Source organism: Aegilops tauschii, chromosome 5 (genome assembly GCF_002575655.3).
Source record: "Aegilops tauschii subsp. strangulata cultivar AL8/78 chromosome 5, Aet v6.0, whole genome shotgun sequence".
Lineage (NCBI taxonomy): Eukaryota > Viridiplantae > Streptophyta > Magnoliopsida > Poales > Poaceae > Aegilops > Aegilops tauschii.
The window spans coordinates 255,179,607-255,323,785 of record NC_053039.3 but is presented as its reverse complement, the minus strand read 5'-3'; the positions used below and the strand labels follow the sequence as shown (position 1 = coordinate 255,323,785).

At 48.1% G+C, this 144,179-nt stretch overlaps 1 protein-coding gene across 1 annotated transcript; it reads left to right on the top strand.

Annotated features, from left to right (window-relative positions):
- Positions 1-94,380: 94,380 nt before the first annotated feature.
- On the top strand, positions 94,381-97,384 carry LOC109778434 (uncharacterized). Its single transcript, XM_020336990.4, has 6 exons — positions 94,381-94,656; positions 94,984-95,101; positions 96,169-96,389; positions 96,500-96,697; positions 96,781-96,840; positions 97,005-97,384. The coding sequence occupies exons 2-6, from the start codon at positions 94,999-95,001 to the stop codon at positions 97,161-97,163; spliced, it is 741 nt and encodes a 246-aa protein (XP_020192579.1). The 5' UTR covers positions 94,381-94,656; positions 94,984-94,998; the 3' UTR covers positions 97,164-97,384.
- The last annotated feature ends 46,795 nt before the right edge of the window (positions 97,385-144,179 follow it).

Here is a 144,179-nt window from a genome sequence, read left to right as displayed (position 1 = left end):
CTCATCATCATCCCAAAATCATGTCAGTTCCATCCTTGACCTAACCCAATATTCTTTTTATTGGGAATATTCCTTTTCTGATAAAGGAATAACCCTTTAAACCTGAGGTTGTGAAGCAACCTATATTTCTGTCACTCCCAAAATTCCCAAATAATTCTCATAAATTGTTTGGGTCATATCTTCCTCAAATATGGGAAAAAATTTCATTTCCATGTTCAAAAATAATCCTCCAATAATTCTTTTCCTATTCTGCCCTAAATGGCACTTTGCAAAGGAAGTGCTATTTATATTTGCTTGATTGACCCCAAACTTCTTGGACACCTTTTCCTGTCCATATCATTGCCCCATGCCAAAATTCAACTCAATTTGCCTAGAAAATATTTTTCAGCAATTTTCGAAAGTTTCTGTCCAGGAAAGAACTTTGTGAAGGAAGTATATTCTAGGAATATTGAAATGAGTTGAAACTTTCCACATCCTTCATATGATCAAAACATCACTCTCCACCAAATTTGAGCTCATGTAACTCATCTATTTGAGCCCAGCTCCAAATCTTAGTTCCTGGTCAGATTTTCAGTTTGTGAAGCAACTATATTTTATATTGCTTAATTTCAGCTGAAAATTTTCCAGGGCATTCTCCTATCTATATCAACTCCCTCCACCTAGTTTTAGCTTAATCCATTACACCATTTGCCATGTGCAATTTTTCCAAGTTTCTACAGGAGCTTCATGTCATCAAATAACCCACCTACACCAAATTTTAGCACATGAAAATCAAGTATGTGAGTGCCACTTCATAATGTTCAATTCTAGCCATTATAGTGGTTTCTACAGCAACCCTCATCTAAACTCCTCCTCTTAGTCTGTTTTTGGTGATCAACATCACCTTAGTGGGTGATAATCACCCGACAAATTATTTACCACGTTACCAAGCTGTTGTCACCATAGCAAGCTACAAACACATTCCTGTTGATTTACTTTGGAGCTAAGTGCAAATCTCTTCTTTGCCTCTGGACCGATTTATTTCCTCATTTTGACTAAGGGCACGACGGTCTATCTACTAGACATGGTCGGCCGGGCCAAAACCCGGAGTTTGCTCAAGTGCGTGTGGTGATCACGCTGATGTCATGCCTAATTGCATGCTCTGCCTTGTTCTTGCCCCTGTGCTCGTCTCCTCCCTCCTTGTCTCGACCTCAAACGTTGTCCAGGAGCTCCCCTGTGATCGTCTGTGTCGCCCTGAGTCGATGCCTCGTCGTGGTTCGCCTTAAATGCGACGCAAACGCCATGCCCATGCCATGCCCAACCTCTGTCCACCATTACAGCACTGCACAAGCTCGCTAGCGTTGCTCTAGAGCCCTCCCCTCGGCAATATAAGCGTGCCCCGAGACCTCCCGCAACCCAGTCACTCCTCCCCCGCCTCTTTTACCCATCGGAGCAGCTCTCCCTCGCCGTTTCTTCCTCGGATCGCCGTGACCTCGCCGGAGTTGGTCTCGGTTTCGACCACCACAGCACTCCTCTCCTCCTCCCGAGCTGTCCACTAGAGCCTCCTCATCCCCGCGGTTCGCCCCACCACCTCGCCCCTCGCCGGAGTCCACCCTGGACGCGTGCCCCATGCACGGCCGTCACCTCCGTCTCTCGGTCGTCTCTTCGTCCGGTCGACCCGAGCGTCCTCAGTCCGCTCCACCACCTCCACCGTACTCCCCTCATCTCCGCGAGCCTCTAGGACTCCTCAGCCCTCGCCGGAGTGCCCTGCTCTGACGAGCACCTCCACCATCGGCCGCCCCTGCCTCCTCTCGGGTCCTCCTCCGCCCCGCGCCCTCCACTCCTCCCCGGCGGTCACCGTTCCTCTGAACGGGTGCGGCGCAGCCCTGCGGTCCCGCCGGTGCCCTTGGCCGGGCCGGGGATCGCCGGAGCCGGCTGGCCCCTTCGCTGGAGCCCGCCTCTGCCTCGCCTCTGTCTCGGTCGGGGCCCGAGCGAGGTAGAAGACGAGCAGCGCCTAGCCCTCCTCCCTATCGCCTGGGCCCCGCCGTCAGTGCCCCAGCAGGGCCAGCTAATGTGGCAAGTGGAAGCGCTCCCGGGTGAGTAAGTTTTCATTTGCCAGAAGGCGTATTTCCGTTTGTACGCTTTCATTTGCCCAAAAGCGTACTTCTTTCCTTCATCAGCCCGGAATGCGCTTTCTAGCTCAGAAAGCATATTTTCTGAAATCCGTTTCTGTCTTATCCACTCAGGGACCCGACTGTGAAAACTCTTTCTACAGAAAAGTCCCTGATCTTCTACACCTCATAACTCCGCAACCGTAACTCCGATTGAGGTGAAACCAACGCTCACGTCTTCGTCTCGTCGAGCTCTTTCTGTTGGTAGCATTTTAATAAAGTGTTCACACTATGAGAATGACCATTATGCCCTTGCCTCTAATCAGCCCCCTCGGAGAGAGAACCGCCTGGCGTTTCGTTCCGCGGCTTCACCGCACTTCTTCCCGGAGTCTCCGTCACCCCCAGGCAAGCCACAACAACCACTTGCATGATAGTCATGAAGTAGCCATGGTTTTCAACTTGAATATTTAATAAATGTTTGCTTGTTTTGATACGGTTATCGTTGTTTCCGTGATACTTATAGATCTGTGTTCACTCTCGTGCTATGCTCTTCTGCATCTTGTTATCTTGAAATTATTACTTGTATTATTGTTATATGTCATGATTGATAGTAGTAGCAGTGTGTCCTTTCGGATGCATGTTTACGGACTGTTATCTAGGGCCGTAGTTATGTATGTTACTTTGTCTCCCAATGGTTATATGCTTACTTGGTAGTAATATGGATGAGTTCTTGCACGAGATTTATTTATGATACTAGTGGTCATGATATGCTCATGTGTAATGTTATGCTCGTTAGTTGCCATGCTCATTTGGTTAATGTTGTATTGTGGTTATGCTCGATGATTATGTTGCACATCCATGCTTATGTTGATTCATGCTCATGCATTATAGTTGCATCATGGTTTTTTAATATGGCTCAGCTTATTGCATTCAAGTTTAACCGGACTTAATTGAACTTGAACAACTGTTGGCTGAGTCATGGTGCTACCATATCGAGCTGACCAGTGCAACCACACTTACCATTATGGGAGGGTCCTAACTGGGTCTATTGTCGTGCCTCTCGCCGGTGCCTCCAACGAGGGAAGGTTATGGGCGCACGCTACCCTAATCAGGTAGGCGGACATAAGCCTTGTGTGCTCGTAGTTGTTGTAAGGCGCCTTTTTGTCCCCGTTTGGGACCGTTTATGTTTTTGCCACGACGGCCACCGTAGGACTGAACCCTGAGGGGGTGTTGGTCGGAGTGGCCGGGAGAGTGCCATGGCAGTAGGACGGTTTTGTAGGAACGTCGTTGGTCCACCCAATGGGAGTGTGAGGCCATGGGTTCCGTGGTGTGGGTATAGTGTGCTAACCTCTGTAGAGTGTGTATTAAATCTATCGATAGCCGTGCCCGCGGATAAGGGCCCAGTTCGTGTCGGTCACACTATGGGTCAACAGTAATAATAATAACTTGCTTAATAACAACCCCAGTTCGATGATGAGCTAAGTTGGTTCTGTGATCCGTGAATGATCACCATTTGGTTACGAGGTAACCCGTTGAGCCCAGAGTGGTTCCGTTTGTGATCCGTGTATGATCACCGTGGTATCGAGGATACCGAGTTGTTGGATATTCGTGATGTTGTGCGAGAATCGTGGGTAAAGATCAAGCTCCTTGTGGTCATTTAATGATTACTACGGTATTGTTTATACCAAGCTTGATTTGATCCTGAGATGATCATGTAATGTCCGAGGTTGGTAAGTGATGTATATGATGGTTACGAGGTAATCCGAGCAGAATAAGTTGGTGCATGATAATGTCATCATGTTGCATGATAGTGTCATCATGTTTATATGTTCATGCCATGCTCATATTGTTCTAGCCGTATCAGGTTCATGTTGTTCATGCCATGTTATCCTGATGATCTCATGATAATTCCTGCTTAACCTGTAATTGCCATGCTGTTGTTTGTCTTGAATGCTTCTGGTTATTGTGAGCTTGCAAGTACATTCAATGTACTGACCTAGCGTGTCCTGCCAGTTTGCAGGTCATGCCTGGATTGCTTGCTTGTTTGGTGTGGTTCCTGTGTTCGTGAGCTAGGATAAACGTTCCAGCCAAAGTCCCTGCGGATTGGAGTCCATCATCACCGTTCGTTGTTCCGCTGCCTCGAGTTGTTATGCTGCTGGTATAGAGCAAGCGTGGTTGACGTAGTGTCGCCGTGCCGATGTTATTCACTGTAATATCGGAGACCTTGTATTCATAATTCGTGTAGTAATAGAGAGCTGGTTTGTTCTATGCTAAGCAGTGCCGTATTCCGGTTTTCTCTGAGCCGGGGTGCCACAAAAGGAGAAAATAGATTCGGTAAAAGCGAAGCGCTGTCTGGATGCCCTTACACGACCACCACTGCCTCACCCGCTATCACACTATGGCCACTGTATTGAAAAGACATTTGATCAAGTGAAGTGGTCGGGAAGTAGAAGTGGTGCAAAAAGTGGAAAAACAATTCCCCAGCTCGGCGAACAGGAAAAGCAATCGTGTCCCCCGCTTAAGGTGTTTACCGATATCGCTAATGATCCGGGGGTAGCGACCGATGGTCTTGGTATCACTCTTGGTGGTTACTTAGGCGATGATGTACAGTTCGAACTGGTTGAGGTAGTAGCCTTCAGATACGAGCACGGGAACCTCTCGTCAAACCTGAGGAGCTCCCACATCTATCAACAATGATGCGAAGATTCCATGACTGGTACTTGAAAACCTGCAAGGTTGGGACCGAGAGTATCTTGGTGGGAATTAGAGATGATCATTACTTCAATGGAGTCGAGGTGATCTACGTTGAATTTGAAGAATTATTTCAGTTATACAATCAAGACACCATCGACAAAACTATCGTCAGTTGCTATTGTCTATAAGTATTATTTCTGTAATTAAGTCTCTAGCTCAGCTCGTTCATTACATGTATAATTATCCTCACTATATTATGCAGATTGAAGATCCTCGAATGCAAAAGAGGACAAATCTATGGCATTGGGTTCATTAACCCAAATACCGTAAATGAATATACGATAAAAAAGAACCCCGACGAAACTGAGAAAAACTTGCTAAACGCGTTCCTTCGACAACAAAACAGAAGGGAAATACACTTTCCTTACAACTTCAAGTGAGTGTTACTTTCTTGTGCATATTCTGTTTCACTTACTTGAGATTAAGTGTAATTGATGAGTTATGCGTGCGCAGGTTCCACTTTTTTCTGCTAGCCATTCAGCTTGACGCGGGACTAGTAATTGTCTTAGACTCAAGACGTAAAGAGCCTAAGGAGTGGGCGGACATGAGTGAAATGCTCCAGAAGTAAGTTCAATCATTATCGCACAGTATCGGCAACTTTCGTTCATTTCCTGATATCAAGTAGTCATTTTCTTTGCCGGGCAGGGTTTGGAAAAAGTTCACTGATACGTCTCCGTTGTATCTACTTTTCCAAACACTTTTGCCCTTGTTTTGGACTCTAACTTGCATGATTTGAATGGAACTAACCCGGACTGACGCTATTTTAAGCAGAATTGCCATGGTGTTATTTTTGTGCAGAAACAAAAGTTCTCGGAATGACCTGAAACTTCACGGAGAATATTTTTTGGAATTAATAAAAAATACTGGCAAAAGAATCAAGACCAGGGGGCCCACACCCTGTCCATGAGGGTGGGGGCGCACCTACCCCCCCGGGCGCGCCCCCCTGCCTCGTGGGGCCCCTGGTGCTCCACCGACCTCAACTCCAACTCTATATATTCGTGTTCGGGGAGAAAAAAATCAAAGAGAAGGATTCATTGTGTTTTACGATACGGAGCCGCCGCCAAGCCCTAATCTATCTCGTTAGGGCTGATCTGGAGTCCGTTCGGGGCTCCGAAGAGGGGAATCCGTCGCCGTCATCATCATCAACCTTCCTCCATCACCAATTTCATGATGCTCACCGTCGTGCGTGAGTAATTCCATTGTAGGCTTGCTGGACGGTGATGGGTTGGATGAGATTTACCATATAATCGAGTTAGTTTTGTTAGGGTTTGATCCCTAGTAACCATTATGTTCTGAGATTGATGTTCCTATGACTTTGCTATGCTTAATGCTTGTCACTAGGGCCCGAGTGCCATGATTTCAGATCTGAACCTATTATGTTTCCATGAATATATGTGAGTTCTTGATCCTATCTTGCAAGTCTATAGTCACCTATTATGTGTTATGATCCGTTAACCCCGAAGTGACAATAATCGGGACCACTACCGGTGATGACCGTAGTTTGAGGAGTTCATGTATTCACTAAGTGTTAATGCTTTGGTCCGGTACTCTATTAAAAGGAGGCCTTAATATCCCTTAGTTTCCAATAGGACCCCGCTGCCACGGGAGGGTAGGACAAAAGATGTCATGCAAGTTCTTTTCCATAAGCACGTATGCCTATATTCAGAATGCATGCCTACATTACATTGATGAATTGGAGCTAGTTCTGTGTCACCCTATGTTATAACTATTGCATGAGGAATCGCATCCGGCATAATTCTCCATCACCGATCCAATGCCTACGAGCTTTTCACATATTGCTCTTTTCTTAGTTACTTCTTCGTTGCCACTGTTACAATTACTACAAAGCTACTACTGTTACTTTTATCACCGTTACCGTTACTTCCATACTACTTTGCTACTAAATACTTTGCTGCAGATATTAAGTTATCCAGGTGTGGTTGAATTGACAACTCAACTGCTAATACTTGAGAATATTCTTTGGCTCCCCTTGTGTCGAATCAATAAATTTTGGTTGAATACTCTACCCTCGAAAACTGTTGTGATCCCCTATACTTGTGGGTTATCAAGACTATTTTCTAGCGCTGTTGCCGGGGAGCATAGCTCTATTCTTTGAGTCACTTGGGATTTATATCTGCTGGTCACTATGAGGAACTTGAAAGACGAAAGAACTAAGATTTTTCCCTCAACTACGAGGGGAGGTAAGGAACTGCCATCTAGCTCTGCACTTGATTCACCTTCTGTTTTGAGTAAGCTTGCGACACCAAAACCTGCTTCTGCTATTAATTCTGATATGTCTCATGTTATTGATGATGCCACTTCTGCTATGCATGATACTTATGATGAAACTACTTCTATGCTTGATACTACTGTGCCACTAGGTGAATTTCTTGATGAACAACTTGCTAGGGCTAGAGAGAATGAAATTATTGAAACTGATAATATTGATGAAACTGATGATGAAGATTCTCCCCCTAGATTTTAATTGCCTGTTGTGCCTGAGGGTTATGTTATGGATGAAGAAACTGCTAGAGGCTTTCTTGCTTGCAATGATAGGAGTGATCTTAAGAAATTATTAGCTAAGTTGAAAGAAAAATCTCTGAATGCTAGAATGAAATATGACCCTGCTTTTGCTACTTCACCTATCTTTATTACAGATAAGGATTATGATTTCTCTGTTGACACTGAGATAATTACTTTGGTTGAATCTGATCCTTTTTATGGCTATGAATCTGAAACTGTTGTGGCACATCTTACTAAATTAAATGATATAGCCACCCTGTTCACTAATGATGAGAAAACTCGCTACTACTATATCCTTAAATTATATCCGTTCTCATTAAAGGGTGATGCTAAGATATCATTTAATTCTCTTGATCCTGGTTGTGTGCGTAGTCCCCAGGATATGATTTACTACTTCTCAGCTAAATATTTCCCCGCTCATAAGAAACAAGCTGCTTTAAGGGAAATACATAATTTTGTGCAAATTGAAGAAGAGAGTCACCCACAAGCTTGGGGGAGGCTTCTCCAATTACTTAATGCTTTGCCTGATCATCCTCTCAAGAAAAATGAAATACTTGATATCTTTTATAATGGACTAACCGATGCTTCCAGAGACCACCTGGATAGTTGTGCTGGTTGTGTTTTCAGGGAAAGAACAGTTGATCAAGCTGAATTGCTATTGAATAATATGTTGACTAATGAAAATAATTGGACACTTCCTGAACCAACTCCTAAGCCAACTCCGAAGAAAAGGGGTATTCTATTTCTCAGTCCTGAAGATATGCAAGAGGCAAAGAAATCTATGAAAGAAAAAGGTATTAAAACTGAAGATGTTAAGAATTTACCTCCTATCGAAGAAATACATGGTCTTAATTTACCGCCTGTTGAAGAAATACATGCTCTTGATAACCCGACACAGGTAGTAAAGGTAAATTCTCTCTATAGATTTGATGAAGCTGATATTCCTCGTTATAACTCTGCTAGCCAATGCTTAGATGAGTTTGATAATTTTATTCTCAAACAAGAAAACTTCAATGCTTATGTTGGTAGACAATTGAAACACAATGCTGATATGCTCGAACACTTGAGTGATTATATGTCTAGAGTTAAAGGTGAACTTAAACTCATTAGTAAACATGCTTCTATGGTTACCACTCAAGTAGAACAAGTGCTTAAAGCTCAAAATGATTTGCTCAATGAATTAAATAACAGGAAAAATGATAATGCTGTTAGAGTTATGACTAGAGGGGGTAAAATGACTCAGGAATCTTTGTATCCTGAGGGCCACCCTAAGAGAATTGAGCAGGATTCTCAGAGAACTAATGTTGATACACCTCGTCCTTCTAAGAAGAAGAAAAAGAAAAATGATAGGACTTTGCATGCTTCTAGTGAACCTGTTGTTGACACACCTGAGAATCCCAATGATATTTCTATTTCTGATGCTGAAACACAATCTGGTGATGAACATGAACCTAGTGATAATGTTCATGTTGATGCTCAACCTAGCAATGATAATGATGTAGAGATTGAACCTACTGTTGATCTTGATAAACCACAATCAAAGAATCAACGTTATGATAAAAGAGACTTTGTTGCTAGGAAGCACGGTAAAGAAAGAGAACCATGGGTTCAGAAACCCATGTCCTTTCCTCCCAAACCATCCAAGAAAAAGGATGATGAGGATTTTGAACGCTTTGCTAAAATGATTAGACCTATCTTCATGCGTATGCGTTTACTGATATGCTTAAAATGAATCCTTATGCTAAGTATATGAAAGATATTGTCACAAATAAGAGAAAGATACCGGAAGCTGAAATTTCCACTATGCTTGCTAATTATACTTTTAAGGGTGGAATACCTAAGAAACTAGGAGATCCAGGAGTACCAACTATACCATGCTCCATTAAAAGAAACTATGTTAGAACTGCTTTGTGTGATCTTGGAGCCGGTGTTAGTGTTATGCCTCTCTCTTTATATCATAGACTTGATCTGAATAAGTTGACACCTACTGAAATATCTTTGCAAATGGCCGATAAATCAACTGCTATACATGTCGGTATTTGTAAGGATGTGCCTGTTGTGGTTGCAAATGTTACTATTTTAACGGACTTTGGTATCCTTGATATTCCCGAGGACGATAGTATGTCTATTATTCTTGGAAGAGCCTTTTTTAATACTGCAGGGGCTGTTATTGATTGCAACAAAGGCAATGTCACTTTTCATGTTAATGGGAATGAGCATATGGTACACTTTCCGAGGAAACAACCTCAAGTCCACTGTATCAATTCTATTGGAAAAGTTCCATCGATTACTATTGGAGGTTTTGAATTTCCTCTTCCTACTGTCAAAAAGAGATATGATATTCTTATTGTTGGGGATGTGCATATCCCCGCTGAGGTAACATAGTGTTATTCGAAATTTCTCCGGTTCCATGTTATTCGGAATGAGTTTGTTAACAAGACTTGATCAACCTTGTTAGTGGATTCCTTTTGATGAGCATGAGATGGATGAAGTTAGAAAGCACAACCTTCTGTACCCTCCTTTTACTTTCTGTTATTTAGATTAAATAAAGCAAAAATAGTATATTCTGTCAGTTTTCTGAATTATCCTTGCAATAAAAAATACCCCAAAAATAAAAGTTCTCCAAATGCCCCGAAAATGAAATATGATTTTTTCTAGAATATTTGAGAATATCTGGCACTGAGAAGACATCAGGGGGAGCAAGCACCTGGCCACGAGGGTCTAGGGCGCGCCCACCCCCCTGGGCGCGCCCCCTGCCTCGTGGGCCCCTGGTGTCTCCCCTCCACTCATTCCAGCCACCACACACTCCTTCTTCCTCTCAAAAAATCACCAACCAGCTCAAGCACGAGTTCTAGCTCATTTTGCTGCCATTTTCGATCTCCTTGCTGAGCTCCACTCACAAAACTTCTTTGGGGGATTGTTCTTCGGTATGTGACTCCTCCAATGGTCCAATTAGTTTTTGTTCTAGTGCTTTATTCATTGCAAATTTTTGCTGCTGAGGCGACCCTATTCTTGAGCTTGCATGTCAAATTTATATGGTCCCAAGTAGTTCTACTGCATGATATAGTCTCTAGGCACTTGTAGGAGTAGTTACTATCAATTTTGTTGAGTTTGGTTCATTTTTGTTTTGAGTTATTAATATTTTCAGAAATTTTTCAGAGGAAGAAATATGTCTAGGAAATTGTTCCAAGGTGGTTCTTCAAGGAAGCAAGGACCCAGGCCCGCAATGCGTGAGCCGGACCATGAACCACCAAGAGAAGCTCAAGTGCGGCCTTGTGAATGGCCGTCAGAAGATTTCTTGGTCCAAGCAGGAATTAAGGAGGAATTTGACGCATATGTGCGTAATGCTGAACTAGAGGGCTTCATGCTAGATAAGTGCCGTCAGTATTACTACCTAACTGATTCCTTTGTGAGAAGGTTCAAATTTTCATCTTCACATGATTCTCACACTGTCCTATTTGATATCTATGGCAAATATTACACTATGGACTTAGAGGACTTTAATACTGCTTGCAAACTTCCACAATGGGGTAGTGCTAGTGAACCTCGCAAATATGAGTTTAGAGATTTTCTTGCTAGTATTACAGTGAGGGAGTCTAGAGATATAACACAAGCTACCATAGGGAGCATTCATTTTCCTGCTATACATTATTTTGCTCTCTTTAGGTAAGGATGAAGCATGTCACATGTGTGTCCCTGATCTCAGTGTTCTCAAGAGTGCTGTTTTAGGAGATAAACAATATAACTTGGGGGGCCATTGTTGCACGGAGGTTGCATCATAATGGTTTAAGTGGAGACTTGTTTGGTGGAATTTATACAACCCGTGTGGCTAATTTTCTTGAGATACCTATACATGAAAATGATATGGAATTGCCTCCCACTTATCTAGATTATAATGCTATGGTTCGCCATCAGTTTATTGAGAGGAATGAACAACCTCTCCAGTACCGACTAATGTTTGACAGGCGCCGCACTTTCCATGTTGCTCTCCCTGCTCCTACTTTCTTTGACTTTCAGGCAAAAGGGAGATATATTATAACCAGGGAGGAGGCGAACGAGTATAAGAGGAGAGGCAGCTCGCCTCCAAGCTGCAGCTCATGAGGCAATAGCTGCTGCTTCTCAGTACGACCCCAGTTACAACTTTGATCCATGGGCATAAACCAACTTAGGCCAAAAGCCTAAGCCTGGGGGAGTACGTATCTCTCACCGACATTACATTCATGTTCACACACTCATTCTAGTTGTTGGTGCTCATACTTTTTCATTGTAATATCCATGCTAGTTTATTTTCTTTTTCTCGCTTTCTTCTTGTGTGTTTGAAAACCTTAAGAAAAACAAAAAAAAATTAGTTGTAGCTTTTAGCTAGTTTACTTTCCATGCCTGTAGTAGTAATTAAAAGAAAACCCAAAAAGATTTCTCGTTCTTCTTTTGCTTGTTGGGAGCTTTCCCGTGTAAATAGTTTTATTTCTTTTCTTTTCTCTGGGGGTCGAGAGGAGAAGACCAAAATGAAAATGTTGAAGTGGCTCTTATATGCATTATTGTTGATTTAACCAAGAGCCCATATTACCTTGTCTTCTCCTTTGTATTGAATGCCTGCAGATTCTAGCTTAGTAGAATGCACGTGCACTATTATTATTATCCACATCATTCGGTCGTGCAAGTGAAAGGCAATAATGACGATATATGATGGACTAATTGAGATGAGAGAAGCTGGTATGAACTGACCTCTCTTGTTTTTGTAAATATGATTAGTTCATCGTTCCTGATTCAGCCTATTATGAATGAACATGTTTGCAATGACAATTAGAGATTATAGTTGCTTATGCCATGCTTAATTAGCTAGGAGTTTATAATGGTTTACCTTGCGTGCCGACATGATATTAAAATGGTTGTGATGTGGTATGATAGGGTGGTATCCTCCTTTGAATGATTCGAGTGACTTGACTTGGCACATGTTCACGCATGTACTTGAAACAAAATCAACATAGCCTCCACGATATTTATGTTCTTGGTGGATTATATCCTACTCATGCTTGCACTCAACGTTTATTAATTTTAATGCATGTTCATGACCATTGTCGCTCTCTAGTTGGTCGCTTCCCAGTCTTTTTCTAGCCTTCACTTGTACTAAGCGGGAATACTGCTTGTGCATCCACTTCCATAAACCCCAAAGTTATTCCATATGAGTCCACCATACCTTCCTATATGCGGTATCTACCTGCCGTTCCAAGTAAATTTGTATGTGCCAAACTCTAAACCTTCAAATGAAATTCTGTTTTGTATGCTCGAATAGCTCATGTATCAACTAGGGTTGTCTGTGTCTTCCATGCTAGGCGGGTTATTCTCAAGAGGAGTGGACTCCGCTCCTCACTCACGAGAAAATGGCTGGTCACCGGGATGCCCAGTCCCATGCTCTAAGCAATTCAAATCGAAATAATTGCAAACAAAACTCCCCCGGGACTCTTGTTAGTTGGAGGCACTCGTTGTTTTGAGCCAGCCATGGATTGATGCTTGTTGGTGGAGGGGGAGTATAAACTTTACCATTCTGTTTGGGAACCGCCTATAATGCATGTAGCATGGAAGATATCGAGATCTCTCGGTTGTTATGTTGACAATGAGAGTATGCCGCTCAAAATATTATTTATCTCTATTTCAAAATCGAGCCCTGGCACCTCTACAAATCCCTGCTTCCCTCTGCGAAGGGCCTGTCTATTTACTTTTATGTTGAGTCATCACCCTCTTATTGAAGAGCACCAGCTGGAGAGCACCGCTGTCATTTGCATCCATTACTATTAATTTATATTGGGTGTGACTATGACTGGATATCTTTTACCATGAATTACAATGTTTAGTCAGTCCTTGATCTTCAAAGGTGCTCTTATGTTTTGCGGTCTCAGAAACGGCTAGCGAGATACCATCTTGTTATATCATATTATGATTGTTTTGAGAAAGTGTTGTCATCCGAGATTCATTATTATTGCTCGCTAGTTGATTATGCCATTGATATGAGTAAACATGAGACCTAAATGTTATTGTGAATATGGTTAGTTCATAATCTTTGCTGAAAACTTGAATGCTGGCTTTACATATTTACAGCAACAAGAGCAAACAGAGTTTGTAAAAGTTTTTCTTTATCACTTTTAGTTTATCAACTGAATTGCTTGAGGACAAGCAAAGGTTTAAGCTTGGGGGAGTTGATACGTCTCCATCGTATCTACTTTTCCAAACACTTTTGCCCTTGTTTTGGACTCTAACTTGCATGATTTGAATGGAACTAACTCGGACTGACGCTGTTTTCAGCAGAATTGCCATGGTGTTATTTTTGTGCAGAAACAAAAGTTCTCAGAATGACCTGAAACTTAACGGAGAATATTTTTAGAATTAATAAAAAATACTGGCGAAAGAATCAAGGCCAGGGGCCCACACCCTATCCACGAGGGTGGGGGGCGCGCCTACCCCCCTGGGCGCGTCCCCTGCCTCATGGGCCCCGTGGTGCTCCACCAACCTCAACTCCAACTCTATATATTCGTGTTCGGGGAGAAAAAAATCAGAGAGAAGGATTCATCGCGTTTTACAATACGGAGCCACCGCCAAGCCCTAATCTCTCTCGGGAGGGCTGATCTGGAGTCCGTTCAGGGCTCCGGAGAGGGGAATCCGCCGCCGTCGTCATCATCAACCTTTCTCCATCACCAATTTCATGATGCTCACCGCCGTGTGTGAGTAATTCCATCGTAGGCTTGCTGGACGGTGATGGGTTGGATGAGATTTACCATGTAATCGAGTTAGTTTTGTTAGGGTTTGGTCCCTAGTATCCATTATGTTCTGAGATTGATGTTGCTATGACTTTGCTATGCTAAATGCTTGTCACTAGGGCCCGAGTGCCATGATTTCAGATCTGAACCTATTATGTTTCCATGAATATATGTGAGTTCTTGATCCTATCTTGCAAGTCTATAGTCACCTATTATGTGTTATGATCCGTTAACGCCGAAGTGACAATAATTAGGACCACTACCGGTGATGACCGTAGTTTGAGGAGTTCATGTATTCACTAAGTGTTAATGCTTTGGTCCGGTACTCTATTAAAAGGAGGCCTTAATATCCCTTAGTTTCCAATAGGACCCCGCTGCCATGGGAGGGTAGGACAAAAGATGTCATGCAAGTTCTTTTCCATAAGCACGTATGACTATATTCGGAATACATGCCTACATTACATTGATGAATTGGAGCTAGTTCTATGTCACCCTATGTTATAACTATTGCATTTGGAATCGCATCCGGCATAATTCTCCATCACCGATCCAATGCCTACGAGCTTTTCACATATTGCTCTTTGCTTAGTTACTTTTCCGTTGCCACAATTACAATTACTACAAAGCTACTACTATTACTTTTATCACCATTACCATTACTTCCATACTACTTTGCTACTAAATACTTTGCTGCAGATATTAAGTTATCCAGGTGTGGTTGAATTGACAACTCAACTGCTAATACTTGAGAATATTGTTTGTCTCCCCTTGTGTCGAATCAATAAATTTGGGGTGAATACTCTACCCTCGAAAACTGTTGCGATCCCCTATAATTGTGGGTTATCATTCACCAGCAAGGTTAGGGGTGAATGGAAAAAGGAGCTGCGATTTCAACACCCCAAAGTAAATAGTACTAGCTAGTTCCGCGCATCTCTCATTGATTCTAGTTTCAATACCATTATCATGCTTGATTATCACTTTGATTGAACTATAGTCTTGTAAAGTGCTTGTGGCAGGCACCCGGGAATAATTTATGTGGATACTATGTTTACGAGTTCATTCGCCACTCGACCTCTGAGCGGGGCTTATCTTCACAACAATTTGAGGTACGTAAACAATATTCACAATTTTATTTTATTACCATCAATTATGTTGATTTTCATTCATTCATTCATATATATATATATATATATATATATATTGACCCCCTTCTTTAAATTATATCTGGCTGAAGCGGGACCAACTTTTCTACCAAATGATCGCATATGAGGATTTCAAGAGGAATTGGCGGGATTCTTTGTTGAGCACGTCATACCTGAAGACGGAGAATACCATCGGGAATTGCAATGCGATTTTGGTAGGTGATGTTAGGGATCATAAGAGATGTTATATTGTATATATGCATGATCATGTACTATATGCAGTAGCGTCGAATAGATATACGAAAACTTGTTGTTCGACCAAGCACGAAGAAAGAGAGGTCACTTCTCTCTATATATGTTCATGACGATGTTGTGTAATTAATGGTTCCTCATTGCTATATGTAGTAGCTAGCGCCGAGTTGAATGGAAAACATAATATGAAAAGGGGGGAACACAATATGAAACCCCTAAACCCTCCAAAACCCCTAAACCCCTCCTTACAAAAAAAACAGCGCCTGGCAGCTGCTGACGCGTGGCTGCCTTCTAGTCCAGGTTGGTGTTACCAACTGGGACTAAAGATCCTCCTACCTGGGCGCCCCACAGCGGCCATGTGGAGCACCTTTGGTCCCGGTTTAACCCAACCGGGACTAGAAGTGGGGGCCTTTAGTCCCGGTTGCAGAACCGGGACTAAAGGCCCTCTAGAACTGGGATTGATGCCCTGTTTTCTACTAGTGAAGTCCCAGAAGGCCAAGGCGAGTGCTCGGACCCGGGAGACCTCGGTCACCTGGTCCAAGGAGACCCACGCCTTCTCCGCCCATGAAGACGACATGGAGGAGGGTGAGGAGGAAGAGAAACCTCCCCCTAAAGGGAAAAGGGCGGCATCGGAGGACGCTGAAGCCGGCATACAGCCCAAGGGCTCGAAGAGGCCGAGGAGGACCTCGACCAGGGCCGCCGGCAAGTCGTCGAAGAGAGTCGAGCTCTCCGGCGAATCAGAGGAAGACCCCCTTGCTATGGGGAGGAAGAAACCGGCACCCAGAGGATACGTCATTGCTTTTATACCCCGTACTTTCGATAAGTCCTTTTAGCAATAGCGATCTCATACGACATCTTTTTACACAACCCGTCGAAGGTGCACCCAGCGACTCCTCGAGTGGGCTGCCATCTGCCAGTGGGACCTCGAAGCCCGCTACTCCCCCACCAGCTCATGACAGGCTAGGGGAGGCGACATCCACTCTGGCCCCCCAAGTCAACATGGCGGGGGTCGAAGAGTCGGGCGTCATGGCCGAGGTCGTCATGCCACCCCTGCCTCCTACCCAAGGGTGGGCTAGCGTGGGGTGGACCAAAGAAATGGAGGAGGCCTTGAAGGGCTCCTCCCTCAAGAGGAGCACCATGCCTTGATAGGCATGGCACTATAGGGCTTCCTGCCCGCGGGGGCCGGACTACACGAGGTCTTCAAGAACCTCATTACGAGCTTAGAGGTACTCTCTTTTATCCTTGTATAGAGTGTTTAAATTTAGTTTGTAAATCCATGCAATAGTCCGAGGAAATACCCTTGTGGCCTTCTAAACGACCCGGTCAGTGAGTAGCCCCCGAGCCCAAAGTTGGTTTCCAAAGCCGGCGTTGGGGTTGTGTATTAGTAGGAGCTTGACATGCAGCCCCTCAGGACGCTGCCTAATGAAATAAGGCGATTGTCCTGGAGTTCCAATAAATTGATTTCGAGCTTGTGTAAAAAGTTCTTGTTGGTAGGTTTCGACCTCGGCTCCGAGCTCCATCCCTGAGGAGATTGCGGAGGTAAACCGGAAGCTCGAGAGGTCCCAAGAGGACCTTAACCTGATGAACCAGAGGTTCGAGCAGTCTCAAGGCAAGCGACCCGGACTTGCATTCTATAAGTGTTATATTGAACACAAAGTTTGTGATGTTTTTGGCATTGAGTGGAGAACTAATGCCGAATTGTTTGAATGACATCATCATTGTCTGAGCTAGAGGCGCTCAAGGCCGAGCTCAAGAAAGCTCGGCAGGAGGTGGGGCAACATAAGGCTGCGACCGCAAAGGCGGAGAAGGCCCGAGCTGCCGAGAAGGTGGCTGGGGAGAAGGACCGGGCGCTGGTCCAGGAGGTCCAGGAGACCCTGAAGGGCGTATTTGAAACACACGACAAACTTCATGCGCAGGGGAAGCAAGTGAAGGAGGAGCTCAGAAAGCTCCAGCTTGCACACTCTGAGCTCCAGACCGCGGCCCGGGCTGACCGCGAGGTGCTCCAACAAGTGGAGCAAATCGCCTCGGGTAAGCTATATTTATTGCAGTGTGTGTTTGACAGCAAAGGGTGCGTCGAGCTCACCCAATTGTGGGGTTCCACAGAGATCTTCGTGGATCTTCCAAACAACGTTACGGATGCCATCCAGCACTTTGACCAATTGGAGGGTCATGAGGTGGAGAAGGCATTCTGGGGGCAGTTACCAGGGTCTCCGTCGTTGCAGCTGGTGGAGTTATTCCGCATGGCGTGACCGGTGCTCCAAGACCTCTACGTAGTACTGTGTCCCGCCGAAGCCCTGCCGACCAGCTTCTTCGGCCTCTTGGCTCGCCTGCGAGACATTATCCCACGCGTTAATAGCTGGAGGAGGAGCGCGGAGGGCGTACGCCTGTGTGAAGACGCACTTTCAGAAGGTTGATGCCATGACCGTTGCTACGGGGCTCCCCGAAGGGAAGCCACGCATCGCGGAGCAGTTCTTTGTCGAGGTGGAGGAGGGAGCTCGGGTTACCGAGGCCATGTGTCCAAAGGACACTTTGTATGTTTAGCTAGCACTTCGGGATGCTGAAGTTTTGAGATGTACAAAACTTATCATTTGCTTGAATGAGTATGGCTTTAAATTCCCTCATATAATTGTGCTTTTTAATTAATTTTCTTCCTATGTGACCGTGTTAAACAGAAAGTGGCCAGTCGTCGGCTTCTGCCCTAGTGTAGAATATACAAAGGGTGTTCCTTGAGGCATCTTTGACCCTTAGCCGACGTCTCGGTACCCGGAGGCGGTCTGTGCTCTTAGGAACTAGGCAATCAGACTATAACAGCTTTGTAACTTTCACTTAGTCATAGGAGTTTGACTGTGGGGGCTGATGACGAGCCCCTGATATGGGAAGTGGTCGGCTTAGCAAGCTGAGGTCTACGCCATGACATACTTCGGCTAAAAAGAAAGACCTTCGTTCGACATGGGTGATCTCTATCGTCACATCGCTTAATGCGGTCTTCGGATGGCCGACGAGTTTGCGCTTACCTAGATAGCCAGTTTTTGGCTTTCTCCACTGAGACGCGCTGCCAATTAACCTGGCGTGGTTGACCTAGCAGGCCTGTACGGCCCATCTTCAACGACAAGGCATTCAAGACCCTCGCGAGGCAGATAGCACAAGACCTCCTCAGGAGTGGCCTCGCCAGGCAGGCTCACGAGGGGCGGAGAGATCAAGGCAAGGCAAACCTCGCGAGGTCCTCGTGATGTGAGCCATGACGATCGAGACCAGGCGGGCGCCAGGCGGGTGCCAGCGCGTGCAGCGTCCTTGTTTCTTCTTTGGCGCTAAGGGGGAAAGCGCAGGCGCGGAGTACCGAGGCATCAAGCAAAGGTTTCCATATCGGTGCAACGAGACCAAGACCAGCAGGACGGCAAGACGGAGGTCACCATGGAGCCCAAGACGGCGTCACCACCAGAGCCTTTTGCAGGCGAAGACCGCTTTTGTCAGGATAAGTTGTACTAGCTGTCCACTTTCAAATTGGCCGTTGTTGGCTCCCTTCCCGCTCAATATTTGGGAAGAGGACCAGGGCCTTCATAAGTAGAACTACCCACCACAGTAGGGGGCAACTCATTCAGAGGCATCTCACCCACACAAGTTCGTCAAGCACAAGAACACCTCAACCTCAGGAGGCTGTTCTTCCCCTTGTACTGTTCATCATCAGCCCAAGAGGCAATTCACCACCACCACACTGGAGTAGGGTATTACACCACAACGGTGGCCCGAACCAGTATAAATCTTGTGTCTTTGTCTGGTGAGTTCGTCGAGTTCATCCGTGAGATCTTAGAGAGCTAGGGCGTGGATCGGTAGGGAGGAGATCTTCGCGCGCACCCCAGTGTTTGAACCTCGAGGGTTTTGCCGGAACCCGTGATCTGACATTTGGCACGCCAGGTAGGGGTGCGCTGAAGCTTCCTTCCATCGCTCCGCGCCCCATTGCTCCGTCGTCTCCATGGCGGACGCTCGCCGTGCTCGTGCCGAGCGCTGGGCTGCCCTCGCCGCCCGCGTCGCTCAGACGGCTCCCGTCGGCGGGCCACCTCGTCATTCCCCATCACCCGTCGCCAACGCCGCCACCGGCCCGGCGGGGAATGAGCAGCAAGCATCCTCGCTGCACCCCTCGGTGCGGCGGGATGGCCGCACCGCCACTCCATCACTGACCCCGGCCGGTTCTTCGTCCCATGCACGTCGTGCTCCCATGGACGCGCGGGCCGCGCTCCTCATGGCGCACGAGCTCCTGCGCTACCGCCCGGTCAACGACCTCTATGAGGACTGGCTGGACCGTATCGCCGAGCTCGTCTGCGCCGCAGGGGGCTCCCCGGCGCCGTCCCCCTCTCTGCCTCGCCCTCCGCCAGCCACGGGCGATGTGGCTCGCGGAGCGCCTCCACCACCTCTGCATCAAGACGGCGCCCTGGGGCCAATACGCGCGGCTCCATGAAGCGACCCACCGTGTCCAGCGCCTGCGCGTGAAGAGAGAAGTTGTCAAGAAGTCCCTCCACCGCAAGAAAATGCTCCGCCGCTCCTCGCACCACCGCGCCAGGACCGGCTGCTGCGGCAAAACCACGCGCCACCTGTAGCGGCAGGGCGCGGACCCCATCAAGACCAAGCTCCATCCCCAAGGCGGGCCCCGGTGACCACAGCCGATTGCCGCGCTTTCACCCCCGAGCTGCGTAGCATTGCCTGGCCGGGCAAGTTCAAGCCGGATCTGCCTCCTCGCTACGACGGCACCCCCGACCCTGCGGAGTTCTTGCAGCTCTACGAGCTGAGCATCAAAGCGGCCAATGGCGACGAGAAAGTCATGGAAAACTGGTTTCCCATGGCTCTCAAGGATGGCGCCCGCTCCTAGCTCCTGAACCTGCCACCGGGCTCGATCTCCTCTTGGACGAGATGCGCAACCGCTTCGTCGCCAACTTCTAGGGCACTCGCGACCGCTCGCCGGCTGCGGGTGACCTGCGCCGTGTCAAGCAGCAACCAGGAGAGACCCTCCAGAAGTACATCCAGCGCTTCAACAACGTCCACCTCAAGATCCCCAAGGTGATAGACGAGGTCATCATCTCTGCGTTCTCTGATGGCATCTGTGACGTCAAGATGAAGGAAGAGCTCGCTATCCACGAGGAGTTGTGCACGTCCCTGGAGTTGTTCAACCTGACGACAAAGTGCGCAAGAGCTGAGGAGGGGCGCCTCTCCCTCCTCGAGCTCCCAGCTGCAGACCCGGAGGAGAAGAAAGCCAAGGCCAAGGACGTGAAGCGCAAGGGAGCAGTCGTGCTCGCAGCGGAACCAGACACCAAGCAGGGCAGAGACCAACCGGAGTCATCCAAGAGCAGCCGTCCGTTCTGTGCCTTCCACAACCTGAACACCCACAACACCAGCGACTGTCAAGAGCTCAGAGCCATTCGCGAAGGACGCTTCGGTCGATGCTCCGAGCGTGGCGACCGGGGCTACGGCCGAGGAGGAGGACGTGGTGGCGAACGCTGGGACGACCGTGGCCCACGCCAGGAGTGGCGCGATCGGCCTCGTGAGGACCGCTGGCAGGACCAGCCTCGCGAGGGCGCCTGGAGGGATCAGCCTCGTGAGGATCGTCCTCAAAGCTATGCTGGACTCCCTCCGCTGCCACCACCGCCAAGAAGGAATGACGAACACCACCAGGACGAGGGGGCTGGGGGCTTCCAGGAACCGCGTGCTATCGCCTGCATCTTGGGCGGAGCCCAGGCCCCAGCCTCGCAGCGTATCTTCAAGCAGTTTGCTCGTGAAGTGAATGCAGTCCTCCCCAAGCTCGAGGCCACACGCCCGCTCAGATGGTCCCAGTGCCCCATCACGTTCAACTCGGCAGATCATCTTAAGTGCACAGCTACCGCTGGTGCCCTTCCGATGCTTTGCTCCCCAGTCATCAGCATCGTGCAAGTTACCAAGACCCTCATTGACGGCGGCGCAGGGCTCAACGTCCTGTCCGTTGACACGTTCGACAACCTCCAAGTGCCATATGACCAGCTTCAGCCTACCAAGCCTTTCTCAGGAGTGACCGACGGTTCCACCACGCCGATAGGGCAGGTCCGCCTCCCCGTCACCTTCGGAGAATGCAAGAACTACCGCATCAAGCTCATCGACTTCGACATCGCGCACATCATCTGCCGTACAATGCCATCCTCGGGTATCCAGCCCTGGCCAAGTTCATGGCGGTGACCCATCACGGCTACAATGTCCTCAAGATGCCGGGAAGGGGCGGGATCATCATGATCCCATGTGAAGAAAGATATGCGGTGTGCTCCCTCGAGCGTGCCTTCCAAGCTACAGCAATCGACGACCCCGACAGCAAGGGCGAGGGCCCTTCTGAGGTCATCCCCAAGAAGAAGAAGCAGCTGCGTCGTGCAGGACCTCAGGTGGGTGGCATCGCAGCTGGAGCCTCGTCAGGATCAGCGCCCGCTCCAGGCGCGCCTCCTTCCATCGCATAGGAAGGCGCACCCGGCGCCCTTCTCGGGCAGGGCTAGGGGGCTTTCTTATGGAGGGCCTCAGACCTTGCTCGCATCACAACAGAGGCGCTCGGGCACCACTTGGAAGCGTGCTTCACAGCATGTTTCCCTCAGGAGGGCACAGGGCAAGGGTTGCCCACCATTCAGGAGTTCATCACCAAGACCACCCAGGAATTGCAAGACGCAAGGGCCATGCGCGGGGACGCCGCTCACGAGGCGCACCTTCCCATCTAGGCGAGGATGCCGGGCTGCACGTCTGCATCGACGTTCCAGGGCTCAATAGGGCCGCTTCTCAGGAGCTTTTCTGGCCTTCATGCGTGGGACGCTGCGAGGGCCCACCGCACAGCTACGTTCGCATGCCCTTTGGCCTGCCGAGCGTGTCGTCCACCTACCAGTGCAACTTCCGGCGCATCCTAGCGGCTTAGGAGGCCAAGCACCACGCCGTCCTGACAGAGATGGAGACGGTCCTCAAGGAACCACCTGAGCCCCCAGAGCCTCTTGAGGCTCAGGGCCCCGGTGGCTCGTGAGGAGCAACCCTTTCGCCGCGCACCTTCAGCTGCCCCAACTCTCCTTCGTCAACAGAACCAGGTGACATTTTCCAAGTTCATTTAGCTGGGAGCGCCCCTCAGGCTGCATCATTCCCAGGCCGCGTGGGTCCATCCCTGTGGCATCTATCCCTTTTTATGTCTTTAGCTTACCTTGTTGGGAGCGCCCCTCGGGCTGCATCATCCCCAAGCCGCTCGGGCCTGACCTAGTGGCATGTATCTCCCATGCATTTACTTAAGCCCGCTGCTTTCATGTTTAATCTACTTATGATTATTACCTGCTCGATCGCCACCCATCATGGGGACCGCGCGCCGGCCGTCTTTCTTCAGGAGCATTCGCGTGAGTAAGTTGAGCACGGCGTCTGTGCTCGGGCCCGTCCCTGCAGCGTTGGTAAACCCAACGGCTGAGCTCTGTCTGGCGGGCCGGCCCCGTTTACATCACCTCCTGGGGCCGTTGGTGCTTGGCTTTCTCACACGATAACCTCAGGAGATTCGTTCGGCGCAGGTTGTCTGACCACCTCGCAGGACCAGCACAGCGAACAAGAACCAAGACCAGGCGCAATCCGCCTTGAGGTAGGGCCTCGTGAGTCCCGCGCTGGCTCACGAGTGCCCAGATACACCTCGTCTAGCCCTGTCGTGCAAGCCACGTGTCAGGGCGGGGCTGTACATGCCCCGGGGGCTCTCCACAGAAGGAGCCCCCTCCCACACACAAGTGGAAGGACCATGCTCTGTGCTGGCCGTCGACACTGCCGAGGAGCGGCTATGCCCGTTCACAAGCGGAAGCACTATGCTCCGCGCTGGTGATAAACAACTGAGGGCGGCTTCACGGTCGTACCAACCTCAGGGAGCCCCAGAGCTCAACGCCCGGCCTCACCGCAACGCCTCCCCTCGGGAGAGCTGCGTGAGGGGGCTGGGCACGGGGGCTGCGCTCGGGTCACGCCCAAGCGTACGCCACCCAACCAGGTCTCCCGAACCTGGTCGTCGCACGCCCCTCCCGAGCCGGGCCTCGACAAGGGCAAAGGTATAGAGATTGGTTGCACGTCAAGGGGGACTCCTGAGCATCACGACTCAGCAGCCTAACTGGTCACGTAGCCCCTCACTCCTTGGTCCGTCCTGGTCTCCGGCTGGCCCAATGGTGGTTGAGGTATGCGCAGGGCCGGGCTCTGCCGACGTAGAACGTCAACCTATCCTCGCGTATCCTCCCTATAAGTTGTTTGCGCGTCAAGGGGGACTCCTGAGCATCGCGACTCAGGAGCCTAACTGGTCACGTAGCCCCTCACTCCTTGGTCCATCCTGGTCTCCGGCTGGCCCAACGGCGGTTGAGGTATGCGTGGGGCCGGGCTCTGTCGACGCAGAACACAAAGCAAATAGGAAGAAAATCGCAAAATCTCGAAGCAAATATTACAAGACATATTGTTCTCACAATATCAAATGAAAGTTTAATGCCTCCACGAGGCCTGACGCATATTGCAGGAATGAAACAGGAAAGCAGCCGCAGGTCACCCCTGGACACCACCATCGCTTGCAGAAGGTGCTCCTCCCTTGGTAGCGCCGCCTTCACCCGCACCACCAGCCGCAGGATCGGTGGCATCGCTGGTCGAGGGCGCGAGGACGAAGCCGTGAAACTTCTTCAGCAGGGCCTCCACCTAACCTTTCACGGCTGCGGCGGTGGCCGCACAATAGTCATCAGCTATAGGCTCCAGCAGCTCGTCGAGACGAGCATTGGGGTCGCGAAGGTACAGATGGCTGAAGACACACGTCAGCGCAGCTGAAGAAAGGTCACGAGCCTCTGCCTCAGCCATGGGACCGATGCCCTCCACGACCTCCTCAAGCGCCTTCACCAGGTGGGGAAGCAGCTGAGCAGGGCCATCCTCGTCGGTGGTCAGCGGCTTCTCCAGGCCCTTCTCGTACAGTGACTTCAATGCCATGCTGGACCTCTTCTCAAGAAGCAAGAAGGCCACACGGTCTTCGGCCAAGACCTTCGCCTTGGCGTCGAGCTCGGCCTCCCTCGCCTTTGCCTTCAGCTCCAGCTCCTCCAGTCGACTGCGCTCCACGGCCTGCGCCTTCGTCAGCTCCCCCAGCTCCCGAGCCTTCATCTCCTCCTCCTTCGCTTCGCGGTCACGTGCTTCTTTTGCGCGCTCATCGCGCAGCCTCTTCAGCTCGCCCTCTAGCTCTCGGCAGCGGTCGCGGGCGGCCTCTGAAGGAAATATGCCCTAGAGGCAATAATAAAGTTATTATTTATTTCCTTATATCATGATAAATGTTTATTATTCATGCTAGAATTGTATTAACCGGAAACATAATACTTGTGTGAATACATAGACAAACAGAGTGTCACTAGTATGCCTCTACTTGACTAGCTCGTTGATCAAAGATGGTTATGTTTCCTAGCCATTGACATGAGTTGTCATTTGATTAACGGGATCACATCATTAGGAGAATGATGTGATTGACTTGACCCATTCCGTTAGCTTAGCACTCGATCGTTTAGTATGTTGCTATTGCTTTCTTCATGACTTATACATGTTCCTATGACTATGAGATTATGCAACTCCCGTTTACCGGAGGAACACTTTGTGTGCTACCAAACGTCACAACGTAACTGGGTGATAATAAAGGTGCTCTACAGGTGTCTCCGAAGGTACTTGTTGGGTTGGCGTATTTCGATATTAGGATTTGTCAATCCGATTGTCGGAGAGGTATCTCTGGGCCCACTCAGTAATGCACATCACTTAAGCCTTGCAAGCATTGCAACTAATGAGTTAGTTGTGGGATGATGTATTACGAAACGAGTAAAGAGACTTGCTGGTAACGAGATTGAACTCGGTATTGAGATACCGACGATCGAATCTCGGGCAAGTAACATACCGATGACAAAGGGAACAACGTATGTTGTTATCCGGTCTGGCCGATAAAGATCTTCGTAGAATATGTGGGAGCCAATATGAGCATCCAGGTTCCGCTATTGGTTATTGACCGGAGACGTGTCTCGGTCATGTCTACATAGTTCTCGAACTCGTAGGGTCCGCACGCTTAAAGTTTCGATGATAGTTATATTATGAGTTTATATATTTTGATGTACTGAAGGTAGTTCGGAGTCCCGGATGTGATCACGGACATGACGAGGAGTCTCGAAATGGTCGAGACATGAAGATTGATATATTGGATGACTATATTCGGACACCGGAATAGTTCCGGGGGTTATCGGATATATACCGGAGTACCGGGGGTTACCGAAACCCCCCCCCCCCCGGGTTTAATGGGCCTACATGGCCTTAGTGGAGAAGAGGAGGGGCGTCCAAGGCAGGCTGTGCGCCCCCTCCCCCTCTAGTCCGAATTGGACAAGGAGGGGGGGCGGCGCCCCCCTTTCCTTCTTCTCCTCCTCCTCCCCCCTTCTCCTAATCCAACAAGGAAGGGAGGGAGTCCTACTCCCGGTGGGAGTAGGACTCCTCCTGGCGCGCCCCTCTCCTGGCCGGCCGCCTCTCCCCCCTTGCTCCTTTATATACGGGGGCAGGGGCACCCCATGGACACAACAATTGATCATTGATCTTTTAGCCGTGTGCGGTGCCCCCCTCCACCATAGTCCAGCTCGATAATATCGTAGCGGTGCTTAGGCGAAGCCCTGCATCAGTAGAACATCATCATCGTCACCACGCCATCGTGCTGACGAAACTCTCCCTCAACACTCGGCTGGATCGGAGTTCAAGGGACGTCATCGGGCTGAACATGTGCTGAACTCGGAGGTGCCGTGCGTTCGGTACTTGATCGTTCGGATCATGAAGACCTACGACTACATCAACAGCGTTGTGCTAACGCTTCCGCTTTCGGTCTACGCGGGTACGTGGACACACTCTCCCCTCTCGTTGCTATGCATCACCATGATCTTGCGTGTGCGTAGGAAATGTTTTGAAATTACTACGTTCCCCAACAGTGGCATCCGAGCCAGGTTTTATGCGTAGATGTCATATGCACGAGTAGAACACAAGTGAGTTGTGGGCGATATAAGTCATACTGCTTACCAGCATGTCATACTTTGGTTCGGCGGTATTGTTGGATGAAGCGGCCCGGACCGACATTACGCGTACGCTTACGCGAGACTGGTTCTACCGACGTGCTTTGCACACAGGTGGCTGGCGGGTGTCAGTTTCTCCAACTTTAGTTGAACCGAGTGTGGCTACGCCTGGTCCTTGCGAAGGTTAAAACAGCACCAACTTGACAAACTATCGTTGTGGTTTTTATGCGTAGGTAAGAACGGTTCTTGCTCAGCCTGTAGTAGCCACGTAAAATTTTCAACAACAAAGTAGAGGACGTCTAACTTGTTTTTGCAGGGCATGTTCTGATGTGATATGGTCAAGGCATGATGCTAAATTTTATTGTATGAGATGATCATGTTTTGTAACCGAGTTATCGGCAACTGGCAGGAGCCATATGGTTGTCGCTTTATTGTATGCAATGCAATCGCCCTGTAATGCTTTACTTTATCACTAAGCGGTAGCGATAGTCATAGAAGCATAAGATTGGCGAGACGACAATGATGCTACGATGGAGATCAAGGTGTCGCGCCGGTAATGATGGTGATCATGACGGTGCTTCGGAGATGGAGATCACAAGCACAAGATGATGATGGCCATATCATATCACTTATATTGATTGCATGTGATGTTTATCTTTTATGCATCTCATCTTGCTTTGATTGACGATAGCATTATAAGATGATCTCTCACTAAATTATCAAAGTATAAGTGTTCTCCCTGAGTATGCACCGTTGCGAAAGTTCTTCGTGCTGAGACACCACGTGATGATCGGGTGTGATAGGCTCTACGTTCAAATACAACGGGTGCAAAACAATTGCACACGCGGAATACTCAGGTTAAACTTGACAAGCCTAGCATATAACAGATATGGTCTTGGAACACGGAGACCAAAAGGTCGAGCGTGAATCATATAGTAGATATGATCAACATAGTGATGTTCACCATTGAAACTACTCCATCTCACGTGATGATCGGACATGGTTTAGTTGATTTGGATCACATGATCACTTAGAGGATTAGAGGGATATCTATCTAAGTGGGAGTTCTTAAGTAATATGATTAATTGAACTTAAATTTATCATGAACTTAGTACCTGATAGTATTGTGCTTGTCTATGTTGATTGTAGATAGATGGCCCGTGCTGTTGTTCCGTTGAATTTTAATGCGTTCCTTGAGAAAGCAAAGTTGAAAGATGATGGTAGCAATTACACAGACTGGGTCCATAACTTGAGGATTATCCTCATTGCTGCGTAGAAGAATTACGTCCTGGAAGCACCGCTAGGTGCCAGACCTGCTGCAGGAGCAACACCAGATGTTATGAACGTCTGGCAAAGCAAAGCTGATGACTACTCGATAGTTCAGTGTGCCATGCTTTACGGCTTAGAACCGGGACTTCAACGACGTTTTGAACGTCATGGAGCATATGAGATGTTCCAGGAGTTGAAGTTATTTCAAGCAAATGCCCGGATTGAGAGATATGAAGTCTCCAATAAGTTCTACAGCTGCAAGTTGGAGGAGAATAGTTCTGTCAGTGAGCATATACTCAAAATGTCTGGGTATAACAATCACTTGATTCAACTGGGAGTTAATCTTCCGGATGATAGCGTCATTGACAGAATTCTTCAATCACTGCCACCAAGCTACAAGAGCTTCGTGATGAACTATAACATGCAAGGGATGGATAAGATGATTCCCGAGCTCTTTTGCAATGCTAAAGGCTGCGGAGGTAGAAATCAAGAAGGAGCATCAAGTGTTGATGGTCAATAAGACCACAGTATCAAGAAAAAGGGCAAAGGGAAGAAGAAGGGGAACTTCAAGAAGAACAACAAACATGTTGCTGCTAGAATTGTATTAACCGGAAACATAATACTTGTGTGAATACATAGACAAACAGAGTGTCACTAGTATGCCTCTACTTGACTAGCTCGTTGATCAAAGATGGTTATGTTTCCTAGCCATTGACACGAGTTGTCATTTGATTAACGGGATCACATCATTAGGAGAATGATGTGATTGACTTGACCCATTCCGTTAGCTTAGCACTCGATCGTTTAGTATGTTGCTATTGCTTTCTTAAGGACTTATACATGTTCCTATGACTATGAGATTATGCAACTCCCATTTACCGGAGGAACACTTTGTGTGCTACCAAACGTCACAATGTAACTGGGTGATTATGAAGGTGCTCTACAGGTGTCTCTGAAGGTACTTGTTGGGGTTGCGTATTTCGCGATTAGGATTTGCCACTCCGATTGTCGGAGAGGTATCTCTAGGCCCATTCAGTAATGCACATCACTTAAGCCTTGCAAGCATTGCAACTAATGAGTTAGTTGCGGGATGATGTATTACGGAATGAGTAAAGAGACTTGCCGGTAACGAGATTGAACTAGGTATTGAGATACCGACGATCGAATCTCGGGCAAGTAACATACCGATGACAAAGGGAACAACGTATGTTGTTATGCGGTCTGGCCGATAAAGATCTTCGTAGAATATGTGGGAGCCAATATGAGCATCCAGGTTCCGCTATGTGTTATTGACCGGAGACGTGTCTTGGTCATGTCTACATAGTTCTCGAACCCATAGGGTCCGCACACTTAAAGTTTCGATGATAGTTATATTATGAGTTTATATATTTTGATGTACCGAAGGTAGTTCGGAGTCCCGGATGTGATCGCGGACATGATGAGGAGTCTCGAAATGGTCGAGACATGAAGATTGATATATTGGACGACTATATTCGGACACCGGAATGGTTCCGGGGGTTATCGGATATATATCAGAGTACCGGGGGTTACCGGAACCCCCCCCCCCGGTGGTTTAATGGGCCTACATGGGCCTTAGTGGAGAAGAGGAGGGGCGGCCAGGGCAGGCTGCGTGCCCCCTCCCCCTCTAGTACGAATTGGACAAGGAGGGGGCGCGGCGCCCCCCTTTCCTTCTTCTCCTCCTCCTCCTTCCCCCTTCTCCAAATCCAACAAGGAAGGGAGGGAGTCCTACTCCCGGTGGGAGTAGGACTCCTCCTGGCGCGCCCCTCTCCTGGCCGGCCGCCTCTCCCCCTTGCTCCTTTATATACGGGGGCGGGGGGCACCCCATGGACACAACAATTGATCATTGATCTTTTAGCCGTGTGCGGTGCCCCCCTCCACCATAGTCCACCTCGATAATATCGTAGCGGTGCTTAGGCGAAGCCCTGCATCGGTAGAACATCATCATCGTCACCACACCGTCGTGCTGACGAAAATCTCCCTCAACACTCGGCTGGATCGGAGTTCGAGGGACGTCATCAGGCTGAACGTGTGCTGAACTCGGAGGTGCCGTGCGTTCGGTACTTGATCGGTCGGATCGTGAAGACGTATGACTACATCAACCGCGTTGTGCTAACGCTTCCGCTTTCGGTCTACGAGGGTACGTGGACACACTCTCCCCTCTTGTTGCTATGCATCACCACGATCTTGCGTGTGCGTAGGAAATTTTTGAAATTACTACGTTCCCCAATAGCCTCGGCGTCCTTCAGCGCCGCCTCGCGATTGGCCGCAGCTCTGGCGGCGGCCTGCTTCTCCTTCTCGGAGGCCGCCGCGGCCTGGCTCATCAATGCTCGAACTGCCGAGTCGGAGTGAAGCCAGCCCGAGGCCAGCTCCAGGCGCCCGGCCACTAGGTGCGGGTCCGCGCCTAGGAGGTCTTCCCGCCGCTTGGCCATCCCCGAGAAGACACGCTCCAAGACTGTGGAGGAGGCAGAAGAATTTAGGGCCAGAGGCGCAGCAGGAGGAGGAAGCGATGTCATTACCAGAGCCTGGAAGATCGAGGGCTCTGGAGCTCTTGGGACCTCATCAGCCGAGCCGGGTGTCGGCACTACCGGAGCTAGCGGGGGCACAGGGGCTGATTCCTCTTGATGGTGCTCCTCTTGGCCTCGCGAGGACGACCGGGCTGGGGAGGTGCGAGTGCTGTCGCCTCTCTTCTACACAGAGGGGCGCACAGCTGCGGCATCCTCCTTCCTCTTCTTCGCTGAAGACACCGGCCTAATCAACCTAGGGCGAATGTCAGAAAATAGCAAGTACAAGCAGGAACAAGACGAAGCTCGAAGCACTTACTGATCCACCGCGACATAGTCCACCTTCCACTTGGGGAGCCTGAAGCCCGAAAGCGTCGGGGCGTGAGGAGTGGGCACATGGGCTCTGGGGCAGAAGACGGCGCAGCAGAAGGGCCGGAGCCGGCCCCAGGCGGTTTCAAGACGGAGGCAGCATCTCGAGAGACCAGCGACGATCTACCCCTTGTCGGGATGAGGGGCAGCTCCCTCTCCTCCTGGCGGGCGTCGACCTCGGTGTCGTCTGGCAGAGCGCAGAGGATGTCGACCTTGCTCAAGGGGGAGTTCTCCCCCATCTCCTCGGGGGTCTCCTCCGAGTCCTCCTCCCCCTCTTCCTCCCCGCGGGACTCGCCAAAAGACACCTCCACCGGCTTCGATGTTGCAGAGGCCCCAGTGAGCACCGGCGGCACCAGCCCGCGCGCATCAAAGGTCGGCCTAGAGGCAACGAATTGCTCCCAGTCCTTGCAGTGGAACAGAGGAACAAAGACGCTCGACGGGTACTCTTGGTTATCCCCAACCAAGAGGCGCAGAACTGCAGTCAGCTCGTCATCAGGCAGGGCCACTGGGCTTGTCTTCTTCATCTCCAAGCTTCCACAAAGGGCGCGCGCGCGCCTGAAGTGGAGCAACGCGCAGCGGCAAGAATTCCCTAAGGAGCATGGCCCCCGTCACCTTGGACGCCTTCGCATTGCCCGGCTTCAAATCAGTCTTCATCTGCTCCAACACCGACGACGCCCACTCGTCGGTGAGCTCTACACGAGACCACCCCTTGTCAAACTGGGGTGCCTCCGTCGACAGCTCCAAGCGTGGATGGACGCACTTGGCACTCATCATGACCCATTTGGCCCTGATGTTGTCAACCCTCTTCCCGGTGTTCGAGATCGAGTTGGCCTGGCCGGCCGCGATGAAGTTGGCGCACCCGGAGATATGGCCGCCAGTGAGGCGGAGGAAGAAGAAGTGGCGCAGCAGTGCCACGGACGGCATCACGCCCAGGTACGCCTCGCAATAGTAGGCGAAGATAGACAAGAGAAGAATGGAGTTGGGATGGAGATGCAGCGCCTGCAGCCCGAAGTGGTCGAGGACCTCGAAAAAGAAATCAGAAAAGGGGGGAACCAACCCGGCGGCGATGCTGCTCGTGAAGAAAGGGAAGAAGGTGCTTCCCTCAGGCTCCGGCGCGTCGGAGGCAAGCCGGAGCTCTTCCCCGCGCGTGGCGGCTAGGTTCTTCTCCGTGATGTTGGGCGCATCAAGAGCTGGCTCGAAGCAAGCCGGCACCGAGGAGGGCTTGACCTTGCACGGCGCCATTGGTCGCAGATGCGGAGCAAGGTTGGAGCGGATCTGGAGATTCCGACAGCAAGGAGCAAGAAAGGGGATCTGGAGCAAGGCGAGGAAGAAGCAATGAAGGCAAGCACTGTCTGTGCCAGCCTTTTTGTCAAGACGGGCAATTGCCAATGCAGCATGGGGAAGCGGAGACGCCCACGTCCAATCAACCGCCACGCGTCAACCGAAGCCGCAGGCTTCTGGGGCCCGCGGTGCTCAGTGCTTGACCTTTGGCTTCGCCTCGAAGCCAAGCCCGAGCGCGCCTTGGGCCCGGGGGCTACTGTCGGTGTTCTAGGAACGGGGGTCCCCAGACTTGCCTGCCTGCGGCCCACGGCGTGGCTGAGCTAGCAGGCCTGTACGACCCATCTTTATCGACAAGGTATTCAAGACCCTCGCGAGGGGCCAAGCCTCGCGAGGCAGACAACGCAAGACATCCTCAGGAGCGGCCTCGCCAGGCAGGTTCGCGAGGGGCGGAGAGATCAAGGCAAGGCAAACCTCGTGAGGTCCTCATGACGTGAGCCATGACGATCGAGACCAGGCGGGCGCCAGCGCGCGCAGTGTCCTTGTTTCCTCTTTGGCGCTAAGGGGGCAAGCGCAGGCGTGGAGTATCGAGGCATCAAGCAAAGGTTTCCATAACGGTGCAACGAGACCAAGACCAGCAGGACGGCAAGACGGAGGTCACCATGGAGCCCAAGATGGCGTCACCACCAGAGGCTTTTGCAGGCGAAGACCGCTTTTGTCAGGATAAGCTGTACTAGCTATCCCCTTTCAAATTGGCCGTTGTTGGCTCCCTTCCCTCTCAATATTTGGGAAGAGGACCAGGGCCTATATAAGTAGAACGAGCCACCACAGTAGGGGGCAACTGATTCAGAGGCATCTCACCCACACAAGTTCGTCAAGCACAAGAACACCTCAACTTCAGGAGGTTGCTCTTCCCCTTGTACTGTTCATCATCAGCCCAAGAGGCAATTCACCACCACCACACTGGAGTAGGGTATTACACCACAACGGTGGACCGAACTAGTATAAATCTTGTGTCTTTGTCTAGTGAGTTCGTCGAGTTTGTCCGCGAGATCTTAGAGAGCTAGGGCGTGGATCGGTAGGGAGGAGATCTTCGTGCGCACCCCAGTGTTTGAACCTCAAGGGTTTTCCTAGAGCCCGTGATCCGACAAGGGCAACCCAACTATTGACCAAAATCTAGGTTCAAAACAGATTCATATAAAGCCAAATCCTAGACCCCGAGTACTTCGGACTTGTATTTCAAGACAAGGGAACGGGGCCCCTTAACAGTTGTATCTTAAAGACATTCCTGTGGTGCAATGGTAGTGCTTGTACAGAAATATGATAAGAACCTTTAAAGGGCATGATTTCTTTATTTTATAACTTCAAGCTTTTAGATGTCGGGCTACAACGAGAGGAACTAAAAGGATACAACGTAAAAGAGTAAATAAAGAAGGAAGAAAAACAGGGCGGATACTATCGTCGGGTTTTAGGAGCCCGGGTCACTTCCTACCGCACGTCTGCGCTTCCGAGCTATTGACGAGCTTGTTGTCGCTAATGGTGAGGACTGAAGGGGACTAATGCAGTCTCAGTCCTTTATACGCTTCAAGCATTTATTGGCCAAGCCCTTTGAAAGAGGTCTTGCAGGAGTCCGTTGTGTGGTTTAGGCCACGTTGATGCAGTCATGCTGGCCGGTTCTTTGACAGAAACTTGCCGATGTGGGGCCTTGAAGCCATGTTGCTCCTCGGTCCAGCCGTTCCGACGTTTCCGTAAATTTTTGCTCCTTGACGGCCCAGGGAATTTTGAGTGCAAAATTATGCACCCTGGGGACGTAGTGCCCCATCCAAGGAGGGCACGCAAGGAGCCCGTATCCCTATTTAGGGTGTGGGGTACGTGGCCGAGGTCGACTTGCGTAGGCCGCGTGCGCTTTGAAGAGCTGGTGGTGCATTTACGGCTGCGGGCTGCCTCCTCGGACGCCTGTACCTCGGCTGCGAAAGCCGCGGTTTGCTCCTTCGTCCGTAGTGAGCGTTTAGTGTTACCACTGACTGTGATAACGCCATTAGGTCCTGGCATTTTAAGCTTTAGATAAGCATAATGCGAGACTGCATTGAAGCGTGCAAAAGCTGTGCGCCTTAAGAGCGCGTGGTATCCACTTCGGAAGGGGACGATGTCCAAGATTAACTCCTCGCTTCTGAAGTTCTCGGGTGAGTTGTAGACTACCTCCAGCGTGACCATTCCGATATAGTGGGCTTCAACGCCTGGAATGACACCTTTGAAGGTGGTGGTGCTATGCTTGATTGGAGATGAGTCAATGCCCATCTTCCTAACCGTGTCCTTGTATATTAGGTTGAGGCTGCTTCCCCTGTCCATCAGGACTCATGTCAAATGATAGCCATCGACAATTGGGTCCAGGACGAACACCGCCGATCCACCATGCCTAATGCTGGTCGGATGGTCATGCTTGTCGAATGTGATCATGTAATGCCGACCACGGGTTAAACTTTGGGGCGACTGGCTCTAGTGCGTAGATGTCCCGAAGTACATGGTTCCTCTCCCTTTTGGGGATGTGAGTAACATACATCATCTTGATCTCTATTACCTCATTAGGAAACTTCTGTTGGCCTGCATTATTGGGCCGCCGAGGTTCATCCTCGTCTTCGCTGCAATTTTGGGTTTTACTTTGACCCTCCATCGCTACCTTGCCAGCCTGCTTAAAGACCCAACAATTCCTATTGGTGGGGGTTGTTGGTTTGTCCTAAGTGTCATGAATTTGGCATGACCGATCCAGGATCTTGTCGAGCTGGCTAGCACTACTAGGGAAAACCTTACCAGTAGCGCTGGTTTTTGAGCTACCAGTAGCGCGGACGCCAGCACTACTGCTATGGTGCTACAGCTATTTTGTAGCAGTAGCGCTTGTTTAGGCCCGCTACTGGTAAGTTCAGATACTAGTAGCGCGGCACTGGAAAGCGCTGCTGGTAATAATTTGGCCCGTGCCACTGCTAAAATTTATGTTTTTTCGCATTTTGGCGTTGTACATGTTTAAACAGATATATCTTTTATACAATAACAAGTCATCATGAACTAGTCTGTTTAAATAGCATATTCATTACCACTTGTCATCACCACCAAACAATGTTCGTCAATTAGACATCATATAACAAGTTGGTCACTACTCATAATCACAACTCCTCATCATCATCATCAACTCTAACACATTGTAGCACATAATAACACATTCTAGCTACGACCTACTCCTCTCATAGGACCTACTCTACCCTCTCTTAGGTAAAATATCATAAAACAAGATAGGCATTGACTCTCCATTAAGGAAAATTGACTCTCCATAATAAAGAATGGAGATCATCCTGTCTCCAAGTCTTGGCCTACGTGCAATGTTGCTTCCAAGTAGCTCTCTACGATGGTTGAAACATTTTTTGAAATCATTTATTATCATGGCTTCCTCGCTTTTAGAAATCCGGTATGGACAGGAGTGATGTGGATACTTCAGCTGACCTGGCCGTGGTGGCCGTAAGCTCATAACATCAACGTGACCTCTCGGCAACATCAGATGAGGCACACATTCCATCGGGATTTTCTGTTCAAAAACATAGTAATAACTTTGTAGTTAGCAATGTAGTTTAGTTTTAGAAGAATTTATGCAAAAGATGCACGGATGCCGTAATAGTAGAAAATCTTACCATGCTATCTCCATTGATGTTACCGTAGTTCAACACGTGCACTAGTGGCACGTATTGACCATAATGTGGAGGAGTTTGATAATAGCTATTGTAATTCTCAAGATCAGTAAAAAATGCGATAAGACCATCTTTCTCCTTATAAGTTAATTGTGCTTCATCATTGTAGTAGTAGGTTCTGTCTACCATTTTCCGTACATTTTTTGAAGAATGAAAATAAGCTGTCAATGGAAATAAGCTGTCAAATATTTTGAAATAAACAATATAAATTACTTAATAAATATGTTTGAGAAACTCACACAGCGGTAGAACTGGAAGTGTGTCAACAAGGACCCAAATGGTCATATTCTTTTCGTCGATGTCAGGATCACCAAGATCGAAGGTGAGAAGCATACCCTCATGAAAATCATACGCCTTGCAAAGGGCTTCCCAATTCAGGCAACCAAAATTGGATGAGTTCACATAATTGTATAGATTTACAGCAAAATCATAACCATGATGGGTCCTTAGTTGAATTATCTTTGTCTCCATGCTTTCATGATCTTCAAAACCCATCTTCTCCAAGACATAGCGTCTTGCATGGCATGGGATAAGCTAGTCGAATTATAAAAGACGGAAATTACACGTTGAAGAAGCAGAGAATTCGTGCAAAAAATAAAAAAACACTTGTCGTCGTTGCGGACCATTTCAACATCGAAGGTCTCTTGGAGCTTGATGCTGAAGCGCCGACCTTCTACCAGGTGAGCCCTGTCGCACAGACCGCTCTCATCTTCGCAGTACTCGCACATAGCGAGTTCCCTTTCATCGTCAGACATTTCCTAATAGGTAATTAATAATCCATCATCGAATACATATATAGTAGTTTGTAGCAAAGATCAATATATAACAACTAAAACACCTAAAATTTGTAGTTTGTAGTAGTTTGTAGCAAAGATCATCATCGAACCTAGTTTGTAGCAAAGATCATCATATAATCCATCCTCGAATACATATATAGTAGTTTGTAGCACAAACCGCGCTCATCTTTTGCATTCAATAAGCAAATAACTAATAGGTAATTAATAATCCATCATCGAATACATATATAGTAGTTTGTAGCAAAGATCATCATATAATATCACTAATACATCTCGAATAGTAGCTCCTCTAGGTTCAGTGGGCCGCGGTGGACACCCAAAGAGAAGGAACCATCACCGGATCATAGCTCCGGTGAGATCCCCAAAGAAGCTGCCAGGTATTGGAGAACCTGTCGTCCGCTAACGCAACCATGTAGCGCTGGATGTGCGCGTCCTCCTCCGTGACACGGTGTTGTACCACCTGCGCGGGGGACTCAAGCCTCTGCACCGATGCAGGCCCACGTGACCGCCACCAAAGAAGCTCCGGGTCGACGACGGGCTGGGTCCTCACTAAGCTGCGCTCACCAGAAGGTAGCACAACCCAGTACCAGCCCGGCGGAGCCCAGTCCCGGACATGGCCCCTCGGCTCAAGCAGGAGTCCTCCGCCGAGTCGACGACGAGGATGCGGGATAGGCATCGTCGATGTCGAGAACAAAATGCTTAATTACGAAAACAAAATTAATAAACACTTAGCAAAATTCGGCATGACCTTTGCTAAAAGCAGGACATATCGAGCGCCTGAAATTTGCCAGAACGTAAACGAATCGACATTTCTGGCAAAACATAGGCCACTCGGAAAAATATGACATGTCAAAAATGTGACATGTTCAACATATGACATGTCCACTGAAAATTTTCATATAACAGGAAAAATTGCTTTAACTAAAAAATAACAACAATTGCTTTAACTAAAAAATACCTAGAATTCTGTTAACTACACCTAAAACAACTAAAACACCTAAAATTCTGTTAACTACACCTAAAACAACTAAAACACCTAAAATCCTATTATCTACACCTAAAACACCTAAATTCTATTAACTACACCTAATTAAAAACTTAGCTAAATTTCTGTCCTAACTTTAAAACCTAGCTAAATTTAAAAACCTAGGGTTCATACGAATTAACTAGGGTTCGATCATAACCTACATTATTCTAAGAACCTACAATTTTTTCAACTATATAGGATTCAAAATAACTACTCTCTAATAACTATAACTAGGGAGGGAGGAAGGAGGAGGAAGGAGGGAGGAGTACCTCTCGGTGGAGGAGGGCCGGCGCGGGGGGGCGACCACCGGGGGAGGATGGCCGGTGCGGGGGGGGGGGGGGGTGGCCAGCAGGGAGGAGGGCCGGCGCAGGGAAGGGCGGCCAATGGGGGAAGAGGGCCCGCATGGGGGAGGGCGGCCGGGGTAGGACGCGGGGGGCGGCGGCCGGATTGGGGATTGAGGGATTCGATCTGTGAGTGTGAGCGTGTGAGTGTGAGTAAGTGAGAGGGGAGCGGCGCGCGCGGGCCGGCGTGGGAGGAAGCAGAGGTGGGCTTAGCAGCAGCGCGGGGGAGGAGGCCCAGCGCTATAGCTAAAGCTGCAACAGGGGGTCGAGAGCGTGGCCCATCAATAGCAGCGCTGGCCGGGAAATCCCGCGCTACTGCTAACGTGCGCTTGCAGCGCTGGTGTTGTCCGGCGCTACTGCTAAATAGCAGTAGCGTGGGGTCTCTAACCAACGCTACTGCTAAATGTCTACCTATAAGCATTTTCCTAGTAGTGTAGGTCCGTCCTTGTTCCCTTTAAAGGGCTTCCTTTTCTGTCTGGATCTAGGTCGGGTGAACCTTGCATTGACTGCGGCGTCCTCGGTCTCGCTCCCGCCATTTTTATGCCTGCGCTTGTTCTTATTACGCTTAAGCTTTCCATTGGCTTCGCGTGTTTCCGAGGTGCCTGCCTCGCCATTACAGGTACTTTGGGCGAGCCAGCTGTCTTCTCCCACGCAAAAGCGGGTCATGAGTGAAGTGAGTGCTTCCATGGTCCTCGGCTTGTCTTGGCCGAGCTGGCGGGCCAGCCACTCATCTCGGATGTTATTGGCTTCAGCGTTGGAGCATTCAATAATCTAGTTCTTTTTAGTGAGGAACATGTTCCAGAACTTCCGAGTTGATTCGCCTGGCTACTGGGTGACAGGGCTAAGGTCATTAGCGTCCGGAGGTCGGACGTAAGTGCCTTGAAAGTTTGCCTGAAAAGTGTCTTCAAGGGCTTCCCAGCTACCAATAGAATGAGGAGGCAAGATGTTAAGCCAATGCCTGGTCGTCTCCTTTAGCTTGAGCGGCAAGTGTTTGATGGCGTGGAGGTCGTCTCCGTTGGCCATATTTATGTGGAGAAGGAAATCTCCAATCCATACTACGGGGTCTGTAGTGCCATCATATGACTCTATGTTGATGGGCTTAAACCCTTCTAGAAACTGGTGTTCCATGACCCTATGTGTAAAACAGATGGGGTGGGCTGGACCTCCAAATCGGGTGGTGTCCCGTCGGAGGTCAGGGAGAGCCTTGTGTAGGCTTGATATCGGGCGCGGCCGTTTCTGTCCATCCAGGCATCGTAGCCATCCATCCTGGTGGGCGCGCGTCCCCTTGATCCATAAATGGACCGAGGAGGTGCCTTGTTTGCCTAAATGTGATGTCGAACGTCGTGAGGATCTAGGTAATCCACGGGATCCTCGCCATAACAGTGTTGAGTCGGTCGAGTGTTGAGATTTTCCCGCATTGGCCTGTCCCGACCTCTAGTGGGGCGGTCAGGCTCATCGGCGGCTAGCTCTTCCTCAAATTCCGGCAGCAGACGCCTAGGTCGGTATGATTTCGGTGCACTACGGCACCGGTATTCTAGATCTTGCTCTCCCGAGAGCACTTGGACCCACTTTTCATTCCATGCATCGGTGGTAGCCTGCAGCTGCTGCTGCTTGCGTTTCATGCTCCGAGCTGTGGCAACAAGGTGCCGTCAGAAGTGCTCTTGTTTGAAAAGGTCTTCGGGGATGATGTAATCCTCAGTGCCGAGGCTCTCATCTTCCTCAGACTTCGGCATGTAATTGTCGTCTACCCCTTCAAAGAGGTAGTCGGGATCTAAGTCCTCGGGGTTTCCTCCGGGAGTGCCGTTCTGCACCGGGGAGGCTTGAAAGTCCTCCTCAGGGTTATTGGCGTCCTTGGCCACTGCATCGCCGTCGTCGACGGTGGTGTTATTGCCGCAAGGTTCCCCGTTTTTGCCCCTTCTGCGTCTACGCTGATGTCTTGGAGGGGAATTGGGGGTGTCGACCATGTAGACATCATAGGTGGATGTCGCGGTCCACTTGCCGGTGTTTACCAGAGCCGAAGTGTTTTCTGTGGGGCCATCGGCATCTTAATCCATGTCTGTGGCCTCACTGTAGTCCAATACATCGGTTAAGTCGTCGACAGTGGTGACTAGATGAGTGGTGGGCGGGATGTAAATCTCCCGGTCGTCTGCTTTAAGTCTGATCTGATCATAAAGCGAGTCTTGCCGTCTGAGATGGACATGCTCTGGATACAGTCAAGCATCTCATTGAGGCGGGGCTGACTCAAAGTGTGTATGCGGGGCTGACTCAAAGTGTGTCTGGCGTATAACTTGGCATGTTTTTGGCGTGAAGGGGCTTGATCCAGCGCCAGAGTCGGTTCTAAATCCGATGTAGTTTTGAGGCGGGAGCCGGATCTCCATCCGAGCCAGAGATCGAGAGGGTCTTGTATGGAGCTGTTGTGCCGGAGGTCTCTTGTGACGTCACAAGTCTTGGCCCGACGTCCCCGGAAGAGATCGGTTCCGGAGTCAATCCTTCGGAGACGGGCAGGTTCTCAATCCGGCTAGGCGTCCAGCCCGACAGGACAAGTTCCCTGCGGGAACCCGTGGTGTACGCAAGGACGCCAAAGGTGACGATCCGACCTGGGCATAGTTCTCAACGAAGGCCATATGGCCCGTCGAATCGGCGTAGAAGATCATGCTGCCGAACACAAAAAGCTGACTGGGGGCGTAAACGCTCCTGCGGCTGTTGCCGCAGTTGATCTACAAATGAGCCATCGATCCTTCTGTTGATCCCACAACGGAACTCTGAAAAACCGGCAGACCTTGGGGTAGGGGGTCCCAAGCTGTGGATCTCGGACAGATGGTAACAGGAACAGAGAGATGATGTGTTACCCAGGTTCGGGCCCTCTTGATGGAGGTAAAACCCTACGTCCTGCTCTTGTTTATATTAATGGAGATGTATCAAGTACAAAGTTGATCTACCTCGAGACAATTTTCCTTGTTTATATTGTGTTGATGTCCCCCCCCCCTACGGGATAAACCCCACGGCTTATATACACGCCAGGTAGATAGGGCATCTAGGGTTACAATGTTGGTATCTAGGCCCAGAGCGGCAGGAGAAGTCTTGGAGTTGATAACCCACAAGTATAGGGGATCAATTGTAGCCTCTTTCGATAAGTAAGAGTGTCGAACCCAACGAGGAGCTAAATGTAGAACAAATAGTCACTCAAGTTCTATCGACCAACAATACAACTCTATGCACGCTTAACGTTCGCTTTACCTAGAACAAATATGAAACTAGAAGTACTTTGTAAGTGTGATAGGATAGGTTTGCAATATAATAAAGAACATTTAAATAGAAACTAGGGGCTGTTTAGATAAAGAAACAACTAAATTAGTTTTAGTAGAGAGCTTTTTGTCACAAGAAAGTTATTTGTCCCTAGGCAATCAATAACTAGACCGGTAATCATTATTGCAATTCTATATGAGGGAAAGGCATAAGCTAACGTACTTTATCTACTTGGATCATATGCACTTATGATTGGAACTCTAGCAAGCATCCGCAACTACTCAAGATCATTAAGGTAAAACCCAACCATAGCATTAAAGTATCAAGTCCTCTTTACTCCCATACGCAAACAACCTACTTACTCGGGTCTGTGCTTCTGTCACTCACGCCACCCACCACAAGAAAATCATGAACATATTGCAAACACTACAGCGGGGATCCCTCACGCTTGTGCGACACGGAGAGCACCATAGGACAGCACCAATAATAAAACATACAACTCAAACCAATCATGATCATCAATCAACCCATAGGACAAAACGGATCTACTCAAACATCATAGGATAGCCATACATCATTGGGAAATAATATATAGCATTGAGCACCATGTTTAAGTAGAGATTACAGCGGGGAGGAGGGGTGTTACATTGCTGCATAGAGGGGAAGAGAGTTGGTGATGACGGCGGTGAAGTTGTTGGTGTAGATCGTCGTCACGATGATGGCCCCGACGGCGTTCCGGCATCACCGGGAGAGAGCGGAGAGAGCCCCCCTCCTTCTTCTTCTTCCTTGACCTTCCCCTAGATGGGAGAAGGGTTTCCCCTCTGGTACATGGCCTCCATGGTAGTGGAGGGGCGGGAGCCCCTCTGAGATTGGATCTCTCTCTGTGTTTCCTTCTGTTTCTACGTTCCCAGATTCTGGCCTTTCACCGTTTCTTAAATTCCCGGAGATCCGTAACTCCGATTGGGCTGAAATTTTAACACAACTTTTATCCGGATATTAGCTTCCTTGCATCCGAAGGACACCTCCAGCCGACCTTTGGGGTGGCCACAAGGCTCCTGGCCGCGCCCAGGGTAGGGGGCTTGCCTCAAGGGCTTGTGGGCCCCTCGGGCACCGCCTTGTGTTGATTCCACTTCCCAAATTCACATATATTTCAAAAAATTCTCCATAAGTTTTTATCGCGTTTGGACTTCGTTTAATATGGATTTTCTGCGAAATAGAAAACATGCAACAAACAGGAACAGGCACTGGCCACTAGATCAATATGTTAGTCCAAGAAAATCATATAAATTGTTGCCAAAAGTATGTAAAAGTTATAGAATATTGGCATGGAACAATAAAAAAATTATAGATAGACGGAGATGTATCAGCATCCCCAAGCTTAATTCCTGCTCGTCCTCGAGTAGGTAAATGACAAAAAAGATAATTTTTGATGTGGAATGCTACCTAGCAAAAACTTGATCATGTAATATAATCATGGCATGAATATTAAGACACGAGTGATTCAAAGCAATAGTCTATCATCTGACATAGAAGACATCAATACTCGGGCATCCCAACAAACAATCATGTTTTTCAAAATATCAATGCTAAAGAAAACTATTCCTACAAAATCATATAGCCTTGTCATGCTCCATCTTCTTAACATAAAATATAAATCATGCACTACCCCGGTGTCGGCCAAGCAATACATGAGCATGATCCATGGATAGTGCATGATTTATATTTTATGTATACATGAGCATGATCCATATGTATCTTTTTAACGTGCTTTAGCTTTTTCAACTCTCACGCAATACATGAGCATGATCCATGGATACAACACTATGGGTGGAATAGAATGCGGTGGTAGATGTTTATGTGGAGAAGATAAAAAGGAGAAAGTCTCACATCAACTAGGCGGGTCAACGGGCTATGGAGATGCCCATTAATCGATATCAACGCGAGGAGTAGGGATTGTCATGCAATGGATGCACTAAGAGCTATAAGTGTATGAAAGCTCAAACTAAAAACTAGGTGGGTGTGCATCGAACTTGCTTGCTCATGAAGACCTCGGGCATTTGAGGAAGCCCATCATCGGAATATACAAGCCAAGTTCTATAATGAAAAATTCCCACTAGTATATGAAAGTGATAATATAGGAGACTCTCTATATGAAGAACATGGTGCTACTCTGAAGCACAAGTGTGTAAAAGGATAGTAACATTGCCCCTTCTCTCTTTTTCTCTCATATTTTTTTGTTTTCTCTTTTTTTTGGGTGGGCACTTTGGTCTCTTTTTTCTTGGGCTCTTTTGGCCTCTTTTCTTTATTTCCTCACATGGGGCAATGCTCTAATAATGATGATCATCACATTTTTATTTACTTACATCTCGATTAAACTAATACATGATGACAAATGAATGCCTCTAGCGGTGTACCAGGATGTGCAATGATCTAGCATAGCAAAGATATCAAAAAACGGACAAACCATGAAAATATCATGCTAGCTGTCTTACGATCATGTAAAGCAATATGACAATGAATGCTCAAGTCATGTATATGATGATGATGATGGAAGTTGCATGGCAATATATCTCGGAATGGCTATGGAAATGCCATAATATGTAGGTATGGTGGCTGTTTTGAGGAAGGTATAAGGAGGGTTTTATGCACCGGCGAAATTTGCGCGGCACGAGAGAGGCTAGCAATGGTGGAAGGGTGAGAGTGCGTATAATCCATGGACTCACATTAGTCATAAAGAACTCACATACTTATTGCAAAAGTGTATTAGCCCTCGAAGAAAAGTACTACTACACATGCTCATAGGGGGGTGGTACGAGTTAACCATCGCGCGCCCCCGACCTACACACAAAGATAGACAACCAAGGATAAATTGTGTTCCAACTTCTTAGCATAACAGGAGACCATACGTGCATGCTTCGGGAATCACAAACCTTAATACCAATATTCTTACTAAACCACAATCATTCACTAGTACCTCCCATATATTAACATCTTGATATCGCAAAACCATTGCAAGGAATCAAACATATCATATTCAACGATCTACAAGTTTTATGTAGGATTTTATGACTAACCATGTGAATGACCAATTCCTGTTAACTCTCTAAATAGATATAAGTGAAGCATGAGAGTTTAATTCTTTCTATAAAAGATATGCCCACGCTCTAACAAATATAATTGAAGCAAAAGAGCATTCTACAAATGGCGGTGTTTTATGTGTAGAGAAACAGGCAATCCAAACTTCAAAAGATATAAGAAGCACATGAAGCTTTCTATAAAGCCATACTCAAAAGATATAAGTGAAGTGCAAAGAGCATTCTATAAATCAACCAAGGACTATCTCATGCCAGCATGGTGCATTATTAAAATAAAAATAAAAAGCACACGATGCTCCAAGAATTTGCCCATATCATGTGACGAATAAAAATATAGCTCCAAGTAGAGTTACCGATGGTCGTTAGGAGAAAGAGGGGATGCCTTCGGGGGCATCCCCAAGCTTAGTTGCTTGGGAGTCCTTGAATATTACCATGGGGTGCCTTGGTCATCCCCAAGTTTAGGCTCTTGCCACTCCTTATTCCTTCATCCATCGTGATCTCACCCAAACATGAAAATTTCAATCACACAAAACTTAACAAAACCCTGGTGAGACCCGTTAGTATAATAAAACAAATCACCACTTTAAGTACTGTTGCAATCCCATTCATATTGTGTTTTTGCATTGTAGCTACTGTATTATAACTTCTACATGGCTTATACCACCGATAAAATCGATAGTTCCATCAAAACTAGCAAAACAATGCATCAAAAACAGAATCTGACTTAAATAGGACAGTCTGTAGGAATCTGAACATCTACCATACTTATGAAACTCCAAAAATTCTGAAAAATTAGGACAAAGTAAAAAATTTGCATAAAATTACTGCGTAAGAATTTCAGGAACATTCGACGTTCCAGTAAAAATGAAAAATCACGCACTACAGCCAAAGTTTCTGTTTTTGCACTGCACAAACCAAACAAGCAATCTAATCATCCTAAAGGAAAATCTTGGCACATTATTTTTATAATACAAATGATTTGTACAAGGGGATAATTATTTTTGTTGAAAATTTTCTGTAATCAAGGTTCACAAAGTTTCCATGGGCATGAACAAAGTTCAAGGCTAGCTCCCACTTTAACAATGCTCGTCTTTCTCACTTCCGCTTTTCTTTTCGAAAAGTTTTAGGTTCCCCTCTATATTTTTTTGTTTTTAAACTTTTTAAAAGCACACAACTGAATAAAACGACTATCTAAAACTTCCGGGTTGTCTCCCTGGCAGCACTTTCTTTAAAGCCATTAAGCTAGGCATATAGTGCTCAAGTAATGGATCCGCCCGGGTCCCAAGGTATATCAAAGCCAATTTTAATTAACAATGATTTGATTTAATAGTGAGCACAAAGTAAAATATATCACGCACAAACGAAGTCTAACTCTCCTCCTATGCATCGGCATGTCATGAAAGAACAATTCAGGCACACAAAGTAAAGGCCAATGCATAGTATAAACAGTTTCTTGCAATTTTATCGTATTGGAAACATAGAGAGGCGGAGATGTAGTTCCTATCTCATAATAATTGCAAGTAGGAGCAGAAAGCACATGCATATTATATTTATCAAAATCATCATGTGCAATAGTAGAACGCAACCCATCAATGTAGTCCTTAATAAGCGCAAACTTCTCCAATATAGTGTAGTTGGGAGAATTCAAAAAGATAATAGGACTATCATGCGTGGGTGTAATAGCAACAATTTCATTCTTAACGTAAGGAACTATAGCAAGTTCATCTCCATAAGCATAATTCATATTGGCGTCATGGCCACAAGCATAGCAAGCATCAAGTTCATCAAAAAGGGATATTTCAAACGAATCAAAGGGATCATAGCAATTATAATAGCAATCAACCTCTGGTAAGCACGAAGGGAAATTAAAATATGTATGAGTTGAAGGAAATATGCCCTAGAGGCAATAATAAAGTTATTATTTATTTCCTTATTGATAAATGTTTATTATTCATGCTAGAATTGTATTAACCGGAAACATAATACATGCATGTGTGAATACATAGACAAACAGAGTGTCACTAGTATGCCTCTACTTGACTAGCTCGTTGATCAAAGATGGTTATGTTTCCTAACCATAGACATGAGTTGTCATTTGATTAACGAGATCACATCATTAGAGAATGATGTGATTGACTTGACCCATTCCGTTAGCTTAGCACTTGATCGTTTAGTATGTTGCTATTGCTTTCTTCATGACTTATACATGTTCCTATGCCTATGAGACTATGCAACTCCCGAATACCGGAGGAACGCTTTGTGTCGTGGTTTTGTCACAGCAGATGTCCTAGAGCAAGGACTTAGTCGTGGAGCCATCACAACGGGTTAGCTTAAAGGGGTTAAAGCGGACAGGGGACGCAGAAAGTTTATACCGGTTCGGCCCCTTGCGGTGAAGGTAAAAGCCTACGATCCAGTTGTTGTGGGATTGCTAGGGTTTCGATGACCAGGGAGCGAATACGCTTTGCCTGGGTCTCGAGTTGTTGTCTGTTGTCCTTAAACCGCCGCCGGGTCGTCCCCTTATATACATGGGTTGACGCCCGTTGGTTTACAGGGTCCCGAGGCCGGCTCATAAACGTGTCCGGCTCGGTCTCTGCTCTTTCTATCTTATAACACAAGTTTACATATCAATGTCGATTTATCACTACAGGTCTTAATCCGCCTTTGGGCCCTGGGCTTACTTAAAGCGCCATCATCTTCGTCTTCATGGGCTTCAAGTATAATAATTCATTATGGGGATAACCCGGCCTCTCCAACATTAGGCCCCAGATTCATTTGAACGGGTTCATGTCAATCCTTAATACTTAAGAAAATTTCTTCTTCAGCACCTTCGCATAATCTTGTAAACCGTCGTGACATCACTTTCCAGGACCATGATAAATCGCCATGACGCCATTTGTTATTAAAAACTGCACGTAACCCACCTTCATTAATGAGCCTCCGACAATCGAGGCAACAGAGCTGTCACATATCCCATTTTTCGGGCTCCTCGATTCTCGCGCCTGCCACTTATCCATTCACCTTATAAATAAGGCCCAGGGGTCCTTTTCACTCCCCCCCCCCCGTGCCTCTTCGCATCGTCTTCTTCCTCGTGTCGACCAACCTTCGAGCTCTGCCGCCGCCGTCGATCTTCGCATCTGCCTCAACAACGGCCGCTGCATCAACCTGACCGCACCAGAGAAACGCGGCGATCCTCCACTGCTTCCTCAACATCAGTAAGTTCCTCTTATCCTCACTCTAGATCCACCATTAGGGTTCAGTGTTCATCAGAGTTTACTGAAGCTCTGGCATCGTTCTTCCCTGTTCTTAATAACACAAACAGCTAGTTCGAATCTGATACGTCTTGTGCTGCCGTAGCCATAATCCCCTTTTTCCTTATTGGAGCATCTCCCTTATATACAAACTCATCTAAACTTGATGATCTGTTTAAGCACTTGAAATTAGGTCTAAATATTTTCTAGTTTTCTGTCATACCGCAGATCTGAAATTTATCACTTCAATCTGCGAAACCTGTTTTTCCTTCACTTAAGTACTTTAGATCTGTACCTTTCATACCAATATAGGCGATTTAGCTTTCAGAAAATGATAATCCGGTAGGTACCATTCGTCCCCTCGTAAACCGCCAATTCCTTTATCTTTGCACCTTCTCCATCGTAAGATTCCAGCTTAGCAATATCAGACTCCGGTTTAACAATATGCGTACACCTCTTCTTAACTTGTATCGCCTTATACCTGTTCCGTATAAATCTTAAACCGGCAATAACTATGTTTCAGTTTCCCTTGAGATGGCCTAACAAGTCTATGAATGCAACTGGGTTCCTTCCCGGGTCACTGAAGATCAGTTAAACAAATGTGTCGCAACTGGCGCTTTACCCAAGAAGGAGGTCATCCACTGGAGGGCCCCTGGTCCGGAAAATCCTCCTAAACCCAAGGACGGAGAGGTAGTCGTTTTTGTTGACCATCTGGGTCGAGGCTTTAGCCCTCCCGGTTCAAAATTCTTCCGAGATGTGCTTGCCAGTTTCCAGCTTCACCCTCAGGACATCGGTCCAAACTCTGTGTCCAACATCTGTCATTTCCAAGTCTTTTGTGAGGCTTATCTTCAAGAGGAACCCACAGTTGAATTGTTTAGGGATTTCTTCCACTTAAACCGTCGCACAGAGTTCACAGATGGACCCAATACTGAACTTGGCGGAATGGCGGTTCAGAAAAGGAAGGAAGTCAGCTTCCCTCATGCCAAGCTTCACAGTCACCCCAAGGAGTGGAACCAGACTTGGTTTTATTGCAAAGATACATCTCCAACTGATGAAAACCCTTTGCCGGGTTACCGCCCTCACTGTCTTAGCAATACACATCCCTTTCCTCAGAGGTTAACTGCAAAGGAAAGGGCCAACTATGCCCCACAACTGTCAAAGCTTAGAGCCTTCATGGCAAACGGTTTAACAGGTGTTGACTTTGCTCGTTGTTGGATAAGCTGGAGCATTCTACCCTTAAGCCGGCGCCCTGGTTTGATGTGTGAATACACAGGGAGTTTGACCAATCCTCAACGACATATTAATATTCAGCTAACAGAGGCTGAAGTTACAGAGGTTGTCAAGAAAATGTTGAATGAACCGGAGGCCGTCTGCTGCCAGACCGGATTAAGTCCTTTCTGCACCTCCAACAAACCGCCAGCTGTAAGAATCATATGACTTCTTTGTTTTCAGCTTAATCCTTTAAAACATTCTCTCAAAATTTTGTTCATCTTTGCCAGGGTGATGATCCGTTCTGGAAGAAAAAACCATAGGATAAACCGGCAAAACCACAAGACAAACCGGCAAAGCCACTTCGCCCGAAGACCAAGGTTGTTAAAAAACCTGCCAAGAAAAGGACCACTGCGTCTTCCGAACCAAATGATGATGCCGATGTAGCTAATCCGGACTCAGAGGTAGAACTTGACTCTCTTGGTTCATTTTTCATACACCTCATTGACAATGACTATTATCAGGACGATGCTGAAGGCAGTCAAGCTGATGACGTAGAGGTAATCATTCTTTCCTCCGATTCAGATCCTCTGCCAACATCAAAAATCCGTCGAGCAAACCGGAAAGTAAAATTTTCTCACCCCCTTGCTTACTTGGACCCAAACTTTCTTTTGAAGACGCAGCAAGATGAAGCTCGGCGCACAACCCGGCACAGCGGCCAGGTAGTTACCTCCGCCGGTTTACCAAACACTCCGGTTCGGAAACGCTGATCAGAGGTCTCTTATACCCTTGACACTTCTTGCCCCAAGGCGGGTTGTTTCCAACAGCCTCTTAATCCGTCTGATCCGAATTATCAGGGAACACCTCACTCATCTTCTGGCGAGTCAACAGCTACACAACTTCCTGCCCTCAAGACAGTTCCTGGGTGAGTTATGCCTTAAACTCACTCTTAATACCTTATATTCACCTGATGTATTGACCTTTTATACTTGTTATTTTCAGTGCCAAGCCTCGACCCAGCAAGAAGGCTCGGCTAAATAAACCGGCTGATGATAATATGGATATTGAATCGAAAAAAACTCCAGATCTAGAGGGAACCAATGCTGATGTTATTCATGACGATCCGCCACCTCAAGATTACGACTTCATTGTTGAACAAGTAGAAGTGGACACCAGACGCCACACTGAGAAACTGACAAGCCCAGCCCGAACTGATGATAAACCGGCAAGTCCAGTGAAAACTGCTGATAAACCGTCGACTCCTGTGAAGGCTGCTGGTGATAAAGAAGATGACATCATGATTACTGGCGTTGGCCACACCACTCCTGGCAATCCGGTCGCTTTATCTAAACATAGCGCCAAAGAGGAGCTTTCTGCTATTGGCAAAGGCAAATGGAATGCCGACTTGTCAAGCTATGCCCATCTCAGTGCTCAAGACATTCACTCTGGCTTCTTGAACCGTCTGTACACCAGCCGCGACTATGAAGCCGGTTTGGTAAACTTGATGAAAGAGCGATACGAGGTAACTAATGCTCAACTCAGCATAACTGTTTCTCTTTTAAATTCCAAATATCAACTCCAGTAGCCCCCAAGTGACGGTTTATGATATCAATCCAAACCAGAACTTAGTAATAACTTTTTATTTGCAATACTGTATCTTTTCACTGGTGTAGCCCCCAAGGGCCGGTTTAACTTTATAAAGATGAACCGGGACTTTTTAAAAGAATTTCCATGTCAGTATTTTGAGCAAACATACATTAGCCCCCAAGTGCCAAGAGTAATACTTGTATTGTGCTTGGGACTTGTAGAAATTTTCGAGAACAAGCAAATATGCATTAGCCCCCAAGTATCAGGTGCATAACTTGTTATGTGCTTGGTACTTCAAATATATACCGTCAACTCATAATATGTCTGTTTCTTATAGGCTGAGCTGAGCAAAAAGGAATCTCAAACCGCCAATCTGCAAGAAAATATCAAGTCCCAGCGAGCCGAAAGTTCCAAGGCAAAGGATGAGCTGACTAGCGCTTTAGCCGCTATGGAGAAGCTAAAGGAGAGTTTCAACAAGGAGCGGGCGGATTGGAACACAGAAAAGTCCGCTTTGCAGCAAAGAGCCGAGGACGCAGAAGCAGCTCTTAAACCGGTGGTAGACGAGCTGACTGGTATAAAGTGGCAAGTACATGCTATGACTGCTGCTGTGTTCGATAAGCCTCCTATCTTTAAATCCTCATCATATCATCTCATTCATTGCCGATTTACTGATGTTTGGAACGATATAGGAACTCGCATTAGCCACCTGGGCTCTGATGTACAGAAGAAGCTGAAGGCTGCCTATACTCTTATATAGCAGTTATATACCGGCGCGCAACAGATTATCTGCACCGCTTCTCACAACAAACCGCCCCCAACTTTAATCAAGGAGACCGTAGAAAGGTTGTCAATGCTGCCTGCCCGGGTAGAAGAGTTAAAGAGATCTGCTGCAAGAGCTGGTGCTCTGACCGCGCTAACCCGGGCAAAAGCATGGGTGCCCGATCTTGATCCGGAAGATGTCAGCAAAGGCTATCCGAGCTTGAAAGAAGACGGATCGGAATTTGGCAATGAGGACCTCCGAGCCATAAACCGGGAAGTACGTCCGCTGGCTTGCCAAATAGCTGAAGAAGCTGATCTTTCGCATTATCAGGCAAGTTATGACGTTAACAACAAACGGGTGGCCGCACCAACTCCTGAGGTTCAAAATCTCATCCCGCCAATTCGTAAGCACACTTATGCCCCTGACATTGAACCGTCCACCCTTATAAGCGACGAAGCTATGTTCCAAGCCCTAACTGGGATCGACTGGAGAACTATTGACTTCCAGCCACTGGGTAGAGACGAAGAGGATGAACCGGTGCAAGATGATCCGCAGCCGTCAGGTCAAGCTGGAGACGAATCATGATCCGGAGGCCGGTTTAGTCTTCCACGTGCTGCAATGCTTATTGAGAAACAATTATCCTTTTGGGCACTGAAACGCCTTGTAATTGGCTAGTTAAAACACTTGGTCTATTATGCCCTCGTGCATATTTATTTGTGCCTGACACTTGTTAATCCGCCATGCTTAAGACATATTATGTTCATAATCCGCAGCGATCTATTCCTGCACACAAAAAGTTGATAGTGTCCTGGCGGTTTACCGCCGGACGGGTCATGATGCCCAGATATATAGCCAGGGTTTATAACCAAGGCTGTAAAAAGATAATCAAATATGAAAATAATTGATACATGTGACCTTGAATCACAACGTTGGCTGGCCAACGTTGGTAGTGAGGGTGATGACCCCAATCTTGAATAATGATAACTCCTTTCATACCGTGCCGGTTTATGATAAAACCGTGCCAGGTTGTGATAAACACCAGTTTATTCAATGCTGGCAACTTAGAGTCGAAACCAAACTGGGTTAAGAAACTCCGGGTTATAAGTGATTACGTACTGACAACTTGTAGTTGACAACCTAGCCAGGTTGATGAACACCGGTTTATCAAAAAACATCATAAGGCTTATCAAAAGAGAGAAAAACTTGGCAAAAAGCAAATGAAAACTTGTAGTCGAGGCTTTTCACGGGCTGCCAGGCCCCAAATTCGAGGCTTTTCATGGGCTGCCAGGCCACTGAGTTAAACCATTTCACAAAGCCTTTTAAGATGGTCCTCAATCCTTAACCAATCATCGTTTTAACTTTGAAAAGTTCAGGGTCTCATATAGATTGACTTGTCATAGTTCGACGGGTCATACCATGTTTACCTGGACGGAGTGACTTGCATAAAAAAAGGCAGGCTCACCCGGGGTTTTAGGTGTATACACCAGGCTTCCAAGCCGTGGCTTGATAGCCTATTACAAGTGTAGATTCTTTGTTCATTTTCGATAGCAAAGAATCCCCAAGCAATATTTTGAGCTGTGCTCAGTGGGTGCCTATGTTTGAGTTGTTCTTTTGCAACACTCTCTTTGGCCCCGAAGTAATTTGGCTTTGAGCCGATCAAGAGGTGTGACTATAGTTCGAATACGACCAAGCCCCCAAGTGATTTTTTTAGTGGCATTACGCCGATCAAGAGGTGTAGCTATGGTTTAAATACAACCAAGCCCCCAAGTGATTTGTATATAAAGCTTTATAAGCTGAATCAAGGGGTAAACCGGACGCCGCTTTATGAACAGAAGCCCCCATGTAACCACACATGATATAAGAAAACAACAGATACCCCACTTTAGCTGAGGCTCCGGTTTATTATACTGATCATAATATATACATGGTCATAACTATGTACATAAGCAGAGCCTATAGCTCAGGTATAGTAGGGCCGAAGATGAGTGATATTCCACGGCCGGTGAGTCTCCTCCTTCGATTTACGTGAGTCTTTGTGCTCTCGAACATCAATAAGGTAGTATGACCCGTTATGCAGATTCTTGCTGACCACAAAAGGTCCTTCCCATGGTGGGGATAACTTGTGCATATCCGTCTGATCCTGGATGAGTCGGAGCACTAGATCGCCTTCTTGAAAAGTTCTGGTTCTAACCCGGCGGCTATGGTAACGCCGCAGATCTTGCTGATAAATCGCCGAACAGGCTGCTCCAATGTCTCTTTCCTCATCTAACAGGTCAAGTGCTTCTTGTCGTGCCTTCTCATTGTCAGCTTCGACGTACGCCGCCACACGGTGCGAATCATGACGGATGTCACTAGGGAGAACCGCATCCGCTCCATAAACCATGAAAAAGGGCATGTAACCCGTGGATCTGTTAGGCGTGGTATTGATACTCCACAACACAGAAGGTAACTCCTCCACCCAACAACCCGGCGTCCGCTGCAAAGGAACCATAAGCCGGGGCTTGATGCCTCTCAAGATCTCTTGATTGGCCCTCTCCGCTTGACCATTAGACTGGGGATGAACCACTGATGATATGTCAAGTCGGATGTGCTCACATTGACAGAACTCCTTCATAGCACCTTTGGACAGATTGGTGCCATTATCTGTTATAATGCTGTGTGGAAAGCCAAACTGGAAAATCACCTTCTTGATGAATTGAACCGTTGTAGCTGCATCACACTTACTGACTGGCTCTGCCTCCACCCATTTAGTGAACTTATCAACTGCCACCAAAAGGTGGGTCTTCTTGTCCTTGGATCTCTTAAAGGGCCCAACCATATCCAGCCCCCAAGTTGCAAACGTCCAAGTGAATGGAATCATCCTCAATTCTTGAGCCGGTACATGAGCGCGTCGTGAGAATTTTTGACATCCATCACACTTTTTGACCAAGTCCTCGGCATCAGCATGAGCCGTCAGCCAATAGAAACCGTGACGAAATGCTTTGGCTACCAGAGATTTTGAACCGGCATGGTGACCACAATCTCCTTCGTGGATCTCTTGCAAAATTTCGCGGCCTTCTTCAGGAGATACACAACGCTGAAACGCCCCTGTCACACTGCAATGATGTAACTCTCCATTGATAATAGTCATGGACTTGGACCGCCGGATTATCTGCCTGGCTGATGTTTCATCCTCTGGTAACTCGCCCCGGTTCATATACGCCAAATATGGAACCGTCCAATCCGGGATAATATGAAGAGCCGCCACCAACTGAGCCTCCGGATCAGGAACAGCCAAATCCTCTTCGCCAGGGAGCTTGACGGACGGATTATGCAGCACATCCAGGAACACATTGGGTGGAACTGGTTTACGTTGGAAACCCAAACGGCTCAGAGCGTCCGCCGCTTCATTCTTCCGCCGGTCCACATGATCGACCTGATAACCTTTGAAGTGACCTGCAACAATATCCACCTCTCGACGATATGCTGCCATGAGTGGGTCCTTGTAATCCCAAGTACCAGACACTTGTTGAGCCACCAGATCCGAAGCACTTAACTCGGCTTAGATTCAACTCTTTAGCCATCCGAAGACCATGGAGTAAAGCCTCATATTCAGCCGCATTTAGTGCAAGGGAACATTAAACGGAGAACATAACAAAACTTATCACCTCGTGGGGAAGTTAATACGACTCCAGCCCCCGAGCCCTCCAATTGCCTAGACCCATCAAAATGAATAGTCCAATAAGTATGATCCGGCTTCTCTTCTGGTGCCTGTAATTCTGTCCAGTCATTGATGAAGTCCACAAGTGCCTGAGACTTGATCGCCGTCCGGGGCATATACTTCAACCCGTGAGGCCCAAGCTCAATAGCCCACTTGGCAATCTGGCCAGTCACCTCCCTGTTCTGGATTATATCCCCCAAAGGAGCAGAACTGACCACAGTGATGGGATGACCCTGAAAATATTGCTTAAGCTTCCGGCTTGCCATGAAAATTCCGTACACCAGCTTCTGCCAATGAGGGTACCGCTGCTTGGACTCAATAAGTACTTCACCGATGTAATAAACCGGCCGTTGAACCGGATATTCCTTTCCAGCCTCCTTGCGTTCCACCACAATAGCCACGCTGACAGCCCGGGCATTAGCAGCCACATATAACAACAAGGGCTCCTTATCAACAGGAGCAGCAAGGATAGGCGGTTCAGCTAGCTGCCGCTTTAAGTCCTCAAACGCTTCATTGGTGGCGTCACTCCAAACGAAGTTATCTGTCTTTTTCAGCATCTGATATAAAGGGATGGCCTTTTCACCGAGGCGACTGATAAACCGGCTCAAGGCGGCAATCCGGCCTGCCAGTCGTTGGACGTCATTGATGCACTTCGGTTTAGCCAAAGAAGTTATAGCCTTGATCTTCTCCGGATTAGCTTCAATGCCCCTGTTAGACACCAGAAAGCCCAAGAGCTTGCCTGCCGGTACACCAAAGACACACTTGGCCGGATTAAGCATCATTTTATAAACCCGCAGGTTGTCAAAGGTCTCCTTCAAGTCATCAATCAATGTCTCCTCCTTTCTGGACTTTACCACAATATCATCCACATAGGCATGAACATTGCGGCCGATCTGATCATGAAGACAATTTTGCACACAGCGCTGATAAGTCGCCTGGGCACTTTTGAGCCCAAAGGGCATAGATACATAGTAGAAGTCTCCGAAGGGAGTTATGAAAGTTGTCCTCTCCTGGTCCTTAACTGCCATTTTTATCTGATGGTAACCAGAATAAGCATCCAGAAAACTCAAACGCTCGCAACCCGCCGTAGCATCAATGATTTGATCGATACGAGGGAGGGCAAAAGGATCTACTGGACAAGCCTTGTTCAAATATGTGTAATCCACACACATACGCCAAGTGTCGTTCTTCTTAAGTACCAGCACTGGATTAGCCAACCACTCAGGATGAAATACTTCAACAATAAACCCAGCTGCCAAAAGCCTGGCCACCTCTTCACCAATTGCCTTGCGCCTTTCTTCATTGAACCGGCAAAGAAACTGTTTGACCGGTTTATACTTGGGATCAACATTAAGAGTGTGCTCAGCGAGTTCCCTCGGTACACCTGGCATGTCAGAAGGCTTCCACGCGAAGATGTCCCGGTTCTCACAGATGAACTCGATGAGCACGCTTTCCTATTTCGGATCCAAGTTAGCGCTGATGTTGAAATGCTTGGATGAATCGCCTGGAACAAAATCAACCAGCTTAGTCTCATCAGCCGATTTAAACTTCAATGCCGGATCATGCTCCGTAGTTGGCTTTTTCAAAGAAGTCATATCCGCCGGATCAACATTGTCCTTATAGAACTTCAACTCCTCTGTTGCACAAACCGACTCAGCATATGTCGCATCACCTTCTTCACATTCCAAGGCGATCTTACGGTTTCCATGAACCGTGATGGTACCCTTATGACCTGGCATTTTGAGCTGCAGATAGACATAGCAGGGCCTTGCCATGAACTTAGCATAAGTCGGCCGTCCAAACAAGGCATGATACGGGCTCTTAATTTTCACCACTTCAAAGGTCAGTGTCTCTGATCTCGAGTCATGCTCATCTCCAAAAGCTACCTCCAGAGCTATCTTACCAACAGGATATGCCGATTTACCAGGCACTACACCATGGAAGACCGTATTGGACGGCTTAAGATTTTTATCTGTTAACCCCATGCGACGGAAGGTTTCATAATAAAGGATATTGATACTACTCCCCCCGTCCATGAGTACCTTAGTGAACTTATAACCTCCAACCTAAGGCGCCACCACCAATGCTAGATGACCCAGATTATCAACCCGGGGTGGATGATCTTCTCTACTCCACACGGTCGGCTTCTCAGACCAGCACAAGTAACGGGGCACCGCCGGTTCAACGGACTTCACTGCCCTCTTATGAAGCTTCTGATCGCTCTTGCATAGACTAGCGGTGAAGACATGATACTGCCCACTATTCAACTGCTTCGGGTTGCTCTGGTAACCTGAGTGCTGCTGTTGCTGCTGATTACCCTGATGATTATAACCACCTTGGTTGCCCTGATTGCCTTGATTACCATGTCCGCTCTGATTACCATGAAAACCTGAACCGGAACTGCCTCCACCGTAACTCGGCCCATGAGATCCAGGGCCTGAACCGCCGCCCGGTACGTGATCATACCAAAAAAAGTCGGAATTTTTGAACTCCTGCATGATATAACAATCTTTCCAGAGGTGCGTGGACGGTTGGTCCTTCGTCCCGTGCTTTGGGCAAGGCTGGTTTAATAGATAAGACAGGCGCTCCGGATTAGGACTTGGTCCTCCAGCACACTGGGGCGGTTTACCCTTAAACCGCTGGCCTTTGTCCTGCGTGTTGGTGTTAGCCACAAAATCTAGGTTGTTATCCGCTTTACGCTTACCGTCGTTTCCATGACCCGTCGGGTTATGCTGCTGCCCCTTGGTGTTGCCGCTCTTCTTTCCCTTCCCTGTCTTGTCATCATCAGACTCGGGGTCCTTTGTACTATCAGAGTCGGCATACTTTACCAGAGCTGCCATGAGTGTTCCCATGTCATTACAATGACGTTTGAGCCGTCCCAACTTCAACTTCAGAGGTGCAAACCGGCAATTGCCTTCCAAAGTCAAGACTGTTGTATCAGCGTTGATGCGGTCCGATGAATGCAAAATCTCCGAAACCCGGCGCACCCAACGGGTTGTTGATTCTCCTTCCTTCTGGACACAGGAAGCTAAGTCCACGATCGACATGGGCTGCTTACATGTATCCTTGAAATTCTGGATAAACCGGGCCCTTAATTCGGCCCATGATCAAATAGAGTTAGCCGGCAAGTTCTTCAACCAAGTGCGGGCTGTCCCCTCCAGCATCATGGTGAAGTATTTAGCACGCGCCGCATCATCCACATCCAGCATCTCCATTGCCATCTCATAGCTTTCAACCCATGACTCTGGGGATAAATCGGCGGTGTAATTCGGTACCTTACATGGGCCCTTGAAATCCTTGGGCAGACGCACGTTGCGCAGCGTTGGGACGATACACGGTACTCCCAAAGAGCTGGAAGTAACCCCTGGTTCCACCGTCGTGATCGGACGAACCGGAGTAAGTTGGCGAGCTTCGTGCTGCGCCGCTAACTCGGCCTCTCGACGTGCCCTAGCCCGATCCACCACATCCTGGGCATCACCACCGCCACCCGCCAGGTTGTGTCCACGGGGCGGATTACGGTTTCACGTGCTCCTTGACACGGCCGGTTCATCGATATGCCTGCTGTAACTCCGGCTTAGGCGGGAAGTAGAATAGATCCTTTCGCGACTATATGAATAAGCCTGTTGCTGAGTCAAAGCTGTCTGAAGGAGCTCCCTAGCCCGTCGCGTCTTGACCGCTACTGGGGACTCGCCTTCGATTGGGAGAGCTGCTAATCGTGAAGCGGCAGCGACAATGTTATCCATCGGGTTAGAGTAATGACCCGGCGGTGTTGGGACGTGCTGTGACAAAACGTTGTTCTGATGAGGCGGATCAGTCAGACGTGGCTGAACCAGATGTCGGCGTTCTGGGAACGGGGGTCCCCAGACTAGCCTGCCTGCGGCCCACAGCGTGGCTAAGCAGCGGGCCGTACGGCCCATCTTCATCAACAAGGCATCCAAGACCCTCGCGAGGGTCCAAGCCTCGCGAGGCGGACGGCACAAGACTTCCTCTGGAGTGGCCTAGCCGGGCAGGATCACGAGGAGCGGAGATATCAAGGCGGGGCAAACCTCACGAGGGACTCGTGACGTGAGCCATGACGAACGGTGCCAGGCGGGCGCCAGTGCGCGCAACGTCCACATTTCCTATTGGTGCTAAGGAGGCAAGCGCAGACGAAGAGCACCGAGGCATCAGGCAAAGGTTGCCATATTGGTGCAACAAGACCAAGACCAGGAGGACGGCAAGGCAGAGGTCATCATGGAGCCCAAGACGGCGTCATCCCAGGGCTTTTCACACGCGAAGACCGCTTTTGTCAGGATAGCTTGTACTAGCTGTCCCCCATCAAATTTGCCCGCCGTTGTTGGCTCCCTTCCCGCTCAACATTTGGGAAGAGGACTAGGGCCTCTATAAATAGGCTTAGCCACCACAGTAGAAGAAGAACTTGAACAGATTGAGAAGCCAACACACACACAAGAATACCTCAACCTCAGGAGGTTGTTCTTCTCTTGTACTGTTCATCATCAACCCAAGAGGCAATCCACCACCACCACACTGGAGTAGGGTATTACACCACAACGGTGGCCCGAACCAGTATAAACCCCGTGTCTCTTTCTGTGTTGTGAGTTCGTCGAGTTCGTCCGCAAGATCTTAGCGAGCTAGAGTGTAGATCGGTAGGGGGGAAAGACTTCGCGCGCACCCCAGTGTTTGAACCTTAAGGGTTTGCCGGAACCCCACATCCGACATTTGGCGCGCCAGGTAGGGGTGCGCCGTGGTTTTCCCTTCCGTCGGTTCGTCGCTCCATCGCTCCGTCGTCTCCATGGCGGACGCTCGCCGTGCTCGAGCTGAGCGTCAGGCTGCCCTCTCCTCCCGCGTCGCTCAGACGGCTCCTGTAGGCAGGCCACCTCGTCGTTCTCCGTCTCCCGTCGCCAACGCTGCCATCGGCCCGGCGGGGAATGAGCAGCAGACGTCCTCGCTGCACCCCTCGGTGCGGCAGGACGGTCGCACCGCTACTCCGTTGCTCACCCCTGCTGGTTCTTCGTCCCACGCGCACCGCGCTCCCATGGAGGCACGAGCCGCGCTCATTGCGGCGAACGAGCTCCTCTGCTACCGCCCTGTCGACGACGTCTACAAGGAGTGGCTCGACCGCGTCGCCGGGCTCGTCCGCGCCGCAGGGGGCTCTCCAGCGCCGTCCAACTCTCTGCCTCCCCCTCAACCAGCCGCGGGCGACGGGGCTCATGGCGTGCCTCCACCACCTCGCCCCCAAGAAGGTGCCTTGGCACCAAGGCGCACACCTTCGCGGCGTGATCCACCACGCTCGGCGCACGCGCGCGAAGAAAGAAGCTGCCAAGAAATCCCTCGGCCGCGAGAAGCTGCACCCGCGCTCCCCGGGCCACCTCGTCAAGACCGCGCACCGCCTGCAATGGCGCAGCGCGAACCCCGTCAAGACCAAGCTCCACCCCCGAAGCGAGCCCCGGTAACCACAGCTGGCTGCCGCGCCTTCACCCCCGAGCTGCGTAGCGTTGCCTGGCCAGGCAAGTTCAAGCCAGACCTGCCTCCTCGCTACGACGGCACCGCGGACCCCGCGGAGTTCCTGTAGCTCTACGAGCTGAGCATCGAAGCGGCCAACGGCGACGAAAAAGTCATGGCGAACTGGTTTCCCATGGCTCTCAAGTATGGGGCCCACACTTGGCTCCTGAACCTGCAACATGGCTCAATCTCCTCCTGGGATGAGATGCGCGACCGCTTCGTTGCCAACTTCCAGGGCACTCGCGACCGCCCACCGGCCGCGGGTGACCTGCGCCGCATCAAGCAACAGCCAGGAGAAACCCTCCAGAAGTACATCCAGCGCTTCAACAACACCCGCCTAAAGATCCCCAAGGTCACGGACGAGGCCATCATCTTCGCGTTCTCCGACGGCGTCCGCGACGTCAAGATGAAGGAAGAGCTGGCTATCCACGAGGAGCTTTGCACCTCTCAGGAGCTGTTCAACCTGGCGACCAAGTGCGCGAGAGCTGAGGAGGGGCGTCTCTCTCTCCTCGAGCTGCCAGCTGCAGGAGCGGAAGAAAAGAAGACCAAGGCCAAGGACGTGAAGCGCAAGGAGGCAGTTGTGCTCGCAGCAGAGCCCGACACCAAGCGAGGCAGGGATCAGCCTGAGTCGTCCAAGAACGGCCGACCGTTCTGCGCCTTCCACAACCTGAACACCCACAACACCAGCGACTGCCAAGAGCTCAGAGCCATACGAGAAGGACGCTACGGTCGATGCCCCGAGCGCAACGACCGGCGCTACGACCGCGGAGGAGGACGTGGAGGTGGACGCTGCGATGACCGTGGCCCGCGCCAGGAGTGGCGTGACCTGCCTCGCGAGGATCGCTGGCAGGACCAACCTCACGAGGGCACCTGGAGAGACCCGCCTCGCGAGGATCGCCCCCAGGGTAACACCGGTCTTCCCCCACTGCCGCCACCAAGAAGGAACGACAACCACCACCAGGACGAGGGGGCTGGGGGCTTCCAGGAGCCTCGTGCAATCGCTTCCATCTTGGGCAGTGCACAAGCCCCAGCCTCTCAGCGCATCTTCAAACAGTTCGCTCGCGAGGTGAACGCCGCGCTCCCCAAGCTCGAGGCCACACGCCCACTCAGGAGGTCCCAATGTGCCATCACCTTCAACTTGGCAGACCAACTCAAGTGCGCGGCCACCGCAGGCGCACTCCCTATGCTGTGCTCCCCAGTCATCAGCAATGTGCAAGTTACCAAGACTCTCATCGACGGCGGCGCGGGGCTCAACGTCCTATCCGTCGACACGTTCGACAACCTTCAAGTGCCCTATGAGCAGCTCCGGCCAACCAAGCCTTTCTCAGGAGTGACTGATGGTTCCACCACACCGATAGGGCAAGTCCGCCTGCCCGTCACCTTCGGCAAGCACGACAACTACCGCACCGAGCTCATCGACTTCGACGTCGCGCACATCCGCCTGCCGTACAATGCCATCCTTGGGTATCCAGCCCTGGCCAAGTTCATGGCGGTCATTCATCACGGCTACAACGTTCTCAAGATGCCAGGAAGTGGAGGAATCATCACCGTCCCGTGTCAAGAAAGGGATGCGGTGTGCTCTCTTGAGCGTGCCTTTCAAGCTGCAGCGATCGACGACCCCGACAGCAGAAGCGAAGGCCCTCCGGAGACCATCCCCAAGAAGAAGCTGCCGCGCCGCGCAGGACCCCAAGGAGATGGCGCCACGTCAGGAGCCTCGTCAGGATCAGCGCCCATTCCAGGGGTGCCTCCCTCCATCGCATAGGAAGGTGCGCCCAGCGCCCTCCTCGGGCAGGGCTCGGGGGCTCTCTTCTGGAGGGCCTCGGACCTTGCCAACCTCACGAGGGAGGCGCTTGGGCACCACTTGGAGGCGTGCTTCGCGGCACGTTTCCCTCAGGAGAACACAGGGCAAGGAGTGCCCACCACCCAAGAGTTCGTCACCAAGACCACCCAAGAATTGCAAGAAGCAAGAGCCATGCGCGGCCACAGCCGCACACAGGGCGCAGCACCCCATCCGGGCGAGGATGCCGGGCTGCGTCTCTGCGTCGATGTCCCAGGGCTCAACAGGGCCGCATCTCAGGACCGCTTCTGGCCATCACGTGCGGGCCGCTGTGAGGGCCCACCACACAGCTACGTTCGCATGCCCTTCGGCTTGCCGAGCGTGGCGTTGGCCCATCAGCGCAACTTGCGGCAGGTCCTGGCGTCTCAGGAGGCCAGGATCCATGCCGTTCAGGAGGAGATGGAGATGCTCTTCAGGGAACCTCCCGAGCCCCCAGAGCCTCCCGAGGCTCAGGGTCCCGGTGGCTCATGAGGAGTCATCCCTTCAACGCGTGGCTCCAGCTACATCAACTCTACTTCGTCTACAGAACCAGGTGACATCTTCCGAGTTCGTTTAAGATGGGAGCGCCCCTCGGGCTGCATTATTCCCAGGCCTCACGGGTCCGTCCCTGTGGCATATATCCCTTTGCTTAAGTCTTTAGCTTACCTTGCTGGGGGCGCCCCTCGGGCTGCATCATCCCCAAGCCGCTCGGGCCGGACCCAGTGGTGTGTATCTTCCTGCATTTATCCAAGTCAATCTACCCTTTATGCCTAACCTGCAAACGGCTATCGCCTGCTCGATTGCCGCCCGCCGCGGGCATGTTCACCCTATGCAATCCGCTTGCATGTTAAAAGGGGGGCTCCTGAGCATCGCGACTCAAGAGCTCTTATTGGCTCTCCAGCCCTCACCCCCTGGCCTTGACCACGGCATCGCGACCTGGCATACTAGCGGCGGCTGAGCTCGCTCGAGGGCCGGGACCTGAGGACGTAGAGTGCTTGGATCTAACCGCCTTGCAGGAACATATAGTCACCAAGACTCAAGACCAGGCGCAACCCGCCTTAAGGTAGGGCCTCGTGAGTCCCGCGCTGGCTCACGAGTGCCCAGATACACCTCGCAGCCCTGCCGTGCAAGCCACGTGTCAGGGCGGGGCTGTACATGCCCCGGGGGCTCCTCCCGGAGGAGGGCCCCCATCCCACGCCCAAGTGGAAGCACCATGCTCCGCGCTGGCTGATGACACTGCCGAGGAGCGGCTATGCCCGTGCACAAGCGAAAGCACTATGCTCCGCGCTGGTGATAAACAACTGAGGGCGACCCCACGGTCGTGACAACCTCAGGGAGCCCAACGCTCAGCGCCCAGCCTTACCGCAACGCCTCCCCTCGGGAAAGCCGTGCATGGGGGGTGGGCACGGGGGCTGCGCACGGGTCACGCCCAAGCGCACGCCACCCAACCAGGTCCCCCGGACCTGGGCATCGCGCGCCCCTCCCGAGGCCTCGGCGAGGGCAGGTACGGGATTGTTTGCGTGTCAAGGGGCACTCCTAAGCATCGTGACTCAGGAGCCTAACTGGTCACGTAGCCCCTCACTCCTTGGTCCGTCCTGGTCTCCGATCGGTCCAATGGTGGTTGAGGTATGCGCGGGGCCGGGCTCTGCCGACGTAGAACAATAATCTATCCCAGCGAACTCTCCCTATATGTTGTTTGCGCGTCAAGGGGGACTCCTGAGCATCGTGACTCAGGAGCCTAACTGGTCACGTAGCCCCTCACTCCTTGGTCCGTCCTGGTCTCCGGTCGGCCCAATGGCGGTTGAGGTATGCGTGGGGCCGGGCTCTGCCGACGCAGAACGCAAAGCAAATAGGAAGAAAATCGCAAAATCTCGAAGCAAATATTACAAGCATATTGTCCTCACAATACCAAATGAAGTCTAAACGCCCCCACGAGGCCGGTTACATGTCGCAGGAACGGAACAGGAGAAATGGCCGCGGGTCACCTCCAGGCGTCGCCAACGCCTGCGGAAGGCTCTCACTCGTGATCGGCTTTATCTTCACCACCAGCCGCAAGGTCGACGACGCCGGACAGAGGAGCGGAGACAAAGCCGCGGAACCTCCATAGCAAGGCCCCCACCTGATCCCGCACAGTTGCGGCAGCTGCCTCGTATTGGTCTTCAGCCACAGGCTCTAGCAACTCGTCAAGGCGAGCGTTGGGGTCGCGGAGGTGCAGATGGCTGAAGACCCGAGTCAGTGCAGCTGAGGACAGGACGTGAGCTTCTGCCTCTGCCATGGGAGCGAGGCCGTCAACGACCTCCTCAAGTGCCTTCACCACGATAGGAAGCAGATGGGCGGGGCCGTCCTCGTCGGTGTCCAGAGGCCTCTCCAGGCCGCGCTTGTAGAGCGTCTTCAGCGCCTCGCGTGACCTCCTCTCGAGATCGGCGAAGGCCACGTGATCTTCTGCCAGGACTCGCGCCTTGGCGTCAAGATCGGCCTCCCTCGTCCTCATCTTCCGCTCCAGCTCCTCCAACCGGTTGCACTCGGCAGCCTGCTTCCTCCCCAGCTCCACCAGTTCAGCATCTCGGTTCTTGACGGCTTCCTCCTGGGCCTTCATCTCCTCCTCTTTCTCCTGGCGGCAGCGTGCCTCTCCAGCGTGCTTGTCGCGCAGGCTCTGCAACTCGCCCTCCAGCTCTTGGCAGGGGTCTCGGGCGGCCTTGGCGTCCTTTAGCGCTGCCTCACAATCGGCTGCAGCGCTGGTGGCACCTTGCTTGTCCTTCTCGGAAGCCGCAGCAGCTTGGCCCAGCGCCGCGCGAACTGCCAGATCAGAGTGAAGCTAGCCAAAGGCTAGTTCCGGACGCCCGGCCACCAAGCGCGGGTCCACGCTCGGGAGATCCGCCCGCAGCTGAGTCATCTCCGAGATGGCACGCTCCAAGATGGCAGCAGGAGCAGAAGGACTAGGAAGTGGAGATGCAGCAGAAGGAGGAAGCGACGTCGTTACCAGGGCTTGGGAGACCGCGGGTTCCGGAGCAGCTGGGACCTTGTCAGCCGCGCCAAGTACCGGCACCTCCACAGCCAGAGGGGCCATGGGGGCTAACTCCACGCGGCGAGGCTCCTCTTGGCCTCGCGAGGATGACCGAGCTGGGGAGACACGGGCGCTGCTGCTTCCTTTCCCTGCGGAGGGAGGCACGGCCGCCGAATCCTCCTTCCTCTTCTTCGCCGAAGGTGTCGGCCTGATCAACCAGGAGCGAACATCAGGAAACAACGAGCACGAACAAGGACGAGGCGAAGCTTAAGACACTTACCGATCCACTGCGACATATTCCACCGACCGCTTGAGAAGCTTGAGGCCTGACAGCTGCGGGACCTGAGGGGCAGGCGTTCTGGCACCGGCGGCGCCGGGCGGAGAGGAGGCAGAGCCGAATCCAGCCCCAGGAGGTGTCGGGGTGGAAGCTCCGCCTCGGGCCACCAACGATGACCTGCTCTTCGTCGGGACGGGAGGCTGCTCCCTACCCCGTCGGTGGGCATCGGCATCGGCGTCATCAGGAAGGGCGCGAAGAATCTCGGCCTTGCTCAAAAGGGAAGTCTCCCCCACCTCTTCCAGGGTCTTCTCCGAGTCCTCCCCCTCTTCTCCCCCACCGAGGGACTCACCAGAAGACACCTCCACCGGGTTTTGCGCCATAGGGGCTTCTGCAAGCGCCGGCGGCACCAGCCCACGCGCGTCAAAAGTCGGCCTGGAGGCGACGAATTCCTCCCAGTCCCTGCGCTTGAACAGGGGAAGGAAGGCGCTAGCCGGGTACTCCTGGTTGTCCCCGACTATGAGGCGTAAGACGGCGTCCAATCCGTCATCCGGCAAGTCTCCTGGCCGCAGGCGGGTCTTGGTTTCCTTCTCATCAAGCTCCCAGATGGGGCGCGCGCATGCCTGGAGCGGGGCAACCCGCAGCATCAAGAACTCCCTCAGGAGCATCGCCCCCGTCACCTTGGCCGTCCTCGCGTTGCCCGGCCTCAGATCGGTCATCATCTGCCCGAGCACCAGCGATGCCCGCTCGTCGACAAGCTCCGCCTTGGGCCACCCCCCATTGGGAGGAGGCGCCGCTGTGGGAAGATCCAGGCACGGGTCGGCGCGCTGAGCATCCATCATGACCCACTTGGATCGGATGTTGTCGGCCCTCTTCCCGGTGTTCTAGATCGAGTTGGCCTTGCCGCAGGCGACGAAATTAGCGCATCCGGTGATATGCTCGCCGGTGACACGGAGGAAGAAGAAATGGCGCAAGAGCGCCACGGACGGCATGACGCCCAGATACGCCTCGCAGTAGTAGGCGAAGATGGACAGGAGAAGGACAGAGTTGGGATGGAGATGCAGCGCCTGCAGCCCGTAGTGGTCGAGGACTTCATAGAAGAAATCAGAGAAAGGAGGGACCAACCTGACGGCGACGCTTCTCGAGAAGAAGGGGAAGAAGGTGCTTCCCTCAGGCTCTGGCTCGTCGGAGGCGAGCCGAAGCTCCGTCTTCCCCCACTCGTTGCTCTCGCCCGCTGTAAGCAGGCGCACAGAGGCGAGGCTCTTCTCCGTGACGGTGGGCGTCTCGAGGGCCGGCTCGTACCAAGCTGGCGTTGAGGAAGATTTGACCTTGCGCGGCGCCATGGGCGGCAGAAGCAGAGCGAGGGTGGAGCAGATCTGGAGGAAGCAGGCGGCGAAGAGCGAGAAAGGGGATCTGGAGCAAGGCAAGGAAGAAGCAATGAAGGAAAGAACTGCCCGCGCCAGCCTTTGTCAGGGCGAGCAGTTGCCGAGGCAGCGTGGGGAAGCGGAGACGCCCACGTCCAATCAACCGCCACGCATCGACCGAGGCCGCAGGCTTTTGGGGCCCACGGCGCTCCGAACTTGACCCTTGGCTTCGCCGCGAAGCCAAGCCCGAGCGCGCCTTGGGCCCGGGGGCTACTGTCGGCGTTCAGGGAACGGGGGTCCCTAGACTTGCCTGCCTGCGGCCCACAGCGTGGCTAAGCAGCGGGCCGTACGGCCCATCTTCATCAACAAGGCATCCAAGACCCTCGCGAGGGTCCAAGCCTCGCGAGGCGGACGGCACAAGACTTCCTCTGGAGTGGCCTAGCCGGGCAGGCTCACGAGGAGCGGAGATATCAAGGCGGGGCAAACCTCATGAGGGACTCGTGACGTGAGCCATGACGAACGGCGCCAGGCGGGTGCCAGGCGGGCGCCAGTGCGCGCAGCGTCCACATTTCCTCTTTGGTGCTAAGGAGGCAAGCGCAGACGAAGAGCACCGAGGCATCAGGCAAAGGTTGCCATATTGGTGCAACAAGACCAAGACTAGGAGGACGGCAAGGCGGAGGTCATTGGAGCCCAAGACGGCGTCATCCCAGGGCTTTTCGCAGGCGAAGACCGCTTTTGTCAGGATAGCTTGTACTAGCTGTCCCCCTTCAAATTTGCCCGCCGTTGTCGGCTCCCTTCCCGCTCAACATTTGGGAAGAGAACTAGGGCCTCTATAAATAGGCTTAGCCACCACAGTAGAAGAAGAACTCGAACAGATTGAGAAGCCAACACACACACACACAAGAACACCTCAACCTCAGGAGGCTGTTCTTCTCTTGTACTGTTCATCATCAGCCCAAGAGGCAATCCACCACCACCACACTGGAGTAGGGTATTACACCACAACGGTGGCCCGAACCAGTATAAACCCCGTGTTCTTTCTGTGTTGTGAGTTCGTCGAGTTCGTCCGCAAGATCTTAGCGAGCTAGAGCGTAGATTGGTAGGGGGAAAGACTTCGCGCGCACCCCAGTGTTCGAACCTTAAGGGTTTGCCGGAACCCCACATCCGACACCGGACCCCCGGTCCAGGTGCCTCTGCCCGGTGTACTGCTGGCGGGTTGCTGGTCCCTGCTCCTGGGGTATTAAAGAGGTTCTTGGCCTCATAAACCGGCGGTAGGCGAGATCGGTACCTTCTCCTCATGACATCGTTTGACGCGCTGTGATCCAGCATAAGCCGGTAAGCCTGTGCATCCAATGCGGCCCGTTCCGCAGCCATCCTGGTGTCCTCAGCTGCCAAGTCGGCCTTGGCCTGGGTTATCTGATCTTTCACCTTCGCAATTTCCGCATTATGCTCATCTTGATTCGCCGGATTAACCTCCGCCATCAGTGCTGCCAAGGCATCAAATAAATCAGATAAAACCTGAGCCGGCGGTCGCACAGGGCCTCCTGCCCCGGCCGCTGTCGCTCCTACTGGTCCGGAAATCATCGCTGCCGCGGTCGAAGAGTGGAGCGCTGGCTGTGTACCGGCCATGAAGATCGCAACCCGGTTTGGCGGATCAAAGGGGTCCGGAATACTGTCGCCATCGGAACAGCCCCCAATCCGGCCATCTTGCAATTGGTACAATGACTCGGTCTCTTCGGTCGACGACTCATCACCGGAATAAACGACGGTTTTGCCACCAGATTCCGATCTATCCTCAGATTCCACTCCGTGGATGACTCCCACGAAGGCACGCTTCATGACAGGCTTAACCCGGGCAGATCTTGCACGCTGAGCCATCTCGATGATGTCGGTGCAGATGTCCGGCTCAGGGCCCGATTCGCCGATCTTGCCAATGAAAACGTGGATGCCGCCGAAGGGGACCCGGTACCCGTACTCGATTGAGCCGGCCTCGGGGCCCCAGCCTGCGTCGTCGATGTAGAGCATGCCGCGACGACTCTTGGTCATCCGGCCCGCAGCGTAACCCTTGAGACCTTCGAAGCTGCCCTCTAAGAACACGAAACCATCGTGCGATAGCCCCACGGTGGGCGCCAACTGTCGTGGTTTTGTCACGGCAGATGTCCTAGAGCAAGGACTTAGTCATGGAGCCATCACAACGGGTTAGCTTAAAGGGGTTAAAGTGGACAGGGGACGCAGAAAGTTTATACTGGTTCGGCCCCTTGCGGTGAAGGTAAAATCCTACGATCGAGTTGTTGTGGGATTGCTAGGGTTTCGATGACCAGCGAGCGAATACGCTTTGCCTGGGTCTCGAGTTGTTGTCTGTTGTCCTTAAACCGCCGCCGGGTCGTCCCCTTATATACATGGGTTGACGCCCGTCGGTTTACAGGGTCCCGAGGCCGGCTCATAAACGTGTCCGGCTCGGTCTCTGCTCTTTCTATCTTATAACACAAGTTTACATATCAATGTCGGTTTATCACTACAGGTCTTAATCCGCCTTTGGGCCCTGGGCTTACTTAAAGCGCCATCATCTTCGTCTTCATGGGCTTCAAGTATAATAATTCATTACGGGGATAACCCGGCCTCTCTGGGCCGGTTTACGCCCAATAGTAATATCCCCAACACTTTGTGTGCTACTAAACGTCACAATGTAACTGGGTGATTATAATGGTGCTCTACAGGTGTCTCCGAAGGTACTTGTTGAGTTGGCATAGATTGAGATTAGGATTTGTCACTCCGATTGTCGGAGAGGTATCTCTAGGCCCTCTCGGTGATGCACATCACTATAAGCCTTGCAAGCATTGTAACTAATGAGTTAGTTGCGGGATGATGTATTACAGAACGAGTAAAGAGACTTGCCGGTAACGAGATTGAACTAGGTATTGAGATACCGACGATCGAATCTCGGGCAAGTAACATACCGATGACAAAGGGAACAACGTATGTCGTTATGCAGTTTGACCGATAAAGATCTTCGTAGAATATGTGGGAGCCAATATGAGCATCCAGGTTCCGCTATTGGTTATTGACTAGAGACGTGTCTCTCGGTCATGTCTACATAGTTCTCGAACCCGTAGGGTCCGCACGCTTAAAGTTCGGTGACGATCGGTATTATGAGTTTTTGTGTTTTGATGTACCGAAGGTAGTTCGGAGTCCCGGATATGATCACGGACATGACGAGGAGTCTCGAAATGGTCGATACGTAAAGATTGATATATTGGACGACTATGTTTGGACACCGGAAGGGTTCCGGGAGGTTTCGGACATTTACCGGAGTACCGGGGGTTACTAGAACCCCCCGGGAAGCTATTGGGCCTTATGGGCCTTAGTGGAGAAGAGAGAGGGCGGCCAGGAGGTGGCGCGCGGCCCCCCTTGCCCCAGTCCGAATTGGACAAGGGAAGGGGGCGGCGGCCCCCCTTCTCCTTCCTTCTCTCCACCTCCTCCCCCCCCCCTTCTCCTTCTTGGAATAGGAAAGGGGGGGGACAAACCTACTTGGAGTAGGATTGCCCCCCCTTGGGCGCGCCTCTCCCTTGGCCGGCCCTCTCCTCCTCCCCCCTTTATATACGGAGGAGAGGGGCACCCCATAGACACAGCAATTGATCGGTTGATCTCTTAGTCGTGTGCGGTGCGCCCCTCCACCATAATCCACCTCGATAATATTGTAGCGGTGCTTAGGCGAAGCCCTGCGTCGGTAGCACCATCATCACCGTCATCGCGCCGACGTGCTGACGAAACTCTCCGGCGAAGCTTTGCTGGATCGGAGCTCGCGGGACGTCATCGAGTTGAACGTGTGCTGAACTCGGAGGTGTCGTGCGTTTGGTACTTGGATCGGTCGGATCGTGAAGACGTACGACTACATCAACTGCGTTGTTCTAATGCTTCCGCTTCGGTCTACGAGGGTACGTGGACAACACTCTCCCCTCTCGTTGCTATGCATCACCATGATCTTGTGTGCGCGTAGGAAAAAATTTGAAATTACTATGTTCCCCAACAGTGGCATCCGAGCCAGGTTTATGCGTAGATGTTATATGCACGAGTAGAACACAAGTGAGTATTGGGCAATACAAGTCATACTGCTTACCAGCATGTCACACTTTGGTTCAGCGGTATTGTTGGATGAAGCAGCCCGGACCGACATTACGCGTACGCTTACGCGAGACTGGTTTTACCGCCGTGCTTTGCACACAGGTGACTAGCGGGTGTCAGTTTCTCCAACTTTAGTTGAATCGAGTGTGGCTACACCCGGTCCTTGAGAAGATTAAAACAACACTAACTTGACAAACTATCGTTGTGGTTTTGATGCGTAGGTAAGAACGGTTCTTGCTCAGCCCGTAGCAGCCACGTAAAACTTGCAACAACAAAGTAGAGGACGTCTAACTTGTTTTTGCAGGGCATGCTGTGATGTGATATGGTCAAGACATGATGATAAATTTTATTGTATGAGATGATCATGTTTTGTAACCAAGTTATCGGCAACTGGCAGGAGCCATATGGTTGTCGTTTTATTGTATGCAATGCAATCGCCCTGCAATTGCTTTACTTTATCACTAAGCGGTAGTGTCGGTGTCAAAACCGGCGGATCTCGGGTAGGGGGTCCCGAACTGTGCGTCTAAGGCGGATGGTAACAGGAGGCAGGGGACACGATGTTTACCCAGGTTCGGGCCCTCTCGATGGAGGTAATACCCTACTTCCTGCTTGATTGATCTTAATGATATGAGTAGTACAAGAGTTGATCTACCACGAGATCGTAGAGGCTAAACCCTATAAGCTAGCCTATGGTATGATTGTTGTTGGTCCTACGGACTAAACCCTCCGGTTTATATAGACACCGGAGGGGGCTAGGGTTACACAAAGTCGGTTACAATGGGAGGAGATCTATATATCCGTATCGCCAAGCTTGCCTTCCACGCCAAGGAGAGTCCCATCCGGACACGAGACGAAGTCTTCAATCTTGTATCTTCATAGTCCAACAGTCCGGCCAAAGGATATAGTCCGGCTGTCCGGATACCCCCTAATCCAGGACTCCCTCAGTAGCCCCTGAACCAAGCTTCAATGACGATGAGTCCGGCGCGCAGATTGTCTTCGGCATTGCAAGGCGGGTTCCTTCCTCCGAATACTCTGTAGAAGATTTTGAACACAAGGATAGTGTCCGGCTCTGCAAAACAAGTTCCACATGCCACCGTAGAGAGTACAATATTTCGACAAATCTGTTCTGCTGACACACTCGATATCATGACAACATACCACGGCCCGGTCTTTATTCGAACCGTTATTCTCGACTAGCCTTGGTGCATATCGCGAGGCGGTTTCCTTGGCACGTCTTGTCAAAGCAGAGATCGTGTCCCCTTATCGCGGGATTCTCATCAATACGGGCGTGGGTAACCCAGCTGTGCCCGTTGGTATGACTCCTCGATTGTAGGCAAGTCCCAAACGGTCACGATCAGGACGCTTGGTATTCGCCCTCTTTATAAAGAGACCAAGGCCTATCCTTTTTACTCCTCAAACTCAATCGAATCCTTCCCCCGCCTCGAGTTCCAACACCCGAAGCTCGGGTCAGGCGCTTCGGACCTTCAACCATGTCCGGATCTGACCTTCAAGGTCGGTGGATGCCTTCCTCCGTCACGGAGGAGGACGTCAAAAAGTTAAGAGAGGCCAGGTTTCTGACCTGCGAGATCCCGCACCGGCTGCCTGCTCGAGGGCAGGTCATTCCCACTCCCGAACCCGGCGAGAGCGTTGTGTTCGTATCTCACTTCCTCCGAGGGCTAGGCCTTGCCCTAGATCCCTTCATGAGGGGGCTCATGTTTTACTATGGGCTGGATTTCCATGATCTGGCTCCAGATTCTGTCCTCCATATCTCGCCGTTCATCGTCGTGTGTGAAGCTTTCCTCTGTATTACTCCTCACTTCGGCCTGTGGCTCAAGACCTTCATGGTGGAGCCGAAGATGATCGAGGGGCGGCACACAGAGTGCGGAGGCGCAGTAATAAGCAAAAGTGTCGGTGCCCCATGGCCAGAGGGTTCTTTCCAGGAGGTGTCCAGCTTATGGCAACGAGAATGGTTTTATATCACAGCTCCCAGGGGTACCAAGTGGGTGGCTCCCCCTATTTTTCGCTCGGGCCCCCGCCACAACTAGCGTCATGGGTCAACAAGGGGCTGGATTGGGGGCCAGTAAAGGATGTGCCAATATTGCAGAGCCGCATCCAGGATCTCCTGGAGAGAGACATCAGTCTAATCACGGTAATGCAAGTCATGTTAATTCGTCGAGTCCTGCCTTGCAAACGTCGTCCCCTCCGCATGTGGGAGCTCAACCCGGAGGGACCGCGAGCTGTCCATCATTTCCTTGGCATGACGCCTGAGGAGATGTATAAATTGTTCTTCGGACCACAAATAATGTGTCCGGACACCACCGAGGATGCGGGTTTGAACTGCAATCGTCCAGATACCCAAGTAAGTAGTCCTGTAACCGAACACACTGTATCTTTATTTATCACAACATCATTATGAAAAGTCGCTCTTTGACCAGGACTGGGTAACAAAGGCGAAGAAGATCAGGTGTCCGGCCCCCCTCCCTGAGGTCTCACCAGATCCTGTACTAGCCAGGATGCTGGAGCTCGCGCCTTACCAAGCGCCCTTAGGGGAAGACAAAGGGGGGAAGAAAGAGGCTGGCGCCTCTGCAAAGGAGGATAATAGGGGGGAAGAAACTGAAATTCCCCCTTCCCAAGGAAGGAAGAGGACCGCTCTGAAGACCCGGAGACAATGGTCTCTAAACGGGGGAAGAAATCTTCGCCAGAGGGTCCTGCCCCGGGGGGTACCCCGGCCGCACAATGCCCGCAAGGGGGTCAGCCCCCAGCCGAGCTGTAAGTAGAAAGGGGACTTAATAGTAAAAAATGTCCTGCTTTGCTTCTGAGGAAAATAACCGAAACACTTATCTTGTAGTCCGGATCATAGCCATTCTCGGTAGAGTTCGTCTTCGGGGGATCTTCTTCTGGAGATGATGGAGAGCGAAACGCCTCCCCATGCCCTCCCGCCTTACGAGGCAAGCGACCCCGAGGTGTCGTCGCGGAGGGCTTCTCCTGATCCGGCAAGGCCAGAGGGTAATCCTTTGGCCACCCAAAGTCCTCAGTATCCGGCTCTTGAAGAGAGCAACCGGAAGGGTCCGGCACCGTTTGTTATGCGGTCCGACGTACTGAAGGATCTGCTAGAGCAGGCGGCTATCTCAGAAGCGCATCATACGCTAATGGGTACGGTGGTTGAGAGGATTTCATCCGCCGAAAGCGGGTTGCATGAAGCCTTTATGAGTCTGCTGAAAGGTTTTGAGGTACGTGAAATAGTGTGTATCTTTGACAGTACCGCACACGTTAAGGTGTGTCATGTGCAGATAGTAGCCCCTGAGACTCTGGTTGCTGTCGAAAACGGCGGCAAACAGAGGATCATAGTCCCAGGTAACAATCCGGCCGTCCTCATATGCAGGTGGCGGAAGGTCCAGTGGCTAGCCGGACTGGTGAGTTTGCCGAGCTGAAGCGGCAACTTGATGCGGCGGATGCCGACATCGTGCTTGTCAACAAGCGGCTTGACGAGGCACAGGGTATGTGATTTCTCCAGTGATCGGTACGTAGTAAGAGGAGCATGATGCCAGTATCTTTAATATGTTGCGACTGCAGATGGAGCTACGGCCGTGGAGACCCTTCGAGCGGAACTTGCCCGGGCCAAAGAACAAGCCAGGAAAAGTGATGCGGCCGCCCTAAAGGCGGTCGAGGAGCTGAGAGCCGAAAAGGCTGCTCATTGCCGAAGCAAGGAGGAAATAGCCAAGATGGCTGTGGAATTGAAGGATGCCGCCGGTCGTTACGATCTTCTCAAAAAGGAAGATCGAGCGAACATGACGGACCTGGAGAAGGCCACAGTGGCGGCCAAGGACGCCCGCTCTACAATTAGAGCGATGAAGGAGGAGCTGCGTCACGCCGGGGATATCGCGGCTGGGAAGCCCTTTTTGCCGCGGATGAAGTTCGTAGATCCTCAGTACGCTCCGCTGGATCGGCTGTGGAGTTCTGCGGACGCTTATCTGGATTTGGCCGCAAGTGCCGTTGATGCGGCCGAATACTTCAAAGATCAAAAAGATCGCGAAGTGGAGAAGCTGTTCTGGTCACAATTTAACGTTCCAGCGCGTCCGCTTCCTTTGAATGAGCGGATGGCCGAATGGGCCGAGCTCCATAGGTTGTCCGGTCTCGCCATGAGGTCTGTTGTGGATTATCTATGGCCGGAAAGGCCAACGCCGAACAGTTATTTTAGTTTGGTGCAGCAATTCCTTGGTACTGTGCCGTGCATCGACGCTATGAAGAGGTCGGCGTGCACCGAGGGTGCGCGGATGGCGCTTGCCCATGTCAAGACATACTGGGCGGAGATGGAAGCCACCGCAATTGCAACCCCGAGTTCGGCCGTTAGCCGAGTAGCTGTCGAGCACTACTTTGACGAAGTCCTTGAAGGTGCTCGTTCAATAGAAGCTCAGTGCTCGAAGAATATTATGTTATAGTGACATGTATTCCCATTGAAAAACAATGTTTTACTGAATTGTAAAGGCTATTTTTATACTTTTGCCTGAAAGTATGATGATGCCTACTATGCGGCCGTTTATGTATATATGTATATAACCTGAAAGTTTGCAGTCGTCGGCTTCAGCCCCCACGCGTATAATGCGGGGGTGTTCGCAAAAGACGCGTGTTCACACTTGATCCAACGTCTTGGTCCATTAAGGAGGTGATAGCGCAGCAAATGAGGCAATCCGGACTATATTGCTTTAACACTTCCACTTAGCCATAGGAGTTTGACAGTGGGGCTACTATATAGCCCCTGGTGGCTCCGCACTCATCCGAATACGGGGCGCGTACATGCCTGGCCGGGAAACGGCCCTTCGTTAATGCGGAGGAATCCCGAAGATTCCGTTAGGTCATCGAGTGGTTGACCAGTCTCGCGCTTTATCATGACAGTCAGTTTTCGGCTTTCTCTACTGAGGTGCTCGTCCGGCCGAACCAGGGCACAATCGCAGTAGTTCTCCTGGTGCCGCCTTAGCCGATAGAGCGGAAAGTAAGGTAGCAAAACACAGGAGCCGGGCAAACCCAACATTTGACCAAAGACATGATTCGGAGCTGATGCATATAAGGCCAAACTCGCGACGCCGAACACTCCCTAAGGTATTCGGTCTTTGAGATATATACCGGGCTAAATGATGCCCTTAGATAATGAGCCCCTAGTGTCCGGGTACGAGCAATATTCTGACGTGGCCACATGCCAAGAACGTCAGCATCCTTCTCAGTTGTATTGAGAATCCAGAGGATGTGAACAACAAAAGACAGTAAAAAAGGTTTACGCAGGGTCTTAATCTAAAGAGAAACCTTTGAACAGGTCCCTGCTGCACGTCTGCGCCTGTGGCTCCGTTGTGCCGTATCCTGGACGGGTGTAGTACGATTGTCATCTGTAAAAGAGAGGAACTTAGTTGAAAGTTGTCATGCAAAAAATTGGCTATTATAAATAAACCATTTAAAAGTTAAGATGGGTAAAGTTGAGCCGAACTATCGCTGAGAAGCCGCTGGTACCGTCTACAAGGGTACAACCATCAAACCAATCTCTATCCAATGATTAACCGGACTCGTCTAAACGTGTCTGTGGTCTTAACGACAGGTCATCTGTTCTGGTGGTGAGGTCGTCTAGTGTTCGGCTGTTAAAGCAGCCGTACGTTCTTCTGCTCGTAAGGAGCGCTCAACATTTCCATGTACTGTGATGATGCCACACGGACCGGGCATTTTAAGCTTAAGAAAATCGTAATGCGGTATTGCATTAAAACGAGCGAAAGCCGCTCGTCCGAGTAGTGCTTGATAGCCACTTCGGAATGGAGCAATGTCGAAGGTTAACTTTTCGCTTCGGAAGTTGTCAGGCGAGCCGAACACAACCTCTAGTATTAGAGAGCCGGTGCAGCGAGCCTCTGTGCCTGGTATTACTCCCTTGAAGGTAGTATTACTGTGGCTGATTTTTGTTGGGTTTATCCCCATTTTGCGGATGGTGTCCTGATATATCAGATTTAGACTACTGCCGCCGTCCATAAGGACTCGTGTGAGATGGTATCCGTTTATTATTGGGTCCAGCACCAAGGCGGCTGATCCTTCATGTTGGATGCTTATTAGGTGATCCATGCGATCAAAAGTGACCGGGCAGGCCGACCAGGGGTAGAACTCAAGGGTGACGGGCTCTACGGCTTGTGTATTTTGGAGTACATATTTGTTTCTCCTCTTTGTCACGTGGATCACGTTTACTGTCTTGACTTCTGGTGGGAATTTGTCATGTCCCCCAGTGCCTTGCTGGCGAGGCTCATCCTCGTCTTCGCTTGGTGTGTCCTCCCCCTTGTGTTCGGCGTTTAGCTTGCCGTCCTGCTTGAAGACCCAACATTCTTTGTGGGTATGATTTGCAGGTATATCGGGGGTGCCGTGGATCTGACATAGTTTGTCTAGAATCTTATTTAGGCTGGTCGGTCCATCTCTGTTGCCTTTAAAGGGCTTTTTTCCGCTGACCCGGTCGAGAGCCCCTGAATCCGGCGTTTACCGCCGTGTTATCTGGGCTGTCTTCTTTGTTCCGGCGTTTGTTTTTACTACGTCGTGGTTTTCCATTGCCATCCCTGACTTCGGATGTGCTTGGGTTGCTGGTGCTGCTTCGGGCTAACCAGCTGTCCTCGCCTGCGCAAAAGCGGGTCATAAGGCTTGTTAGGGCTGCCATTGTTCTTGGTTTTTCTTGGCCGAGGTGTCTGGCAAGCCATTCGTCTCGGAGCTGTGCTTGAAAGATGCTAAGGCTTCGGCGTCCGGACAGTCGACAATCTGGTCCTTCTTAGTGAGAAACCTGTTCCAAAGCTTTCGGCCTGACTCTCCGGGCTGTTGAATTATATGACTCAAATCGTCTGCGTCCGGAGGTCGGACATAAGTCCCTTGGAAATTAGCCCGAAAAGCATCCTCGAGCTCCTCCCAACTTCCGATGGAGTTTTTGGGGAGGCTTTTCAGCCAGTGCCGAGCTGGTCCTTTGAGCTTGAGGGGCAAGTATTTGATGGCATAGAGGTCGTCTCCACGAGCCATATGAATATGGAGGATGAAGTCCTCAATCCAGACCCCCGGGTCTGTTGTCCCGTCGTACGCCTCTATGTTCACTGGTTTGAATCCTTCTAGAAATCCATGGTCTAATACCTCGTTGGTGAAACATAGGGGGTGTGAGGCACCCCTGTATTTAGCTACACCATGGCGTTCGGACGGTTGTGATATTTGGTTTTGGTTGATTGCTGGAGCGCGTTTCCTTGATCCGTAGATGGATCTGGTTGCGCCGGTCCTTTGATGCGAGTCCTCGCGTGGGTCATGTACTGACTTATGTGCGGTCGATCCGACCGGTCGGCAGTTTTATTTTTTGGTTGTGGGGGCTCTACGGCCTCATCGTCGAATTCAGGCAGCAGCTTTCGCTTTGGGTAGCTCTTCGTGTGGCGACTGCCACCATACTTTTCTGCCATATCGAGCACCTTGTTCCATCTACTGTTGAGTGTGTTTTGTGCGGCCTTGAGCCTTTGCTTTTGCTTCTTCAGACTCCTCGCAGTGGCGATAAGCCTTCTATGGAAGTTCTCTTGCTCCAGCTGCCTTTCCGGGATGATGTGTTCATCGTCATCCAGACTGTTCTCTTCTCCAGAGACGTGTTGATTAGCTTGACGTTCGGCGTTGCCGTGTTCGGTCAGCGGCTCCGTACTTTGTTCGTTGTCCGCTGGCTCACCCTGCTCTATCGCTGGGTCTATTTGGTCGTCGTTTCCTCCAGAGTCGACCGTGGTATTATTTTTTCTTGCGCTGTTATCGTTGTTTTTGCCGAGGCGGGATTTGGAGCGGCGCCTACGGCGCCGCTTTGATTGCTTCTCGAGGGAGCTATCTTTCGCTGCATCTTTCCGTTCATCGTCATCATTTTCTTTGGGTGTATCCACCATGTATATGTCATGTGATGAAGTGGCGGTCCAGCGCCCTGTTAGCAGTGGTTCCTGTTCGTCTCCTGCATCGTTGTCCATACCATCGATGTCCTCGGAGTCGAAGTCGAGCATGTCGGTTAAATCATCGATAGTGGCTACTAAGTGGGTGGTGGGTGGGGAGTGAATTTCTTCGTCATCCGCATCTCATTCTAGCCGGACATAGTTCGGCCAAGGTTCTCCTGACAGGGAGAGAGACCTTAACGAGTTTAGTACATCGCCGAAGGGCGAGTGCTGAAAGATATCCGCGGAGGTGAACTCCATGATCGGCGCCCAATCGGATTCGATAGGCATGGGCGCAGGCGGTTCGGAGTCCGTGGCCGGAGACGAGTCCAGCGGTTCGGCGTCACGGTTCTCGTGAGGGGTAAGGTCAGTATTCGGCTCTATCGCCACTGAGGGTGCAGCCTCCAAGGCGGGGTCTATCCGCCCGTCCTCGGATGGCGCAGTCCGTTCCGGATTGAAGGCCGGAGTGGTTGCTGGCGTGATTTCCTAAAAACTGTCTGACGGCAGAGCTACATCGTGCTCGTCGTGATCGTGCGGCACACCTGGCATGGGCTCGAATCCGTCGAAGATTAAGTCTCCGCGGACATCGGCAGTGTAATTCAAGTTTCCAAACCTGACCTGGTGGCCAGGGGCGTAGCTCTCGATCTGCTCCAGAGGGCCAAGCGAGTTGGCCCGTAGTGCGAAGCCGCCGAATACGAAGATCTGTCCGGGGAGGAAAACCTCACCCTGGACCGCATCATTATCGATGATCGGAGGAGCCATCCAGCTTTACGGCGACGGCACAGTGGAACTCTCAATGAAAGCACCAATGTCGGTGTCAAAACCGGCGGATCTCGGGTAGGGGGTCCCAAACTTTGCGTCTAAGGCGGATGGTAACAGGAGGTAGGGGACACGATGTTTACCCAGGTTCGGGCCCTCTCGATGGAGGTAATACCCTACTTCCTGCTTGATTGATCTTGATGATATGAGTAGTACAAGAGTTGATCTACCACGAGATCGTAGAGGCTAAACCCTAGAAGCTAGCCTATGGTATGATTGTTGTTGGTCCTACGGACTAAACCCTCCGGTTTATATAGACACCGGAGGGGGCTAGGGTTACACAAAGTCGGTTACAATGGGAGGAGATCTATATATCCGTATCGCCAAGCTTGCCTTCCACGCCAAGGAGAGTCCCATCCGGACACGAGACGAAGTCTTCAATCTTGTATCTTCATAGTCCAACAGTCCGGCCAAAGGATATAGTCCGGCTGTCCGGATACCCCCTAATCCAGGACTCCCTCAGGTAGCGATAGTCGTAGAAGCAATAGGTGGCAAGACGACAACGATGCTATGATGGAGATCAAGGTGTCGCGCCGGTGACGATGGTCATCATGACGGTGCTTCAGAGATGGAGATCACAAGCACAAGATGATGATGGCCATATCATATCACTTATATTGATTGCATGTGATGTTTATCTTTTATGCATCTTATTTTGCTTAGATCGACGGTAGCATTATAAGATGATCTCTCTCTAAATTTCGAGGTACAAGTGTTCTCCCTGAGTATGCACCGTTGCGAAAGTTCGTCGTGCCGAGACACCACGTGATGATCGGGTGTGATAAGCTCTACGTTCACATACAACGGGTGCAAGCCAGTTTTGCACATGCAGAATACTCGGGTTAAACTTGACGAGCCTAGCATATGCAGATATGGCCTCGGAACACTGGAGACCGAAAGGTCGAGCGTGAATCATATAGTAGATATGATCAACATAGTGATGTTCACCATTGAAAACTACTCCATCTCACGTGATGATCGGACATGGTTTAGTTGATATGGATCACGTGATCACTTAGATGATTAGAGGGATGTCTATCTAAGTGGGAGTTCTTTAATAATTTGATTAACTGAACTTTAATTTATCATGAACTTAGTACCTGATAGTATTTTGCATGTCTATGTTGTTGTAGATAGATGGCCCGTGTTGTTGTTCCGTTGAATTTTAATGCGTTCCTTGAGAAAGCAAAGTTGAAAGATGATGGTAGCAATTACACGGACTGGGTCCATAACTTGAGGATTATCCTCTTTGCTGCATAGAAGAATTACGTCCTGGAAGCACCGCTAGGTGCCAAACCTGCTGCAGGAGCAACACCAGATGTTATGAACGCCTGGCAGAGCAAAGCTGATGACTACTCGATAGTTCAGTGTGCCATGCTTTACGGCTTAGAACCAGGACTTCAACGACGTTTTGAACGTCATGAAGCATATGAGATGTTCCAGGAGTTGAAGTTAATATTTCAAGCAAATGCCCGGATTGAGAGATATGAAGTCTCCAATAAGTTCTACAGCTGCAAGATGGAGGAGAATAGTTTTGTCAGTGAGCATATACTCAGAATGTCTGGGTATAACAATCACTTAATTCAACTGGGAGTTAATCTTCCGGATGATAGTGTTATTGACAGAATTCTTCAATCACTGCCACCAAGCTACAAGAGCTTCGTGATGAACTATAACATGCAAGGGAGGGATAAGACGATTCCTGAGCTCTTCGCAATGCTAAAGGCTGCGGAGGTAGAAATCAAGAAGGAGCATCAAGTGTTGATGGTCAACAAGACCACCAGTTTCAAGAAAAAGGGCAAAGGGAAGAAGAAGGGGAACTTCAAGAAGAACGGCAAACAAGTTGCTGTTCAGGAGAAGAAACCCAAGTCTGGACCAAAGCTTGAGACTGAGTGCTTCTACTGCAAGCAAACTGGACACTGGAAGCGGAACTGCCCCAAGTATTTGGCGGATAAGAAGGATGGCAAGGTGAACAAAGGTATATGTGATATACATGTTATTGATGTGTACCTTACTAATTCTCGCAGTAGTGCCTGGGTATTTGATACTGGTTCTGTTGCTAATATTTGCAACTCGAAACAGGGACTACGGATTAAGCGAAGATTGGCAAAGGACAAGGTGACGATGCGCGTGGGAAATGGCTCCAAAGTCGAACTGATCACAGTCAGCACACTACCTCTACATCTACCTTCGGGATTAGTATCAGACCTGAATAATTGTTATTTGGTGCCAGCGTTAAGCATGAACATTATATCTGGATCTTGTTTGATGCGAGACAGTTATTCATTTAAATCAGAGAATAATGGTTGTTTTATTTATATGAGTAATATCTTTTATGGTCATGCACCCTTGAAGAGTGGTCTATTATTTTTGAATCTCGATAGTGGAGATACACATATTCATAGTATTGAAGCTAAAAGATGCAGAGTTGATAATGATAGTGCAACTTATTTGTGGCACTACCGTTTGGGTCATATTGGTGCAAACCGCATGAAGAAACTCCATTCTAATGGACTTTTCGAATCACTTGATTATGAATCACTTGGTACTTGCGAACCATGCCTCATGGGCAAGATGACTAAAACGCCATTCTCTGGAAGAATGGAGCGAGCAACAGATTTATTGGAGATCATACATACTGATGTATGTGGTCCGATGAATGTTGAGTATCGTGGTGGATATCGTTATTTTCTCACCTTCACAGATGATTTGAGCAGATATGGGTATATCTACTTGATGAAACATAAGTCTGAAACATTTGGAAAGTTCAAAGAATTTCAGAGTGAAGTGGAAAATCATCGTAACAAGAAAATAAGGTTTCTACGATCTAATCGTGGAGGAGAATATTTGAGTTACGAGTTTAGTCTTCATTTGAAACAATGAGGAATAGTTTCACAACTCACGCCACCTGGAACACCATAGCGTAATGGTGTGTCCGAACGTCGTAATCGTACTTCATTAGATATGGTACGATCTATGATGTCTCTTACAGATTTACAGCTATCGTTTTGGGGTTATGCTTTAGAGACGGCTGCATTCACATTAAATAGGGCACCATCTAAATCCGTTGAGACGACTCCTTATGAACTGTGGTTTGGCAAGAAACCAAAGTTGCCGTTTCTTAAAGTTTGGGGCTGCAATGCTTGTGTGAAAAAGCTTCAACCTGATAAGCTCGAACCCAAATCAGAGAAATGTGTCTTCATAGGATACCCAAAAGAGACATTTGGGTACACCTTCTATCACAGATCCGAAGGCAAGACTTTTGTTGCTAAGAATGGATCCTTTCTAGAGAAGGAGTTTCTCTCGAAAGAAGTGAGTGGGAGGAAAGTAGAACTTGATGAGGTAACTGTACCTGCTCCCTTATTAGAAAGTAGTTCATCACAGAAACCGGTTCCTGTGACATCTACACCAATTAGTGAGGAAGCTAATGATGATGATCATGAAACTTCAGATCAAGTTATTACCGAACCTCGTAGGTCAACCAGAGTAAGATCCGCACCAGAGTGGTACGGTAATCCTGTTCTGGAGGTCATGTTACTTGACCAAGGCGAACCTATGAACTATGAAGAAGCGATGATGAGCCCAGATTCCGCAAAATGGCTTGAGGCCATGAAATCCGAGATGGGATCCATGTATGAGAACAAAGTGTGGACTTTGGTTGACTTGACCGATGATCGGCAAGCCATCGAGAATAAATGGATCTTCAAGAAGAAGACTGACGTTGATGGTAATGTTACTGTCTACAAAGCTCGACTTGTTGCGAAAGGTTTTCGACAAGTTCAAGGAGTTAACTACGATGAGACCTTCTCACCCGTAGCGATGCTTAAGTCCGTCCGAATCATGTTAGAAATTGCCGCATTTTATGATTATGAAATTTGGAAAATGGATGTAAAAACTGCATTCCTGAATGGATTTCTGGAAGAAGAGTTGTATATGATGCAACCTGAAGGTTTTATCGATCCAAAGGGTACCAACAAAGTGTGCAAGCTTATATATTGGGCATCAAGATCTATAGAGATATATCAAGATGCTTAATTGGACTTTCACAAAGCACATACCTTGATGAAGTTTTGAAAAAGTTCAAAATGGATCAAGCAAAGAAACGGTTCTTGCCTGTGTTACAAGGTGTGAAGTTGAGTCACACTCAATGCCCGACCACTGCAGAAGATAGAGAGAAAATGAAAGATGTTCCCTATGCTTCAGCCATAGGTTCTATCATGTATGCAATGCTGTGTACCAGACCTGATGTGTGCCTTGCTATTAGTTTAGCAGGGAGGTACCAAAGTAATCCAGGAGTGGATCACTAGACAGCGGTCAAGAACATCCTGAAATACCTGAAATGACTAAGGATATGTTTCTCGTTTACGGAGGTGACAAAGAGCTCGTCGTAAATGGTTACGTCGATGCAAGCTTTGACACTGATCCGGATGATTCTAAATCGCAAACCGAATACGTATTTATATTGAACGGTGGAGCTGTCAGTTGGTGCAGTTCAAACAAAGCGTCGTGGCGGAATCTGTGTGTGAAGCGGAGTACATAGCTGCTTCGGAAGCAGCAAATGAAGGAGTCTGGATGAAGGAGTTCATATCCGATCTAGGTGTCATACCTAGTGCATCGGGACCAATGAAAATCTTTTGTGACAATACTGGTGCAATTGCCTTGGCAAAGGAATCTAGATTTCACAAGAGAACCAAGCACATTAAGAGACGCTTCAATTCCATCCGGGATCAAGTCCAGGTGGGAGACATAGAGATTTGCAAGATACATACGGATCTGAATGTTGCAGACCCGTTGACTAAGCCTCTTCCACGAGCAAAACATGATCAGCACCAAGACTCCATGGGTGTTAGAACCATTACTGTGTAATATAGATTATTGACTCTAGTGCAAGTGGGAGACTGAAGGAAATATGCCCTAGAGGCAATAATAAAGTTATTATTTATTTCCTTATTTCATGATAAATGTTTATTATTCATGCTGGAATTGTATTAACCGGAAACATAATACATGTGTGAATACATAGACAAACATAATGTCACTAGTATGCCTCTACTTGACTAGCTCGTTGATCAAAGATGGTTATGTTTCCTAACCATAGACATGAGTTGTCATTTGATTAACGAGATCACATAATTAGAGAATGATGTGATTGACTTGACCCATTTCGTTAGCTAAGCACTTGATCGTTTAGTATGTTGCTATTGCTTTCTTCATGACTTATACATGTTCCTATGACTATGAGACTATGCAACTCCCGAATACCGGAGGAACACTTTGTGTGCTACCAAATGTCACAACGTAACTGGGTGATTATAAAGGTGCTCTACAGGTGTGTCCGAAGGTACTTGTTGAGTTGGCATAGATCGAGATTAGGATTTGTCACTCCGATTGTCGGAGAGGTATCTCTAGGCCCTCTCGGTAATGCACATCACTATAAGCCTTGCAAGCATTGTAACTAATGAGTTAGTTGCAGGATGATGTATTATAGAACAAGTAAAGAGACTTGCCGGTAATGAGATTGAACTAGGTATTGAGATACCGATGATCGAATCTCGGGCAAGTAACATACCGATGACAAAGGGAACAGCGTATGTTGTTATGCGGTTTGACCGATAAAGATCTTCATAGAATATGTGGGAGCCAATATGAGCATCCAGGTTCCGCTATTGGTTATTGACCGGAGACGTGTCTCGGTCATGTCTACATAGTTCTCGAACCCGTAGGGTCCGCACGCTTAAAGTTCGGTGATGATCGGTATTATGAGTTTTTGTGTTTTGATGTACCGAAGGTAGTTCAGAGTCCCGGATATGATCATGGACATGACTAGGAGTCTCGAAATGGTCGAGACGTAAAGATCAATATATTGGACGACTATGTTTGGACACCGGAAGGGTTCCGGGAGGTTTCGGACATTTACCGGAGTACCGGGGGGTTACCGGAACCCCCCCCCCCCCCTGGGAAGCTATTGGGCCTTATGGGCCTTAGTGGAGAAGAGAGAGGGCGGCCAGGAGGTGGCGCGCGGCCCCCCTTGCCCCAGTCCGAATTGGACAAGGGAAGGGGGCGGCGGCCCCCCTTCTCCTTCCTTCTCTCCACCTCCTCCCCCCCCCTTCTCCTTCTTGGAATAGGAAAGGGGGGGACAAACCTACTTGGAGTAGGATTGCCCCCCCTTGGGCGCGCCTCTCCCTTGGCCGGCCCTCTCCTCCTCCCCCCTTTATATACGGAGGAGAGGGGCACCCCATAGACACAGCAATTGATCGGTTGATCTCTTAGTCGTGTGCGGTGCCCCCCTCCACCATAATCCACCTCGATAATATCGTAGCGGTGCTTAGGCGAAGCCCTGCTCGGTACCATCATCATCATCACCGTCATCACGCCGTCGTGCTGACGAAACTCTCCGGCGAAGCTCTGCCAGATTGGAGCTCGCGGGACGTCATCGAGTTGAACGTGTGCTGAACTCGGAGGTGTCGTGCGTTCGGTACTTGGATCGGTCGGATCGTGAAGACGTACGACTACATCAACCGCGTTGTTCTAACGCTTCCGCTTTGGTCTACGAGGGTACGTGGACAACACTCTCCCCTCTCGTTGCTATGCATCACCATGATCTTGTGTGTGCGTAGGAATTTTTTTGAAATTACTACGTTCCCCAACATGAGTTGAAGAGTTACTCTCATTAGAAGGTGGGCACGGGTAGCTAATCCGCTCTTCCTCCTTTTGTTCTTTGCTCTCCTCGTCATTGTTTTCATCTAATGAGCTCACAGTGTCATCAATTTCTTCTTCCATAGATTCCTGCAAAATATTGGTGTCTTCTTGGACAGCGGAGACTTTCTCAATAAATGCATCAATATCAGAATTATATTCATAATTCTCATAGCAATATTTAAGTATAGCATAATTTTCAGGTTTGTAAACAGCATCATCATAATTTTCACACTTCTCAAACAAAGATTCAATTTCATAAGCACCCTTAAAAGCAACGAATTCTTCTATTCGTTCCACATCATAGTAATCATATATACCATTAGCATAAGAAGCCAAGGTTTTATTATCATTAAATTTACATGAAAAGGGAAGGTGTGGAGCCTTCATCCTAGAGCAACAACTATAATCATATCTCAAGCATAAATTCCGAGCATACCAACGCAACATATGAATTTGATCCCATAAGAGTTTCCCTTTTTGAGTCAAGTGATAATCCCTAAAGTATTCATGTTGATCCAACGTGTCTCCCATTATCAAGTTGAATGGGGTTTTCTCAGGATTACCAAAGTAGTGTTTAATATTTTTCACATAATGAGCATCGAGGGTTTTAGGAGGTTCCCCATCTCCATGAGTAGCAAGTACACCTAATTTTTTTGGTATTTCGTGTTCCATATCCATAACTAAAGATAGAGAACAACTTAGAACAGCAAATACAATCTACTTAGTGATAAAGCAAACAAGCACACACGAGAATATTCACCCCACGCTATTGCTCCCCGGCAACGGCGCCAGAAAAAGGTCATGATAACCCACAAGTATAGGGGACCAATTGTAGCCTCTTTCGATAAGTAAGAGTGTCAAACCCAACAAGGAGCTAAAGGTAGAAAAAATATGCCCTCAAGTTCTATCGACCACCGATACAACTCTACGCACGCTTAACATTCGCTTTATCTAGAACAAATATGAAACTAGAAGAACTTTGTAGGTGTGATAGGATAGGTTTGCAAGATAATAAAGAACATGTAAATAAAAACTAGGGGTTGTTTAGATAAAGAAACAACTAAATTAGTTTTAGTAGAGAGCTTTTTGTCACAAGAAAGTTATTTGTCCCTAGGCAATCGATAACTAGACCGGTAATTATTATTGCAATTTTATATGAGGGATAGGCATAAGCTAACATACTTTCTCTACTTGGACCGTACTTATGATTGGAACTCTAGCAAGCATCCGCAACTACTAAAGATCATTAAGGTAAAACCCAACCATAGCATTAAAGTATCAAGTCTTCTTTACTCCCATACGCAAACAACCTACTTACTCGGGTCTGTGCTTCTGTCACTCACGCCACCCACCATAAGCAAATCATGAACATATTGCAAACCCTACAGCGGGGATCCCTCATGCTTGCGCAACACGGAGAGCACCATAGGACAACACCAATAATAAAACATACAACTCAAACCAATCATGATCATCAATCAACCCATAGGACAAAACGGATCTACTCAAACATCATAGGATAGCCATACATCATTGGGAAATAACATATAGCGTTGAGCACCATGTTTAAGTAGAGATTACAACAGGGAGAAGGGGTGTTACACCGCTGCATAGAGGGGGGAGAGTTGGTGATGACGGCGGCGAAGTTGTTGGTGTAGATCGCCGTCACGATGATGGCCCCAGCGGCGTTCCGGCGCCACCGTGACAGAGGGGGAGAGAGCCCCCTCCTTCTTCTTCTTCCTTGACCTTTCCCCTAGATGGGAGAAGGGTTTCCCCTCTGGTCCATGGCCTCCATGGCGGCGGAGGGGCGGGAGCCCCTCCGAGATTGGATCTCTCTCTGTTTCCTTCTGTTTCTGCGTTCTCAGATTCTGGCCTTTCACCGTTTCTTAAATTCCTAGAGATCCGTAACTCCGATTGGGCTGAAATTTTAACACGATTTTTATTCGGATATTAGCTTCCTTGTGTCCGAAGGACACCTCCAACCAACCTTCGTGGTGGCCACAAGGCCCCTGGCCACGCCCAGGGTAGGGGCGCGCCTTAAGGGCTTGTGGGCCCCTCGGGCACCGCCTTGCGTTGATTCCACTTCCCAAAATTCACATATATTCCAAAAAAATCTCTGTAAGTTTTTATCTCGTTTGGACTTCGTTTGATATGGATTTTCTGCGAAACAAAAAACATGCAACAAACAGGAACTGGCACTGGGCACTGGATCAATATGTTAGTCCAAGAAAATCATATAAATTGTTGCCAAAAGTATGTAAAAGTTGTAGAATATTGGCATGGAACAATCAAAAATTATAGATACGATGGAGACGTAACAGGAGTATATGTCAAGTCTTTGGTAGATGTAGTCTTTTCCACGCCTCCTGCGTATAGCCTCCGGGGTCCCTCTTGAGAATGAATGAGGGTCCATCGACCCAATCCGAGGAACATGGGCCGACTAGGTTAGTACCCCCTAATCCGGGACACGGTCACTGCCTATAAATGGTTAAGTAAGTTAAAATCCGGGATGTCGTCCCAGTTTGGACACTATAATAGGGAAATTACATGGGAATTGAGGGATCACTTTCGCCTACCCCCATGACCTCCGCCTGCACCCGAGCTTCTTGTGCCTCCTGCAGAGAACTTCCTCGGGAAGCCGTTTCTCCATGTGGACATTTTGAACGTCGTCCCTTTGGAGGAGAAGTCATGCGACTAGGGGCTTGAGGGCGAGGAGATCGCTTTCGATTAGAGGAGGGGGTGTTACCGATGAAGCTGGCCTCGTCCCCAATACATCGAGGGCAACAACCACCCTTGAGCCATCAAGGCTCTTCAGATAAAACTTCCTCCCTTCGTAGATGAGGGCTAAATCCTCATCCTCGTGAATGAGGGGGTCCTCCGCTCGGCGGTGTGTCTCCGGCTCACGTGTTGGCTGCTTATAGCCTCGACCCAACGCCTCCATCTCTGTTCGAAACCAGTAAACGATCGATCAGATGAATTGATTATTAAATAACTCAGATGGACGAGAAAAACAGGGAAAACTTACTATATCGGCGAGATTGTAGTAGGACAGCCCATCTCGGAATTGTCGATGGGCGAAGTCCTCCGCCGCCCCCCGATAGATGCCGGCCAGCGCTGTCCCGAAGGTTGCTTGGTCAAACAAGCTTTGCCCAATTTTTCGGGAAGACTCTTCGGTCCCATTAAACGCACACAACAGATGAGGGCACTGCCAAAGTGGTTGGACTCTTCGGTTTATCACCATGGCCATTACATCTATTATAGTAAGGCTGATCCTCGCTAACTGCTTCACCTGAGCCGCTAGCTTGGTTACCTCGGCACCTTCCTCTTGGGCAGAGCCCGGCGGCCTCCAACTTTAACGCCTCTTCGGGGGTTCCGAGGAGAATGGGCGGAGTCCGGGCGGAACTGGGTCAAGGAGGGGGACGTCGTCTATATAAAATCACTCGGTTGGCCAGACGTTGGTATCCTCCCGAGGTGTGCCTGATGGGTATTCGGTCCCATCGATCCGGCAGACTTCGGCTGCCCCGACCTCATACAACTTCTCGGCAAGAGAGCATGGCACTATGCAGAAATACTTCCTCCATAGCCCAAAGTGCGCCCGTCACCCGAGGTGCATCTCACAAAGGGCGACGTACCCCGCGATATGTAAAATCGAGTTGGGGTTGAAGTGGTGAAGTTGTAGCCCGTAGAACTCCAACAGGCCCTAGAGGAAGGGGTGAATAGGAAACCTAGGCCACACAATAAGAAAGACACGAAGCATACGCTTTCGTCATCTCGAGGGGAAGTATGACTCTCCGCGTGTACCGGTACCTGCCCGTTGATGGATGTTAATCCTACACGGGTCGCTATTATATCTGAATCTGGCAGGTATCCTTGGGTAGCCAGGCGCTCTAATTGGATGCGTGAGACGGCGCAGCTACCCCAGTCACCTCTAAAGGGGCCATGAGGGCGCCTCTAAGAACCTGCATCACTCGCCATGGGAAGCTCTCAAGTTTGGACTTGGGACGAGGGGAGAACTTATGCGGTTTGCTCGAAAGAAGGGGTCGGGGCATATTACAAATCCGTACGCCTAGCTCGCATATAAAATGGGGGAAAGGCCGACGCTTCACCGTTTCGCCATAAAGCGACTCGATTCCCCATAAGACGCGGTTGCCAAGGTCAGAGATTAGACGCCACGTGCGACAGGGCCGGGCCCACCCGGCATGGTTGCTAACCTTGCCGAGGACTTTCTGAAGCTGAGCTGGAGGAATCATTCATGGGAACTCGTCTATTGAGCCAAAGACTCCGGGACCAAAGTCCAAGAGCATCTTTCACGGCATCGAAGACCAGTTCAGGGGCTACTGACAGTTTCCTGGACTAGGGGGTACTAATCTAGTCGGCCCATGCTCCTCGAATGGGCTAATGGGCCCTCATTCTTCTCAAGATGGACTCCGGAAATTGTACGCTGGAGGCATGATCGAGACTGCATCTACCAAAGACTTGCCATATACTCCAAGATTTCTCCTGCCACCTCCAGGCCAAGATACCGACCTTGTAACCCTAGATGCCCTACCTGGTGTGTGTATATAAGCCAAATGGTTTAGCCCGTAGAGGGACATCAACGCAATCTCATTCACCTAGCCCTAGAGTTAGAACACATCTTATGATCTCGAGGTAGATCAACTCTATATTCGATACATCTCCATCAATATAAACAAGAGCAGGACGTAGGGTTTTACCTTCATCAAGAGGGCTCGGACCTGGGTAAATATCGTCTCCCTGTTCCTATTACCCTCAATCCGAGATCCACAGCTCGGGACCCCCTACCCCGAGGTCTACCTGATTTCAGACCGACAGGTGTTGTTCCAGAGATCAAAGTCGGAGTAGGCGCTAGATAGAAGACCTGCACGAACTCATACCATCTACACAATCTTCTAAAAAACAAAACATCGGCGCAATGGACAACTAACTTCGACTCAGAGACAACAATCACGCTATAATTTCAAGACGAACTTCTTAAAATCGAGCAGGAGCAATCACCAAATCACGCCCGCCGCCTCAGTCCGAGCACTGCCAATTCCTTGATTTCACAATGTGAGCTTTCCGTTCCCCTTCCCCTTACTTCTTGATTCCCAATTTGGTGAAATCATGCCGGATGTTTGAGAGCTCATGCACAAACACCAAGGTTAGATTTGGGACTGTGGTGGTCGAGGTGTTTGGACCTCAGTAGTTGAGAGAACCACTGTCACAGACAATGAAAGGGTCCACCCTTGAAAGTAAGAGGATGCCCGGGTATGCTTGGATCTCTTGCTTGCATGCACCGGAGATGGAAGAACGTTCCATATGCTTCATAAGGGCAATATCAGGGCCATGTTAACAAGCATGCCATCATTTTTAAGCAATTTGCATCACAAGATCTTTGGATTTGGCATGTTTTCTTTCGCATGCCCAGGTCTCACAGTGATATCAATGTGCTACAGCGGTCTCCATTGTTTGGTAGGTTGACCGGAGGAAAAGCTCCTCCGTGCAACTATACCATCAATGTTCATGACTGCAACATGGGCTACTATCTAGTTGATGGTATATATCGTCCATGGGCAACCTTCATTAAGAGTATCTCTGACCCATTTGGTCAAAAAAAGAGCTCATTTTGTCCAAAGACAAGAATGAGCTAAAAAAGGATGTGAAGAAGGCATTTAGAGTGATCCAAGCCTGCTTTGTAGTTGTTTGAGGACCTGCAAAAATATGGGATCCAGAGACCTTGTTGGAGGTGATGAATTTTGTGTGGCCGTTCACAACATGATCATGGAGGATGAGAGTGAAGATGCTACCGAAGGTCTGGAATTTGAGAACATAGGTGATCCTATCCAACTTCCACATTAGAATCCAACCACATTTATGAAGTTTGTCCAAATGCATCAACAAATTTGACATAGATTAACTCATGAGTAGCTTAATGAAGATTTGATTAAGCACATGTGGTTGCTTAAAACATGAGAACTAAAATATATGTGCGAGTTAAATTCAAATTTGAACTATTTTATTTCAAAACTTAAACTTAGTTGGATTGTAACATTACATTTGAACTGGCGTCACATCTTTGAAGATTTTATGCTATTATTTTGAAAAAAAAACTGCGAATACGAAAAATTTGTGTATCTTTCATTGATAGAAGAGTAGAACAAATTACAAGGTCTTCGACACTAGATCAAAACGGAGTCGAGAGAGAGAGAGAGAGATAACGAGAGGAGAGGCTAGGGTTATAAACTACCACATGCGGACTACTCTCTAATGATCTTGGCTAGGCCAAAAACACCTGCTTGCGCTCATAGTTGAATTTCATCCTTGATGAGCTGTAAGAGGTGGCTTAAGGAGGGTCGTAGACCATCGAAGACGCACCGATTCCGATGCTTCCAGAGATTTCGTGCCGTCAAAAGAAAGAGGGAAGAGAAACCTTTGCGGCAGGAGGAATAAGATGATGTGGCCAGAGCATCAAAGCCACCACTCGAGGAAGAGGGCGTTGGGGTGGGATGGAGCAATAGTGGAGGTACACCACGCAAAAACGGCATGCCAAAGCTGGCGAGAGAAGGAGCATCCAACGAGGAGGTGTTGCATGCTCTCCGGTTCCTACTCGAGAGGAGTCAACTATCAGCGTGAGGTTTGGCATGGGGCAGTGATCTGCGCCGGTCGACCGGCGCAAGGCTTCCGCCGGTCGCAGCTACATCGTTCGATTGGACAACGCACAGCCGTTAGATTAGAAAACTCTCCCCCCCCCCGAGTCAACTCTCATCTTCTTCCCTGGTCGTTCTCCGCTATCGATACCCACCCACAACACCAGCCCTCGCCGGCACCACCAGCCCCCGCAAGCACCTCCAGCGCGCACGTCTCCGGCCGCGCCCGCAAGCGCCGCGGGTCGTACCGCTCCCAGCCATGGACGCGCGCCTCGTCGTCGTGGGTGTGCTTGCAACCTCGCAGTCGCCTCACCATGACTACCACATCTTCCATCTTCTACCTGTGGGATGCGTCGCTACTCCGGCAGTGCGTTCCTAGCAGCAGCCGGCAAGGTTGCAGCCATCGGGTCGTGCCGCCCCACCGCACAAGTGGCGCCGTCCGTGCTCCTCGCTGTCGTCTCCTGGGATTAAGCTTCACACATCAAAATCAATGTAGCAAAACAAAAGGCTGGATGTATCTTTTCTGGTGCCGTTTGCAGCTCACCACGGCGGCGCACATCATCATCTCAGCACCACTTCGTTGGTTGAAGCAAAAAAAAAGACACCAGTTCCATCTTTCGTCGGCAATGGTTCCAGCATCCGCGTTGCGTGGTTGTAGCTCCGCTAGTAGTCGGTTTCAGCAAAAAAGATCTGTCGGTCGAGCACCATGCAGCTCCCTTTATGATAGATGTAGCAAATTTCCTGCCTGTAGTAGCGAAAGCTGGTGATGGTTCCAGCAAAAGGGGTCGCCACTGTGGCGTCATTGCTTGCGAGTGCAGCTCCGGTGGTTGGTGCTGTCGGCGCATCCGTTGTAGCAAATCGGGATGATGGTTGTAGCTTTTCTTGTCTCTGGTTCCAGCTTCCGCCGGTGCACTGGTTGTAGCTTTCTACTCTTTGGATGCAGCTTTCGCCAAAGCCGGTTGTAGCTTCCGACGTCGCCGGTTGTAGCACTACCCCCATCTCGTTTCACAGCGCCGCTTTGGTTGAAGCAAAAAAGAGGTCGACGCCCGCGGCGCCGCCGCCGGCTGCAGAAGCTTGGAGTAGCGACGGAGTGGGCCGTTGCAGCAGCGGTGGTGAGGGGCGCGCAAACGATGGTCCTGGTGGGGGGTAGAGATAGAGGAGGGGAAGAGGTCAAGCTCGAGGGTGCCGCGTCCATGGCAGTTTGAGAAGAGGGGCTCGCCGGCAACGACGAAGCGGCGAGGTTGGGCGCCAAGCAGGTCGTGGTGGGGAAAGAAAAAAGAAAGGAGAGGCAGCGAGCCAAGGAGAAAGACACGCATAAAGAAGGGATAAGGTGGGCCTGCAGTGGAGCGAGCGGTACGACCGGCCGAACGCTTGGCCGGTCGACCGTGTGCAAACGTTTATCTTTGGCATGTGAGTCTTTCCGTGGTCCAACAGACAATTATTTTAAAATGTTGTGGACTTAAAAAAAACAGAGACGAATGTTCGAGGCAGTCTGAAGTCTGAACTAGTCTGCCCTCAATGGCCCTGGAAAAAACTGCCCTCAATGGCGCTAGTGGGCAAACGTCCGCAAACGTTCGTTCCAAAGTCGGAGTGGCGCAACGGACAACGGACTTCGACTCGGAGACAGCAATCACGCTGTAATTTCAAGACGAACTTCTTAAAATCGAGCAGGAGCAATCACCGAATCACGCCCGCTGCCTCAGTCCGACCACTGCCCGTTCCTTGATTTTGCAAGGTGAGCTTTTCGTTCCCCTTCCCCTTCCCCTTACTTCTTGATCCCCAATCTGGTGAAATCACGCGCGCGGTAGTTCCCCTTCCCTCCCTTGTCTCGATTTCTCCCCTGATCCGCCGCCCCCTCCCGTCGCTTTCCTTCCGTCGATTTGTGTTCGATCGCTTCCATCGAGCGAATCATCGCACCTGGTTTTTGCGATTTCAGGATTTGGGTGCTGCTCCAGCCTCCAGAGACCAAATTGTTGGCCCCTTACCTTTTTTTTCTGTTGTTTCCGGAGAGTAAAATCGATTGGGTTGCTAAGCCGTATATGATGATTCGCTTTCATGGCAGGTCGACGTGCGCACGATGGGTCTGGGATTGGGAGCGCCGTTCTTCCTCCTCGTCCTTCTCTTGCTGGCCGCCGGCTCTGGAGCTATGCCGCAGGACAAGAGGATTCACAGGAATTATGGTATGTCTCTCTCAATGGAAGATATGCCCGGTGCTTCGTCCTCTTACAGTACTTCCTCGCTAGTCGCTACTGTACCTAAGAACAAACGTATAAGTATAACCTAAATGCTACGCAAATTTTCGAAAAACTATTGACAAGCTTGACACAAAATTTCAAGACCGAATTCGATTCACAGCTGGACAAACAAAAAGGACTAATCAGACTGTAAAATAGTCCAAATTTGAGGTGAATAATAATATATGTTTTGCACTATTGAGTTTGTATCTACAGTCTGATTGCTTTTTTTATCTATTTACCGAGTTCCGGAATGAAATTTCAGGGCTTTGTAGATGCATCTTATATCAATGTTGTTGAAAAAAATTCAGGTCTTTTTTGTGACTTCTAGATGTAGTTTTAAGACGAGAAAGAACTGGGTATTTTCTCTCTCTTAACGGTTCCTGTGCTGCTAAATCTTATTCAAGTTAATCTTCATATAAAATTAGTACCTCCAATATGCAAATTGGAGAACAAATTCTAGTTTTTCTGCAATGAAAATATCGTCTTTTGATGTATATCTTGGTCCAGTTAATAGCATTCGAATACATAAGATTATATGTGCAGCTGGTGAGGGTATGTATGTATTTGGTTTCAATTGGAACTGAAATTGAAGTTTACGATGTCTTGTTCCTAGCTTCTTATGCTAGTTACTTGGGAATCGAATATTTTGTCACACCGTCCATCTGTTGGCAATCAAGCCAGTTAGATTGTGTCAATATGACCTGAATATCATTTTATTTTTCTTTCTGAATAGCGCGTGGCTGTATAAGATGGATAACCGTTTTGACATATATAACCAACTTCATTGTTTTCACACCATTAACTTCTGGAATATGGAACATGTGTTTTACTGTTTTGTATGCTTTATATGACGTTAGTTCATATCCCTAGTTCAAGGCCTAGCTAGGGAATTCACATGAACAAAGATACAGCCATAGGCAGTTCTGGAAAAATTTAAGCTCTGGAAAATACTCTAATTTTGGTTGTCGTTGTTCTTAATTGGTGATACTATCTGCATTGTTTGGTCTCAGTTCTTCTCGATCTCGATACAATTGAGATCCGCCCAAATGGCAAGGAGGAAATTAGCTCTAGCAAAATTCATGTCTCTGTTGAGAGTGGCAGCACAATATGCTCAACTTGCGAGAACTTGACAAATAAAGCTGTCAGTTATCTTAGTGAGAAACAAACACAAGATGAGATCATGGAGATTCTTCATGGTGCCTGTTCTCAGACATTCTCCTTAGAACAGAAGGTACACCACTTTTATATTGCTTCACCAAATGCTACATGCTCAAAAGATACTCTTTGAACAGCAGTAGTGTATGAATTTTTGTTTCCATGAACACTTTTCTATCTCTGCAGTGTCTTGAGATGGTGGACTCCTATGCAACTCTGCTCTTTGCCAAGGTAACTGAAATCAAGCCAGACGAGTTCTGCAAACGGTATGGCCTCTGCAGGGACGTATCGTTTCTGTCTGTTGCGAAAAGTGAAAGCACTTGTGCATTTTGCCACCACCTCGTCGATGAAGTTCTCTCGAAAATGAAAGACCCTGACGCGCAGGTAAGTACTCTGCTTCATTGACATAATCGGTGTCCTGACCTGATCCTTTCCGTCTCTTAACATTTCCCTTGTGATATCTGTAGTTTGAGATACTTCAACTTCTCATCAAGGAGTGCAACAAGGTTAAAGGTCATGTGCAGGAGGTAAGCTTTTTTTCAGTTATATATATGGTCTATGATTCCCTAGATTTTCTCTACGCTATCATGCAATTTGTCGGATTCTGTGCATCAAGGAGCCATTGTCTGCTCCTTGATCCAATGCACAATAGTGTGCAATAATGACATGGTTTGTTGCTCTCTGTTGGCAGTGCAAGAGAATGGTTCTGGAATACGTCCCCCTCATCCTGGTCAACGGCGAGAAGCTCCTCGAGAAGAAGGATGTATGCACTCTTATGCAAGCCTGCGACGCCAGCAAAACGAGGGCCGGCGGATCGTTCTTCGATGGGGAACTGCGGAGCGATGCTTGATGACAGAAACACACATCACTTGTAGGAATGGTGGAAACAGGGTGATGAGGTCCTTGTTGTACATATAAGTTGGCTCTGTTCTTTGGAACGTCCTTATACTAGTATTAGGGAGGGGTACGAAGAGATTGCGCAACACTCTGTCAAGTTATTGTGTATGAGCTCGTGCTACTACTACTATTTATAAAAACCAACAAAGGTCATACCTTTTTTTTTACAATCAATACCACCTTCTGTTGATTGAATTTTAATTTACATCCAGAGGTCTGAAAGAAGTTAGATATGGTAAGTTACGGATGCTCTCCTTGCAAAGATCGGCTGCTAGCAGTGAAATTTTTAAACAGAAAGATTTGCAGCAATTTTCATCCGTACCTTGGACGACAGGATTGGCCGTAGCTTCCACATTTGCCATGTGAGATAAATCTACAATTGCTAGTAAGACAAGCGGGTGATTATGGGGCATCCCCACGAACCAAACAGATGGTAGCCCTACGATAAACAGAAGGGATAACCTAGCAACCAAACACAGTCTAAGTGACACATTTGAGGTGATAGGTTTGTCCATCCGAAACACGGATATCGCTGCCTCAATAAAATGATAACCAACAACCAAACACACCTAAGTGACACATTTGAGGTGACATGTTGACCGCAGCGGAACCGCAGCGGAAATCTCTACTTGGATCAGTAGAGAAGCGTTTCAAAACTTGCATGATAACAGAAAAAGGGAATGTCAGCTAGATACAGAACAGAAAAATTGGCAATATACATAGTTTGACTATTTCATAGAAAAATTGGCAATATGTATATGGTGAAGAGCCTACATCAATTTTCCGTACATTACTATTTCATAGAAAAATTGGCAATATGTATATGCTAAAGAGCCTACATCAATTGTCTGTACATTCCTATTTCATAGTTTGACTTAAATATAGTTTTTTCTTGTCGACATTGAAATCCATCTAATGATGATCATCTCATTATTCTACTGCCTCGGCTTACCATGCACAATTTGTGGGGATGGCCGTATCAATGCTTAAGTCGGTGACTGGGAGACATAAGCCCCTCCCTAGGGCAAGTTCTTCGTGTGTTTGATCATCCAAAATATAGTTTGGACTGTTAACCGCTTGGAGAACCGAGGATGCACTAATTGTAAAATGTGCGAGTTTTGCAAATTTGTCCCTGAGATGGTGGCGCATATTAAATTTTTTCAATGCTGACACTCAATAAGAATTTGAAACATGATCTCCGATTAGCTTGGCCACAACAAACTAAACCCCAAAACTTGGCACGGCCTTACCTCGGTTAAAGAATGATGGATGGGGGTAATCACAAGGGGAAGGCCATTATGTCCCTTCTAATGTTGGTCTCATGGGTGATTCGGAATGAGGACAACTATCGAGTTTTTAGGAAGACTCTGACCATACCAACGATTATTTTCTCCTACATTAAAAGAGAGGTGGCCTTATGTTCATCATGGTTCATGGGCGCCAAACTTTTAGGGGCTATTATTCCGTGAAAGTACTTTTTTTCCCTCCTCTGGGACTGCGGCCTCACCTTGTACATACTTCCTCACTTAATGAATTGAAATGGCAAAGGTTTCGCCATCTTTTCAAAGAAAAAAAATCCTTCTTATCTCTTTGCATTTACAGAAATCTCAATGATCTTCTTAGCATCCGCATAGAAATAGTTATTTGTATGGATTGATACTTCACAAAAGAATATATAAACCACTCCATCTTTCTTAAGGAAAAGAAATACTCCAGTTATTTGCCAATCGCCTAAAAATAGCAAAAAAAAAAACTTTATTTACTGAGATTTCTTATTATTACTTGATTTAAAGCATAAATACACAATTAATTTTGGCATTTCCAAATACCATATACTCTGAAATATGAGTGCTCGTGGTAAAATTTCAGTGATTGGTTCAAGTGCGCCGCTCCTCCCGTGGATGTTTCTGTCAGGTTTCTGGCAAGCTACCTGTCCTCCTTACAGTCCATTGTGAGTTTGTGACCTGCTCTGATGTTGATTATGCCAAAGGAAAATCCCTGGTTCACTTGTGCTTCCCTCTTACTGCTCGAACATGTGATAATTAATACCCCCATTCATACTGTTCCATGGTCACCCCCGGCTGCTAGGCGTGTGTTGTATTTCGGAGGGATTGGTGGTACTGGTGTAGACACCTGTTTTCATGCAATGATGTGTTGGAAGCTGAGATTGTGACACCAGTCTGACTTTCTGTACTCTTCAGTATGGTACTCTTACATGTCTACATGATCGGCAGCAAAGACCATATCTAAGAGCATCTCCAGCCGCGCCCTCAACAGGCCCCCCAGACCACTTTTTCGGCGCCGGCGCCAAAAAAACGCCCCAGTCGCGTCCCCAGGACGCCGAAAATCACCGGTTCGGCCCTTTTTTCCGCCCGGCGGTCACAGGCCGAACCCGGCGCACTGGGGGGCAATTGGGGGCTCCGGCGCAAGGGAAAAGCGCGGCTGGCCCACACCGTCAGGGGAAAAGTCAAGGTTTTCTTCCCCGACTCGCCTCCCACCCCCCGCGCCCTCGGCCGCCACTAGCTATATCCCAGCGCCGCCCGCCGCCCTTCCCTGCTAGATAGCCATTCCCCGCCGGAAAAATAGCAGAGCTTCGCCGCGGCAGCCCCTCCAACAGCAGTTGGGCGTTTCCAGCCGCCGTTTCCGGCCGCGGAGGGGCAGTTTTAGCGGCGGGTACACGCCCACCGGGCGCAAGGTGTTCGGCGATTTTCCTGCCTCGGCGATGGACTCGGATGACGAGGAAGCGCTCGCTGCGCTGCTGGAGGGGGAAGCCTAGGCCGACGTCCAGGAAGAAGAGCATCTCATGGTGCTCGCCGCCCTCGCCCAGCTGCTGGAGAGCAATGAAAAGCCGCGGCGAGGTGGCTCGGCGCCGGGGCGGGTGAAAGCAAAGAACCGGCATCGTCTCGAAGACTACTACATGCTCTACTCCGACTACTTCGCCGATGCTCCACTTCACGGCGAGAAAACATTTCGGCGCCGTTATCGGATGAGCCGAAAGCTCTTCCTCAGGATTGTGAATTCCATCCGGGAGTTCGACAACTACTTCAAGTGCAAGATGGATTGCACCGGCGGCCTTGGATTCACCTCCATCCAGAAGTGCACGACAGTGATACGTCTCCAACGTATCTATAATGTTTGATTGCTCCATGCTATATTATCTACTGTTTTGGACATTATTTGGCTTTATTATCCACTTTTATATTATTTTTGGGACTAACCTATTAACCGGAGGCCCAACCCAGAATTGCTGTTTTTTGCCTATTTCGGAGTTTCGCAGAAAAGAAATATCAAACGGAGTCCAAACGGAATGAAACCTTCGGGGACGTGATTTTCAGGAAGAATATGATCCAGGAGACTTGGGCCCTACGTCAAGAAACAAAAGAGGAGGCCACGAGGTAGGCCCCCCCCAGGGCGCGCCCTCCACCCTCGTGGGCCCCCTGTTGCTCCACCGACGTACTCCTTCCTCCTATATATACCTACGTACCCCCAAACGATCAGATACAGAGCCAAAAACCTAATTCCACCGCCGCAACCTTCTGTACCCACGAGATCCCATCTTGGGGCCTGTTCCGGAGCTCCGCCGAAGGGGGGCATCCATCACGGAGGGCTTCTACATCAACACCATAGCCTCTCCGATGAAGTGTGAGTAGTTTACCTAAGACCTTCGGGTCCATAGTTAGTAGCTAGATGGCTTCTTCTCTCTTTTTGGATCTCAGTACAATGTTCTCCCCCTCTCTCGTGGAGATCTATTCGATGTAATCTTCTTTTTGCGGTGTGTTTGTTGAGACCGATGAATTGTGGGTTTATGATTAAGATTATCTATGAACAATATTTGAATCTTCTCTGAATTCTTTTATGTATGATTGGTTATCTTTGCAAGTCTGTTCAAATTATCAGTTTGGTTTGGCCTACTAGATTGATCTTTCTTGCAATGGGAGAAGTGCTTAGCTTTGGTTTCAATCTTGCGGTGTCCTTTCCCAGTGACAGTAGGGGCAGCAAGGCACGTATTGTATTATTGCTATCGAGGATAAGAAGATGGTTTTTTTATCATATTGCATGAATTTATCCCTCTACATCATGTCATCTTGCTTAAGGCGTTACTCTGTTTTCATGAACTTAATACTCTAGATGCATGCTGGATAGCGGTCGATGAGTGGAGTAATAGTAGTAGATGCAGGCAGGAGTCGGTCTACTTGTCTCGGGCGTGATGCCTATATACATGATCATACATAGATATTCTCATAACTATGCTCAATTCTGTCAATTGCTCAACAGTAATTCGTTCACCCACCATAAAATATTTATGCTCTTGAGAGAAGCCACTAGTGAAACCTATGGCCCCCGGGTCTATCTTCAGCATATTAATCTTCCAACACTTAGTTATTTCCTTTGCTTTTTTCCTTTGCTTTTATTTTACCTTGCATCTTTAATACGAAAATACCAAAAATATTATCCTATCATATCTATCAGATCTCACTCTCGTAAGTGACCGTGAAGGGATTGACAACCCCTTATCGCGTTGGTTGCGAGGAGTTATTTGTTTTGTGTAGGTACGAGGGACTTGCGCGTAGCCTCCTACTGGATTGATACCTTGGTTCTCAAAAACTGAGGGAAATACTTACGCTACTTTGCTGCATCATCCTTTCCTCTTCAAGGAAATCCAACGCAGTGCTCAAGAGGCAGCAAGAAGATTTCTGGCGCCGTTGCCGGGGAGTCTACGCAAAAGTCAACATACCAAGTACCCATCTCAAATCCCTTATCTCCCGCATTACATTATTTGCCATTTGCCTCTCGTTTTCCTCTCCCCCACTTCACCCTTGCCGTTTTATTCGCCCTCCTTTTTCCGTTTGCCTCTTTTTCGCTTGCTTTTTGTTTGCTCGTGTGTTGGATTGCTTGTTTGTCACGATGGCTCAAGATAATACCAAATTGTGTGACTTTACCAATACCAACAATAATGATTTCCTTAGCACTCTGATTGCTCCTCTTACCGATACTGAATCTTGTGAAACCAATGCTGCTTTGTTGAATCTTGTCATGAAAGATCAATTCGCCGGCCTTCCTAGTGAAGATGCCGCTACTCATCTAAATAGCTTCATTGATTTGTGTGATATGCAAAAGAAGAAAGATATTGATAATGATATTGTTAAATTGAAGCTATTTCCTTTTTCGCTTAGAGATCGTGCTAAAGCTTGGTTTTCGTCTTTGCCTAAAAATAGTATTGATTCTTGGAACAAGTGCAAAGATGCTTTTATCTCTAAGTATTTTCCTCCCGCTAAGATCATCTCTCTTAGAAATGATATTATGAATTTTAAGCAACTTGATCATGAACATGTTGCACAAGCTTGGGAGAGGATGAAGTTAATGATACGTAATTGCCCTACTCATGGTTTGAATTTGTGGATGATTATACAAAAATTTTATGCCGAATTGAATTCTGCTTCTAGAAATGTTTTAAATTTGGCCGCGGGAGGCACTTTTATGGAAATCACTTTAGGAGAAGCTACTAAACTCCTAGATAATATTATGGTTAATTATTCTCAATGGCACACTGAAAGATCTACTAATAAAAAAGTGCATGCGATAGAAGAAATTAATGTTTTGAGTGGAAAGATGGATGAACTTATGAAATTATTTGCTACTAAGAGTGTTTCTTCTGATCCTAATGATATGCCTTTGTCTACTTTGATTGAGAATAATAATGAATCTATGGATGTGAATTTTGTTGGTAGGAATAATTTTGGTAACAACGCGTATAGAGGAAACTTTAATCCTAGGCTTATCCTAGTAATTCCTCTAATAATTATGGAAATTCCTACAACCACTCTTATGGAAATTTTAATAAGATGCCCTCTGAATTTGAGACTAGTGTTAAAGAATTTATGAATTCGCAAAAGAATTTCAATGCTTTGCTTGAAGAGAAATTGCTTAAAGTTGATGAATTGGCTAGGAACGTTGATAGCATTTCTCTTGATGTTGATTCTTTAAAGCTTAGATCTATTCCTCCTAAGCATGATATCAATGAGTCTCTCAAAGCCATGAGAATTTCCATTGATGAGTGCAAAGAAAGAACCGCTAGGATGCGTGCTAAGAAAGATTGCTTTATAAAAGCGTGTTCTTCCAATTTCTATGAAAATAAAAATGAAGATCTAAAAGTTATTGATGTGCCCCCTATTAAATCTTTGTTTTGCAATATGAATCTTGATAATGATGGGACTGAATATGATCCACCTTTACCTAGAAGGCTTTCCAAAAATTCGGAGTTTTTAGATCTTGATGCTAAAATTGATAAAAGTGGGATTGAAGAAATCAAAACCCTAGATGTTAATAAACCCACTATTTTGGATTTCAAGGAATTTAATTATGAAAATTTCTCTTTGATTGATTTTATTTCCTTGTTGCAATCCGTGCTAAATTCTCCTCATGCTTATAGTCAAAATAAAGCGTTTACTAAACATATCGTTGATGCCTTGATGCAATCTTATGAAGAAAAGCTTGAGTTGGAAGTTTCTATCCCTAGAAAACTTTATGATGAGTGGGAACCAACTATTAAAATTAAGATTAAAGATCATGAGTTTTCTGCTTTATGTGATTTGGGTGCTAGTGTTTCCACTATTCCCAAAACTTTGTGCGATTTGCTAGATTTCCGTGATTTTGATGATTGCTCTCTAAACTTGCACCTTGCGGATTCCACTATTAAGAAACCTATGGAAAGAATTAATGATGTTCTTCATGTCGCAAATAGGAACTATGTGCCCGTAGATTTTATCGTTCTTGATATAGATTGCAATCCTTCATATCCTATTATTCTTGGTAGACCTTTTCTTAGAACGGTTGGTGCAATTATTGATATGAAGGAAGGGAATATTAGATTCCAAGTTCCATTAAAGAAAGGCATGGAACACTTCCCTAGGAAGAAAATAAAATTACCATATGAATCTATCATGAGAGCCACTTATGGATTGCCTACCAAATATGGCAATACCTAGATCTATCCTTGCTTTTATGCCTAGCTAGGGGCGTTAAACGATAGCGCTTGTTGGGAGGCAACCCAATTTTATTTTAGTTTTTTTTTTGCTTTTGCTTCTGTTTAGGAATAAATCTTTATTCTAGCCTCTGGTTAGATGTGTTTTTATGTTTTAATTAGTGTTTGTGCCAAGTTAAACCTATAGGATCTTCTTGGATGATAGTTATTTGATCTTGCTATAATTTCCAGAAACTTTCTGTTCACGAAAACAATTATTAAAAATCACCAGAACGTGATAAAATACTAATTCCAATTGCTGATGATCAATAAACAAATTTCCTAGGTCGTCCTATTTTGGCTGATTTTTTGGTGTTCCAGAAGTTTGCGTTAGTTACAGATTACTACAGACTGTTCTGTTTTTGACAGATTCTGTTTTTCGTGTGTTGTTTGCTTATTTTGATGAATCTATGGCTAGTAAAATAGTTTATAAACCATAGATAAGTTGGAATACAGTAGGTTTAACACCAATATAAATAAAGAATGAGTTCATTACAGTACCTTGAAGTGGTCTTTTGTTTTCTTTCGCTAACGGAGCTCACGAGATTTCTGTTGAGTTTTATGTTGTGAAGTTTTCAAGTTTTGGGTGAAAGATTTTGATGGATTATGGAACAAGGAGTGGCAAGAGCCTAAGATTGGGGATGCCCATGGCACCCCCAAGATAATCTAAGGACACCAAAAATCCAAAGCTTGGGGATGCCCCGGAAGGCATCCCCTCTTTCGTCTACTTCCATCGGTAACTTTACTTGGAGCTATATTTTTATTCACCACATGATATGTGTTTTCCTTGGAGCGTCTTGTATGATTTGAGTCTTTGTCTTTTAGTTACCACAATCATCCTTGCTGTACACACCTTTTGAGAGAGCCATACATGATTTGGAATTTGTTAGAATACTCTATGTGCTTCGCTTATATCCTTTGAGTTATATAGTTTTGCTCTAGTACTTCACTTATATCTTTTAGAGCACGGTGGTGGATTTGTTTTATAGAAACTATTGATCTCTCATGCTTCACTTAGATTATTTTGAGAGTCTTAAATAGCATGGTAATTTGCTTAAATAATCCTAGTATGCTTGGTATTCAAGAATAGTAAAAACTTTCTTATGAGTGTGTTGAATACTATGAGAAGTTTGATGCTTGATAATTGTTTTGAGATATGAAGATGGTGATATTAGAATCATGCTAGTTGAGTAGTTGTGAATTTGAGAAATACTTGTGTTAAAGTTTATGATTCCCGTAGCATGCACGTATGGTGAACCGTTATGTGATGAAGTCGGAGCATGATTTATTTATTGATTGTCTTCCTTATGAGTGGCGGTCGGGGACGAGCGATGGTCTTTTCCTACCAATCTATCCCCCTAGGAGCATGCGCGTAATACTTTGCTTTGGCAACTTGTAGATTTTTGCAATAAGTATATGAGTTCTTTATAACTAATGTTGAGCCCATGGATTATACGCACTTTTCTTCCTTCCACTATTGCTAGCCTCTCTAATACCGCACACTTTTCGCCGGTATCATACACCCGCCATATACCTTCCTCAAAACAGCCACCATACCTACCTATCATGGCATTTCCATAGCCATTCCGAGATATATTGCCATGCAACTTTCCACCGTTCCGTTTATTATGACACGCTCCATCATTGTCATATTGCTTAGCATGATCATGTAGTTGACATCGTATTTGTGGCAAATCCACCATTCATAATTCTTTCATACATGTCACTCTTGATTCATTGCATATCCCGGTACACCTCCGGAGGCATTCATATAGAGTCATATTTTGTTCTAAGTATCGAGTTGTAATTGTTGAGTTGTAAGAAAATAAAAGTGTGATGATCTTCATTTTTAGAGCATTGTCCCAAGTGAGGAAAAGGATGATGGAGACTATGATTCCCCCACAAGTCGGGATGAGACTCTGGACGAAAAAAAAGAGGCCAAAAAAAGGAGAAAAGGCCCAAATAAAAAAATGAGAGGAAAAGAGAGAAGGGACAATGTTACTATCCTTTTACCACACTTGTGCTTCAAAGTAGCACCATGATCTTGATGATAGAGAGTCTCTCATTTTGTCACTTTCATATACTAGTGGAATTTTTCATTATAGAACTTGGCTTGTATATTCCAATGATGGGCTTCCTCAAATGCCCTAGGTCTTCGTGAGCAAGCGAGTTGGATGCACACCCACTTAGTTTCTTTTGTTGAGCTTTCATATGCTTATAGCTCTAGTGCATCCGTTTCATGGCAATCCCTACTCACTCACATTGATATCTATTGATGGGCATCTCCATAGCCCGTTGATACGCCTAGTTGATGTGAGACTATCTTCTCCCCTTTTTTGTCTTCTCCACAACCACCATTCTAATCCACATATAGTGCTATATCCATGGCTCACGCTCCTGTATTGCGTGAAGATTGAAAAAGTTTGAGATTGTCAAAAGTATGAAACAATTGCTTGGCTTGTCATCGGGGTTGTGCATGATTTAAATACTTTGTGTGGTGAAGATAGAGCATAGCCAGACTATATGATTTTGTAGGGATAACTTTCTTTGGCCATGTTATTTTGAGAAGACATGATTGCTTTGTTAGTATGCTTGAAGTATTATTATTTTTATGTCAATATTAAACTTTTGTCTTGAATCTTTCGTATATGAATATTCATACCACAATTAAGAAGAATTACATTAAAATTATGCCAAGTAGCACTCCGCATCAAAAATTCTGTTTTTATCATTTACCTACTCGAGGACGAGCAGGAATTAAGCTTGGGGATGCCTGATACGTCTCCAACGTATCTATAATTTTTGATTGCTCCATGCTATATTATCTACTGTTTTGGACATTATTGGGCTTTATTATCCACTTTATATTATTTTTGGGACTAACCTATTAACCGGAGGCCCAGCCCAGAATTGTTGTTTTTTGCCTATTTCAAAGTTCCGCAGAAAAGGAATATCAAATGGAGTCCAAACGGAATGAAACCTTCAGGAACATGATTTTTAGGAAGAATATGATCCAGGAGACTTGGACCCTACGTCAAGAAACAAAAGAGGAGGCCACGAGGTGTGGGGGCGCCCCCACCCTCCCAGGGCACGCCCTCCACCCTCGTGGCCCCCCTGTTGCTCCACCGACGTACTCCTTCCTCCTATATATACCTACGTACCCCCAAACGATCAGATACGGAGCCAAAAACCTAATTCCACCTCCGCAATCTTCTGTACCCACGAGATCCCATCTTGGGGCCTGTTCTGGAGCTCCGCCAGAGGGGGCATCCATCACGGAGGGCTTCTACATCAACACCATAGCCTCTCTGATGAAGTGTGAGTAGTTTACCTCAGACCTTCGGGTCCATAGTTAGTAGCTAGATGGCTTCTGCTCTCTTTTTGGATCTCAATACAATGTTCTTGCCCTCTCTCGTGGAGATCTATTCGATGTAATCTTCTTTTTGCGGTGTGTTTGTTGAGACCGATGAATTGTGGGTTTATGATCAAGATTATCTATGAACAATATTTGAATCTTCTCTGAATTCTTTTATGTATGATTGGTTATCTTTGCAAGTCTCTTCCAATTATCAGTTTGGTTTGGCCTACTAGATTGATCTTTCTTGCAATGGGAGAAGTGCTTAGCTTTGGGTTCAATCTTGCGGTGTTCTTTCCCAGTGACAGTAGGGGTAGCAAGGCACGTATTGTATTGTTGCCATCGAGGATAACAAGATGGGGTTTCTATCATATTGCATGAATTTATCCCTCTACATCATGTCATCTTGCTTAAGGCGTTACTCTGTTTTCATGAACTTAATACTCTAGATGCATGCTGGATATCGGTCGATGAGTGGAGTAATAGTAGTAGACGCAGGCAGGAGTCGGTCTACTTGTCTCGGACGTGATGCCTATATACATGATCATACCTAGATATTCTCATAACTATGCTCAATTCTATCAATTGTTCAACAGTAATTCGTTCACCCACCGTAAAATATTTATGCTCTTGAGAGAAGCCACTAGTGAAACCTATGGCCCACGGGTCTATCTTCATCATATTAATCTTCCAACACTTAGTTATTTCCTTTGCTTTTTACTTTGCTTTTATTTTACCTTGCATCTTTATCACGAAAATACCAAAAATATTATCCTATCATATCTATCAGACCTCACTCTCGTAAGTGACCGTGAAGGGATTGACAACCCCTTATCGCGTTGGTTGCGAGGAGTTATTTGTTTGGGCAATTAAGATATAGAAGATTCTAGAACAAAGGATAAGTGCTTGTGTTTTGAGGTTTGTGCATTATGCTTAAGTTCAACCATGGAGTCTTCTAGATTGTACATGTGGCAGAATCTGGTGGAATGTAGATGATATCCAACGGCCAGCATTCATCCAGTGGAAGAATCTCGGATTTGCCATCTCTGTACCGTCAGATTGGCTTCATCCAACGACCAACATTCAAAGTTATTCACACACTATATAGGGGTATAGATGTGTGCCATGCCAGACCAAATAAAGTCTGAGCGCATGCGTGGGACGACCCAACCCTCCCGCCGCCTCGAAGTTGGGAAACCGACATCGTACGTATTGAACCAGGCTTGGAGTTGGGTACGGTGTTCAGTTTGTAATGTAGTTGGTGGCCCATCGAAGTTGTGCATTCGGTATTTAAACACATCACACACCACCGTACCCATACATATTTTCGGGCCGGATGCAGTGTATACGTGGTCTTCTGATCGACCATGTCTCCCTTGTGCGGTTTTTTGTAGCGACACGCATATCTGTGGGCTCCTCGAGTGTATATATATCATCCCTTTGACCGATAATGAGGGGTATGTGTTGGTGATACGTCTCCAACGTATCTATAATTTTGATTGCTCCATGCTATATTATCTACTGTTTTGGACAATATTGGGCTTTATTATCCACTTTTATATTATTTTTGGGACTAACCTATTAACCGGAGGCCCAGCCCAGAATTGCTGTTTTTTGCCTATTTCAGAGTTTTGCAGAAAAGGAATATCAAACGAAGTCCAAACGGAATGAAACCTTCGGGAACGTGATTTTCTCACCGAATGTGATCCAGGAGACTTGGACCCTAAGTCAAGGAAGTTTCGAGGAGGGCACGAGGTAGGGCGCGCGCCCACCCCCCAGGGCGCGCCCTCCACCCTCGTGGGCCCCCTGTTGCTCCACCGACGTACTCCTTCCTCCTATATATACCTACGTACCCCCAAACGATCAGAAACGGAGTCAAAAACCTAATTCCACCACCGCAACCTTCTGTACCCACGAGATCCCATCTTGGGGCCTGTTCTAGAGCTCCGCCGGAGGGGGCATCCATCACGGAGGGCTTCTACATCATCACCATAGCCTCTCCGATGAAGTGTGAGTAGTTTACCTCAGACCTTCGGGTCCATAGTTAGTAGCTAGATGGCTTCTTCTCTCTTGTTGGATCTCAATACAATGTTCTCCCCCTCTCTCGTGGAGATCTATTCGATGTAATCTTCTTTTTGTGGTGTGTTTGTTGAGATCGATGAATTGTGGGTTTATGATCAAGATTATCTATGAACAATATTTGAATCTTCTCTGAATTCTTTTATGTATGATTGGTTATCTTTGCAAGTCTCTTCGAATTATCAGTTTGCTTTGGCCTACTAGATTGGTTTTTCTTGCAATGGGAGAAGTGCTTAGATTTGGGTTCAATCTTGCGGTGTCCTTTCCCAGTGACAGTACGGGCAGCAAGGCACGTATTGTATTGTTGCCATCGAGGATAACAAGATGGGGTTTTTATCATATTGCATGAATTTATCCCTGTACATCATGTCATCTTGCTTAAGGCGTTACTCTGTTTTCTTGAACTTCATACTCTAGATGCATGCTGGATAGCGGTTGATGAGTGGAGTAATAGTAGTAGATGCAGGCAGGAGTCGGTCTACTTGTCTCGGACGTGATGCCTATATACATGATCATACCTAGATATTCTCATAACTATGCTCAATTCTGTCAATTGCTCAACAGTAATTTGTTCACCCACCGTAGAATACTTATGCTTTTGAGAGAAGCCACTAGTGAAACCTATGGCCCCCGGGTCTATCTTCATCATATTAATCTTCCATCACTTTATTTATTTCCTTTGCTTTTACTTTGCTTTTATTTTACTTTGCATCTTTATCACAAAAATACCAAAAATATTATCCTATCATATCTATCAGATCTCACTCTTGTAAGTGACCGTGAAGGGATTGACAACCCCTTATCGCGTTGGTTGCGAGGAGTTATTTGCTTTGTGCAGGTACGAGTGACTCGCGCGTAGCCTCCTACTGGATTAATACCTTGGTTCTCAAAAACTGAGGGAAATACTTACGCTACTTTGCTGCATCATCCTTTCCTCTTCAAGGAAATCCAACGCAGTGCTCAAGAGGTAGCAGACAGCGATGAGAATGCTTGCATACGGAGCTCCCGGTGATTCACTCGACGACTATGGGCGCATGGCTGAGTCCACCAGCATAGAGTGTTTCTACAAGTTCTATCGGGCAGTGGTGGTAGTGTTTGGACCGCAATACTTGAGAATACCCTATGCGGAAGACACTGCTCGGATCCTAGCACAGAATGCAGCAAGAGTATTTCCTGGGATGCTTGGAAGCATCGACTGCATGCTTTGGAAATGGAAGAATTGCCCATTTGCTTGGCAGGTGTCGGATGTGGGGTTCCGGCAAACCCTTAAGGTTCGAACACTGGGGTGCGTGCGAATTCTATCCCTCCTACCGATCTACGCTCTAGCTCGCTAAGATCTTGCGGACGAACTCGTCGAACTCACAACACAAAGAGACACGGGGTTTATACTGGTTCGGGCCACCATTGTGGTGTAATACCCTACTCCAGTGTGGTGGTGGTGGATTGCCTCTTAGGCTGATGATGAACAATACAAGGGAAGAACAGCCTCCTGAGGTTGAGGTGTTCTTGTGGGAGTGTTGGCTTCTCGATCTGTTCGAGTTGTCCTTACTACTGTGGTGGCTAGACCTATTTATAGAGGCACTGGTCCTCTTCCCAAATATCGAGCGGGAAGGGAGCCAACAACGGCGGGCAAATTTGAAGGGGAACAGCTAGTACAAGCTATCCTGACAAAAGCGGTCTTCGCCTGCGAAAAGCTCTGGGGTGACGCTGTCTTGGGCTCCACGATGACCTCCGCCTTGCCGTCCTCCTGGTCTTGGTGTCGTTGCACCAATATGGCAACCTTTGCCTGATGCCTCGGTACTCTTCGTCTGCGCTTGCCTCCTTGGCACCAAAGAGGAAATGAGGATGCTGCGCGCACCGGCGCCCGCCTGGCACCCGCCTGGCACCGTTCGTCATGGCTCACGTCACGAGAGCCTCGTGAGGTTTCACTACAAAAAAAAAGACACATCCGTGACATTTTAGGCCGAACGAAAAAAATTCTGTCATACATATGACACTTCTATGACGATAATTGTGACAAAACCCGGTATCATCATAGATGTGGTGGGATCCTACTTCTATGACAAAAAATCATGACAGAAAATGGGCTTTTCGTCCTGGGCGGGCCGGAGACGCAGCTGCATGACATTCTTTGGGCCGTCCATGACGGAAAAAACCATGGTAGAAGCGAGGGGGAGGAAAATTTCGGGGAGTTCCCGATTACGGTGGGAGGTCGGGGGCCGAGCGATGCGCGTTTCTCTCGTACACGTACGCGCGTGTGTGTGAGGCGTTGGCTCTAACTGAACCCGAGCGAGGCGTTGGGCTCTAACTGAACCCGAGCGATTGCACTGCAGGCTACGCGTTACTGAACCCGAGCGAATCGATCGATGGCTGTTAACTGAACCCGATCGAGCGATTCCTTCGCTACTGCTACTAACTGAAGCCGATCGATGCTGCCTCTGGGATGAACAGTGAGCGTTGCGGGGGGGTTTGGATGAACAGTGAGCGGTGGCGTTTGCCTCTGGATGAACAGGACCCCGTGGTGTGGAGGGCTGGATGAACAGTAGACGGTGGAGGGGTGCCCGTGGAGGGGTGGTTGAATAGGACCCCGTGGTGTGGAGGGCTGGATGAACAGTAGACAGTGGAGGGGTGGTTGAACAGTAGCCGGTGGAGTAGCGCACGGTGGAGGCTGGATGAACAGGAGCCCGTGGAGGCTGGAGGAGGTCGACGGTAGCCCGTGGAGGCTGGAGGAGGTCGACGGTGGAGATGAACAGTATCCCGTGGAGTCCCGTTTTGTGGTACGCCACACCCCTCCCGATGAACAGGACCCCCGTTTCGACCGTAGCGCTCCAACACAAGTCTGTTTCGTCCGTTTTGCGATACGCCACACCCCTCCACCCCCGTTTCGACCGTAGGAGGTCCGTTTCCTCCGTTTTGCGGTACGCCACACCCCTCCCGATCAACAGGACCCCCGTTTCGACCATAGGAGGTCCGTTTCCTCCGTTTTGCGGTACGCCACACCCCTCCCGATCAACAGGACCCCGTTCCGAACGTAGGAGGTCCGTTCCTCCGTTGTGCGGTACGCCAGGCCTCATTTCCATCGCCTGTTCCGTCCAAGCCCTCCCAATGAACACGACCACGCATTCCGTTCCGACCCAGCCGGTTGGCTCCCACGCGTTCCGTTGCCTCCCGATGAACACGACGCATTCCGTTGCCTCCCCATGAACACGACGCACTCCATTGCCTCCCCATGTACACGACGACGACGTTGTTTCTCCGTTCCGACCCAACCATGTACACGAGCCCTGGCCGTACGTATGCGCGAGTAGGCGTTCGAGACCCCACCTGTATGTACACATACGTGGCTGTATTTTCTTTCTTGCACCCTGGCCGCTGTACGTACGTGTACATGCTACGTGCGCGCCTCTACTACGACACGTGGGCGCCTCTACAACGACCAGTATGTACGTACACATTCGCGACCAGAATGACAACGCTACGTACGCTTCGACCAGGTGGGTCCCGACTGTCAGGCACTTCCTTGCGTGCGAAGATGTAGCTGGTGGGTCCCAGCAGTCAGGGGGGCGAATCGTTTTTTTTTTGCCCGGACGCACTTCCTTGCATGCGAAGATGTAGCCGGTGGGTCCCAGCAGTCAGGGGGGCGAATCATTTTTTTGCCCGGACACACTTCCTTGCGTGCGTAGGTGTAGCTGGTGGGTCCCAGCAGTCAGGGGGCGAATCGTTTTTTTTACCCGGACGCACTTCCTTGCGTGCGAAGATGAAGCTGGTGGGTCCCAGCAGTCAGGGGGAAACGTTTTTTCCATGAAATACAGTGGCCCGTCCGGTGGGTCCCAGCTGTCAGGTGGAGGAATCATTATTTTCCGCGTAATAAGGAGGCACTTCCTTGCTGCGGCCGTGGACCCAGCTGTCAGCCTCTCCACGTACAGATGGAAGCCATTCCTTGACCACGTTGACCACGCCGTGCCGAGAGCACCAGGGCGGTGGACGACGGCGAGGCCTAGGAAGGGGACGATGTGGAGCCAGGGAAGACGCGGCAGTGGATGCCCACGCGTAGAGGAGTATGAGGGTTCACTCGTTCGGCTGCGGTGTGAGGCTGCCGTCGCCACAGAATAACAGGGGGTGTGGGTGCGTAGAGGGATGGCCTGGCCAGCAGTGGGAGTAGTAGGGGGTGGTGAGGCCTCCGCGGCATCACAGCCGGCCACGGGCGGCAGGAGCAAGCGGCACGACCGGCGCTGCTTTGGGCGGCTGGAGCAAGAAGACCAGAGGTTGAAGAAGCACTACGGCCGTTGGATGGACATCGTACGGTCACTAGAGCTAGAATTGTTCATATATTGACTAAAGTTGACAAAGGCATCCGTCCCAGTCAACTTAGTAGCCCCACAAGTCAGCCTCCCACCAAGGTGGGTCCCAGCTAGCAGGGGGTATTCATTTTTTTTGTGTAATAAGGAGACACTTCCGGTAGGTCCGAGCTGACAGCGGGGGGAATGTTTTTTTCGCGAAATACGGTGGCCCGTCCTGTGGGTCCCAGCAGTCAGGGGCAAATGTTTTTTTCGCGAAATACTGGTGGCCCATCCGGTGGGTCCCTGCTGTCAGGTGGAGGAATAATTATTTTCCGCGTAATAAGGAGGCACTTCCTTCCGGCTGCCGTGGACCCAGCTGTCAGCCTCTCCACGTACAGTACTCTTCCGATTGAAGTCGGTCGTTGACCACATTGACCACGCCGCGCCGAGAGCACGACGGCGGTGGACGACGGCGAGGCCTAGGAAGGGGACGATGCGGAGCCGGGGACGACGCGGCAGTGGAAGCCCGCGCGGAGAGGAGTACGAGGGTTCACCGGTTCGGCTGCGGCGTGAGGCTGCCGTCGCCGCAGAATAACAGGGGGTGTGGGTGAGTAGAGGGATGCCCTGGCCAGCGGTGGGAGTAGTAGGGGGCGCTGAGGCCTGCGCGGCAGCACAGACGGCCACGGGAGGCGGGAGCAGGCGGTCCCGCCGGCGCTGCTTTGGCGGCTGGAGCAAGAAGATCAGAGATTGAAGAAACACAACGGCCGTTGGATTGACATCCAACGGTTACGTCTGCTAGAATCGTTTGTTGACGTATATAATAACTAAAAAAATCTTGCATACGCGTCAACTAAACAGGCCCACAAGTCAGACCACTCCCTCTTTTTTTAATAATTTATATATAGCTCATGGCAACTTCTTATGCAATATATTGCAGTCGTTTTTTTTGGTTGGCCAGGGCCAATTTCGCATATTTCTATTGGTTCCAAACTATTTTTAATACCGAAATGTCGAGCCAGATTTAAAGTACTTTGAAGATATATTTAAATTAGGTTAATGCCCAGTGAAATAGGAATCTGAAAATGTGAAAAAAATCAGAAATTATGAAGTAATTGCCAATTTGTCATCTGTTTTTATATTTACAACCCATTTCATATTACTTTCAAGATTTGTAGGCGTCTTGAAAGAGTTGCAGCCCATCAGGGCGTAGAAAAATAAGTAGGCCTGGATTGGGTATTCTTCAGAAAAAATAAACCGGGCTCATTTTCACAAAGAAAAAATAGTTGGGCTGGTCACATGGTGAACATAAAATATAAGCCTGGGCTAGACGGGCCACAGCCCAGTTCAAACCCTGCTCCGTCTCAACAATACCAAACAAAAAAATACTGCTCGAGTAGCTACGTCCCAGGTGTCAGCCGATCTTGTGCTGTTCTCTTGTCTATTGACTATATACGCTCACAATGTCGTGGGTCCCAGATGTCAGGAAAACACTAGGAGGAAGCATTTTATTTTTCCATACGCTCACGTGGTGGGCCCCTACTGTCATCCTCTCCACGTACTTCTGCCGATTCCTGTTGTTTGTTGACCATGTTGACAACGCGAGAGGGCGGCGCCACGGCGAGCGCACCAAAGCGCGCGGAGGACGTCAGCGTTAACGATTTAGGAGACGGTGGGGCGGCGATGTGTGCGCTGAGGCGCAGCCAGCCGTGGGAGGCGGAAGCAGGCGGCCCCGCCGGCGCTGGTTTGGTTTTGGCAGCTGGAGGAAGACAGGACTGAAGAAACACGACAGACTGTAAAAGCAGCAGGAGTACTTAACAACCTTAACTGAAACCAGCAAGGGCACTTAACAACCAAAGCTGAAAGCAGTATGAGTTCTTATACAGGTTCAACCGTACAAAGCACGCCTCGAACAGTGCTACTTTGCCTACAGTTAACCAAGGGTGAGGCCGCCAAGCCCCAGGACAAGGCCCAGGCGCCACCCCGCGCATCCACAACCTTCTGAAAGCGGCTTCATCTCGCAACGTGGTCAATAAACAGTATATTCGCTTTAGAGCCATGGAAAAGCATGAACATAATCTTCTGTCCTATTCTCCAAGATGGACGGGCCTTCATTATTTGAGACCACCCATGAATAAGTATCTTTTCACCTCCAAGGGGAATTGAGTAGGTCGACATAAACATCATGTTGTGACCAAGCGCAAGTCTGACCCGACCATGGTCAGGCATCTGTATAGGAACAATAGAACTCGGCAGTTCCTGTTTCAAGAAGATCACAGCTGTAAAACTGTGTATAAGCAATAGTTTATGAACAACATATATAACAGAAAACAGCTCGTACCATAAGTTTCTCGACACAGTTGGACCTGTTCAATGAGTGCAGCAGTGGCACACATATCCCACGTGGCCTTCCACCATTTAAACGCCCCACAAGGACCTCAAGACGATCAATAAAGTGTAGGAACTTGTGGATGTCGATCCAGTCAACTTCAGTGCCATTAGTAACAGCCGAGTTATTACAGAGTAACAAACGAGCAGACTGCTTAACTCTGAAAAAACCTACACGTGCCACCAATTATAAGAAAATATTAGTTAGAAGTAGCATCTTCGTGAGAGATTCGTTGCTACTTCTAAAGTTAAATTGTGATTAGTTAGACAGAATAGGTGGATTAAGAAGTAATCGAGGCAACAAGCAAGAACCAGATACAAAACTAACATGGATGAACAATTGGAACGACGTCGGGGTGGAAGATCGCAGTGAAGATGAGACCAGGTTCTGCTATTTCCATCAACATTCGTGCGCCAACTTTCAGTCTGTAACACTTGAGAAAGTTTATCCATGTTCGGCCAAAAAAATCAGCGATCTTCTTGGTTCATGAACCCAACTCGGAACTTATATCCATGGCTTGTCTTCACTGTGACCATTAAACTAGTGTATTCAGATATGGCAAGGCCGAGCATCTTGAGTACATGTGTTCTGGCAGAGCAAATAATACACTGCAGGAAAAATAATATGAGAACACAGCATGTTCAAAAAACCCCCACCCTCCTGGATAGAAAAGAGGATTCTAGGAACATACTGTGCGCGTTTCAAAATGCTGTGTTAGGATGAGAAGGAACAAGTGTGGCGTCTCGCCGAGGGCGCAGAAACCTATAGGGTACTCGCACTTTGGGCACTGCAAATGAAACACACTAGATTCAGTAGGAAGAAAAATGCATCAACGGCGGCGGCTGCAATCCTAGGATTACCTGCGACCAAGGGACTTGGATTTATCGGGGATGGATGAAGAATTCGTACCTGGTTCTCCATGAGAAAACCCTATGCAATCGCCGAGAGGGGGTTTTCTCTGAACAAGCAGACGAGGGAGAAGGGGATTCAGGCCCAGTGAAATATTGCCGCTTCGTCCGTCCAGCTTACTGCTTAAGCTGGAAGGGGGGGTTGTGATTTGACGGCTCATTGGGCATTACTGCGGCGCTACGACCGGGGTGTGTCTACCGTGAAGTTGTGCACTCTAATTTGTGCATATGGCACGTGGACCCCGTTGCCGGTTGCCCCACATATCAGTGAAAGGAAGTAGAAAGACAGGAGTAACTAGTTACACATAAATATATTTTTTGACAGAGAGATACTCCCTCTGTAAAGAAATATACAAATCTTTTATATCACAGGCTCACCTTGCCGAGAAATATACTCCCTCTGCAACGCACGGGCATTATGGGGGTTCAGCTGAGAATATAATACTCAGATAGGCTCACGGTTCTGGACTTTGGGCCGCAGGCCGACCCTGCATGTTTGGGGGCCCATGTGTTCTACCTCAGCGCTTTTCATATTGCAAGCGATCAGTACGGCGCTGGTTTTAGATGCTGTCGCAAGGCGAATACACAAAATTGAATAAAGCACAGCAGCTGTTGGAATGAAATCGAACGACAGTTCCTAACCAGCAATCAGAGTTGCAATTCTATCAACGATATACCATGTGATAAATAATACTGTCGTACTACTTATACACACAGGACACTTGTTTCACCATGCCAGATTATTACATCAAAATCTCTCAGAGGATAGATCAGTTCGGCAGTTGCGTGCTGCTACTGAAGAATTTCAAAGTTGATTTGGACCAGCTCTCCTTGCCGAGAAAGTTCGATTTTGACATCATCCCCTACCGCAAGATATGATTTAGATTTGAACCTTGACCATCCTTCAGCATCAATCATCATGCGACCATCCTTTGTACTTACGGTATATTGAGCAGGTTCATTCACACCAAGGCTGCGCATGGTAAGAGAAACTTGGCCGCGGTCGCCCGGATTGTTGAACGACTCCATCGTTGCTCTAGGAATTCTCTGTTTGCAAACAAGAAGACATACCCAAATAGTTAGATCAACACAGTGAATCATGTGAAACAACATGGGAAGAAAAAAGAACGAAGCACTTGGGCGGCCAATGCTTACCAAGAAGGTGGACATGTCGGTTTTTGTAAGGACTTTGGTATATGAAGTGCGAACTGGAGCCTAGTCTATTGCCGGTGCAACTGCACGGGCCGGAGCAGATGCAAGTGCAAGTGTTGGTGCAGGTGCCGAAGCCGCCGCTGCTGCCGGAGATGGTGCTCCTTGTAGAGCTGGTGCTGGTGTCGGAGCAGGTGCCGATGTCGATGCCCGATCCTCCGGTAGATCAGGCTGATCCGCTGACGCGGTCAGTGCCCAATCCTCAGCTGGATCAGACTGAGCTGCTGCCGCTGTCAGTGCTAGAGCAACTGCCGGTGATCGATCTGTGCGAGACAGCGGCTATCGTGTCTGGTCTGCTATGATCAGCTTTCTAACTTGACTAGGATCCGTGACCATGATCCAGTTTTTTTCTTCATTTCTTTTAAATGCGAGAAGGACTAATTGTGGCGTTTTTGTTAAACCAAACTGCAGTTCATCATAGGGATTCAGCTTGTACTCAGACAACAGAGTGATCCAATTTTTTCCAGTAATATAAGTGATGGACAGTGCCTTCGTTACTGACACGACATAAGAAGTGAAACCTGCAAAAATAGCCATCGTAGAGCAAACCAAACGGTTTATTCTATGATGAATGTCACATGGCAAACCTGCATCGTAAAATTGCAGGAAAAGAAAGAAAACATGACATTAAATCAATAAGATTTAGACAGTAAATCAATAAGATTTACTTGATGTGACACGAGCGAATCCTTACCAGGAAATCACTATGTTGAAGTACTAAACAGAAGATTGATCGTCCAACTACGCGTGGCATGCAGGGGCCCCGCCTACTCCCACAAGCAGGACAGTCCAAAGGTCGTGACAAATCGTATGGACCGAACATCCATGGGACTGGAAATCCTGGTGGGTGCGATAAACCCTGCAATGCATACAGATATTGGAGTGTAACCATAATTGATAAACCGTCCTCACAAAAAATATGATCTGGATACTTCAAAATATACAGACTAAATTGAGTGGACAGACATTAACATAGACCGTTCTCAGGACTGACCACACACCAAAAGCGGCAGTACTAATAAACAATATAGGGTTCACAAACACAAATCAAGTACTGAACAATAGTACTTACTACAGACAAGCAAAGTTGCACTAACTAAACTCTGCAGACTATTTCTTGCCACCGACCTACGGGATGAAACCCGCATAACTGACTAGGCCATGGACTTCGTGTGAGATGTCTACATGCACCATCACCATCTTGTCAACCTTGGAGAACCTAACAAAGTGGTCTTTCCACTCATAAACATGATGATGAAGACAGGCCGCATCAGATTTGTTGGGAAGCTTTACAAGAACCACACCCTTCGTAATCAAAGGCACAACCAGGAAATTGTTGTGGTCAAGTACAGCCTCAAGAACACGCCTGGCAACAATGCTACAGGAAAACACTAGTTCAGGACACGTGGCGACAAGGACACAGCAGCTAGATAGTTCAGCAGTAGAACTCATCATCAGGTCTTCCAGTTCACACGGCATGACTTTGAGAACTTCATCTCCACCGCGGACCTGGTTCTAATTCAAACAGAAACCATATTTTATTATTACCTCCGTTCAGAAATATAAGATGATTTTCGATATTATACTCCATATATGACTACATATATGCACAGAAATGAGTGAACAAAGACACTAGAACATGTCTTCAAAGGCATGAGAGTAGAGGGATTACATGCAATATCCATAACACAAGTTACTGAGGCAAATATACCCTCTTAAAAGGTAGCATTGATGTTCATAAAGTACTCCCTCCGTCCCAAAATTCTTGTCTTAGATTTGTCTAGATACGGATGTATCAAGTCACATTTTAGTATTAGATACATACGTATCTAGACAAATCTAAGACAAGAAATTTGGGACAGAGGGAGTAGTTGAAAGTAATCTATAAGAAATCAGTGTCAACCTCTCGCATGTTTTGGTCAAAAGAGGAATTTAGAACCGTCATTTGGCACACTAAAATCACATGCAAGATCACCCAGAAAGTTGTACTACCAGTACTAGTACTGCGTGTTAGATGGAAAAACACGATCAAGATCGAGAAAAAGATCGTCAACAAGAGACATTACCTAGACTTGCTTAATGAGGGATCCCGGAGAGGGGGGCTTGGACAGGGCGATGGCTTTGAGCTTGTCTGCGGTAGTCTCGGCGGGGTGCTTGCGCTTCTTCGTACCATGAGCCTCGACGGTTTTGGCTAGAGCCATAGACATCACGCCGGTCGGTGCTTCAGCGTCCATCCAAGAGAGGAAGCTGAGAGAGAAGAGTGAAAGGAGGAACGAGATGAGGGAGAAGCGAAGCGAGTGGGGGTTTTCTTCAAGAGAGGAAGCTGAGAGAGAAGAGTGAAATGATGGTTGCTTCGTCCGTCCAACTTACTGCTGGAAAGGAGGGGGTTTTGTGATTTGACGGCTCATTGGGCATTACTGCGGCGGTTCGATCGGGGTAGTCTACCGTCACTCTACTACGGAGTAATTTAGTGCATGGCTGGTGGACCCAGGTGCTGGCTGTCCCATACGTCGGCGGAAGTGAGTAATTTAGTGCATGGCTGGAGGAGGATCCGCACGGTAGAGCGTATCCACTGTTTTTCATTCTGAAGAAAAAATGATTACAGCAAGCGTTTCCACCCTTACGACGGAGGAGTGCGAAACACGGCAGCCACTTGAACATACACGGTGCTCCTACTACTAGGCATGTGCAGTGGTTCATACGTCAGTACTACACAATCTTGTTGCTAGTGTAGTAAGATATGACGATAACAAATGATGTTGTGCGCATGTCAACTACTCCTATATGTAACATACTACCGCTTTTTCGACTGTCCGGTCGAGAATGAACAGTGAGATCAATGTTAACAGAACTAGGTCCACAGCGCACGGAGAGTACGGTGCTACAGTACTCCACGAAACATGAACCATATGAAGCACGAATAGTGTTAGGCAGGGTGTATGAAGGGTGCACGGGATGGGAGCAAAAGTTCCCTTCTCGACCCACTTTTGGGTGTTTGGTAGAGTGCATGAAGGGTGCAGGTGTCCACACTTGTAGGTTGAAAAAAATACACGAAGAGGAAACAACTATATTGAGATGAGAATGCAACCAAACACACCCACACGCTTTGTGCTACAGTGACTGATCTGCACCGTCTGAGTTTGATCCAACGGTCATGTTGCGCCGAGACATGGACATGCCCATGCAGAGGGCGCCTAAACACCACCGAAGTCCCTCTGCTTCTCGAGGCGCACGACGTTGGTGATGCAGGGTGCAACCGCCCGCAGAGCCCGCTCCCGGTCGAGGGGAGCCAGCTCGTCAAAGACGGCGTCCAATGGCACGAATGGATTCCGGTGACGGAGCCCTGAAAGGATTCGCCCGGCAATGGCGACGGCAGCCCGCAACCCCTCCTTGTCCAGCTCAGCCCCCACCATCGCGCGGAGACGGCTCAGCTCCTCGGAGATATAGGTGAAGAAGGAGACCAGGTCAGGAAGCCGCAGCTCGTTGAAGTCGACCGGGTGGTCGAACGGGTTTAGCCCGACGGCCGGCATCGTCGCGCTAGCACGACGGTAGGCATCGCGCAGCCGCAACATGTGCGTGGCAACTTGGTTCACCAAGTGGCTGAGGTGATCCTGGACCTCGTCACGATCGGCCCGCTCGCGCTCCAGCCGGCTCCCCTGACGGCCTATCGTATCTCCCGCTTTCTGCAGCAACGCTGCCGACGCCTCGAGCATCTTTGTGGTGGACGCCTGCCGCTTTTGAAGCTCCGTGAACTCCCGCACATAACGGAGGAACATGGCACTCCTCTCCTCCTTGAGCTCACGGAGCTCCACGTCCTTGGCCCTGAGCTCCGCATCCTTGGCATGGAGCTCCTGTGTCAGGCACCTCACCTCGGACTCCGTGATCTACTGCGCCGCCATGGCACCAGGTAGAAGCAATGGGGAGAGGAAGCAAAGGGGGCGAAACGGCTGAAAGGCAATGCAATATACGGGAAGGCGGAGGGAGCGGGGAATCTTTTGGTTTTCACCACAGTAAAACACCAGTCGACGACTTCTCACATCAGGGAGCAGTGGGTTTTTACAGGCGGAGTCATCGTGACTAATTGCTGCCGCGCCTGCTCCCGTCAATCAAAAAATTTAAAATCCTGCCGCGCCTGCTCCCGTCAATCAAAAAATTAAAAATCCTGCCGCACCCAAACACCAGAGCAACGCCGCGGTGGATATTTAAATTTACATGCCGGCAAGTAGATAAAAAAAAGGGTAAAAAACAAATGTGGCGGCGGCCTAGCTAATCGGTCGAACTAGCCCAACTAGCTAGCCACCGTGCTTCACTGATGTACTCGGCGGGAAAGGTGGTCTTTCGTGATTTGATGACTCATTTACTTGCTTCGGCGCTACGACCGAGGAGGACCCAGAAAATGCACGGTAGGGCATCCCACGTCAGGAAGAATATCTGCGTGCACCACCCGGGAGGACCCTGAAACCGCGCGGTAGGGTGTGCCACGTCTCGGCACGGAGGAAAAATGTGCGTCTAAAAATATACTGTATCAGACGTAGTACCTATGGTTCGACCTCGGGACCCAGCCAGTCGGTCGAAAACACCCCACTAGCCACACAGCTTCATCATGCAAACGTGGCATGGAGGATAGATGTGGTTAGCTCCGTCTCGACCAGCCACAACGTCTCTTGTTCTAGGCGATTCTTCTATTTTCCAAGCTTTTTTTAGTTGTAATAACACCATGGCAAGCTAGCGCCACTCTTCGTGTGTGCCCGTGCAAAGGTTAGACGATGGAGAGAAGAGAGATTGAGATCGCAGACCTGGGACGCACCAGTAAGTGAGACAACGGTCATGCACGTGTTGACGAGGCACTCCCTCTATTCTACTCAACGCAAGTACTGTATAAAATCAAGTTATGGGACAAAGCCAACCACCGTTCATTTTTTCAGGCTATCGACTTACGCTTTGTAGTCCAGGTTGCCAGTTCGAATCTCGTCTTTCAGATTTGTTAGTTTTAGGTCCAAATTTGATTAATGACAAGTGGGACCCCCGTGTGTTGTTCCGATATTTCAGTGTAGGATGGTTTTTTTGAACAAACACTTTGCGCGGTTAGACAAGTAACGGCACGAGTTACACGTATTTTGCAAGTTTACGAACAAAAATGACAACGGCATAGAATATCACATCCACCCCGCAGCTTAGATACTATGGTGATACGAGTTTTTACACCGTTGGAAGTGAGATCCAATGGCTTGGGAGTAGTCTTTGTAATTATGCGCAATTTCCAAACTCTCCAAAGGTTTTTTTGCAAATAAAACATTCATGCCTCGTGTGTGCCGCTGCATCTTCGATCCAACGGCTCCCCGGTGCTCATATTAGGTGCTCCCCGTAGCTTAATTACCCGCTACGGTGATATGAGCATCTAGGTCGTATGATCAGTGATCAGATGGCACATGCGTAGTACTTGTACTTTCTACGCATTTCCCAAACTCTATCAGCCGTATATTGCAAAAACATTCAAACCTCCTACTGTGGGCCGTTAGATCTCAGTGAACTCGTATCACCATAGAATCTATGGTGCGGGAGCACCTCATACTCTCTCGTGCGAGAAAACATAAGGTGCTATCGCAGCTTGGATGATACGGTGATACGAGCTTGGAGGTCGTTTGGTCTGAGATCCAATGGCATCTGAGCAGTGTTTGTGCTTGTAAGCAGTGGCCGAACTCTTTTGGGACTTTTCTGCAAAAAACCATTCGAACCACCGAGGAGGTGTTGGGTCACAAATCCAACGCCTCCAAAGAGCTTGTATCACCAAAGCATCTAAGGTGTGGTAGCACATGATATTCTTACATACAGGAGAATATGATGTCCTCCTTCATCTTAGATGCTACGGTGATACGAGCTTCGAGGTCGTTGGATATGGGATCAAAGGGCATCTAAGTAGTTTTTGTACAAATTGTGTGCAATTCTCAAACTCATCAAGGTTTCCTGCAAAAATATTAAGACACATCATGTGAGCTGCTATATCTCAGATATACAAGCTCCAAGCAACTCGTATCGGCATATAGCATCTAAGGTATGGGGGCACATGATATTCTCCCGGGGAGGAGGGGTGGGGGGTGCACAACCAATCGGTGGTTGGGAGGGTGGGGACAAATATAATCTAAACAACCCTAAACAGAGCTCCACAATTTTATCTAAGGTCGAGGGGTTGACCCCAGACAATCATAGCTCCCCCTAAACACAACATTTGCATGTACTGTAGTACTAGACTTAATATTCATGTTTCAGTTTCATGTTCATTTTAAATATTGAACTGAGGACCATGGATGTCTTACATTTTACTCCCTTCATTCCTAAATATTAGTCTTTTTAGAGGCTTCAAATGGACTGGCACATACGGATGTATATAGACATATTTTAGAGTCTAGATTCACTCATTTTGCTCCGTATGTAGTCACTTGTTGAACTCTCTAAAAGACTAGTATTTAGGAATAGAAGGAGTATTTTTGAATTCGTGTCATACATGCATGGTTTGGAAAAATAGATGCACTATACTTATTGGATTATTGTTGTGTTCGTGCGTGTGTGTCTGTGTGTGTGTGTGTGTGGTCATATGCTTGATACATACAAAGTTTTCTCACCTCTGTATTGTTCATCTTTTAAATTTGAATCTGCATTGGAAAACTTACTAGGGATACCATGAACTGTGAAATCCACGTTGAGATCACTATATCACAAACTCACTCTAATTCAACAACTCGTCATAAATCAATTACCACGTTGAGATTAGTATTTGCAAGGAAAATACGGGTATTGTAATACACATAGATTCATTCGGCAATTTAAAAGGTTCCTTTCGTATTCTCGAATGGTAGGACCCAACAGCGTACCAGCCAGACCTTGGCTCGTGTTGATCCTAAAAAAACCGGGCTCGTGTCCTTCGGTGGCGTGCGTGGTAAGCACATTAGGCAACCCCAACCAGTCGAGCCTCGGCGTTTCAAGTCGAAATATCTGGCGGCCAGAATTCTAGCCCTAGGAAATTCCCCTCATGTCCCCGGTCCATAATGACTACCGATGAACAAAGGAGGGATGCTTTAGTAACTAGACAACGTTACCTACCGTGCCGAGCACGGTTCAATTCCCTCGGTCGCCGCTCGTCAAGGTCACCCGTCAACTGCATTGCCTAGTACTACTACTACTACTACACCAGGATGAGCACATAATTGAGCCCGTTTGTTCGTGCCTAGTACTTGAGTTAATATATCAGGCAATGCACTGGTACGGAGGGATTATCCTTTTACTCTACATATATAACTTGTCTGAAGTCTAACTAAGCAAAATGTTTGACCAAATCCTTTCTTAAGAAATACAACAGGACAAATGTACGGCGTGAAAATTTATTGCATGATGCAGGTTATGACATTGTTTCGAATCCTGGATCTTAAATTTCAGAAAATCCAAAAGTGAGCATAAATTCTTGAAACTGAGCATGGTCACGTGATATGGCACAAATATTACTTCGTAAGTTTTTTCTTCAATTCGAGACAAGCTGCTTATGACAAGTTGCACAAATGAAGAGCCAAGGTATTTTGGAACAAAGACCTGTCACGTTAAGGCGAACGCTTTCACTATTGAAACCGTGGGCATTTACGTGCCGCCACGAGTCCCCTCTTCTCATCGGCAGGTGCCGTCCCAGCAAGCGTGTGAGTCGACGGGAGGCGTGCGAGCATTCCGCTGCGCCGGCTATCAGGGAGGCGTGCGAGCAGACCGCTGTGCAGACTCACCAGGAGGCGAGCCCTTTGACCAGGCTCCGCCGCCCACCGTCGTCCCAACTGCTCCCACTTTTAATGTCGCCGGCGCCGCAGTTTAAAATCAACCCCGCACTACCTGGTATCGCTACAATCCTCTCTCTTCCTCTCCGATTCTCATGTCGTCTACCTCCAACTAGTCCGACCTAAACGTACGCCATGCCGCATCACGATGGTCTGCCCTTAGTGTTCCAGTTTCCTGAGGAAGACACCCAGCCGGAGTCTCAAGAACATAAGGCGCTTTGGGACGAGCTTGAACTGGCCTTGCGGGAAGACGCCGCGCCTGTCCCCGCTCCCGTTCCGGCTCCCGTCGCCCCGACTGTGCCAGCGCCCATCCCCATGGCATTGATGGGCTGGGAGCCGCACATTGTCGCCGAGCTTGATGCCACGGGGTTCCATGAGGTCCCCGCCAACTTTCACGCGCCCGTGCACCTGCCAGCGCATGCGCCTGCGCGTGCACTGACACGCACGCCCGTGCCGGTGCCCGTGCACCTGCCAGCGCATGCGCCTGCGCGTGCGCTGACGTGCGCGCCTGTGCCGGTGCCCGTGCACACGAATGTCTCCGCTGCGCCGTTGACAGCACCTGTCCCCGCGCGGGTGCCAGTGCCCCCCTCAGCGGCATGGATGGCCGCCGTCGACCGCTTCCTTGCACCAACGCTAGTCGCCTCCTCCCGCCAGTTGACTCGCTCCGAAGTGCAGAACATTTTGGCCTTCCTTGAAGCTAGGCCAACGTCCAGGAGTACGCCAACAACGGCGCAAGACGCCACCGTCGCCGCCGGTCAGTGGCCCGACGACACACAGAACACGGCAGAGGAGCCGCTTCCCACCGCGAGACGCCCCCGCCGCCGCCGCGTAATCTAAATTTGCCATGAAAAACGTTCGGATTGCCATGCTTAAAATCCGAACGTTTATCATTTCCGTTTATTTTATATCGATCGTCATATAATTTAAAGTCGGAGTAAGACTGAACGAAATGTATGGTTTGATCGATTGAATGTTCTGCTAGAGCCGTATCAAATTAAATATAAAACGTCATCAAGCCACATGTATTCCTTGTCATCCAACGACCTAGACTGCTTCAATGTCGAGCGCTCAACACGTTTAACGTGCAGTTAATTTCATGCCAAAAATAGTGCTAATCACATGACAACACGCAAATAATATCCTATTAGTTAATATCCCCATGCACTTCATATACTTCCAAATTAACGTGCATTGCACGTACACACTGACTAGTGCTGCTAGTACGTGAAACTGGTGCCGTGACTTGTGAACGCGTCCAGATATGGTCAACGGCAACATCGCCCGCGAGTTCTTCCTGTTTGCCCATGCGTCTAAACGCAGAAGGGGAGGAGAGAGAGAGAGAGAGCACACATGGAACCCACCAGTAAGTGAAGGCGAATAGTACTAAAAATAATATTACATGTTATCCAATATAAAAACATTATGTGAACAAAGGGGGTACAACAAACATTGCTACTCTACGTATGTTGCCTATTAACGTGCGGCTTGAAGGCCCGGTCGCATGTTCGATCCTCGTCCTTTATTTTTTAATCTGTATATGGGTCCAAATTTGTTTCATGACATGTGGGCCCCTCGGTGTGTAGTTTGTAGCACTTTAATTTGTGGGTCGAAATTTGTTCCATTCCAAGTGGACTATCGGTGTGTAGTTTTGTAGGTTATTTATAATAATTAAAGAGAACAACATAGTTTTTTCAATAATACCATGGTGCGACGTTGAAGGCGAGAAAGGACGTGCGAGAGAGCGATGACCGAGCCAGAGGGAAATCAACTAGGGGAGTTGTGTGGGTTGCAACGGTGTTTGGAGTAGTTGTGGGCCGAATGCTTCAAAAATATAATCTAAACCGACCGGAATAAATGCCTACACAAATTAATCCAAGGTTGGAGTGCCCCTCGCAATGTAAATAGCTCCGGCTTTGCGAGGGATGGAGAGGTAGTAGCTTCAACGCGTGGAAGATACGGTGTGAGAAAGCGAGGTCAATCGAGAGACATATAGATAGAGAGACAAAGTGAGTGTGGTCCGACATTCATTGAACAAATATATATGCTCTGGAGAGATATTGTCCAATTGAGCTTTTGGCAAGGGTGAGGGCTGTAAGATAGAGCTTGAGAGATGATCCAGTCACAGACGTGTAGATATATTTTGTGTGTGGGAGGAAGCAAGGTCAATCGATCACATAGGGTCGCCGTGCGATCGAAAGAGTGAGACGGGTTGGAGAGAGTGACCTAGATAGACGATGTGCGTGAGAGAGTATACAATGTGAATAGGTCGAATTTGGCTCAAACATGGTGATATATCGTTTTTGTCCGAGAAAGAGCGAGGTCAATCGAGACATACGGAGAGAGAGAGATTGAGTGAGCGTGGCCCACCATGAGGTCGAAAGAGTGGCGGCAGCTTGGATGGACTGACCTAGATAGACAATCTGCGTGAGAGAGTATAGAGTGTGTCGATCGAGGCCCGAAGAGGGAGATATATCATTTGTGTGTGAAAGAAAACGAGGTTAAACGAGACTCAGATAAAGAGAGCGAGATTGAGCGAGTGTGGCCCGCCGTGCGGAAGAAAGAGTGAGACAGTCTCGAGGGAGTGACCTAGATATACAACGTGCTTGCGTGTGCACGAGAGGTTGGGGGGCTAGATAGGCAATGCATGTATTTAGCGCGAGAGGGTGAGAGGGAGAGGGGGAGAGAGAGAGAGAGCTCGGCATGGGGTGCAATGGCGGGTGTGTGAGGTAAATACATTTGGTAACAGAGTGGAAAAAGGGGTTGTGTAGTTGAGAGACTTAGAGATCGAAACATGGAGAGAAAGAATGAACGTGTGTTGGAAACTGATAGCTTCCTAAGGTGGTTAGGAGAGGAAGATTGACCGATATAGGAAGTATGTAGCGTTTGTGCGGGGGGGGGGGGGGGGGCTAAAAACAACATTTGAATGTACATAGTACGAGACTTAATATCGATGTTTCAATTCGGTGTACATTGTAAGATTTGAACTGAGGACCAGGCATACGGGTAATTATTTCGAATTCGTGCCATACTAAGTTTCGAAAAGTTGACATTGACTCAATTTGTTGTGCTATTTTGTAGGTCATATGTTTGAATCCATCCAAAAGTTTTCTCACTACCATGGTGTTCATCATATACATATGAATTTGTATTAAAAAAGTAGCGTGGATACAGTGAAATGCGAAATCCACGTTAGAATTTGAGATCGCAACGTGACACACAATCTAATTCAAAAATCTAACTACGTGACACACACTCTAATTCAAATAACTAATTATGTGACACACACTCTAATCCACGTTAGCGTGGGTACCGTTTCGATTTTTTTTCAAATAACTCCTCATTAATTAATTTATAGTACTCCCTCTGTTCACTTTTATAAGACCTTGAAGACATTTCAGACAATGTGCAAAACAGTTCATTTTAAGTTGTCTGAAACGACTTACAAAAGTGAACAGATGGAGTATCTCGTTTCGAATGACTAATTATTGCAAGGAAAACACGGCCATGGTAATACATACAGATTCGTTTGCAAATGAAAGAAGATTCGTTTGCATTCTCAAATGTAGGCGCACCAGGCAGACCAGGGTCGTGTCGGGGTGGACGCTGCTTCGGTGCCTTAAAGGCAACTGCCTTTGGGTGACTGACATGTGGGCCAGCAACCTGTTGGGCCCACATGTCATGGACACAAAGGCAGGTGCCTTAAGGCACCGAAGCATAGTCCTGTCGGGGTGGTCGCGTGTGTCGGACGGATGCGTAGCACCCAGCCACCCACCCCCCCTCCCCCCAAAAAAAGGACGACAACAATATAAGTTCGCGCTTCCACGTTTTGGATTGAAATATCTGGCGGCCCCAATTCCAGCCCTGCAAAATCTCTCTTCTCCACCATCCCCTTCCGCGCCCAGATTGCTCAAATCCCTAATTCGCCGCCAACCCTCGAATCGCCCCTCGTCTTGTCTCTTTCCCCACCGTCCCCCACCTCTGTGCCGGACGACGACAACGAAGACGATGGTCGCGCTTCACCACCGCACCGGAGCTACCTCATCTACGCCCTCGTCCACCACACCGGGTGGTCCACCGACAACATCGGCCACCGCAACCGACGTGCCTCACAGACACCGAGTTCCACCGCATCAGGTGCGCTTCACCGACGCCGTCTCCCAGCTCACCGGGGCTACTTCACCGAGCACATCGTCGCACCTCTGCCCCCCGAGGCCGTTGGGGCTTCACCAACGGTCTCGTCCACCGCATCGTAGCACTCCGCTGCCACTCAAGATCTGCATCCGTGCGCGGCCAGCCAACGCCAGCGCATCACCCTCAACGGCTCTGAAGTGACCCGCACTCTAGCTAGGCGAGCATGCCCAAACGCCGGCCCGAACTAGGTATCCACACATCACTCCCTTGTGCACTGTTCCGACGATGTTTGGATATCCTTTCACTGCTCTCTTAGCTTACACGCCTATGCAACTCTGACTTTAACTCTTATTTCTTCTGGAGATATCATCTGAAACAAGCAAATCCATTTTTAGCGAAGCATGACGGCGCTACGGGATCTGGTACACATCCTGCACACCCGTATAACCTTGTAAGTATCTGTCCTCCGGTACAACATCAGGTCGATTCCTATTATTTGATCAACCATTCGCCGTGTCAAAAATGCAGAGGGGGATGCAAGGAGCACAAGGCCTGCACATCCAAGCAAGTGGTAACATGGACTTGTACATGGAACATCCCAAGCGCAAGCAGAGCTGCAGTGAGCCTGTACAACGAGCTAGCGTAAGTCCCTGCATTTCATTTAATTCGTACTGGCATTCCTGTATGATTTGTGTGCAGTGGCTGATCCACGAATTCAAGTTACCAGGGGCGAATATTTAACTTAAAAAATACGAAGGCACTTGCACTCCGGAAATCAACATAACTTGAGAAATGTGAAGCTACATGCACTTTGAAAACCAGCTAATGATCCAAAGTAGTTCAGATTATAAACACTAAATGATGCAAGCACCAAAAAACACAAAATGCAACATGGTGTACAAGGACTACAAACATGGTCTGTACCTGCTTGAATTATTCGTTCTCTGGCTGAAAATATCGAAGTGTAAGTGCACGTATAACCAGTGCGCAAACTGCATATCAATATATCTATCCTGCACAAGTATGCCAATAGTTTCAAACAACAGATTAGAAAAGTATTTATGCTATGTTGTCATGATACGGGGACTTTCTGGTAGATGGCCTCGACGTTTCCTCAAGCTATGAAAATGCACTATAATTTGCTTGTCATCAATGCCTGCAAATATCTGTCTCTCTCAACATAGTAGATCATCATTAGACACTAAATCCTTCAATGAGCTTGCAAAATGCTTGCATTAGATCCCTCATTAGACACTATATGTTCATCACCAGGAGCATGTAAAATGTTTGCATCAAATCCTTCATTAGCAGTCTGTTCATTAGACACTTCAGGCTCAAGAACAACATGAGCTTGTATGTTTGCACCGGAAACTTGATTAGATACATCAGATTCAGTCAGTTCAGTATTGATTGCAGGAGTTATAAAATAAGTAGAATTTGGTTTCATTTTCTCATAGATTCCCTACATACAAGCAGTTTTACAACACCATCAGGTTTAACTATTGGCCAGAAATTGAAGAGTTGAATTAGATATAATCAGGGATGTGATGTACCTGCTCGTTGCGCATGCTACTCTTGCAAGCTGCGACTGTCCGTTTGCGCAAGCTCGATGCCATGCCCATGCCGCCGCCGCTGCCTCCCACGCAGGCTACACCCAGGGTTGGATCTTCATCTTCTTGTCCTTCCGTTTGCTTGAAGCCCGGCGACCGCCCTCCAACGAGGGCGTGAGGAAGTGCTGTGTCGGTCTGTCCAGCGGCGGCTAGGTTAGGAGCGAACCAGACTGGAGGCTGGAGCGAATGAATTGGGATTTTTCCTGCTATCGATCGATATGGGAGGCGCTCGTTTGGGCCGCGAGCCTGCTATAGGGCCTGCCTTGCACTTATGTTATTGGCCCATCCAAATTGAAACATTTTTCTGCATTTTTTACATTGCCTGCTCATGCGTTGGGACGAACAAAACTAGTGTGGGCCAACCTGGACGACTCAAACTAGGTGCACACTTTCCAGCCACCTGAGGCGGCCGCCCATACCAGCCCCTATGGTGGCGTCGCCCCTTTTTGCGTGTATGATTGGATAGTGAAAAATATTCCAGTGGCGCTTTTGTTTTACCCACAGAATGGTTGAATTGCTTGTTTCTATGAACTGAGTTTGCCAATAATGTGAAGGATGCCAGTCTTTTCATCCTATTGTAGATTGCTTAGATCTCGATATGCCAAAAGTAATCGCATCAAATATACAGTAAAAGCCAGTGTGATGTGTTTGGCTACAACTAGTCTGACTACACGTCCTCATATAACATATCAAGGACGCACCATCTTACCAGATTAACCATTCGACTTACCCATGCAGTGTGGGAAGAAAGAAGTATTGGGACTGCGTATCCAAGCAATTGATGCCATGGACTCCTTCGTACAACCTTGTAAGCGAAAAAGAAGTTGCAGTGTGCCTGTACAAAGAACTAGCGTAAGTTCAGTTACCTGCTTCTCAGAATTTTAGTTAGCCACTTATTGCAAAATTGTTCAATTACGTTGCTTGGCTTAATTAGTTTGCTACTGATTACATAATGGCACAGCCTGTTAATTATATTGTAGACTGCGCCTATCTATGTGTTTGATACTTACTGTTAAGAATTACCTGTTTGCCTTAACTTAAATATCTACTTGTTTGTTTAACTGCATTGCTGCTGCAACAGCGGGTTACAATGATGTTAATAACTAATTTTCAGCATCCAATTGAAACTCTTTAATTCCTTGTTTGTTTAACTAGTTTGCTGTTATAACTCCCAGTTGAGATGTTTTGCTAACTTCAACTTTTCTGAATCCAATCGGAACTTTAATGGCAAAACAGGTTAGCCCAAGATCAAAGAGCGAGGTCCCCATGGACGTTGCATCATCCCACAGCAGTGGCACCGGCCCAATTGTGCATTATGAATTGCCAACTGCTGATGCTCTAGAGGCTAAACTAGTGGTAGAAACAGATACTGCTTCTGCACTTAGAGATGAAGTTGACATGTTGAGGAAGCAAACAGCACAATCACAAGCAGTACTCAAGACAACCATTAAATATTTGGTGGATTTCAAAACGAAGCAAGCTGAGACTGACCAGATTGTTAAGGTCCTGAAGGAAAAAAGGAAATTAAATTCCTACTTGGTAAATCATAGGTGAAATGTTCTTTCCATAGTTGAATAACCTTTGTGTTGTCTGTTCATGTAATCGATCAAAGCATTTGTTTTAGAGATCATGTAATAATTGTTTTTTTGTTTTTTGGTTTGTAATTTTATTTGAGCACAAGTCTGTATTAATTGATAAGACTCGGAGACATTTCATTTGGATTGCTGTGCCAGACCTACAAATATGCCAATCGGGCTGAATGTGCATTCAGCAATAGTAGTAGTATAGATGGACCATAAGTGGCACGCATCGGAAAGGGCCAAGATGCTGGCTAAAAAAAGGATGCTGTTGTAGCCAAAAAAGTACAGTGGCCTGGCTTATGTATGTTAGTTGATATTATTGATCCATATACTCTATAAGTGTTTATATGTCTATTAGTTCTGTACATTCTTGGTTGATTGACTCGGTATTTGAATCTCGATACATCGCTTGTGTACATATCTAAATGGGAGTACACATTATGCTGCGTGTGACATTTGAGTTGGACATGAAGTGTTCCAAATATTCGAATTCACCTTAAACTGGATTCTAGTTTCTGAATTTGAGTATCGACATTTGTAAACTATATTCATATATGACAATGGAATACATCTTTGTCGTCCTTTTGAAGATATATAAAAACACATAGAATGATTTATAAAGATTCATATAGGGATACAAAATGGATTCGAATTTAGTTGCCAGGGTAAACGTGGATGCTTATTGTCCCAAAATTCGAAAGAAGCAGCAAAATGTCCACTCCCACGTCGGCTGCCCGAAGCCAAGTGTTTGGGAGATGGAAATTACTCTCTACCCATTACACGGACAATCCATTGGCCCGATTTCCACTGCTCTAAATAGGGGTAGGTTAGTAACTTCAATTAGACGTGACACGACCGCCTCTGAGCCCATTCCGACACGGTGGGCATCAAACATGGGCAGCAAAACACATTTGATTCAAGCTCGTTTGAAAGACCTTTGTTTCTCCCTCCATTCCCCATTCATACACGGTGGGCGGCAAAACAAACTCGACTCGGCCGAAATCGATGTAGGCCAATATTTTCAATAGGGGCAGGTTTGTAACTTCACTCAGACGTGACACAACCGCCCTACCTGTCAGCCCCGTTCATACACCGTGGGCGCCAACCATGGGCGCCAACCACCCTCTCCTCGCCCGAAATCGCTCTGGGCAAATATTGGCGAGATGCGAGATTACCGTCCTATCCCCAACCGACGAGACGTCCAAATTTTAAACGGGGGCTAAGTTCGTAACTTTCCCATATTTCAGACAGGCGCGTCCCAAAAACATGGTTCCCCGTACCTCTCCCTCCATTTTCCCATTCATACACCGTCCGCGCTAGAACACCCCATCCCCACACCAGCCTCCGTCCGCCACCCCATCCATCGCCGCCGTCCTCCACCATGCCGGAGCGCCTACCAAAACCGCGTCGTCCACTGCTAGAGATGGTCGTTTCTCATCCACGGCGCCGTCGTCCTCTTTGCCGGGTCCGCTCACACGACCTTCTCTTCCACCGCAACGGGACTTATCCCCCGATGCACCCGTCTACCGTCGCAGATCTGCTTCAACGCCACCGACAGCCATCGCACCCCCGATGCCTACACGGCGCCGCAAGAGAGGTGGTACTTCATATCTCCTCAACTTTTTGATCTCAACCAGAAAATAGATCTTAACTTGGTTACTCTACTTTCTTTTCAGCTCTTAGAATTTAGTTCTTAGTTCGAAGCAAACAATGGATGCTAAATATCATTTCTCCGGTTTGCAGCTTCAAATCTGCCATGGCACAACCATAATACGGTTTAATTGATCATCCTTAGGGTTTAATTGATCATGTTGGTTCCGTGGTGGTTTCTTTAATAGATATCGGAGGGGAAACCCTCTTTTGCTAAAAAAATATGCTTAGAGTTTCCCCCTTTTATGATCACTATACGATCAGAATACGTGCTTCGTGTCATAATAACACTGCTCCACCCATCAAGCTAAACAAGCTTAGTTGTTCAAATATGAATCTGATATTATTAAAACAGAGTTGTTTAATTGGTCAGCTTTCCTAAATTAGTTTCGAAAATGCATGTTCGCCGCTCGGGTGTGTATCTCTACAGGGTGCCCACGGTGGGCCGGCCCACCCTGGGATTTTGGGTCGTCCCAGGCCCCGATTCCACTCTGTTCTGCTACGCGCTTCCGATCTCTACTCGCCCCCAGCCGCCTGCCTCGCCGGCGACTTGCCGTCCCCGGACGGCATGACTCTAGGAGGAGACGCCGGACTAACAGGAGGCCAGGAGCCGCTCGCCCAACAGCGTCACCGCTGCCCAGGCGCGCCGCCGTGCCTACCTTCCCAGTCCGTTTAGGGCTCAGGCGTGCAGCACCCACCAAGCCAACCCGATTTATCCTCAGATACGTCCTCAACACTCAGCAGCCACTCCTCATCACCCATTTTCTAATTGATTCATTACTCATTAGGCAGGACTGTCATTAGGGTTTGTTGTGTGCTCAGTGCTACCTACACTTAATGGTTCAGATGTATTCCAATAATCTTTAGTACCTCTAAAGTTCACAGGGTTTTCAAAATTCCGGCCCTCGAAACAGAAACTAGTCATTTTGGATTGTTGGTCGTAGTGACATTGACCCAGATTACTACTGCAAGCCAGGTTTGTTGACAATTTTACTTGTCTTTCTTACTCATTCGATATAATATCCAATTATTCACGTCGATTAGTCGCAAACAATAAGTGCTAGACAAACTTCTTCATTCAGATTTTGGACGGTCTCTTACTGCAGTACAATTCACCCTTGAAGCTAAACATTACGCCACTCATAATTGCTTAGTTTATTTGTTCAAATACGATTTTCATATGATTCTAATGTTCCTACTTCAGTTTTGAAATGTGTGCCTGCCTGTTATAGAGACATAAGGGGTTTGTATTTCTGTCTGTGGTCTGGTCAGCACGGTTGGGGAGGTGAACTTTGCATATGCAGGGGTTTATAGGGAGACACTCTCCGAGTTGAATCCGCAATGCATTCCATAGATAATCTGACTACTTTTTATGTTTTCATGAATCTCAGATTCTGAACAGCATCATAATGATTATGAGCTTGCGCGCATGAAAAGAATAAAGCAGAACAATGCCATGGCTGTCAAACTTGGCATTAAGGGACTGAAATCAAGTCTGGATGCAATGCAAACGCTCTCCACCTACAGATTCATGCTCAGAATATGATCCTAATAGTGATTCTGAGCTAGAGGGAGACCTAAGTCAATGTAGCTCCCTAGTGGAGGAGTCAGAGGAAGATGCCCTATCTTATTCACCCATCAAGGTACTTGCTCTAACTTTCCAAGGTTACATTGCTCGCACATATCTTGCAACTGATGCTTTGCATTGCTTCTACTTTGTTGAACTGCCATTAGCTTAGTTTACACATCGTGTATGTGAATACGCCCTGCCTATCCATTTTCAGTACATATTCCATCTGTCATCATACCATATTTATCCATTCAAATGCTGTTCTTGTGTATCAGACGTTCAAAAGGAAGAGGGCGATTGCTGATCGTGGAGGAGCACAAGCAAAGTATTTGGAAAAGGTAGTGGCACCTGATAAATCAAATAGCCCATTAGGTGTAGTTGCAATATCACCTGACCCACAAAATACCCCAACTCTAGCAGACTCTAGCCCTACTACACTAGTCATTTCTGATGCCCTAACTCAGCAGACCCCAACTGCAGCAAACAGTATGATTATGCCAGTTGACATAGCACCAGCTGTACGACGCAAAACCCCCATTCCAGCAAAGAGTACACCAAATCCACTTGCCAAATCCCTTTTCGAACCAGAGAGAGCCCCAATTGCAGCAAATAGGACCCCTGTTCCATTTTTCCCAGTTTAGAAGACGAAGCTTATGTTGTTGTCAGGAACTTTGTGTTGGGGAAGGTAGTAATTTCAAAAAAATTCCTACGCACACGCAAGATCATGGTAATGCATAGCAACGAGAGGGGAGAGTGTGTCCACGTACCCTCGTAGACCGAAAGCGGAAGCGTTAGCACAACGCGGTTGCTGTAGTCGTACGTCTTCACGATCCGACCGATCAAGTACCGAACGCACGGCACCTCCGAGTTCTGCACACATTCAACTCGATGACGTCCCTCGAACTCTGATCCAACCGAGTGTTGAGGGAGAGTTTCGTCAGCACAACGGCGTGGTGACGATGATGATGTTCTACCGACGCAGGGCTTCGCCTAAGCACCGCTACAGTATTATCGAGGTGGACTATGGTGGAGGGGGGCACCGCACACGGCTAAAAGATCAAACGATCAATTGTTGTGTCTATGGGGTGCCCCCCTGCCCCCGTATATAAAGGAGCAAGGGGGAGGCAGCCGGCCAAGGAGGAGGGCGCGCCAAGGGGGGAGTCCTACTCCCACCGGGAGTAGGACTCCTCCTTTCCTTGTTGGAGTAGGAGAGAAGGACAGAGGGGGAGAGGGAGAAGGAAAAGGGGGCTGCACCCCTTGTCCAATTCGGACCAGAGGGGGGGGTGCGTGCCTCCTTCCTTTTTGCCTCTCTCCTCTATTCCCGTATGGCCCAATAAGGCCCAATTCTTCTCCCCGGCGAATTCCCATCACTCTCCGGTACTCCGATAAATACCCGAATCACTCGGAACCTTTCCGAAGTCCGAATGTAGTCGTCCAATATATCGATCTTTACGTCTCGGCCATTTCGAGACTCCTCGTCATGTCCCCGATCTCATCCGGGACTCCGAAATACCTTCGGTACATCAAAACACATAAACTCATAATATAACCGTCATCGAACTTTAAGCGTGTGGACCCTACGGGTTCGAGAACAATGTAGACATGACCGAGACACGTCTCCGGTCAATAACCAATAGCGGAACCTGGATGCTCATATTGGCTCCCACATATTCTACGAAGATCTTTATCGGTCAAACCGCATAACAAGATACGTTGTTCCCTTTGTCATCGGTATGTTACTTGCCCGGGATTCGATCGTCGGTATCTCAATACCTAGTTCAATCTCGTTACCGGCAAGTCTCTTTACTCGTTTCGTAATACATCATCCCGCAACTAACTCATTAGTTGCAATGCTTGCAAGGCTTAAGTGATGTGCATTACCGAGTGGGCCCAGAGATACCTCTCCCACAATCGGAGTGACAAATCCTAATCTCGAAATACACCAACCCAACAAGTACCTTTAGAGACACCTGTAGAGCACCTTTATAATCACCCAGTTATGTTGTGACGTTTGGTAGCACACAAAGTGTTCCTCCGGTAAACGGGAGTTGCATAATCTCATAGTCATAGGAACATGTATAAGTCATGAAGAAAGCAATAGCAACATACTAAACGATCGATTGCTAAGCTAACGGAATGGGTCAAGTCAATCACATCATTCTCCTAATGATGTGACCCGGTTAATCAAATAACAACTCTTTGTCCATGGTTAGGAAACATAACCATCTTTGATTAACGAGCTAGTCAAGTAGAGGCATACTAGTGACACTCTGTTTGTCTATGTATTCACACATGTATCATGTTTCCGGTTAATACAATTCTAGCATAAATAATAAACATTTATCATGATATAAGGAAATAAATAATAAGTTTATTATTGCCTCTAGGGCATATTTCCTTCAGTCTCCCACTTGCACTAGAGTCAATAATCAAGTTCACATCGCCATGTGATTTAACACCAATAGTTCACATCACCATGTGATTAACACCCATAGTTCACATCGTCATGTGACCAATACCCAAAGGGTTTACTAGAGTCAATAATCTAGTTCACATCGCTATGTGATTAACACCCAAAGAGTACTAAGGTGTGATCATGTTTTGCTTGTGAGAGAAGTTTAGTCTATGGGTCTGTCACATTCAGATCCGTATGTATTTTGCAAATTTCTATGTCAACAATGCTCTGCACGGAGCTACTCTAGCTAATTGCTCCCACTTTCAATATGTATCCAGATTGAGACTTAGAGTCATCTGGATCAGTGCCAAAACTTGCATCGACGTAACCCTTTACGACGAACCTTTTTGTCACCTCCATAATCGAGAAACATATCCTTATTCCATTAAGGATAATTTTGACCGCTGTCCAGTGATCTACTCCTAGATCACTATTGTACTCCCTTGCCAAAATCAGTGTAGGGTATACAATAGATGTGGTACACAGCATGACATACTTTATAGAACCTATGGCCGAGGCATAGGAATGACTTTCATTCTTTCTATCTCCTGCCGTGGTCGGGCTTTGAGTCTTACTCAATTTCACACCTTGTAACACAAGCAAGAACTCTTTCTTTGACTGTTTCATTTTGAACAACTTCAAAACCTTGTTAAGGTATGTATTCATTGAAAAAACTTATCAAGCGTCTTGATCTATCTCTATAGATCTTGATGCTCAATATGTAAGCAGCTTCACCGAGGTCTTTCTTTGAAAAACTCCTTTCAAACACTCCTTTATGCTTTGCAGAATAATTCTACATTATTTCTGATCAACAATATGTCATTCACATATACTTATCAGAAATGTTGTAGTGCTACCACTCACTTTCTTGTAAATACAGGCTTCATCGCAAGTCTGTATAAAACTATATCCTTTGATCAACTTATCAAAGCATATATTCCAACTCCGAGATGCTTGCACCAGTCCATAGATGGATCACTGGAGCTTGCATATTTTGTTAGCACCTTTAGGATTGACAAAACCTTCTGGTTGCATCATATACAACTCTTCTTTAATAAATCCATTAAGGAATGCAGTTTTGTTTATCCATTTGCCAGATTTCATAAAATGCGGCAATTGCTAACATGATTCAGACAGACTTAAGCATCGCTACGAGTGAGAAAATCTCATCGTAGTCAACACCTTGAACTTGTCGAAAACCTTTTTGCTACAATTTGAGCTTTTTAGATAGTAACACTACTATCAGCGTTCGTCTTCCTCTTGAAAATCCATTTATTCTCAATGGCTTGCCAATCATCGGGCAAGTCAACCAAAGTCCACACTTTGTTCTCATACATGGATCCCATCTCAGATTTCATGGCCTCAAGCCATTTTGCGGAATCTGGGCTCACCATCGCTTCTTCATAGTTCGTAGGTTCGTCATGGTCTAGTAACATAACCTCCGGAACAGGATTACCGTACCACTCTGGTGTGGATCTAACTCTGGTCGACCTACGAGATTCAGTAACAACTTGATCTGAAGTTTCATGATCATCATCATTAACTTCCTCACTAATTGGTATAGACGTCACAGGAACTGGTTTCTGTGATGAACTACTTTCCAATAAGGGAGCAGGTACGGTTACCTCATCAAGTTCTACTTTCCTCCCACTCACTTTTTTCGAGAGGAACTCCTTCTCTAGAAAGGATCCATTCTTAGCAACGAATGTTTTGCCTTCGGATCTGTGATAGAAGGTGTACCCAACTGTCTCCTTTGGGTATCCTATGAAGACACATTTTTCCGATTTGGGTTTGAGCTTATCGGGATGAAACTTTTTCTTATAAGCATCGCAACCCCAAACTTTAAGAAACGACAACTTTGGTTTCTTGCCAAACCACAGTTCATATGGTGTCGTCTCAACAGATTTAGATGGTGCCCTTTTTAACGTGAATGCAGCTGTCTCTAATGCATAACCCCAAAACTATAGTGGTAAATCGGTAAGATACATCATAGATCGCACCATATCTAATAAAGTACGATTATGACGTTCGGACACACCATTACACTGTGGTGTTCCAGGTGGCGTGAGTAGTGAAACTATTTCACATTGTTTTAACTGAAGGCCAAACTCGTAACTCAAATATTTTACTTCTGCGATCATATCGTAGAAATTTTTATTTTCTTGTTACGATGATTCTCCACTTCACTCTGAAATTCTATGAACTTTTCAAATGTTTCAGACTTGTGTTTCATCAAGTAGATATACCCATATCTACTCAAATCATCTGTGAATGTCAGAAAATAACGATACTTGCCATGAGCCTTAATACTCATCGGACCGCATACATCAGTATGTATTATTTCCAATAAGTCAGTTGCTCGCTCCATTGTTCCGGAGAACGGAGTCTTAGTCATCTTGCCCATGAGGCATGGTTCGCAAGCATCAAGTGATTCATAATCAAGTGATTCCAGAAGTCCATCATCAAGGAGTTTCTTCATGACTTTACACCAATATGACCTAAACGGCAGTGCCACAAATAAGTTGCACTATCATTATTAACTTTGCATTTTTGGCTTCAGTATTATGAAAATGTGTATCACCACGGTCGAGATCCAACAAACCATTTTCATTGGGTGTATGACCATAGAAGGTTTTATTCATGTAAACAGAACAACAATTATTCTCTAACTTACATGAATAACCATATTGCAATAAACATGATCCAATCATATTCATGCTCAACGCAAACACTAAATAACATTTATTTTAGGTTAAACACTAATCCCTAAAGTATAGGGAGTGTGCGATGATGATCATATCAATCTTGGAACCACTTCAAATACACATCGTTACTTCACCCTTAGCTAGTCTCTGTTCATTTTGCAACTCCCGTTTCGAGTACTAATCTTAGCAACTGAACTAGTATCAAATACTGAGGGGTTGCTATAAACACTATTAAAGTACACATCAATAACATGTATATCAAATATACCTTTGTTCACTTTGCCATCCTTCTTATCCGCCAAATACTTGGGGCAGTTCCGCTTCCAGTGACCAGTTCCTTTGCAGTAGAAGCACTCAGTCTCGGGCTTAGGTCCAGACTTGGGCTTCTTCACTTGAGCAGCAACTTGCTTGCCGTTCTACATGAAGTTCCCTTTCTTTCCCTTTGCTCTTTTCTTGAAACTAGTGGTCTTGTTTAATCATCAATACTTGATGCTCTTTCTTGATTTCTGATTTCATCATCATGAAAAGCTCGGGAATCGTTTACGTTATCCCTTGCATACTATAGTTTATCACGAAGTTCTAGTAACTTGGTGATGGTGACTAGAGAATTATGTCAATCACTATCTTATCTGGAAGATTAACTCCCACTTGATTCAAGTGATTGTAGTACCCAGACAATCTGAGCACATGCTCACTGCTTGAGCCATTCTCCTCCATCTTTTAGCTATAGAACTTGTTGGAGACTTCATATCTCTTAACTCGGGTATTTGCTTGAAATATTAACTTCAACTCCTGGAACATCTCATATGGTCCATGATGTTCAAAAAATCTTTGAAGTCCCGATTCTAAGCCGTTAAGCATGGTGCACTAAACTATCAAGTAGTCATCATATTGAGCTTTTGTCAAAACGTTCATAACGTCTGCATCTGCTCCTGCAATAGGTCTGTCACCTTGCGGTGCATCAAGGACATAATTCTTCTGTGCAGCAATGAGGATAAACCTTAGATCACAGATCCAATCCGCATCATTGCTACTAACATCTTTCAACTTATTTTTCTCTAGGAACATATAAAAATTAAACGGGGAGCAACATCGCGAGCTATTGATCTACAACATAGATATGCTAATACTACCAGGACTAAGTTCATGATAAATTAAAGTTCAATTAATCATATTACTTAAGAACTCCCACTTAGATAGACATCCCTCTAATCCTCTAAGTGATCACGTGATCCATATCAACTAAACCATGTCCGATCATCACGTGAGATGGAGTAGTTTCAATGGTGAACATCACTATGTTGATCATATCTACTATATGATTCACGCTCGACCTTTCGGTCTCCGTGTTCCGAGGCCATATCTGTTATATGCTAGGCTCGTCAAGCTTAACCTGAGTATTCCGCGTGTGCAACTGTTTTGCACCCGTTGTATTTGAACGTAGAGCCTATCACACCCGATCATCACGTGGTGTCTCAGCACGAAGAACTTTCGCAACGGTGCATACTCAGGGAGAACACTTATACTTTGATAATTTAGTGAGGGATCATCTTATAATGCTACCGTCAATCAAAGCAAGATAAGATGCATAAAAGATAAACATCACATGCAATCAATATAAGTGATATGATATGGCCATCATCATCTTGTGCTTGTGATCTCCATCTCCGAAGCACCGTCATGATCACCATCGTCACCGGCACGACACCTTGATCTCCATCGTAGCATCGTTGTCGTCTCGCCAACTTATGCTTCTACGACCGTCGCTACTGCTTAGTGATAAAGTAAAGCATTACAGGGCGTTTGCATTGCATACAATAAAGCGACAACCATATGGCTCCTGCCAGTTACCGATAACTCGGTTACAAAACATGATCATCTCATACAATAAATTATAGCATCATGCCTTGACCATATCACATCACAACATGCCCTGCAAAAACAAGTTAGACGTCCTCTACTTTGTTGTTGCAAGTTTTACGTGGCTGCTACGGGCTGAGCAAGAACCGTTCTTACCTACGCATCAAAACCACAACGATAGTTTGTCAAGTTGGTGCTGTTTTAACCTTCTCAAGGACCGGGCGTAGCCACACTCGGTTCAACTAAAGTTGGAGAAACTGACACCCGCTAGTCACCTGTGTGCATAGCACGGCGGTAAAAACAGTCTCGCGTAAGCGTACGCGTAATGTCGGTCCGGGCCGCTTCATCCAACAATACCG

Excerpts from the sequence above, each read along its gene's own strand:
- LOC109778434 (XM_020336990.4), top strand. The coding sequence starts at position 94,999 with ATGGGTCTGGGATTGGGAGCGCCGTTCTTCCTCCTCGTCCTTCTCTTG. Across the intron at positions 96,390-96,499 it reads CATTCTCCTTAGAACAGAAG|TGTCTTGAGATGGTGGACTC; the intron begins GTACACCACTTT and ends CTATCTCTGCAG. Across the intron at positions 96,841-97,004 it reads TTAAAGGTCATGTGCAGGAG|TGCAAGAGAATGGTTCTGGA; the intron begins GTAAGCTTTTTT and ends CTCTGTTGGCAG.